The sequence below is a fragment of the Cottoperca gobio genome, chromosome 23 (assembly GCF_900634415.1).
Source record: "Cottoperca gobio chromosome 23, fCotGob3.1, whole genome shotgun sequence".
NCBI classification, from domain to species: Eukaryota; Metazoa; Chordata; class Actinopteri; order Perciformes; family Bovichtidae; genus Cottoperca; species Cottoperca gobio.
Window position 1 is genome coordinate 1,972,436 of NC_041377.1, and position 132,565 is coordinate 2,105,000.

At 43.3% G+C, this 132,565-nt stretch overlaps 3 protein-coding genes and 2 long non-coding RNA genes across 10 annotated transcripts in view; 1 reads left to right on the forward strand and 4 right to left on the reverse strand.

Moving 5' to 3' along the window:
• Nucleotides 1-4,643: 4,643 nt before the first annotated feature.
• pawr (PRKC, apoptosis, WT1, regulator) lies at nt 4,644-50,791 on the reverse strand. The gene is made up of 7 exons (XM_029462450.1): nt 50,646-50,791; nt 49,703-50,378; nt 17,238-17,363; nt 12,334-12,368; nt 9,354-9,465; nt 7,326-7,430; nt 4,644-5,846 (listed from the first exon to the last, which is right to left on the reverse strand). The coding sequence occupies exons 2-7, from the start codon at nt 50,273-50,275 to the stop codon at nt 5,760-5,762; spliced, it is 1,038 nt and encodes a 345-aa protein (XP_029318310.1). The 5' UTR covers nt 50,276-50,378; nt 50,646-50,791; the 3' UTR covers nt 4,644-5,759.
• Nucleotides 50,792-54,728: 3,937 nt separating this feature from the next.
• On the reverse strand, nt 54,729-97,380 carry ppp1r12a (protein phosphatase 1, regulatory subunit 12A). 6 transcript variants are annotated; one of them, XM_029461644.1, is made up of 26 exons: nt 97,051-97,378; nt 78,849-78,979; nt 76,145-76,263; nt 72,394-72,553; nt 71,584-71,728; nt 71,426-71,500; nt 71,228-71,319; nt 70,884-71,041; nt 70,572-70,693; nt 68,197-68,424; nt 67,856-67,947; nt 67,508-67,621; nt 66,622-66,774; nt 66,056-66,226; nt 65,256-65,417; nt 64,345-64,435; nt 63,929-64,105; nt 63,655-63,826; nt 62,803-62,924; nt 62,635-62,694; nt 61,575-61,591; nt 61,343-61,463; nt 60,646-60,750; nt 60,514-60,561; nt 59,506-59,556; nt 54,729-56,483 (listed from the first exon to the last, which is right to left on the reverse strand). In XM_029461644.1, exons 1-26 carry the CDS (start codon nt 97,285-97,287, stop codon nt 56,397-56,399), a joined length of 3,210 nt encoding a protein of 1,069 aa, XP_029317504.1. In that variant the 5' UTR covers nt 97,288-97,378; the 3' UTR covers nt 54,729-56,396. The 6 variants fall into 6 exon arrangements, with proteins under 6 accessions (XP_029317504.1, XP_029317506.1, XP_029317502.1 ...); XM_029461642.1 differs by lacking the exon at nt 54,729-56,483 and adding an exon at nt 58,588-58,838 and having other exon boundaries at nt 67,508-67,597; nt 97,051-97,380; XM_029461640.1 differs by lacking the exon at nt 54,729-56,483 and adding an exon at nt 58,589-58,838 and having other exon boundaries at nt 97,051-97,380.
• A 15,730-nt stretch (nt 97,381-113,110) lies between these two features.
• Nucleotides 113,111-115,310, forward strand: rps16 (ribosomal protein S16). The gene is made up of 6 exons (XM_029462052.1): nt 113,111-113,215; nt 113,306-113,357; nt 114,015-114,116; nt 114,425-114,521; nt 114,620-114,667; nt 115,126-115,310. Exons 2-6 carry the CDS (start codon nt 113,310-113,312, stop codon nt 115,269-115,271), a joined length of 441 nt encoding a protein of 146 aa, XP_029317912.1. The 5' UTR covers nt 113,111-113,215; nt 113,306-113,309; the 3' UTR covers nt 115,272-115,310.
• A 171-nt stretch (nt 115,311-115,481) lies between these two features.
• The window catches only part of LOC115028435 (uncharacterized), a 25,552-nt gene continuing 8,468 nt past the window's right edge, over nt 115,482-132,565 (reverse strand). The window contains exon 3 of the long non-coding RNA XR_003834561.1: nt 115,482-116,336. This is a non-coding gene — a long non-coding RNA (uncharacterized LOC115028435). The remainder of the gene's footprint in view (nt 116,337-132,565) is intronic.
• On the reverse strand, nt 126,650-130,984 carry LOC115028436 (uncharacterized). Its single transcript, XR_003834562.1, has 3 exons — nt 130,904-130,984; nt 130,316-130,389; nt 126,650-126,941 (listed from the first exon to the last, which is right to left on the reverse strand). It is a non-coding gene; the product is annotated as an uncharacterized LOC115028436 (long non-coding RNA).

Here is a 132,565-nt window from a genome sequence, read left to right on the forward strand (position 1 = left end):
CACACACACACACACACACACACACACTGTTATTTTAAAAGAAGGCATTTAGACAGTTGGTATTAAAGCTGTACAAGGTGGCAGCAAGAGTTGTGAACACCAAGAGTTGTCTTTATCTTGTTTATTGTTCTCATAGTAAATGACACACACACACACACACACACACACACACACACACACACACACACACACACACACACACACACACACACACACACACACACACACACACACAGAACAGCACAGATTAGTTTATTGAAAGGTTGCCACATTTCCTCTCTCGTTGACAACATGTAAAACATTTTCTCCAGGTTTAATACGTTCCCCATCTCCCTCGCCACACTTCAAATGTAGGAACCACGGTTCCCAGGATCGCCCAGCGACAAGTGTTGAGGCGAGGGTTCCAGGCAAAGAGGGTCCAAACCCTCCAGGACGGTGCTCATTCAGCTGGAGTCAAATGAAACCTAACAAGGATAATTGCCTTGTTAGGACTTCCTATGAATTAGGCTCCCCAGTGGGAATGATCATGCATATATGGATGAACTCCACACTCCTACTCAGCTAGTAACCACCTGTGTGCCGCCTGCCAACACACATTTTTCCATAGATAGTGCGGGTAGCCGTGGGTGGTGGTGGCTGACATATGAATGGAAGGACAAAGAGGACGGAGACGGCAGCGTTTTAGTGGCTGACAGCAGTAAGAGTAGGTGACAGATGGATGATGAGTGTACGTGTCTGTCTTACCCGTCTGTACACTATTCACACTTTGTTTACATATCGCAGGACACCGTCTGTTTCGTCCACTTTGCTTCTACGCACGGCCAGGATTCACACTAAAGATTATTTTTGATTTGTAGTTAACCGGCTGTGTGTGTGTACGTCTGTGTGTGTGTGTGTGTGAGTGTGTGTGTGTGTGGCCTTCCCAGGGGAGAGCTCAGAATGAGACTCTGCTCAGGGCTGAACAAGCACCTCTGCCTCTCCCCTGCTGACGGGGTAGTGCTGAGGAGGAGGAGGAGTACATGCCGAGCAGTTGTTGTTGTCGCACACATCCCGACGTAGTACCCTCCTAAATCACGCAACAACACAAAAACAAACTGCTCACAAGTTCTCCGAGGGAGGCCGGCGCTGTCATGGTAACAGCGTAGAGTGACCTTCAGAGGCTGTTGATGATCCCCAGAGCCGCCTCCTATTCTGCTTGGCATGGACTTTGTGAGTCATCAACAACATTCAGATCCACATGCTCCCTCTCTGGAGGTTTGGGTTTATTAAAATGAATGAGCAAACAAATGATGGAAACAGAGCGGCGTCTCTGCAGCTTGTGCAACCCGATTACCTTCGTCAATAAAATAAACTCAAGACCCGTCAAAGGGGGGTGGTACCACCATGAATCTATCGCTACATGAGGAGCACGCAGGGTGTTGTGTAACACTCATTCAATATTTAATACAGGAAGTGCATCATCACTGAGAAGTCGCTGCAGGATTTTGGGGGATTTGGAACTGGATACCAAACAAACTGCTTTACAACCAAGCTAGCAACGTTCCAAGTATCCAAGAACATTTGCAACACCTAAAGTCAGTTTGGACAAATTAGCTTGAGCTATACACACGTGCACAGTCCATCGCACACCGCTGATGCATCCTCTGCCTCTCTACTACAGTATGAAGGTGTTGCTAGTCACCGACGGTCACTGAGCACACAAAGCCACATCAGAGCCTCTTGGTATCACACTGATGGGCTGCAGACTGGGGACACTGCCACCCACTGGAGGAAGTGAGGCATGCTGGGAGGGAATCTCTCCCACCTCCTTCGGGATGCCTCGCTGGCTGAGTTAGTTTCTGGAGAAACAAATGCTTGTTTATCATCGCGCCGGTTCAAATAAAGGACGGCAGTGCATGGGAAAAGATAAAGCATCGATAATGTTTCCAGCAACCATTAGCAGCCTGTGGGTGGCAAATGTAGAGCAGCACTTTGTCATCACAGTTATAGTAAGTCTGAGTCATCCATCCGCCAGTCGATACTTTGGCATTTTGTGCACAGTGTGATGGTTTTATATCAATTCTGGATGTGTGTGTGTGTGTGTGTGTGTGTCAGTGGGTGTTTAAAGGAAGAGGAGGTGTGTGTGTGTGTGTGTGGAGGGGGGTCCTCACTCTCTTGGATGGAGGTGATTGGACAATAAGATTGATTAGGATACACGCACGTCGTATCCCGTTGCCATGGCAAGAGATCTTCGGGAACAGAGTACTTAATTACCAAAAGAGAAACAAGCCACTCAAGTCTGTCATCCTCTGCTGTAGTGTGTGTGTGTGTGTGTGTGTGTGTGTGTGTGTGTGTGTGTGTGTGTGTGTGTGTGTGTGTGTGTGTGTGTGTGTGTGTGTGTACAACAAACAGGTCTGTTGTGCAGCTGGTGTACTTTGCTTAAACTGAATACCTCGTCCCTGCGAGGCCGATGCTAATCAGATTGTAGATTTGGCATTTACAGCATTTCATTTGTCTCAGAGGTGAGAGATCGGAGACGACGGCTTTAAAGAAAGAGAAAAAGTACCTCATCTATTTTTGTACAAAGTTTGCCTCCGATCCAACGCACAAAAGCCAACACTTGTTGTCATTTTTAGGTCACATATTTTAGTTCAACGTGTGAATAACACACACCATCTGGAATCAGACATTTAACACACATTTATATTACCTCAAACTCGAGGCAAAGCAACACACGAGTGCAGGACTGTTGGACAGCCTTCTGCAGGAAGACGTCGAGGTGGAGGCTCCCTGCACACGGAGGAGCTTTGTGTTGATTCTGCAGCCTGCGGAGCTTCCTCATGAATATTAAAGTCCAAATCAAAGTGTGTTTCTGGATAATTACACACATTTTACTGGCAGATTAGATTTCTGAAGGTGAGAATGTTTTATACTCCACAACTATATACAAACATTAGATGAAAACAAAGTTTTAGAAGCCAGACTAATGGAGACACCAGCCAACAGGCTCAAAGGGCAGAGCAGGATATGGGTTTGTAGTGCCGTCTCAAATAGATCTCTGTTTTTAGGATAATGGGTTATGAGGGGTAGACAGAAGTCATTTTGGCGAGAGAGTGATATTGAGGTGACAGCTGCGGTGAAAACGGTCCAGATGGAGAGTGTTCGGATATGTTTTATAGCAGCTGATAAATGTAATAGCTGCCGGATAAAGTAATAATCTCTCGTCAAAAAGTGATAAAATGTCTTCTAAATGGGCTGAATATGGAATAAAGCCTTTTAAATTCAATTATTACCATTTATTTTGATTTTTAAAAGGCGATTTCACCACATTTAAACAAGCGGTTTCATTATCCAGCTGCTTCTTCGCCGGTCATTAATCCTCCTCTTCTTCAATAATTCCTCTGACGAGTTAAGTTATGCCATTTGGTAAATGTCACGCCTTTGTAGTGCCATTAGTAGAGTCCTCTCATATTGTGAACTGTGGTAGTATGCCATTGACTTTTACAGAGCATTTCATCAAAGGGCAGCTTCACATGTAGTCCAGGTGTTGAGAGAAGTGCACGCGGGGGCGTCTGAAGTCTTGTTATTGCAGTTACGGCTTCGACGCTGTTTGTCTTCAAAAACAACGTCTGGCTCTTGCAAGCGGGATTTGGAAAGGCACTTTCATAGTGGGCGAGAGGGAGGAATCTCCCTTACTTGAAAGAGAATGCGCTGGAAGTACAGTGTGACATTAGGTAGTGGGTCCAGAACGCAATCATTTCCCATCTCCACGGACACTTCAATTTGGGTTTGGCTTTAAAGTGTCACCTCAGATATCACTTCGTTTTGAGATAATGAGGTATAAAAGGCGCTTGGGTAGTCACGAGACATTTTCAGGCTGCTGTGATAAAGTAGACCAGACGGAAATTGCACAAATATGTCCAGTATCTTTTCCACCCATCCGCTCTCACTCTTTCTGGCATCCTGACCCCCCTGCCTTCCTCTGTGTAGATGAGTGCTTCCCCGCACCAGGGACCCTGGAGATGGAGGAGATTGGTCGGAGAATCAAGAGCACGAAACCAGCCGATAATGAAATATGGCTGGGTTTCTACGAGAACAAGATAAGACCTGCCTCTCATCTCTGCCCCGACTATCAGCCTCTCACGATCTAATGCACCGCGTGGAGGAAGACGAGTCTGTTCACAGCCGCACATACAAACCAACTACATCTGGACACATGATCGTCTTTACGAGGCATGTTAGAGAAACAACGTTGCGGTTGACAGGAGGGAGGTACCACATCATGAAGTCATATCAAACACATGTGGCTCTCAGAAAACTGCAACGTCATCGAGCGTTCAGGGGCGCGGCCAGGATATTAACAGCCACACTTCTTTTATGATTGATCATCTTCATCAAGAGTAGTGCGATCATTTAAATCCTTTCTTCCCACGACACGAGATGACAGCGTAATAGAGGTTCTGTGGGGGGGGGTTTCTTGTCCCAGGGTGGTGGCTTCTATGCAGTCAGGTTGGTGATTGGCATGTTGAATCATCATGAATGTGTGTGTGTGTGAGTGTTCGGCAGGAGGAAGTGAGCCCCCCGCCACCGTCACATTGCATTACCGACTCAGTGGCATGGTATCATCACATCAAATTAGTCTTAATGAACAGAAGCGAGTCGACTGAGGAGAGAGATAATCAAACTTTTATTAAATGACTTAATCTTCTGTACATGCATAATGTCATGGAAAGAGAGATCGGTGTCTGACGTCTGTCTGCCGAGGGGGATTACCTTTAACCCCCGATAACACGTGACTGTATGCGGAGCTATCTAACACCTATAGATTATTTTCATGATCTAAATACAGGAAGTAAATCTCCACTACCAGCCAAGCCTGTTCCCTCGAGTAAACACACAAAGATGCATTTCAAATAGTTTTCTTCCTTCAGTTCATTTGGTTATCATACGCAAAGAAATGCACTGTAGCTCACTCCACACATCTTAGATGCCATAAACAGAGCAGGACATCTATCAAATATTGCAAAGACATAACTTGTAAACAAATTACAGAGAGCTTAAAAATAAAAATAAAAGAATCCACATGTATATACTGGGAGAGGAGTTTCCCCCTCAGGACAAGTATAATACTCAGATGCTAGCGTTGAAATGCGTTCAGCATATAATTCATATTAGTCTCACTTTATTTACCTTTATCGTTAAAACTTTTCTTTATTGAGGGTTGTAGATGATTGCATTCGACTGTAAGAAGAAATGATTGCAAGGAAGTAACTCTGGCACTAATGTTGGACCCTAAAGCACCGGGCTTTCACTCTTTTACCCCCACGTGCGTTGCGAGGCGCTCTGCCCACTGACGGCTGACGGGACTGTCGCAGCAATTATGTTGAATTTGGTCCAAGAGTTCCTCGACAGGAGCTCCGTCGTCACACGGTCACTGATTCTTGCTTTATTGTTATTTACCTGGGTGACGGCTGCGTGCACTTGTTTGTGCAGCACATACATTCATTTTACTTTTGCCTTTTACGTCCTTCTTTAAAAAAAAAATCCCCCCCAAAAACATGAACAACCTAAATGGCCTATATACAATACATTTACATTAAATATGTATACGATGACAGACAACCCCCATGAGACCCTCACCACCAACGGGATGCGTTTAAGGCTGTAAGGCTCGACTACTTTACAGTTTCTCCTCTAACACACAGAGACACATTACAGGCTGCTGGACTTGACCAGAGAGCAGAGACGCTCCGTTCATCGGGGGAAGTGTGTGTCGGCTTCTACCTCGTCAGCTGACCCACCACCTTCAGCAGAGTCTTGTTCTCCTGTTTGAGTTGCTCGTTCTCATCTTCAATGTCATCCAGGTCCTGTGGGAAGGGGCGGACAGGTGAGTACTTTCTGCACACACGTCTGGTTATACTTTGACTGTAGACAAATACCTCAAACAACACAACTTCAAGAAGTCCAGAACTATCCCTTTAACCTTTGAAAATATCAAATGAACAAGTTGCTTCATCGTTCGATGGAAGATCAGCTGCAGCACTGATGTCTGTGCTTACAGGGTTCTGAGCAACTGTTCTCTTCAAAGTATACCGAGAGGAGCTGAGCTTTATCTTTTCTTTCTCTACCAAATAAACTTCGACAGTGAGGGTTCAATCTTCCTCTGCAGAGACGGCAGACTGGATCAGCTGTTATCTCCTGCTTTCCCATCAGGCCTTGCGGGAGCCTCTCAGGGACATTTCTGATGGCTATCAGCACGTTGACCGTCCTTACATAAAGGCCTTCTCTTATGACCGGCTTCCTGTCCATGTGATGCTATCAGCGGGACACAATATTGCACTCTTAGTGTTTGCAGAGGGGTTGTGTAGTTTGTGTCATGACGACTAAAGACTGGTGATAATCACCAAGCAACAATCATTCCACTACTTGCTGTTTTCTGAACCTTTGAGACATGAAAGTCTTTGACGTCTGCTGCTGCGTTTCCCTTCAGAGATGCCAAAAAAACACAAAGGTATTTTACCACCAGTCTCTTTGACCCAGAAACAGAGTTTGTTGACAGTCTGGAGGGAGGGAGGTGAGGGAGGTGAGGGTTCGGGGAGGTTTCACGCCGCCGGCTGAATATTAAGAGACATCAGCGCACAGGAGGATCCCCCGACCTTTCAAACCCTGACCGCAGAGTGAGGACGTAACAGGGCCCCGACCTGGGAGGCCAAACCAAAGTAAAAACACAAAGGACCTCTGCTAGTGGGTTCACGTCAGTGTTAAACGCTCCCAGTGTGACGGCTGCGACAGTACTCCATGGCACTAAGTGAGGGGGCGTTATTATCACTGTCTAACACGCTCCTTTAAGAAGAGCCACAACCAAGTCTCACCTGTTCTTCGTATGTCGATCATTTGAGAAGAATGACTTCCAAACGACAAGCGGAGAAGTCTATCGACCGTAGTGGTTATGACCGGAGCAAAGGAGGATTATTAAACAGCGGCTAATTAAACATTTGCTTGAGACATACAATCACAACTGAGATTCTAATCCACCAGCCAAGCAAATGTGCTTTTGGTGGAGAAATCAATAAGACATTAACTTTAGACGCTGACATCATCAGAACTTATAATGCAACTTGCACATGCAACGCGTAAACGTATTGCTGTCATCTTGTAACAAGTGTGTAGATCCAAACATAAAGGTTTGCAGACAACTCGGTGTAGAGAAACACACAGATATTATACACAACTCCACTAAAATGCCAGATGATGATTTACAGCCCACACAAGCCACCCACACATGAAAACACAAAGGAGCGCTCAAAATAACAGACAGAGTAGAAAATTACGTAGGCTGGACTCACTCGGTTCAGCAAGTCAATTTCCTCCTTCAGCTTCCCGATGAGGTCGTCTTTGTCCTGGTGGGCCTTCAGCAGCCGGTCGGTCTCCTGGCGCTCTCTGGCCAGCTCCTGGAAACACACACGCAGTGTTGTGGCGTTATGAACCATCGTATTAAGAGGATAAAGTTCAGGAGCTTTGAACACCGGACTGTGGAGTGACATCTCCATCTGGCCTGGGAAAGCCTTGAGATTCCCCTGGAGGAGCAACAGGAAGTAGCTACTAAGAAGGACTGTTTACATGTGTGTTCGTATGTAATGTGTGTTTGTTGAGATGTTTGCTTTGGACGCAGCAATTCTCTAAAATCAAGACAATTGCATCCAACGGGAGACAATGAAAGTAACTTTAACCGCACGACTGTCCGGCAGTGGAAAGCCTTAGATGTGCCAAACCTGTTAATTCATCTGTTGCATGACTTTACTTGATTGAAAGCACATTCTGGTTTTAAAAAGGCGCTAAGACTTAGTCAGCATGTTATATATATACAATCGTTCGATTTCTAAATTCAACAATGTGTAATAATCAACGGAACACATTGTGAAAGATGCTTTAATAGTTCCTTTCAAGTTGCACTTGGTTCAATGTGTTCCCGTCTGCCTGGATACGGATAATGTTCCTTTGTACGCTGTTAAACACAGAGGCGTTAACACAGAGGTGTTAACAGCGTTGAAACTGCTTATGATGGAAATGAAGATTAGACCAGGATTTCCATTTTCCAGATGAGAATGAAACTGTTTCCATAGAAACCAATCAGGCAGGTACAGTACAGAGCGTTAATGCAGGCCGACGTAGATACGCTCAGCGCTCTTCATCCGGTGTTGTTTTTGAAAGGTACTATAGATAACTGCAGCTTTGAAGTCTTTGAACATACAGCTCTCGTACCTTTTCAAACCAACAATAGTGTCGCAGGCCAAATCTCTATTAGACGTTTCGATAATGTCTCAGGAGAGAAAGTCTCAGTGTTTCAAGTCGTTTAACGGAGAGAAATACCTCACGCTGAAGTCACTGAGGTCAACGCAGTGTTTACTTTAAAAAACTTATTTTTCCCCAAAATCCACCCAGGTGACATTTGATTTCGAGTCGAGTTTCTGCAGTGAGGGGGGGTTGAGTGTCTGATTAGAGCGGTCTGGGAGGGAAAGACATATCTGCGCCGTAAAAGGTCATCGCTTCAACAACACCGAGGAGGATTTGTGCGCCAGTGCTGAGCCGCAGTTGTCAGCCATTAAATCACAACCTGGTAACCGATCAAAAGGTCTCAAAGGGAAAATCCATCTGATCAAAGTGCAGCTGCAGAAGCTTCAGTGGGCCAAAAGAGTCGTGGATGAACTTCTAAAACTCCGGCAGCAGTGAAAACTTGATAGGATTTGGAAGTTATAGCATATAATGCGGATCCTTCCTCCATGACTTTACATTTCCGCGGCGATTCGTCTCAATGTCGCTTCGGGCCGCACACAGGTGTATGTTGGAGGAAGGAAAAACCCAGAGGAACTCAGCTTCCTCACACTGGCTGATATTTCTCCAGAACATCCTATTTCAAGGGTGTAACTGACACCTCTCGACGGGCGCACAGTGAGCACACGGGAGAATGTGTTAACGCCACAAGACAGAACATGAGAAGAAGAAATCCTGTGTGTGTTTTGGTGCAGGCCGGTAGCGAACACAGAGGACACCGTGCTCATGTCCTCAGTGTTGTTTCTGTGCATTTAGAGGATTTCATTTTTTAATACCGAGTCTATATTCTTAAATGTTACTTTCTTAGGCCTATTTTTGCATGTAATGTGTTGAAATGTTATTAATATATATTTAAAATAGCATTAATAATCCAACACATGTGAAGCACACAACTGTTAGACCTGAAAGCAGGGAGATAATGATATGTCGTTAGTCGTTATGCTAAACTAATTCAATCTCCCTCCTGGCTTTCGCTCAGAAGTTAACTCAACGACACGAGTAAGAGAGTTGATCTTCTCATCCAGCTCTTGGCAGGAACGTACCTTCTCCAGCTCCTCCATCCTTTTCTCCAAGGTCCCATCTCTGCCGTGGCGGTTGTGTCGTTGTCTGCTGTTCCCGCCCACCTCTTCCTCAGATCCCGGCCCTGCAGCGCCGCTACGAACACAAAACGCACGTTGGAAACATGGCATTGAAGTGAATATTGCGGGGCAATTTTGCACTATTCAAAGTGTTCCAATACTGTATTCAAGGTATGAATCATACCCACATTATTAGCCTTCAATGGGATGACACATCCGCCATCAAAAGAACAGGTGGGAATATGTTGTGCGCGTAGCCCTTTCAATTAGGCGCGCATTATTAACAACCCTCTGCCTTTTATTCCATTAAAGGAGAAAAGGCCGTCAAGGATTTGCAACTTATGTGTAAAAAGGATTCTGATTAAGAAACAATTTACATATTACAACTTCAAATAGGCTCAAGAATGGCACTTAAGCTGGGGAGGAGAAGAAAAGGGTTTCTGTATGCAGCTCGAGCAGAACATTAACCTCGTCTCCTCTTCACCTTGTCGCTACTTCGAGACGGATGCCGGGGCAGCTGGGAACGAATATTCATGTGAAGTTTATGTTCTTGCTGACCTTCTTTCAGACGTGGAAACTTGGAATGAGGGGCTGGCTCTGCACCCGACACCAGACTACAACAACTCCCGCTCCACCGGTAGGAACAGGTTGTGCCAGGTTTACAGAACCTCCCTGGGAATCAGATTATTCTGTGTCTGTCTGTAGGCTTCACTGACTTGTCTGAAGGGGGCTGTCTGCATATTTCTACAGCTGAAACAGACAGGAGAGCTGCTGGCAAGACAAAGGACAAATATAACTCTTTTGTACCATCTGCACTCTTTTCAGAATCTGCCAAATGTGATGTTCCCATTATTAGACTACTTCACAAAGTACTTGTAACTCAGTAAAGCACTAGTGGACAATATGGTTAAAAACTGTAAAGACTACTCACTAGAGACGCAGAGTTTCAGCTGCTTTGCTCTGTGCCACTTCTAATACCAGAGCATGTTTACTGGACCTTGACATTTACAGAACCAACATCTTATTTATAAGAAAAGGTCTTCAAGGCTACTCCTTTCACAAAAACAACGACACGCATGTCATCGTATTTCAAGAAATATCTCCCTGGTTGCACACACGCAAACAGAACACACTCGGCGGGTGTTGAAGCTGAGCCTAAACATCCGTGGCCTCGATACTAAATATCACACCGTGGCCCATTAGCGCCCTGCGGCGTGAGGTCTGGGGGAGAGAGAGGCTGAGTCAATCAGGCACTCTCGGGAGCCTCGGCAGGAGGGAAGGAGAAAGCAGGAGCCAATAACAGCAGCAGCCAGAGGTATAGCAACGTCTCTTTCAAACTCAAGTGTCAATTTGTCACGAACTACATTGAAAACCACAACACACAGTACTCAAACATCTGATTAACAAGCCGCCTCGCCCTGATGCCATTCCCCCAAACAGCAAGAAAACAACGAGTCGTTCAGAAATATCTCTGTGTGCTTTTGCACAAACTGACCATCATTTGTAGGTGGGGGGCAGGTGATGTTTCAAGCTTATCATCAATGATCATAAGAAGGCAGAGCTGGCCCGGCTGTGTTTTGGTTTTGAATGCTCCAATCTCCCACGCCCCCTGAACTACTCAAGGTGATCTATAATTGGTACGTCGTTTTGTTTACTCATTTAAAAAAAAAAGGTAGAAGGAGCTTCAGACGCCGAAAAAAAAGCTACATAAGCTAATGAGTTCCATCATATTCACCTGCACAAAGGTTAGACAGTATTAAATGCTGGATATTTAACAGGGAACAGCATTGGTGGGCTCATACAGATGGATTAATGAGTTTAAGGGCAACATAAAGAATGTGGTGATGGAGGCAGCTGGTTGTTTCTCTCGAGAGCCCACTGTGTTAAACAGCCGTCGGTTTTATTGTGATTTTTTGTATAAAATGTTGTTAATTTAGTGCTTTGTGATAATTGTACAGCTGACAGGTCTCTCTTTTTGATCTCAATGGGACTTCCTGGTAAAATAAATAATGTGTCAGGGCTGCATAATAGCAGCGTTTTAAACGCAGGATCAAACTGTAGAGATGAATATAGGTTGAATCTCGAGATAAAGAGACTGAGACGGGAGAGGGTTGAAGGAAGAGAATGAATTGGAGAGACACACATATCTATAAAGTTGCTCCATCAGCCATTCTTCTTCTGCTGCTCGGCCCACCTGGCGGGTTGCAGAGCTGCGGAGCGTGCAAGTGAAGCTAGGCCAGCTGATGAGAGCAGCAGCCATAATTACATGACCAGATTGAATGTCAGGTGGTGAACCTGGCTGTTGGGGGCTGGCCACAACTTCACCATGTGGTTGCAAATAAAGCAAAAAAATAAATACAAACACAGATGTTCCCAAAGACCTTCTCCACTTGTAGAGGGGATTGGGTGTTCCAGGCTGCGTTTCGAGGATTTATCTAACGATCAATTTTGACTAAAATACCGGTGCCAAAACTTCTACAGTAAATTGTATGAAATGAAAAGAAAGATATCTGCACAGAAGAACCTTTTGAAGTTCAAAATGTTCTCATCAAGGGCAATCTTGTAAATCAATCTCGACTGAAACGAACCACATATTTTGGACTCCATACCTTTCAAAGCAAATGATATATTTGTAGCACGCCGTGCCAGCTACAGCGGTGAGCACTGAGCAAAGTGTCCAAGGCCCAGATGGTTTCCTGTCAACTACTGTTCGGAACAGTCCTCAACATGCATCTTTCCTGACCCATAAAAGCATGAAAAGAGCAGCAGGGGGATAAACAGTGACACACCAGGGAAAGGCCCTCGGACCCTTTCAGAGGGAATCTGCTGTCCTAATTAATGACTCATCTCACCCCGGCCTCGGTTCCTTCTCTTGACACATTGCTAGTGATGCTGCAGCAGATAAACTCCCCTCTCAGTGTCAGGATAATAAAGTGAATCTCACCTCTTGTGGCGGCCGCTCCCAGTTCTGGGGGTTTCCTGGAACAAAAAGAGGAAAGAATCGCCTTTAGTCAACACACAATGACTCACAGGTTTACATTTTCTCAGAGTAGTGCTGCAGTCTCTAATTTCAGAAAAGCAGTAGATATCAGAATGAGATTTCAGGCATCATTTGTTGTGTTCCTCTGCCTTGGGCGGTGTCCATTCACCAACAAAAAGGAGAAAGAAAACCCACCTCTACAGGATAAGAGAAACTTATCAGGAGCCGCATTTATAGAAAGCCTTCAGGTTGTGTGTGAACGTTTGTGAATCGCTGCTGCTGAGCTGATATATAGGTGAGCTTTGTTCCATTTAATAGACCAACAGGAGCACTATAGCCCCAAGTTGTAGAAGGCAATCTTGTTTTGCAACATGGCGGTGCATGTTTATCTTCTTTTCCCATTATTGTGGGATCTAAAGGTTGTTTAGATCACACAGCAGTGATGCTCCAATAAAATCGCCTTGGGTAAAATAGCGTTTCCCTGGAAAAATGAGGTGTGTGAGATGAATACGCATCTCCTCTTTCCTAAGGTCTTGTGCAGTGAAGGGTCCCAGGTTTGATTGAGGAGCCTTGGCTCTGCTACAATCTATCAGTCAGAACTTGGCTTTAGCGGGTGAGGGGAAGCATCGTGCCCGACTCTTAGCATGCACCAGCCTCTCCGTCTCGGTGACATATCATCCATTACTCGTGGGTGAAATCCCGACCCTCATCTCTTCCCTGGTTCAAGCCTGGATAGATTTACTAAGATGGAGGACAGTGAGAGGGCAGTCTGCAGCAGCAGCAGCAGCAGCAGCAGCAGCAGCAGCAGCAGGTCACACACTAAATAATATATCATCTGCTCACCTGACCTGCTTCAAGCGACACCTGGATTTAAGAGCGCTTTGATGACATTTTAGAAAAGTTAAATTGTCTAGGATTTTGTGTAATCCAACAGCTGCCACGGCTGGACTTGAAAGTTGTATAACTGTTCAATATTTTCCACAAACTATCTTGGAATTTAGTCGAAGGCAGACGGATGGAGCTACCTGACATGTGCACTCAGACTTGGCCTGAACCCATTAAGTTTAATACAGATTATAGGTTTGTTAGACTTTTAGAAAACCTTTTAGAGAACCAGACTGGGGTACTGGGGTTATAGACGATATAGATTATTAAGGATGCATTTAAGGATTTGGAAATGAACTTGTTTAGCTTAGTTTATACAGTGTCAGGACATAGTGGAAATCATGAAATCATGAAAAGATCTTTGTTGATCAGTTATGAGTTTCAGAAGTGCTACATCCCCATCACAGAGTCAATCACTCAGATACCAAACAGAAGAAGATAATAAAAACATTTTCAGTTGAGATGTGATGCATAATATAGTTTTCAAAGCAGTTGTAAACCTCTAACAGAGCCTCCAGTCAATACAGATCACAGTGACCAAATAAAAAAAAAGGCTGTCTATATGTAAATGTGTGTTTACTCTCTTGGCTCCACAGTCTAGTACAACTTGAATACACCAACAGGATTCTTTGAACACACAATTGACCTGGGACGCCAGTCTGCAGGTTTCAAACGGGAGCCGGACGATGTGGGAAACAATTGCTTGGCTTCACATTTCCCAAAAAAACATCATTACATCTGTTTAGTGAGATCCAGCATGAGCAAGTGTCATATTGAAAGTCAGTTTTCCTGCTGACGAGGGTCAGTGGACTGGATTGATTCTTTTCTCAGGTGAAAAGGGTTGAAATAGGAGTCAAAACAACAATATGAGGGAAGGTCACGGCGGGCAGCAGACGTTGTGAGGCTACGCCAATCCTCATTTGCACACGTTTAAAACAAAAAGAGCGAGAACGGTTCCATCTCCTGCATAAAGACAAAATATCAGATGTTTAAGTAGCGAGAGAGACGAACTGTGCCGTATCAAACAGGCTTTAATTATATGCACACCATCATTCCTTCTATTGCACACTACTAAGGGATAAACAGATCACCCGCATCCCTCTGAGAATGAAATCATATCGTGTTTACAGAAAACATCCCAGACATCATTTGCCACATTACTACCACAATGTTGCGCACCTTCTGTCTGGGATACGAATCTGCGAGACAAGGTCAGCGTAATTCATGTGCGACTTTCTTCACTGCACGCAATACAAAGCCTGTGCAACTTTATTCATCATGCTTGAGCTGCACTGACAGCGCCCATAAGCCCCGCTGCAGAGCTACTAAGCGTACTGTAGAGACAAATGTCAACAAGAAAACAAGAACTTTATCCCTGAACTCGAGCAGATTGTGTGTTACGGTGTAAGGAAGACTCCATGACACTTTGCATATGTAAAAAGAAAACATACAAATGTCTTTCAAGAGAGATGTTCTTCAAATACGCACGATTAGCAATTTAGAAGAAGTTCAAATACATGAATCTCTGTTGATATAGAAGAGATGCTCTGCAGTTTGCATTCTCACCAACTAGCTTAAGTAGTGCTGCAGGTAGCAGTCCTGTCAAACATAAATATTAGTGCGGTTCAGTTGCTTTATATAACAGAAATCCTTAACAATCTTGAATCAACAGTTATGAGGGTGATCAAATATTGTTTCAGGCAACAAGATGAAATTGAGTTTCTTGTTAGCACAGTGGGCTGCTTCCCCGACAGGAAATGCCGTGTGATGGGTGGAGAACATGCCCCTGCTGTTCAGACGAGATGCTCTGCATCAGCACCATTCTGTGGATTGAAAGGTGCTAATTAAAAATGCAAATGAGGCTTGTTAAGACAGTGCTGGATGGAGATTGTTAGCAGTATGTGTGTTCCATGTGAGAGGGAACATGTTGCTCTGTTGTGGACCTGGCGCCACATTAAATGCAGATGATCCCGAGGAATGTTACATATGGTTCTGACTGCTGGATCACCTTGTAATACTTGCATACCAGAGGGAGGTAAGGCCTGATAACCAGGACCACATGCCTGCAGAGGGCCTCTCTCACCAGCACATATCAGACACACGTGTCCCGTCACAGGGAGAATGTGTGTCCATGCACAAATGCACACACATCATCTCTAGAAGCAAATTCAAATGGGACACGGTCCCCACGTTATTACAAAATGTAAAACATCTGATCAAATATTTCAGATCCTGAGCGGAGTTTCCATGATGTGTTCAGCAGTGAACACAGAAGAGTTACAGCTTGTTTTGGTTGGGAAACGCTTTGAGATGTTAACAGCCCTACAGCTCTGAACACAAGTTCAACTGAGCTAAAAAAATAAAGTTGTCCAGATATCTTGATACGAGTGAAGAGGCCCGACTGGACGCTGTATATCATAACGGGCCTGACATGGCAATCTCTGTCTCTCGTTGATAAATGGGGCCCCGAGAGGAGCGGCACATTTTTGGGATGCTCCATCTTTACAGATGTCTAACTGACAGCTCTGTAGTAAATCCACTGCACTCGGTTTTTCTTTATTTCTCGCAGTCGGCTCAGGACCCCCAGCAGAACGTGAATGTCAGTTTTATACGAGTGACAGTGAGCCATCTAATGGTTAGTTTCTGCACGACCACATCTGGTCTACATGAGATAGCATGAATGGTCATATTCTGTTTCAAATGTTGAGCATCTCTCACTACACTTACAGGGATAGAGGGGAAGCTGCAGACAATGGATTCTACCGAATCGCTTGTGGTTTGTTTATTCCTTGACTAGACTACCTTTTCACTTCCTACCCCGGTCACATCTCAGCAGGTGCTGTCACAATCGTCCCGTTAGTGTGATGTTTGTGTACATATTTCATACACAAGCCTTCGCTTTGAGTAAACAGCCTCAGCAGTTGCAGCCCAAAACCAAACAAAAAAAAAAAGCCCGCTGATGCATAACAGACGATCCATCTGGAACGCAACTCTAAGCTACATCCTCAAGAGTTGTGACTGTGTGGCAGAGACATTTCTTTCAAATGGTAATTTCCATGTAAATCAGATGATGTTTTACAGAAACGCAGATAGAGTAGAGGTTTTAGTCGTTGTTACACAGCTGGGTGCTTTTCATTTCCTCCTCAATTTCTTATTGAAAATCACTCCGCCTATTCGAAGTTGAGTTTGAAATTGCACCCAATGCACTGAATATAAAACACTATTCTTGAGTGAAATTACGAGCGTGTCATTTGGTTTCATGTTTACTAATTGATTTACTCTACAGATGCCTCCTGGACTTATTTGGAGGAAGAGCAGACTGTCTCTGCTTGGGTTCACTTTTATCAAATAAGCACAGTATTGCTTGGTAAGATTAAAAGACTCATTTTGTAGACGTCAACACTCCCTAATTCACGCCGATAAGAATCAGACTGACACCTTATACACAAGCAGATCCGACCACTGGCTCTCAGAATGTGGCTTTTGAACTCGTGGACCTGAGCTCCACTGAGAAACACTGAGCGCTGTGTGATGGAAATGATACTGCCATCCATCGCTCTATAAAGTCCCATGAACTGTAGCTGCATTAAATATTATTCAAGCTTAAATCACACTGATCAACCACAAGAACCAAAAGGCCTCAGACCTGCGAGGTGTTTCTTTTTGCTTTCAACTGATTTCACAGTGGTGATGAAATACAGAGACACCTTTGGGTTTTGCATCACTGCAGCTTTTCACACAGAAACTCGGCTCCTGAGCTCTCTGGGTTTCTCCCTGGGCAACAGTGCCTCTGTTTGGCAGCACCGATGTATCTTACAATAATATGCTCGTGCGGGGGAAAAGTAGAACTTCACACGAGTCTTTCATTGGTTTGATGTGCAGAATGAAATCTCAGAAAACTATCCACATGGATAGATATCACCAGAGGTACAGTAAGTGAGAAGATATTACAGGTGTGTCCTGTACATCCTGTCATGTCTTACCATTAAATGGCCGGTGGCAGGGTCAGCCATCATGGCTTCGTTCTGGAAAGTGTTGGCCTGAACCAGCTCCTCCTCCTCCTTCCTGTTCTTCTCCACTGCGTCGTCGTCGTCCAGCTCATCCAGGCTCTGAGAGAACAGGAAGAGAACGATAGATCAGACATAGGTGGAGCGAGAACAGTCACAGAGACGGGCTGACATCAGATGAAGGCAAGAAGAAAGTTTTTCACTTATTTTACTAATCAAAACAAATGTCGGTGAACGTGCAACCCATGCATAAGCATGCGAGAGCCCTGTGGGACCTGCATATTTGTCAGCAATCATTTGTGAAATAAGACACAGCCATGATTTGCTGTGCCAAAAAACAAAAAGTACTTTTGTGAAACTGGCCCAAGGTTACTATAAAACCTGCAGTTACATGCAGTTTGTCAGTAATCTAATTTCTTCACTAACAAGGCCATATTTATTTTATTATAGTGTCAGTTTCAGTCTTAGTTTTGATTGAAGATGCAAAGCCGTGTATTGATGTTCCCTTTAAATCTCAGCATTAACTCTGCCTCAGCTAAACTTTCCCGGTTTTAAGTTTTGTCATGCACATGGGATCTCGTAAAATAATTTAAGTAAATAAAAGTAAAGCCAGGTAGTTAACATGGCCAAGAAATCAGCTTTCTCCAACAGGAATCTTTCTGTGCTGATCAGGTTTCTTAATCCAAGAATTCAAGTTTCTCGTTTACATGTAGTGAAGAAATCAGGCCCCCGCAGGAAGTCGACAGTAACTCGGTCACTTCAGTGCTCGCTGTCAGAGGCGTGGTGACAGGAGAGGTCGTTCCCACCATAACAGCGATGTTTTTATGTTTTATGTCCTTTTAATCTTCTTTAAAAACATGATCACATTCACTTGCAGGAATCCCTGAGGAGCTGCAGTTTAAACACTAGATGGACTCTCTAGTCAGGCAACAGGAAGACGGCCTGTTTGAGGACCTTTCACCTCCTGGGGACAGTCAGAGGGGATTTCTGACCAGTGGAATGTCCCTTGAAAACACAATAAAAGACATGTACAAACATACAGAGAGCAAACATCCATTTACCAGAGGAGTTTGGTGCTAGCTTTCATTATTTAAGCAGAGATTGTGCACATTGCCTGGGAAAACCTCCAACCTCTCTCCTCGTAAGCTTTATCATGAATCATGTGCGCGGCCTCAGCTTCGTATTTGCACGACTTTACCGGGAACTGTGTGGCAGAGTTACCGGGTTCATCTGTCGGGAGCGGTGAAGATTCATTGCGCAAACAGAGCTCAACAGTAGGATGGATGGTTGGATCGTGACGAGAGACAGAGATCGGAGCCAAACTCCCCGAGGGTCACAATGCAAACCAGTCTTTCCTGTTTCATGCTGCAGGGAGAACAAAAGGTGCCCGCTCAAAAGACCCTTTAGTGGTAAAAATAGCCTTACAAGGTTAACAAGGAATGCAGTCATTTGCAAGGCCTTTCCTGCCAAGCGGTTTATCAGTTGTCCTTGGGGGAAACGCCAGCCCCTTTGACTCTCACTCAGTCTTACACTCTCCTCCTCCTGAAGTAACCCAGTGCTCACCAGCTCTCTATCTCCAACATGCACAGTGGTGGACACTAACAGGAACAAGCATTAAATACCGTATTTATATCGCTTCCATAGTTTGTGCTGTTTGCATTGGATGGCACTATTTTGTACTTCCACGAGAAATGTTTGTTTCACAATATGTGGGAAATAAAGAGTAGAGGGTTTGGAGATTAAAAACATAAATTAAACAGAAGTGCGTCTGTGTCAACACAAAGTGGATTGTGCAGTGACTAACCCCTCTGCTATGAGCAAACTTGATTGAACTGTAATGTGGAATTGGGAATTTCAAAGTTTATGTTGGAAAGAGATGCAGCCTGTTTTACAGTCTAGTATTCCAAATTGCTGTGCATTTCTTCTACTCCCACCAAAAAAAAAAAAAAAAGGGGGATCTGTTCGCAACCATATAAGGGGTGTTTCTGCCCCTGAATTCATAAAAATGAGTCTGTGTATTTTTCTGGAGATTTCTTAGCTTGGACCATGAAAACAAGCAGGGAAGGTGTAGAGAGATGAATGAGTGATGCTTTGACTTGAAATGTTTTGAGGAATGTGTTTAAATGTAATCAAAACAAAAAGGGGTCCAAACCTAAGGGTTACTCAAAATAGGATCATAGCACAAATAGTGTCAAAGATACAAAGTAGTGTTTTTCTAATAACTCTGTTCGTGGTTTCAGATTTGGCACTTTTAATATATTATTCTCCTAAAGTTTGTAAATGAAGGCGCACTTCGTACCGATATAACATATTTGGAAAGAACACATTGGTTTATCAAAACAAATGAGTGTATGTTCAATCTTTATAGGAACGCTTTGCTCCATTTAGTGCTAAAAATGGTAATTTTAAAGTCTGCAACACTCAATCTTAATTACAGTAGTGGTTAGTTTGGTGCATGCTGCCCAGACGCCACTAATTACACGTGATGGAAGAACGTTTTATACCACACCAGGACTTTCAGATTAAAAATACACTTCAATATTGCTGAATTACATGAATTATTAATCCTGGAAATGAAGCCACTATACATAATCTATGATTAACTGCCAGCTAATAAACCACAATTTAGGTTAATACTATAAACTACAGCCCAGAGTCGATACACAACTTCATCAACAGATTCCTGTGATGAAGAGATTTAAATAAGATGAGCGTGAGCAGATAAGAAGGCAGCCAGATTTCCAGAATCCTCTCGGCTTCCTGTTTACAGCAGCACCAGGAGTCGGGGCCTCACAAGAGTGTTTACTTTAGTAAAACATGTATCCTGGTCTGGTCCAGCCTCGAGACCCACGTCCGTCACTCTGCGCATGAAGAATTAAAGAAGCTACATCTGGAGCGGAGCTTCACTGTCTGTTGGAATGTCTGTTGTGGTTGGAAACTCTCTTTGGGGAAGAAGATGATCATCTTTTCTAAAGCCCTGCCGCTGGCTGCAAATATCTGAATGCATCTGATTCTTTGTCTGCAGAACAGCAGGCAGTGAGCTTTAGTTCCCCTAGTTTGACAGTTTCTTTTTGAAGTCACTGTCAAAGTGATGCTGTGGTTAATTTGAGAGAGCCGAGTACATTGTGTGGCAGTAGATCTGCAGCATTACACAGAGTATATACCTACATGAATACAGTACGTGAGTACGTTAGAGGAACGTTAGATATAGGCTACGTCGGCTGACGGTGAACCCTACAGCCAACTTATTGATAACGAGTGGATAACCTATTCCTAACCTATGTTAAGCTTATGCCTGATGGACTAACTTATTAAACGTGTTTCTACAGTACAGCTAGCGTTCAGCTAGCGTTTCGGGAGCTTATTGGGGTTTGAATATAGTATGTAGGGTCCCTGTGAGGAGCTCATCCTCACTTCTTCACAGCACGTCTTGATGAATACATCGTCACAGAGCATGGAGGATGCTGAGAGGACAAGAGTACATTCTGTTCTCCAGCATCAGCATGACGTGAACCAGATGGCACTTTTCCAGCTCCGTTGGCCAGACGCTCTGATACGTTTTAAATAAGTAAGTGATACGCTATCAATAGGTTTGACATGCGTATAATAATTTGTTATGTGTTCGTTATGTATACGTCAGCTACAACACCGCTGTGGAAAAGTTGGACGTATTTGGACTCTGACACATTTTGAGCTACTTTTCATACACGCCGGCATGTTTCTGCCGTACGGAGCTGTGTGACAGGGCCGTGTGTCTGCCGTGTTCGGCGTATCGTCTGCGTCCTTCAAACGATCACAACTTACCCTTAATTTATATCAACCTATTGCCGATATTTCGTATGCGCCGGCATACGTTTCTGCCATACGGATATGTGTGACAGGACCTTTAAACATCACTGGTTGAAGCCATTTCATTATATTGAATGTATTTATTGAAAACTGCAATAAGAATACAGTTAAGGCACGAGATTCATAATGTAGGTCAATCAGTGTTTTAGTTTATTGTCTGGCCTAAACCCAAATCTTCTCGTCAGAGAACCTACTTAAGATCCAATATAAACATCCATGCTGCCTCGTCACCCTGCCAGTGCCCTGTCCACTTAGTGCTCAGATTTATCTCTAAACAAGCAAAGGGCACCTCCGCCGGAGGCACCCTCTCATACAGCAGGCTTAATGACTTGTGTGTATTAATCATCTGTCACTCGCCACAACACAGTGACTTCATTAAGATGATCTATTAGAGAAGAGCACGCCGATGCTCACTGTCTTTTAACCAGGACTGCCAGTCAGCTCCGACATCAGTCAGGCAGACGGGCGCGGCGCTGCGCACAGCTATGGCAGAGATCAAAGTGAGGACATCCACCCCGAAGCTGCTGGCTGATTAATGTGACACTACTGACTGCCATGGTCAGCGTTAGTTAGAGGAGGGGAACGCCAACTCTGAGCAGGAGTGAGACATCATTTAAGGGCCTCAAAAAGGTGCGACCGGACCGGATGATTCAATAAGAAATTACTGGTCTGAGTAAAAGGGTTAGAAGTGGAAGGGACTCAATGCCTGTCCCCATTTTATTTTAGCATGCAAATAAAGAGCTCGGGCTTTTCTGGAAACACATTTTGCCCAACTCTTACTTAATTAGTAGGCTCAAAATCTCAAGTTGAGGCCAAAATGGCAGCATAATTAGGATACGCAGAACCGAGGAAGAAGAGTAACGACGGGAAGAAAAACATAAAAAGGCGTTAAAGCATAAGACAAAAAAACTAAAAAGGTGCTTGTTGTTAAGATTTATCACCATGATAGTTAGTCTGGTTTCACTCTTATCCCAAATCTGATGCCTTTTCATTTGGGACAAAATTGCACACAGGCTGTTTTGTGAGAGGGTTGTTTGGGGACAGAGTCGAGTCAAACTGTGTACACGCCATTCTCAAAAGAAGCATCGCTTGTATTGGCCACACAGCCCAGGGGTTGCTTTCTTTAAAAACCAAGTCGTTATCAAATGACAGCCTTGCACTTTAAACGTGAAGTCTACATGACCCTCATTCTCACTCCAAGTGAGACTTTAATAATTTAATCAGCACTCTGCCAGACCTCAAAATGAGTTTGCTTTACACAGGGGGGGGGGTGCTTTTGACAAACAAACAACAGGGGTCCGGCTGTGATTGCTGACCCAGAGATAGCAGCATCAGCATTCCTGTGGATGTGTCAGACGGAGCTGAGGCCGGAGGGCAGGCTGGTCAGACTCAGCAGGGCTGGGCAGAGATCTCCAACTGTCTGAGAAAGCTTTAACACAAGTGTGGGAAACAGCCCTCTGTACTCTTTACGTTTGCCAAACTTGTTCTCCGCTCTATAACCTCAACATTAAGTTGGAAGGAGCAGCGGTTTGACCGAGCTCGTAAAGAGTCTGGTCTTGTGTGCCGGGTTGAGAGGACAGGGGAGTACTTGCAGCTTCGAAGGGGGGGGGGTTCACTCTGTATAAATGGGACTTTACACTCCAACACCGCAGACCTCCACAGAAAACCACACGGCCCCTGCTCAGTCCTCCGCGCAGAGATGTCGTGCTTGGCAAGAAAGTCTGAAACTAGACCTGACCGATACATCGGCAGGCCGCATTGCTAGATATGCAAAAGCAGAAAACTGCAGTAACTAAATGTTTTATTGCCAAGATTTGAATGTATATTTTGACATCAGGGTTTTCCGTAAGAATGACGGACGGTAACTGTCTTTAAACAGCGTGCTGTATGGCTAAAAAAGCCATCAACATGGATTACAACACAGTGAAGTCTGTAAAAGATCAGTGGAAGACCTTAAATAACCCTCTTCCATGCTTTAAACAGGCTTACTGCAGCCCCACATGGTGCCTCTCACCCTCAGCAGACCATAATAGTCTTGTGACTGTGACCCCTCTGCATGCACAAACTGACAGGCTTAAAGAGTAATGGTAGTTTACCAAGCTTTTATCAACAGCACGGGCCCTGTATGAGCTCTACCTTGCTGAATGTTAATCCAATGAGTCAGTATTGATGACAGCAGTACGTCAACCTCTGGGGGAAAACAATCATTATCAATTCAAACCAGGATCCAGCTGTAGATGAGTGCTTAAGTGCTTATTGAAGGCATTAAAATCAACAGGAAGGTTAAATTAAAAGTTTCATGTCACACTTAATGAGACAAAGTGCAAAATGAAGGAGTTACGTGACAGGAAGTGTAAAACTGTAAAACATTGCTAATGGATGACATTTACTGATTATGTTTAATGCCATGAAATCATTCAAGATCAGGAAAAATTGTGTAATTACATGGTTTTGCCGTGGATCCCTGATAAATATTTAGCTCGTGGTTGAATTTATGCAGAACTGCAGAGAAAATGTCAAATCTGTTGTGCTTTTCAAATTAATCAAGATGTCATTTGTGCCTCTCGAGACAAAAACAACCATTCCTGCCTTAACAACGTAATCAAGTGGTCATCATCTTAATCTTCTTTATGCATCCATGACATCTATCTGAGGTAGAAACGTACGAAATAAAGATCTAGATAAGGGCAATTTAGCAGTGTGTGAGTGCATGTTAGAAGAACAATGCCTGTTTCTGGTTTCCTCCAGGTATACACATTTTCATCCCAGGAAATTGAGAGCAGGCTTAACTCTTCTGTCCTGTTGTAGGTCTTTATCTTTTTGTGTATTTGCCTCTACCTCATAAACGCTGGTGACTTGCTTCTGCATGGAGGAGATGCCGCTTGGAGTTACAGCACCATTAGCAAGTCAGAAATAGTGGCTCTGCATAGAATCAAAGCAACTTGTTTTGCAGTATTTCCTCAGTGGCAATCGTGTAGATTCAATTAAGTGTTGCAACGGACACGTATAGGAGCTCTTGCATCTTTGCACCTGTGTTTTAGAAATGTGGATATATTCATCCTGCTGTTCCAGATATCCAAGAGGCTTACATTTCTTATTGTAAGTGCAGTATGAAAATCTATTAGCCCACATTTGAAACATGAGTTGTGTAATCCATCACAGTGGAAGTCAAGTCTGCATTCGCTTTGTCACAGTTACATTATCATTATGACGTAACCCAGTGCAGACTGATCTGCACTTAAACTGCTTTATCATGATGTAACAATAATGTCACACTGCCAAAAACTAATATGGACGTTATGTTCGTTGTGATGCATTAAGTTTCAAGAGTCTGCCAATTGAATTCATACTGTTCTGTATAGTATTGGATGTAAATCAATGGCTGCTTAGAAAGGATTATATATAAATAATATAATATAATATAATATAATATATATAGATAGATATATATATATATATATATATATATATATATATATAAATAAAATATATATATATAAAAATATATATATATATATAAAAAACAATATATATATATAAAATATAATATATATATATATATATATATATATATATATATATATATCTATATATCATCTATATATATATAATATAATATTTAAATATTATCTATATATATATATATACTCTCTAATTCTCTCTTATATATTATCTATTTATACTCTATTTCTATATATTATTTATTATAATATCTTATCCCTCTTATCTCTCTCTATCTTAATCCTCTTATTATCTATAATCTTTATATCTATAATATAATAATAATAATAATAATAATAATAATAATAATAATAATAATAATAATATGTAGAAACTTAGCCAAAACTTGCAGATAAACAACAAACTTTTATACTAAATTAAGGGTATTTATTATTTAGGAGGAAAATCAATAGTTTAGAAGGTTTAAATATACACAATGGTTATTGAATATGTACATGTCCATTCTGACACTCATCCTCTTAATACTTGACAGTAATATCTGCTTTCTCCCTCAGTTGGGACAAGAGCTTTGGGCCGTCTTGAGAGATTTAAGATAGTTTTAACATCTGTGTCCCAACCACAGATCAGGACGGCTGTAACTCACGCCAGATGGAGACGGCGGGGGCAGGCTGGTGGTGACTGCTGCTAGAGCGTTTATCCCACCAACCTCTCCTGAGTCCTGCGTCCCGGTAATGAATCCTGTTCCTGCAAACCAGCAGTAATAACGGGGTGTCTGCTGTGTGCCGTACGGAGGTAGCGGGGGGAAGTGGTCTTGTGTTTTGTCTAACCCCTAATCTCGCTTTTTCCCCCAGTACTGGCATGCGCACTTCTTCTTCCTTCCTGTCCTGATGTTTTTTGTATGCGTTAGGGCATCTACTGCCGGCTAGCTAATAAAATAAAATAAAATGGGATAAAGGAAAGTTTATCTAATCTTGAAACTTAGTTTGACGAAGAGTTAATGTCCACTTACTAGCTTTTTTCTCCCAGAGCTTTAAGCTGCATCTCAGAGTCTTTATCAGTTTCCCTTAAATTAAAAAAACACCTAAGGGGACTGTGATGCATAAACCAGCAACTCATTTGACGAGCTGTTCTCATCACGAGAGGAGATCACAGACTGTAAACTGAGGTGTTCAGTGTCTTCTTGCAGCAGGAAATACTACAACGTTTGGGTACAACACAGGCACATAAAAGTAGTATTAAAATCAATTCAAACCGACCTGCGATCGGTCAAACGATGAGCCACACTCATATCTGGAGTGCATGTGCTGTACGGTCTGACTGTATGCATGTTCGCACTTGTTTAATAAATGGTTATGAAGGATATCTTGTACCTCAGAGTTAATAACTGCTTATCTCACAGGCATTTTATCAGCAGACTACAATGTGACCCCTGACCCCTGTAGTCGGCAGCCTCTAATTCTCCACAAACTCCTTGGAATGTCTGGTATCTCGTCACGTGTACAGCCGATCTTTGCCCCGGCACAAAGCACGATGCCAATGTATAGCAGAGCATTCTTATATTTTACCCACAAAGCCTTTTGTAGTGTGTTGGCCCTGGTCTACCTTGCAACCCTGGCATGGACCAAACATGTCCATTTGGCAGAGGAGAAACAAGCCCAGCGCTTAGACAGAGAGGTATTGTGAAAGCAGACCCTTCTCACGATGGATGCCTCACAAAGAGAAGACATGTCTTGGGCCATTGTGGAGCTCTGACACTTGAGGAGCCGACATCTGTCCTGCCTCTCTGTTGATTGGGTTTATCTAATGAGAACAAGAGCTAAGTGCTATTCAGTGCTCGCTGCCTTTCTGCTAGACCTAGTGTGTCTTTTGGCTGCCGACGCTGGGTTTTCTTGGCCGAGGGCTCACGCTTATTCAGAGCTCCAACAACTCTGGGACTATTCAGGTTTCACAGACCTATCAAAAGAACCACAGACATTCTGGGCAGGAGTAAAGCCAGGTCCACAGCATCCAGGAGGCTATGAAAGTGGCAGCAGTAACCACAGTGCAAACGGCTTTCACACGTTGTCGGATCGCTTAGTGATAATACTACCCAGCATCCTCCAAAATGTAGAAAGGTACCTTTGTTTTTAGAAGCAAAATAACCCACCTATCCTACACGGCAGTAAAATACAACACACAATCATGTCCAGGGGAAAACAGGACTAGTTTCAAACTGGAGCTTTTTGTTTTTAAACTGGCGCTCTGTAGTTACTTCATGTTCAACACATTTGTATCAAGAATGCACTCACGTCTTAATAGAGTTTACAGGCAGAATATTTACTTCCTGATTTATTACACATCGTATTTCAAAGCGAGGTGTTGTGTCCTGTTAGAGAGCTCTCTGGCAATTATGCTTTTTGGGATGAACTTTTGTTTATCATGACTGCTCAGCCAGGTTTCTGTATCCTGTATATCACAAGTGGAATATTCTTTATGGGAGTAAGGAAAACCAACAAGGTTAACCACACTGAAGGAATTACTCGACAGTGATTCAAATATGGTCGTCCAGGGAAACGAGGCCATTTTAGATTTTAAATATGATCGGTGTCTCGCCATGTTGTTTATTGCATCAGGTTCACAGCCGTAGCCTTTTCCCAAGGATTTCTGTCATTGATATGATTTTATGAAGTGATGTTATCAGTGACTAATTGATATTAATTTGTTAGTAGTATGATGCCACCCAGTCACTGGTCTGTTGCATCTTTACAGTCCTGGACTTGTGGTTTGATGTCTTTCTTCTGGTAACGTCAAATAAAGCAAAAGCAATGAACATTCAAAGTGTTGTGTAGCAAAGTAGAGAATATATATATATATATATATATATATATATAAAGCCGTGTAGATATAAATACTAAGCCTAAGACTCCTACAACATGCCTGTGTGGAATAATAAAGACTCTTCTGCACAAAAGACTATAACTGCGATAGCCTGTACCTGCTGAGTGACTGATTATAAAGACAGCTGTTGCGAGAACAAGTGTGGTGTGTGTGTGTGTGTGTGTGTGTGTGTGTGTGTGTGTGTGTGTGTGTGTGTGTGTGTGTGTGTGTGTGCAGCTGGAGAACAGTAACAGCCTGAGGGCACCTGATGGCAGTGCTTAACCATCCTGTTTTCCGATATATAATATAACACCTGAGCAACACACCGGGCAATAAAAGGTTTGCGGTTGTGTCACATCTCCTGGCAAACACAGGTGCTGCCATCATTTCTCACAAGAGAAAGATCAAAAACTGTCCAGGAAAACACAGGTGTGGCCGAATGATCAGTATGAATGTGCATCTAAGTGTCATAGTATGATTTGTGTGCCAAAATGAGCTCAGATTATCCTTTTTTTTTTACTAAAATCTAAATTTCTTAACATTTATTGTCCCCTCCTAAAATGATTTGATCCTGTTTTCTTTAGCTGTGGTCCCTTTGAAGATTTCTTTGTAGAGAGCCCGCTTAGATGATCATACACTACATGTAATTCAAGATCAGTCCGATTTACAGGCGAAATGACCCGTTTCTAATGGAGAGCAGCACCTCATTTAACCATTTGTATGCAGTTCTTCTCCTCCAATAAAGCAGCCCGAAGGTCTGTTACCTCACCTCTGCACCCTTCTCACAGGCTCCATCCTGAGCGTAATGCAACTGTTGATGGCATTGTCAAACCGGATCAAACCAGAATTAACCTGATAACCGAATTTATTAGGCAGTTTAAAGGCCAATAAAATCAGCTGGTCCAGGGATTAGTGCCTGTAAGTGTGTACTTGCGTTCTTATGTTCATTGCACTAATAATTTCCAAGCTTGTGTGTTAGTGTTATGTCCAAGCTTGGTATCAAAGCAGACTTTTAGATACAGGAAACGTCTGGCACCAATTTAAAAACACATTTGCCGGGAAAAACATTCCTATAGGGAGGTACATACTTGAGCTAGAAGGCAATTGTGTTTTTCAAAACAGAGGCCGGACAAATTTAGCATTCAATCACATACCAAACAAAACACTGTGGTACACTCAAGATGCCAGAGGGCTTAGGTATTGTAGTTCGCTCAGAGCCTTGATCCATTCATTGGTGAAGAACGACTTCCTGATGATTTCCTTTTTGTCCTTTTAAAAAAAGGGTCTGGCATTTTGGAGAGGAACTTCTAAGCCTAAATCACAGCCTAATTAAGAATATAGTATCTTGCAGAAACAAAACAAATACCTCTGGCAAGCAGCTTTACTCTGCAGCTTTAGAGCAGCTCTCAATTAAATTATTTTAGACGATGCGTCTCGTTCCGCAATGCCCGTCCCTGAAAAAAATCTAATTCAGCAATGGTGCTTTATAGGACACACGCTGTCTTCTTTGTCTTGTTAGCCCTTTTGTGTTTCCTTCTCTCTCTTTTTTTTTAAAGGATAAAAGCTAATATTTTCCCATGTAGTCAAAGAATGGTCATTTTTATAGCTATAATAATTTTAACGGAGGAATGCCACGAGCATACGGGGCCGTTTGTAGACACAAAGAGACACACTGTAATTATTTCATTATAATTGATACCATCTGTGACACAACTCTTGGACCCGTAGTGAGGTCTCTTCCACTACACAACAACTGAATCCATCTGTTCAAATGCCTATTGTGCTCTTTGTTATTTGTTTATAAACCTTTTATGGTGGGAGGAAAATCTCAGTTTAGCCGAATCAATCACAGGACATGACATTTCCTTGGGTAACTGGAGATACCATGGCAAGTTCTAAAAGATGTTATCACCATTGTCTTTTAATTAAACAGGAAAGCTACATGTACAGATGAATATCTAATTGCTTGAATCTGAGTCTGCGGTGCGTGTTGCTCCTCGCACAGGTGACACGATGAAGGTCCCCGAAGGTCGCAAGACTTAACAACAGAATTAAACACATCACGATTCAAAGTATTCTGTGTCCACATGCTGACATTCAGGCTACTGTTGAGCCAGCTTGAACTTTTTTTTGTTCTAGCCTAGATTGTTTTGCTGGAGCCTTCTGCGTTGGGACCCCCACCGTGCCAACACAGTGATCTCATTGAAATGAATGAATGCACCGCAGCGCTCGTGTTGGTCTGAATATGGCCTTTGTTCAACAGGTGTATCTCCGGTAGGATATGTACCTTATCCTTACCCACGTGCAAATCCAAGATGTGCTTGATATTAAATAACTTGAAAAATGATGCCACATTTTAAGTGCCTCTTAATTTCAGGTCTTTAGCTCCCATCTGTGCCTCATATTGCATGACAACCTGCGTGGCTGAACTCATATGTGGAATTCACATTTGAGCCTCGTTATAGCCCGCAGGAATAGCTTTTCCAAACAAACGGCAGAATGAGTACCATCTACCTACCGCACAGTGCAGCAGGAGAGAGGGGCCTCTGGGACTACTGTAGCTATGATTGACACGGCTTAGAAAGAAAAGCAATGAGTTGAAAACACAGAGAATACTTCTATTTAAAGCCCACATTTGCAAGCCTGCAATACCATTTCCCCTTTTCATTTCTATTCATGATGACTGCCTGCTGACATAGGGACCATTTCAGATGAAAACGAGGGAAGCTGGCTGATTATACACCAAAATAAAAGGCCGACGCACCCTCAGATTCTTTTTCATGAAAGGTACGAGTGGTGAAATAAGATGTTAAAGATGGATGCTTCTTTCAGCATCCATGTTTGATAGCTGTAAACATGTTGTGAGCCAGGCAATAACATCACTTCAACAACACATTCCCAAACCATTTGGTACCATTTAAGACCATTTAAGGTATGCACTGCTGTTTTCCCTTTGTTAATTACAATTACAGAGCGTCCACAAGGGCTTGACTAATTTACCTTTGTTGTAAAAAATGTGTCAACATGAGCTAGAGGCAGGTGAATAAAGTCCGACTTGAACCAATCAGGAAAATGACACAATAGCTTGACCTACTTCAACAGATGAGATGCAATGAGATGTTACTGACTTCCATCCTGCTGCCAGAGTGACACTTCCCTTTAGTTTTGCAAAGTTACTGATTACATTACTCAAGTATTAAACTTAATTTACACATTTGGAGGTGCCTTACTTTATTATTTCCATTTTTTTTAAGACGGGAATCTTGCACCTTTTACTCCACTACATTTATCTGACAAGTAACTTTTACTATATTAAATGCCAAACTCTGGACACTCCTTTCACCACTGCTTTCTTTGTCCTTTGTCTTCATAATTCTTTTGAAAACCTTGTTACAAACCCAGTTTTGCCTCTGCACGTCTCTCCTACAACATTCTAGCTTAACTAGGTCTATTTCTTAATCCCCTCCCTCATTAAAAGGAAACCAGGTTGATTGTTTTCATGAAAAAGATAAGTGCAGAGCCCCAACAATAACCAGATTACTTGAGTTCATTACTAAGTGGAGCAGTAGAAACAGATTTGACAGCTCAATGACCAGCACACAGTGCCACAGGACTTTGGCAGGATTGAGGTTGAGAATAATAATTTGCAGGAGAAAAGCTACAAAACGACATGAGAAATAAGAGCCAAGGAGAAGGGCAGAAGTTGTTGTTTTTCAATATATAAATTAATAAGAGCCACAGCAGCGATGGTGCGTGCGAGAGCGAGCCTCTACTTCTGGAGGAAAGGATAATCAGTCAGCAGTGAGCGGCGAGCGGCGAGCCAGGTTCTAATATCAGAGGAATCTCAATGAACTGCTCGTTTATCCCCAGAGCCCCGGCAGTGGGACACTCATCAAGTTTCTGTGGGTTTGCTTTGGCAGGTTGCACCACATTCTCTCCAGAGTCGGCGCTTCTCGCCAGCAGAGATGAGTAGCAGACACTTAGAAAAATAACCTTTTTCCCCCCCCCCCTGTGCAGCTGCTGAACATGAAAATGACATCTGGTGCAACGATTAAACTTGTGTGGCCACTGACCACTTAGGCCAAACCGGACTTTGCCGTTGTTCGTGTGCGTAGAGTCAAATATAAAGCACTTCTTCTAAAGGCAAGAGAGATACTGTAGTGTAGACGTTGCACTGAGAGCAATGCATGCTGTGATAGTAATATGACAAGAGAGGCCTCCGGTCCCTGAACAGAAACAATGTTCAATAAGTGAAGAGATATTATCTCAGGCCTCACAATAAACAGAGTTAGACACCAGTCTCATTTCACTGGCAGGTACAGAATTATCTTCCTTCAGCAGACACGTATCAAAACACCAGACAACAAATGCTGCAGAGATGAAAGTCAGTTACTTTTCTTGTGAACTGGTGGGCTGGCTCTACATGCCATACCCTCAGACTGAGGACAAACAAAGGATGTTTTGCCAAGACTGGCATTTAACCAACTCAAGAAATAAGCACAAAACAAAACACGTTTGCTTATCTTCTGTGTTTTGATGCTCGGTTGTTAGTTGGAGATGATAAAAGGCAGATAAAGTGACCCTGCGGCGGCACATATGGTGTGAACAGCATAAAAATCTGTGCCTCAATTCCAAACTACACACTAACAAAGTATAATATACAGATTTTCTTCATGTTATACTGTTTTTGCATTGTTCTAGGATCAGTCCAGGTCTCTGGCTTCAGACATTTCAACATAATTCATTATTTGATGGCTATATAAGCACTTGGGTACATTTTTCTCGTGGAGCTGTCTCACCACAGCCATTTTCCTTTGCCCAGCAGTAGCTACACCTATTGCATGAAAATGTTGTGACTTTGCAGAGAGACATCTTTGGGTACATTTTAATTTGTCAAAACCTGCAATCAGAATTCCTATGAAGGCTGGAATTGGGACAGCATTACTGGAAGCTCTTCAACAATGAGTGGGGGGATAAAGGCAGAAGAAGCTGGATGAGGAAGCCTACAGTATCTGTGTGTGTGGCTGCAGCCTGTGATTATGTTATGTAATTTCCACTTGAGGTAATGGTTTGCCTCGTACTGCCGCATGCCTGCGGCCATTTCTCTCTCCACACCGATTACATCCTTCCCGGCTTTAATGGGGTCAAAACGGACCCTTATCTTTTTGGGGCAGGGGTCTGTTTTTCCATGCAGGCTGACTTTGCACAAGCCCTCCTTCCTCAACCCTCAAGGGCAAGAACACGCTGAAGAAACTTCAAGCTACCATCTGCTCTCCTCAAGGCAAACAGTCGGGTGCAATCAACAGTGCAATTCCAACCATAAAACAGCAGTTAAATGGATTTCCCTGCAAACTAAATTGAATTTGGGAGCGTAGAATCCGAAACAACCCTCGAGTCTTGCTTTAAGTCAACTACATATCCCAACATGCTTGGTAAAAAAACAACAACAAGCAAATTAAGCAGTGAATGTGGAAAGAATAACTTGCTACAGTTACCCAGATGACTGATGAATTTCTTTCCAATGAAGACGACAGCTGAACTGGTTACACAAGCTCTAAAGAAGGGTAATGTGTGTCGACATGCAGCAAAGCTCGTCAACAAAGTAAACACTGACGGGACTTTTGCAGGATCATATTGACGTCACTTTTAGTAATTAATATTCACTTATTTCTGGCTTCATGAAGGCTTTGTTGTCACAGATCTTTGACATGTAGCCGGTGATCACATGTCACAGACATAGTCATGATTAATGAATGCTTTAAAGTCACAATACGATGATTCCATTGCATGATTCATGTTTCTCTTTTCATCATATGCTTACTGTCCCTTTAACGGTTTTATTGCAGGTCAAAACCAGCAGAGAGATTTTGATTTGTGCAGCCTGAAGTTTTTACTATTCTTCATCCCTTGACTGCCTTTGTGGTGTTGTTGAACAGACAAGGGAAAGTTTGGGGGATTACATTGGGTCTTGCTTCCCTACATTTTATGTGGTTGCATTCTGTATTACATAATTATACTCTGCAAATGGCTTCATGATTTAGATGCTGTAAATCATATGATTAAATTGGTCCATAAAAGACAAACTCTGCTGGGAAGTGGAAAGACAAACAGTTGTACTAACGAGATTGTTATAAAACTCCTCTTAAGTACCAGTTAACCCTTCACCATCCACCTCTGGGAGTGGACCCGCTGTAAACTGGTCCCCTGGGTAACCTTTCAAACCCTGATCGTACAGTTTTTATTAAGCTACTTTCTAAAGAAGGTAAGAACACTGCCACACTACACGGCACTGGTTGGACTTCTACCTCTCAATATGTTCAGGTAGCAATTGCTCTTGATTTTAATACCACGACTATCGTCACAACCAACCACTTAACTCAAATTAAGCCACAATTAAAATAAGTACTTTGATTTGGAGCTTGAAATTAAGGTGCTGACTTCTCCTTATACGGTCTTATTTCAGAGGCGATGGCTGTCTGGTACATATGAACCATGAAAGAGGCAAACCAAGAGAAAGAGAAAGAAGAACTGCTACTTTTGAGGAGACATTGAGTTGTTGGCTTGCATAAAGTAACTTATGGAAGCACTTCAATTATGAATCTTGGCCGTTTCAATTCTGTGCCATTTTTAAAGTTGTAGAGGTAGATACCAATTCAGGTGCACTATAAACAATCCATAACATTTAGAGTTTCCTGCGGTGTTTTTAACAGTGGAGGCATCTGCTTCACCTGAAAGAAAGATAAGGTAATGATTACACTTCTATGACATAATATTACATTCACTAATCTTCAGGGAAGAAGAGCAGCGGTGCTGCGTCACACAGCGAGGGCCAGGTTTTTAATGAGAGAGGCGATTGTTTGAACCGTCATTTAACTACATTGATAATTAGATTAAATGCATCAGGATTCAGCTCAGCAGGCGACTGATTGATCGATTCACATTGTTCGCTTCAGAGTGACTAACCAGAGCGGCACGTCACACCGTCGGGAGAAAAAAACAAAACATTTCTGTTTTTACAAGTTGGGAAAAGTAGACAAAACAGCCCAATCATGGTCTGATGAGGGAGAAAATAACTCACTGTTTCTTAATTGGAAACATTGTCCAATTATCTTGTGTTATCACAAACAGGATTGGAAATTTGAATAAATTCCTAGATTTAGTTGGCACCTATTGTTAGTAGAGTATGTAAATCACACTTTTATTGTCACCAGTCAATCAATCTGGGAGTGAGAGCAGTTCCCAAAGCTGCTTCTGCTTTGAATTCTAGCAGTAGGGCAGCACTTCTGTTCCCAGATGGAAAACAAACTGACTTTAATGTTTCGTTTTACTGAACTTTCTGTGCTACAAAACTCCCGGAAAATTAGATAGGGAGGTAAATTAATATGCATTTGTGATTAGACTTAATATGTGAAGTTCATCAGTGGCTGACACACTTGCTCAAAAAAGCAATAAGCCAATTTGATGGAGGTGCCTTCAGCAAGACATCCAGAAACCACGCAGTGCCTCAAAGCGCCGACGTCTGCGTTTCTGCTGTCAATCATTCATCTCCAAATAGAAAATAATCTGAAAAATACACTGGAGGGAAATAACATAAGCTAAGTGAAAAATGTACTGCGCTCGCCTTCAGGCCAAACCATCAACCCATGTGCAGTCCAAGATATATTTGTGTAAGAATGCAACTGGTTACAACATTACATCAAATCACCAGAGCGGCCATATAGTTTTACTGCAGGAAAGCACAGCATGTTCTAGGAAACAATACGCCTTATGCTTCAGCTCAGAATAATTCTCTCTGCTATGCAAAGCATGCGGCTCCTGGGCAGATCGTTTGTGTTTAACTGTCTATTGTTTAAGTTTATTGTCATATTAAATATTTTTTTTAAGTCAACATCAAGGACCTACAAAACACCCATTTGCAGACTGCAGGAGGAAAATGATACGTCATGATTAACTGTGCCGATATCTGAAGATGTTTCACAAAATGTGGGAAAGGTGAGGAGTTATGGAGGCTGAGAGACAGTAGAGAGAAGACACTGTGAATACGAGCTATTGTTCTCTGTGGTACAGCTTGGCCTGGATTACTGAATGTGTCACAACATTCCCGTCATAGCGAGAGAAGAAGACAGGATCGGGATGTTTGGGGGTGCTTCAGCTCTTCCTGGAAGACCAAGACATTGACCATGTCCCACTTTCTATTTGCCGCTTTCTATCTTTACGTCGCTTGTATGAAAAGAGATAAATGGTTGAAACCTTGCTAGTTTTTTTCCGTTTTGGTTTCCAAGAGCAGACAAAAGGCAATGTGGCTGGCAAGGGCAGGGCAGCACAGTAGCGTGATTAGTGCATTCCTCACCACTCCACCCCACCCGGCGCAACAACACACACACACAGTCAGTGGACCAGCTCAGAGCAACAATAACATTTCCCTTCTCCATTCCCTTCCAGTTCTCTCTAAAGGGCTGATTCAACGCATCGCTGCATCCCCGTATTTACATACAAATAAGGGAGAGGATGTGGATAGTTATCGCTGCCTGCCCCCCCTCTGCGTGCGTGCACGTCTCGGGTTATTTGCCAGTTTTCCCCCCTTATTTTTCCAAAAGCGGTGGGGATGTCAGACGATAAAGCCACACGGTACGTTGGGGGCCATTAGAGCCTCTCTTAACCTGGATAAGGCAACACAAAGAGGATATGAATGATATATATGAATGAGGACTTCAGATATCAGCCAGCATTACTGCCTTGGAACATAAAGCTGTGATGACAGCAGCAGGGGATCAATAGTCTTTTAAATAAAGCTTTGTGCATGTCATGTCGGCTTGTCAACTTCCTCCGAGAAGCATACATCGAGGCTCAGCTACACTGCCCTGAGGCTAAAAAGCCTGCATCTCTGTTGGGTTTGTTGTTCTATTGTAGCAGGTAGACTTACAACATGCTCATCCCGCTGCTCCCCTTTTTTAAAGTCTAGCCTGCAGAGAGGATCACCCCAGAAATTTGCAATCAACTCTGTGGGGCTTTCAGAAACAGCCTGAAGATCTAAGGTGAGAAAGCAGACAGGGAGAGAGTCAGTGTGAACTCCTTTCCCGGAGCAAAGCTCTGTTTGTTATTCATGAGAACGCTGGCTCTCCTCGTGAGACTCTGGGAAAATTATACTGTGGGTCTGGACAAATGCACCGCTTTTCTCCAGCGCTGGACAGAAATGGCTGCCGTCAATCCTCAGTCTTCTACGACCCCGCGCCCTGCTGTGGCTTATCTTGCTCAGCAGAGTAAAGAGAAAAAGAAGGTTGGATTTGGAGAGTATGTGAGAGGAAGAGGGAGAGACAGAGACATGAGGGAAAGCAAGAGATTGTCTGGGTGAATTAGTTCAGTATTTCAATAATGGATATCCTTGGAAGAAGCCCAACTGCTCATCAGAGCATTGGGGGGGGGGTGGGGGGGGGGGGGGGGGGGGGAGAGAGAAAGGAATGAAGACAAAGAGTGCAAAGCAAAAGAATGTGCATTCAGGCAAGTCCTCAGACCAAACTCAAGCCTGTTGAGCCTAAACTTGATTTTGCAAAAACAGATTTGAAAGACATAGATTTCCCTTCATCTCTACTGAACCCTTAGATGTGATGTTATAAAAGTTACCGTGTTATCTTGCTACCCTGCACAGAACTTTCCCACACTCTGGAAAGTGAAAGGCGATGCCTCCTGAGAGACAATATTCAGTTACAACACCTGCAGCTTAATTTATAACCGCAGACAGCTGATTGCACCCTCTTAATTTTTCAAGACTAAAGCTCCTTATCTGTTCTTTGAAGCATCACATGGAGAAAGAAGGGCAGTTATAAGCTTGAAGTGAGAGAGCGAGAGAGACAGAGAGAGACAGAGAGAGACAGAGAGAGAGAAGCTTTGCATGCAAATGAGGAAGCCGGCTGGAAAACACAGTCATATTAATTGAAAGCACCTCGCTTACGAATCGCTCACAGCAGGTCTTGTACCAACACTTGTCACAATGACACACGTCACACAACATCCCTGATTCCTACTGGAAATAATAATCCAGACTTTAAATAACACAGCTAGTCACTCGCAAGGTGTATCAACATGGCTCCTGGGGAAGGACTCAGTTGCATAACAGCACATGCAATGTCACATTATGTAACTGATGTCCAGGGCAAATTGATCCCCATTATAAATTGTGCTCCACTGAGGCACTCGTGATTTACTTGGATTTTTACGGCAGGTGTTCAGAGGACACGGCAGCGTTGCAGATAACCACAACAGGGGGGGGGGTTACTCCTCCTGCTGTGTATCCTCCTTCCTCCTGTGGAGAAAGATATGCTGAATCCTCCACTTAAACAACTCTTTGGGAGGGAGGAGAAGCTTCAAAGTGGAGGGTGGACACCTTCTCAACAACAACAGGGCTCCCATTAACTCTGAGGGAGTGGGAGGAGGGTGGACTTGCGATAAAGATGGCTGGGAAGCTGAGTGATGTGACAACGCAAAGGCAAGTCATTACCTCTCGTGGTATTTCAGAGGAGCTTGCTACGCAACAGCGTTAATGAAACACCAGGAAATATTCTCTTTTCCTCCTGGAGAGATGGTGAAAATAGAAAGTCTTGAGCGCATGTGGGTAAGCCTGACAGGCGGCGTGTGATTGGCTGCTTCTTTAGGCTGCACCGCCACAATAATGTTCATGAATGAGCCACAGGTCCTCAGGATGAATGCGCAAAGTAGACAGTACACACTGAAACGTGCACATAAATTAGATCAATAGCATAAGCGTTTAGTTTATTTAATAAAAGAGCACCTGTCAATGTGAAAAGTGAGTTGTGAATAAATTACCAATAGTTTCCAGCATCATACAGTATTTAGTACCTCTGAGAAAAGGATGCCGTCTGTAGGTTGTGGAGTGCACCTTGCCTGCTTTCCGAGTAACACAATACCCCAATATACAGTATCGGAAACCGTTGAAGCATGTTTTGCATTCCAGCAGGAGAAAGGCTGGACTATTGTGTACAGAAGCCATTGTGTTTGTCTGCTGGCAGACACCAAACCAGACCATGAGTCATGCTAAGCGCAGTCTGAACTCCCCCAGCAGCAGCAAACAGCATGGGCTGGGAAAGGTTACAGCCTGAATCAGCTCTCAAGATTCCTTTACAGTACCTTCCATGACAGCAGGCGAGCATGACACAAATACATGAGCCTGGAAACGATAAGCGGTATGTAAATAGTGTTTCCTGCCAAGGATGTGCAATAAGAAATTCAATTTCACTTGTCACTCTGGGTACATCACATGGCTGCTCTGTAGAAATTGATTCTTCGGAGTTTGAGGTTGGTTATTTCTTACAGTGTAACTACAGTCTGTCCTTGTGGCAGCACAATAAAGTTATTATTGTACCCTTTACTTGGACAATGGCTAATCAAACAATACAAGTCTTAAATGGAAGTGACAGAAACTTAAAAGGTTTGACCTTCAACGACCATCCAGTCCCACAGCATCATCATTAACAGTGATGCTGAGCAACAAAGGGACTAGAAGCTAAATATGTTTGTATTTGTTCAGTGCTGTTTAGACAACATTACCTTTATTTAATGCGTTAAATAGTAAACTGGAAGAACACCAATTTTACTAGCAGTTTTCCATGTGAAAAATAACTACTCAATCTCCACAAACAAACTTCCATGTATCTTCGGAGGTCAGGGCTTTCCCTAGTACTTTTCTTCTCAGGCAGCTCTTGCCCCCTGGCGATATCGCTCTGACCAAACCAACATATTTTTACAGCCTCAATCCAGGGGGGGTGGGGGAAGGTTACAGACAACTGTGCTCAATTCTGTGGCCACAAAAAGGTAATTCCCTTATTTTACACACGGGTAGCAATTTATAGGCACAATAATGACATCCTGAAGAGGCAGTATAGGCCCAATCTGCAGTGCCTCAACTACCACCCTCTGTGGCTGCACGTTGTGATAAAAACAGATGTGTTAGGATGTAAGAATCATGTCTGGTGTGACTTGAAAGTCACACATTATAAAACTATCACATCTTTTAATCCATTGTGACAATCATGAAGTTGTTGCACTCCAGAAACACCCTGTTTAGACTGTCCTCGATATGATGGTGGTCCGACAACTGTTTGCACTTGATTGTGTGACCTTTCAGGCTGATACGGGATAAATCCAGCCCTGTGGACAGATAAGAGCTGGTGACACCGGGCCATTCATCCTACCCTGGACAGCTTCACATTTGGCTACTGGACCAACTGTGAAAAAGGGGGGAGGAAGGAGGAAAAATGGAGCTGAGGAGAGCGCACAGACATACAGAAAAAGGATAATACAAACAAGCAAAGAGCAAACAATCAGCCAGCGCAGCTTGTGACAAAAATCCAATCTGTCACACTGAACCGAGAAGTTTCATTGGCTATGAATATTTTAGGTGGCTGTCAGAAACACATGCAAAGGTTAACACCCACAAAGGAACAAGGGCAACAAGACACCGCTATGGTAAATATTACCGCTCGGCTTGTCTTTGTCTTTGTGGCAGGACAGCAACAGGTAAAAAACAATTAGCTGCAGCATCATAATGCAACATGTTGCTATCAAGTGAGGGGGACATGGCGAAAAAACAGCCATTGACCCTTGAGGAAAACAAACATGGAGGAAATGACTGTCTGCCCTTCACTGAAAGTCATGCAACAAGTTGTTCTCTTCCGATACAGATGTGAGGAGCTGCTCATGTTCGCGTCACCACCGCCTCTTCTCAATAAGCGTAAAGTTACAGTTTTACACAGGTACATTATAAATCTGACACGACATTTATTGCTAGCCTTCGGTATTCAACAGTTCTCGATACCCGGTAAAAAGTGACACATTGTGTGAAAAACATGATCATTGGACACCCTCAAACGCCCCTTTCCTTCTATCCAATCATTACCATCTCATTTGAAATTCAGTGTGCTGGTGTACAGAAGCAAAGCAAAGAAACACACATCATTGTCCTGACACTGTGTGTGCACTGTGCTGTATCTACTAAGAGGGTGTGCCAACGACTGGCAAGATTGACAACGTGGCTCTGCGTGTTGTTGTATTTTTCTACATGTTGCTAGAGCACCATGTTTACTCTACATCTTTATATCTCAATGTAACGTGAGGTCTCATGGCGTCATGATGCAACTGTGGCTATAAGTCACTGATAAGCTTAAATCAAGCCCACTATTCCCTGCATCATAAACCCTCAGCACTGTACTCCATTAGTGAGCAGTTCATTAAGAGTTCGGGCACTTATAAACCATCATTGTGCGTGTAATGAGGCATTGAACTCTCATGAGCAGACGGTGAAGAGTTGTGTTGTGATTATTCAGCTATGGATACTATCTTTCAGCAAACAAAGCCTGACAAGTATTGTTGTTGTCTAAGAATACGTTACGCAGCACACCTCCACATCCTTCCTGTGGAGGTTGGTCATTTACTTGACTATTCTAATGCATGCAACAGAGAAGTTGTGTCAATCAAACACATGATAAGAAGTGGAAGGAGCAAATACAGCAGGTTCTACATGAGATGTTTCTCACCACATGAAATGGAAATGCTTTGGCAGAATATATTACCCTCAGACGTCCCGGTACATTTAATGGTTGTCCTTCATATAAGTGATTTACTACTATACAGATGAAACGCAGGTGTTTGCAGAAGCTGCTGCCTTTTGTTAGCAGTTAATTCCACAATATAAAAGTACATTTAAATGTAAATTCTATTTGAAATGCTCAACGCTGCAAAACGAAAAGGTATGACGTCATCAATTAATCACTAATGTGTCCAACACATGATGATGGCAAATACTCACAAGAACAATGGTTTAATGGTTTATTGTGTATTCCAGTACTAGGTTTGTCCTTGTACGGGGTTAAATAAAGCTGTGCTGAATGTACTACACACTTGTATTATACAACAGCGCCTCAAATCAAAGAGCCAAAAGTAATTTGGCAGTAAGAGAGAGCTGGAATGAGAAAATGAGGCATTTTGCAGGTGGTACAGTATAAGATCAGTGCCTACAGTTGTGTGTGTCAAGTGGCACACGGCCTCGGTAAACAACACAAACACACACACACGCACACGGGTAAAAGCACAAACACAAGGACACTCAGGCTTCAAGGCATGAGCTTGACAATAGGTAGACCCTTCTCTCGACTGAAGCAGGTTTCAGGCTTCTTTGTTGGGAAGAAAGGCTTAAAGATCAAAGCTTCGTGTGTTTGGCAGTTTAGAGCCACATATTTATTCCATTTCAAGGGTTCAACTGCATTCCTGGGCTGTTTCACAGAGCTGTGTTTGCAATACAAGTGCCACTTTCTGTGACCCGTGTGTCATTTTTCAAACAGTCACGAGGGGAAAATCTAAAGTCTGTCTAAAGGGAATTAAATCAATCTGCTGGTGTTGAAAATATTTTCACTTCAGACTAAACTGCCACATAAATCTTCATACGTCTTTTTCTAATAAATCCTATTTGTTTTCATTCAAGGGGAACTAAAGAGCCAAGAGCACCATTTCAGTTCAGTATCGAAATATTTTTCTTGCAGTTCAGTTTGTAGGAAATTAACGTTGTCCTCTCCGTGGCAAGAAATGAGAAGTAAAATTGTCAAACAAAATACTGGCGAGTCTCAAAAATATCATCCCGTTCAGCCAACATTCCTCCGCCTGAGTCCATCGCTTTCCCTTTCATCCTAACGGGAGGAAATTGTCAGTTCATCCTTCCTCAAAAGCAGGTTTAGTGACACGTGTAAAACTAGCTTGTCTGATAACAGTGATGCTTATCAGGAGAAAACTGTTTGAACGAGATCCATGGTGACATAACACAAGAGGCAGTGCGTGAAACCTGTTCGACTGCAGACAAAATCAGTCTGTTGGTGTGCATTCACTCATACAAATATAACTGAGGCTTATTGTCTCTCATGCAATAAAACGGCAGAGTGAGCAGAGGACTGTCGCTGCGGCAGATTTGAAATCCCAGACAGCACAGAATAATGGATTAAAACTAATGTGTTAAATGTTAACTTATGTATTTGTACATTCAGGAGAGGTGGGGCTCAATGACTACATTTCTATTCTTCGGGTCACAGTTTTATTTGTGCAAGTTTTCTTTTAACATGGAAGAAAACATTGAAAAGAATAAAGTAAATCATTGTTTTCCCATCTCTGCAACAGGTGTTGCATTGGCATGTGGTCTAGTTTACTTGTTAAACATTAAAACCTTTGGCACCCGCTTGCACAACGAAAGTACCAGCTGGGAAAGATTAACATCTAACTGACATTAAATATGTTGACTGGTATTCGTGTGATGCTATAACTGAAAGTAATATACAAATGTAAAGAGATGTCAGTGGTCCTATTGTTGGCACATTTCACCCGTTTCACTTTTGATTTTTGATACAGAAAAGCAAAGTAGGAAAGTAACAAAGTCAATATTACCTAAATACAGTTTCCATGTACTAGTAGGAAAGTATTTTCACATTACGCAACTTTACACTTCTGCATTTCAAAAGTAAAAACTGTACTTTTAGATGCATTGCTTGAGATAAAAGCCTCACCTGGAATGCCTTACATTACAATACTCCTTAAAACATACATTAATTAATAATTAATCATAAAACCGCAACCTAAATGTGATTTTTTAAATTGCTGTATGGCACTTTGTAATATTGTTTTGAAAAACATTCTATAAATAAAGGTTAATTAAGATAAGACTTTTACTTTATGTTGAATATGGTTGTTTTGTTACTTGAAACTTAACTTTTCCTGGACACAGTAGCCGCTGTGGACCAGAAGGGGAAATAACAGCATGAAGGGTTGTTGAATTTGCTTTTATTTCCTAAGATTATTTTGAGTCAGTTGCTTTGAAAACCTCTTAATAATTATTTAACCCTGTATAATAGTTATTTTTTTATGTTAAAATATCAGAATTCTTCCCCCCACGGCACAGACGACTTTAGAAGAGTGAGAAACAGGCTTAACAAATGTGCACCAGTCTTTAAAATAGAACAGAGTGGGGAAATGGAGACTGGGGTCTCTCAGTAATTCCACTTTAATGAACACAAACAGACAGGCTCCAAAATGCCCTATCATGCAGAGCGGCCTGATTAGGGCTGACTCACAAATTCCCCACAGTGGTCAGCAAGCACACAGGAATGTCCGACAAATAGGTTACACATTACAGACTCACAACATACACTCGCAAACTACTCTAATCCACGACTCTCTTGCTTAACACGCCCTGCCGTGTGTTTCTGCGTGCTGTCACCTTTGCAAGACAGTACCCAACAACCGCACAACGGGGGGGGAGGAGACGGACTTTGAAAAAGCGGAAGCATGAAGTCGATCATTCATCTCTCGCATGCCTGATTAAACTATTAGGATTTAAATCCTTACAGTACATTTCTATAAACTGCAACACACCAGATTGTGTTAAGGGTCTCAGCGTGAATGCTGGTAATAAGGAGGACACATACGAGAAAGGGGAATAATGATAGAGGCTCTTAAACACGAGTAAATTAACTTAAACAGGAAAGGTGTAACATTTCTGTGTGAAGATGGTTTAACTCGAACTTTAACGGCAAAACAATGGCCTGAATCCAGGGTCAGACGAGGACGAGACAATTCACTCTGACATTGTTTTGCGCCTGCAGAGACAACAGTCAAAGTGATTGGTTAAATATTACACGGGTTATGAAGCACAGTGGGTTTAACCAGTTTACTTCTTTACAACATCTGACTGATGCAAACTCCACTGGATCCGTCATTTGTGCTCCATATACGGGCTTATTTTAGAATTTCAAGTTGACACCAATACAACAAGAGTTCATTAATACCAAACTCGAATGTCCTGGATATGTACACACTTGGCAGATTAAGACAACAATCGTGTCACTCAAGCAGTAGTAGGGAGGTGAGTAATGTATCACGCAGAGTCCTGATGCTTTTTGGCCAGGAAGCTGCCTTCACTGACAGCACAGTATCAGCGGTCATCCATGCTGAAGTTGACCACATTACCCTCAGTTGACCAGAGTTTTGGGACAAAGCACACTGAGATCTGAGAGCTCATAATTGCTGAGCTGTATTAAGGGAGGAGAGTGGGGAGGGTGCGTCTGCCCTGCAGGCAGTACAGGCAGGCTCGCTCTCACTTCTTCACGAGATGTGTGCATGCGACGTCAGTGCTCCGAGGCAGTGCAGGTTTTGCATGACTGTGCACTCCTTTGCATGCCGTGCAGGGGGTACGTTGTTCTCCAGGTAATAATCTACAGTCCGAAAAGTTCCTGAACAGCCATAACTTCAGAGCAGTGACCTGGATAAAAAGGACTTTGTGTGCAAATAACTGCAACACTCCACTTTGAAGGCAGCTCCTGCGACACCCAGGCAAATTACAATCAGAGAAGGTTTTGCACAGTAGTGTCAGTCCTGCTCGTGAAATCAATTCAGTCACAGTTGCTAAAGATATTAAAGTGATAGCTACCACTGTATTACCACAATGTTGGATCCTCTGCCATATATTGAGGAATATAAACATGTTTTTCTACTTTTGTTTATTTAACAAAAGAAGCCAAATCTCTCAAAAGTAGCTGAACAAGAATAGTCTCTAAATAAAATCGTGTACTTGTGATTTCTGACCTTAACTGTAACCGTACTTAACTGTTCTGGATATTCTGAGTTACACACACATTTTGATCAGTGCAAATAAAAGTATTGAGCTTTAGAAAACGAGTGAGGTAGTGAGTTGTTTCACTAGCTAGTTGACAGACGAACATCCTTCTCACAGCTTCTTTAGCTCTAATCCAGTGATCTGATGCCATCCGATAGCAGAGCGGACACTCGCCTAGTCAGGGGTCCCTTTAATGAAGTTTACGTAACATTCTTACATGCTGAACAAAACCACGGTCCATTACAAGGGTGCTGCGTGTTTTATGAGGTGCTGAGAGAGCCCCAGGTGTCCGTATGGAAAGGGGGCCGAGCCGGCAAAGGCTTCATCGCAGAAGCAGACAGCGCTTCCTCTTTCTGTCCCTCTTTCCTGCTTCTTTGGAATTCCCTTAAAATTCACAGAACAGCTCAACTGGGACTTTCATTTCCATTAGTCACCCCCTTTGAAACATTTCCAGTGACAGTGGCCCTTGTAAACAATACAGAGTTTACTCCAGTAAGTCAACCAAACTAAATGTTCTTCTTGGGAACTGGTGCTTCTGGCTTGGAAGACTACACTTTGAGAAACACGTGTTTTAATTAAAGAGTTTAGCATTCCTGTTGTTCAACTAACAAGTGAAAAGATGGAAACACAACACCGTGTCTAAATAGCTTCATGCTCACCTAAGTCCATGATAAAACCCCTGTGGTATTTACTGTAATGATGTGACCTTGTTTGGAGGAGCTTTTAACAGCAGGGAAAACATACTCCACCACATGCAAATTAACATTCTTGCATTCTTTTGCAAAGCTGTGAATTGAGATCGTATTTATATTTAATGAACACACAACTGTGAGGAGTGTAGTGAGTCACAAAATGCATGATTTGGTATGTGACAAAAGGTGTCACAGCGAATAGAGAATGTAACTTTAATTTCCACTATCAGTTTGTTTTAAAATGCACCAATATACAACTCCAGAAAACAAGGCTTCTACTTAAAAGATATGGACTCATGTGGCAAAAGAGTAAATATGTGTGTAATCTGTATATTCAGACATTACTGTAGGGGGCTTCCCAGGATACCAAGTTTAATTTCTCACAAATCTGTGGTTGCTTTTGTTGGAGAGGCAACAAAAACAAACACATTAGTGCTCATTTCATTAAACCAGTGTCAAACCAGGCATTCTCTGCAACTGCGTTTCGGTAAAACAGGATCTAATGTTGTCCAAACTTTGCTCTCAGCAAACATACAACTTCACCCTTCACTGAACTTCACCACAGAATAAAATGGAGCAGAAACTAATTTGGGCACAAACATGGCAGGGGGCATTTGATTAGTGTCAGTGCAGCCAGTTTTTGAGAGAGAAGATGAAAGAGTTGACGGCGAAACTCAACGATGCACAAAGCTTTATTATTTGATATGAGACAGACGGCCCTACAGACATTTACATGCCCTGAAAATAAAGCTTTTCCACGAATCAGACATATACAAAATATTTTGAAAAAGAAAAGATTTAAGATTAAGATATGTTTGTATGAAACATAAAACATTTTAACAAAGGTTCAGGTTAGACAAGGAACTCTCTTGTCTGCCATCCTATCACATGAGTGTTAACTGCCTGAGTGCTCGGCACAGTATCGGCATGGTAAACCTGTTGACCTCTCGGGTGACGTTGCAGACAAATAGCTGTGAGGGGCCGGCGGGCTACGCACTCCCCAGCATTCAGTGGCCTCTGTGGGGCAGATCCAGATAAAGTTCACACTCCCTAGCTGGAGCGTCCTGACCACAGCCTCATAACTCACTAAGGTCGTAAAAAGCTGCACAATGAGCCATCAGAACACATGCTGCGTGTCCTACTGGAAACATGCTAACATCACAACCCAAAACAAAGCATCTCAGATGAGAGAACTCACAGAGACGCTCAATCTCTCTCCACACACACACTCGTTTCCACATTCCTCTGTTGCATAAGCATTTTGTGAGCAGGTCAAAGGTCAGCATCAACAACAATGCCGTCCAGTTTGAGGAAGCGAGCAGGGTGCGAGAAAGGAGACACCTTGGTATTGCTTGATGCTGTGCAGAACTGTCTTTTCTCCAGTAAAGCAGGGAGCTTTTATCAGGCCATTATGGCCTCAACAGGCAGAAGATTGGGTTCCCCTGATGCTCTCAAATCCTGCTCAACAGCTATTATGCTGCGCAGAACGAGCGGGGATATAATCCGAGGCATCTCTTTTCACACCTGTCCACTCATATTCACATCACAAAGAGGGTTTGTGTGAGGGGAGTCTTCATTTGCATAGTTTGGTCCTCTGTATGCAACAGTAGGGGAAAGGGAAACATTTGACAAAAGGAATAAATATCTGCTGCGCTGCCGGTTTTTGCGTTTTTATGTTTCTCTAGCTAGCAAAATTTCAGTTCATGAAGATCTGAGAGATAGATCTTCCATCATTATTATGTCGATTACACATTTTCTGATAAGAGAAAGAACAACCAAGTCATTTATCGGGCAAAAAGCCACACATGCTCGTTTCAGTTTATCAAATGTGAACACTTTAGGACTGCAACATTCATTCTTATTATATATAAGATAATTCATCTACTGATTATCTTCATGTTGTCTGACCAAAAGTCAAAAACCAAATGATATTCAATTTACTATCTTTCACTTTCTTTTCATGATTAGATTCTTTGTTTTGCTGACCATTACACAACTTAAACTGACCAGAGACCTGCTCACGTGGCAGGTAATGTTTAACCTTTCTATGCATCGATCAGAGATCTCCAACTAGCATGTTTGGGTTTTTCATAACCAGGTTAAAGGTTTATCCAGGTTTCTAAAATGTTTCACATGCGCAGAAGACATAATCAGGGCAGGGTAAGTAATTTATTCATGCAAAAACAGGCTGAAAATGCTGATCGGAAGATTAATCGACAATAGAAAATGACCATTAGTTGCAGCCCTAACACTCTATAACATGCTCAACGTATATCACAGATAAGGAGTTGATATTGGGACATTTCTAAAACCACAGCACTCCAGTTCGGATCAGACACTACCAGTTCTTTCTCTCTGCCTCAGTCATATAAATCAGATTACCTCCCACCTCCTCTCAGTAATAGTCTGTTCGCCCACTTTACTACATAATCATCTGCCTATGGGCTCGATCTAACATGTCTGGCACGGCCCAGAGTGCTGAAGCCCAGCATTACAGCCTGGTCTGTGGCTTTGCTCGGCACTGCTGAGCACCTAATAACAGGATGTGGAGCGCCAAGTGAAAAACTGGTCAAACTCCAGGTTGTGCTGCCCCGAGGGCACATGGTTCCGGGTGGCAATCAAATGTAAGGGAAGGGGATGCGGGAAGCAGGGTGGTTACGAAGAAACACCACCATCACCCCTAATGAAAAAACATTTATTCCAACATGTTTTGCACAATTTGAGTTTGCATAATCACCGTACGCCAAGAGCGCTTGTTGGCAGACACAGCTTCATATCAGAGTTCCTGCATGTGTCTGAACCACAGGATTTAGGCAAGAGTGCAACATGATTTAAATTCAATAACAATGAACGCCCCAACACCGCCTTCCAATACACACACACACACCTCCACCAGCAGCCGACAAATCCTCCCTCGCTTGGTTTCGACTTCCCCTCCCCAACATATCTGAGCTGCTTACATTTCTCTTGCTACAGAGGGGTGATTTAACAAGACACATGTATGGGAGGAATTTGGAGACGTTTGGAGAAAACAAGTGCTATTCTTATATTTAAATTGTTTATGCAGCTACAAAGCACACATGAAAGTGAGAAGGTTTTGTCAACCTGGTCCCAAGATGTTAATAAGAACAACAGCCAAGAAACATATAAAGTTAGAAAAAATAAAAATAAAAATGACAGCAGCACAAACTAATCCTAAAATGCACCTAATATGCAACAATAACAAACTTAAGGAAACAACCAAACCCTTGCACCAAAGAGAACCACTGACCGGATACTTTAAGTCCCTCTGTATGTGGACACATTATATTTAATAGAAAGATGTTGGGCTTCTTGCTACTTTATTTACTTTATAAGAACGCCTTAGTGTTATAGCCATGATTGATAAACATATGGACTATAGTTATCTTTTGTTTGACTTACTTATACAACAAGTGGGGAAGTTTTATCAGCTGATTTTAGCTTATCACAAATGTATCTGTGTACATGTCACGTGATAAGTAACAAGAAATTACAGGACAGACGTGCAAAGGGGGTGCTGGTAAATGAAGGCTAAATAAATATTTAGCATCAGAGGAAAGGCTATTTTAATCTAAAATGTATTCAAGGTTTTTAATAAAAGCTCACGCACACACACGAGGTGTTGACTTTACATGCAGCAAAAGACAGAAAACAATTGTCACCTGGTCTTTGTAATAGTTTTCACAGCCACCCCATCACAACATGGGCCTCCATGTCATCACACTTTGTGGCAGGAGGGTGAATAAGACACATCTCCTGACTCAAAACCCAATACAGCAAAAGCAATCCCCTATCCTGCTGAGGTGAAGCTGTTCTGTATCTCCTAACTTCCTTGTTGAGAAAGGTTATTTCCCTTCCTCACATTGGTATCATATCAAACATAGGTAGGGATGACTCACCTCATTAGATGGTATGCTGACAACACCTGTTGATCTCCTCTTTTCCCTCAACTTCCTCTTCTCAATCTGTCCTTTCCTAGCACGGGGTCCGGTGCTATTCTTCTCCTTCACCTTACTGGGCGATGGGCTTCCCTTGTCACTGTCAATGCAAGCCATGGGGCTGAGGTCCGGGGAAGCGCACTGAGCCTTCTCCGTCTGAGGCGGGGCCTTCTTCGGGTTGCTCCCAGGCGGGGTGGCGGCTGTGGGTGAAGCGGTGTGGGCAGGGTGGTGCGTTTCCTCCTCGGGTCTCTTTAAAGCCGTGCCGGAGGAGGACCGAGCCACCGTGTAGGAGGAGGGGAGGCAGTTGCCAGCGGAGGCGCTTCGCTCAGGGTTGCCGTTATTGGTGAGATCGGTGCCCGGTGGGGCGGCGTGGCGGTTACTGTTGTTGTTGCCGTTTGGGTTGCTGGCACCCATGGGAGCACCAGTCGCTGCGGCTATGTCCCCCAGCATTTTGGCTCTCATTTTCTCCCGTTTTGCCTTCCACTCCTCCAAAAAGTCTGTAGTGGCGTTTGACTTAAATCCGCCTGTGGCCATGATCCCTTTTTTGATAAGTTGGTGAAAATGAAGTTAAAGTTGATATGAAGGTTTCGGCTCGCGTCCTAATGGCACCGCATTCCTCAAGTGATTAACCCGGGTGCTGTTGACAGGTAGGAGGAAAATAAAGTCACGACAAACCAAACTTTGTACTTTTACGACTCTTTTACGAGACGTTTTGGTTTCACATCGTGACTCTTTGACTACTAACGTCAATAATAACAGGTTATTAAAGTGTGCTGCTAGCTTAAATGCGTTAAAGTTGCAACTATGCGGGTAACTGATGATATTTCCCCAAAGTAAAACTACTTCAAAGTGAGTAAAAGTTGATAAGATAAGAGCAGAAGTGTAACGTCAGGTAGAAACTCACCTGTGTGGAGCTGTTTCAGTCGCTAAACTGCTCTCTTCGGTCCGACCAGGTGTGCTCGCGGTCCTCTCAGATGAATGGCGCTTGTCTCGAGCGCTGAGAACCGCGGCGCTCGCTCTGCCCTCTGGCACACCGGGTGAGTCCGACAACACCCGAACACTTCCGACTGAAGCCGAAGCAACTGTGGTAAATAAAGTCACTGTAATAGCCCTTCAATATCCCCGTAGGGACTTGTACCGTTGTCTAAAGTTATTTATGGTACTTTGGAAAAGCATTTACAGTATTTTATGGTACTTTTATAATATCCCTCTAGAGACAGTGATTTATATATTTCTTGCTTTATCGTTCTTTTACACTTTTATGTTATGTTTTCTAGTGCACATAATACCATAAGTAAAGTAAAAAATACCGCCTCAGTTGTGGTCTTGGTGTGACTTTATATATCTATAGTTTTTAAATCTTTATTGAAGGAATGATTGCATTCCTTTGTGAGTTTATATTGATCTTCTTCCTACATTTATATTTACATTATTATTATTATTATTATTATTATTGGGTGGCCAGATATGAACACATCAATTTTGTAGGAATTTGATTTCTTTACTTGATTGTGTAACGCATACAAACATACAGCAGAATAAAGTCCAGTATCATTTTTCATCTAAGATTAACTTGAGTCAGACGGTCAGCATCACTATTTCATTCCCTTCCTGCAGCTCTCCTGCGTAATGATCCCAGCTTAGAGGAAATATAATTAATCTAATTTACTGCAAGTCATCGCTGCGTGCTGATCCAAAGCTCCATTGTAATAACTCTGCATTCTGCATTCCAGCGATATTCAATCCCTGTGCATTTCTGCCATTACCTCAGTGTACGAGCAGGTTTCTCCACACCCTGTGATTTAAACCTGCTATAGGTGCTTAGTGTCAGAAACCTCATTTCATGCAACTTATAACAGCACTATAAGTTAACTTGTGCTGAAGGGTACCAGCCTTATGGTGTCACATGTGTGTGTGTGTCTAGCTTGCTGTACTTAGAAGTCTCATAATATTGCGTCAGGGACTCTACATGTGCGTAAAATGTATTTTCTACAATTTAATGTGTGTTTAAAAATGTGACTCCCATCCACATCCAACATTGGTGAGTGGGAGCGCAGGCCTTCAGCAAGTGCCAACCCTGTAACAGATAATGAGAACACTTGGGTGGAGCAAAGGGAAGGGAGGCGCCTTGCCTAAAAATAAACTCTGATCTATTGACTCAGGTCACACTGCTGCATATTTTGCATATTTCTGTCTGCTCTTGAGGAGGAACAAGAGAACGAAGGGAGCACAAGGGTTGTTGTTGTCGCCGCTGACTGTTTCCTGCTGCTGTGCTGCTTTTTTAAAAATAAATCCCATTCCATTGCTGCATTCCCAAAGTAAGCGTGCTTAGACGCCATGTTAAGAGTCTTTAATGAGCGGTCACATCATGCGTTGTGTAACCCGAGGCACGTTTGAGGTAAAGAGGCTGTAAAATGAGCGATGCCAAGTAATCTGAAATCTATATTAAACATAACGCAGTGTCATGGCCACTCTTGCGTTACAGTGATGTTTCAGTCAAAAGCCATTAGGAGGGTAATTTAGTAGCGAGGAGCCTACGCTTGGAGCTCACTCCCCCATGAAATTGTTTATCCAAGAGTATAAGTACTCAAGAAATGTTTCTCCTGAGCCTCCCAGATGTCCCAGAGCAGTTCTGCAGATACCCCGCACTGTTAGTCAGGATAAGAATATTATGAAAAGAATCATGAGGATACGACGAACAGCAAGAATCTTGCAAGTACATCAGCTTCAAATAGGTGAAGTCATTTCAAATAAGCCAAAGCAATGTAAGTGCAACATACAGAAACAATAATAATTAGTATTCTATTATAAATGATTGGTTGAAACAGGTTGGTTGTCTGTCTGCGACGGAAGGTGTGAAGACTTCCTGCTGACCTGGCATCAATGGGGAGCTCGTTCCATCATTTTGGAGCCAGGACAGCAAACAAGCGGTTTTATTTGAGGGGGGGGGGGGGGGGGATCTGGGTTCCGATCGCAGCTGGCCGATTGGCTGTGTCCATGGCCTGGACGTAGGAGGAGCCTGCAGGATTTTGTATGGATTAAAGAAATGACATTTAACATGTTAATTAGTGAGATGTAGAGATGCCAATAGGTGCAACTAGTGACATCACTGTCTGGGGGCTGTCTAGTACAACCAAGGGGCATTGTGGGAAGAAAGGAGGACATACAGAATATTTGCTCACATGCCCTGATGCTCCTGGATTTTTAACTGTGGAGCTTCTCGTCACAAGCCTGCTGCGGTGTGACCCTCCTCTGTGTACACGGCAGTGAGTCGGGAGCTGTGCAGTGAGCTACGTGCTGAACAGCAGGAAGTTAAGTAGAAGGACAACAGGGAGCTTTAGGTGACACACTTCCTGAGTGAAAGTCAGCGTAGAGTCATCCTCTATGTGTTCTTAATAAATAAAACCCTCCGTAACATGTGTGCTGTGCAGCATAAGGAGCCCTCGTGCTCCTGGGTGAAGGTTCCTCTCTGTGCTACAGATCCAGCTCACAGGTCCGTTATCCCCTCTGTGGCCTCCAACGGCTCAGTGCCATCTGCTGAGGATGAAAGTGGGTGACTGGGTGGGTGGGTGGGTCACCGAGCCAACATTTACATTCAGATCAGGGATTTTGACTTCAGTTTATGGAGGATTTCCAACCTAGAAAAGCTCAACACGTCATGTCACGGTGGAGCTGCAGCCAGCAGTCATGACTGACACGGATTACTGGTCACACTTATGTTTTCTATACCTTTTATTCAAATGTATCACAACTCGCGTGTAAAAGTAAACTCAGCCTTAAGTTGTTCTCGTTGACTTCGAGCCAGCCCAACGAAAGAGCAGCATTAATTCAAACCAGTCGTTACTATAATCATCGTGTCACTTTGAGGCCAGAAATGTGTCTAAAGGTTTAGTGTTTTTTCTCCCGTCAAAGGTCCTGATGAAGACATTCTGGTTGATGAAGCATGTCCGTGTCACATTTAAGACACAAACCAGACTTCCTCACCACGTGCTGAGGCAATGGAAAAAAAACCGAACAGCGAGACACTTTTTTGCACGACTGAGCAATTTATTGCAGATAGCAGCGCTTATCCCCAAAGCTTAATGTAAAGGTCGGAGCCCCTGAAGAGCAGGTCACACCTAGGGATTGAAGATACATGCAGGAACTACATCTTACAGTTTCATTATCACTCATATAAATCAACATAAAGAAGAATCTGTTTTAATCTGTCAGCAAACGCTCACATACTTGCTTCAGCAGCAGCAGCGATGTGAGCAGATTCATGAGTTAGGAATCTGGAGGAGTTTTAAACTCAGGGAGGACACACCAGTCTGCATTATGAATTCTTGACCCCACTTGTACTCGTCACAGCTTTAGAGCCTCAGGTAGGACCTTTAGGGCCGGTCAAAGTCAGGGCCCCTTCTGCTTTGGACCGACCTGCCTCAGGAGATCAAACTGAGACATGTGTAACGTGCAGCTGATTGGACTCTGCAGGTCTAATGTATGTGGATTCAAGTGTTTCCAGTATCACATCCATACATATCCAGAAGTGCACACTCACCAGCTAAAAGAAATCCCTCCTCCACAGTAAAATAATGTGAAGCGTGCAAAGCTGTGCACCATCTGCTGGTACGATGGTGTAGCAACAGGGGCATGGGAAGTACTCAAGTATTGTAAAAGACATGGCCTTTAACATCAGTCACACATGACTGGTTATAAGCTTATTGCAACATTAAAGGGTCAGTTCACCCAAATTATATTTATTAATTGTATATGCTGAGATATGTCCTGGCAGAGAAAGGGAGGAAAAATAAGGAGTTAGTGACAAATCGAAAGACACAATCAATATTAAACTGAAATGTGATTATACATTATAAAGATTTCATCCTAGACCAATGCAAAACAAGATAAGACTAACATACACCCAAAACAGGAGGATGAAAGAGAGAGATATGCATCAAATTAAAATAGTTTATAAAAAACATTTCAATAAATAATCAGACGTGGGAACTTTACAATGTACAAGTTTATTTTTAATGAACTCTTCAGTGGTTGGTAGTCACAGCACAGCTTGCATGTATTAAGCCACACACCTATTTTACAAGATGACGGGAAAAGAAAGAACTTCTTTTACTAAAATATCCTTAAAAGGCCACGGAAATGCATAAATGTTTTCAGATGCATGGAATATTTAATGGTGGCGATTAGCTTTAACCTGACATAAAGACTCCTCACATGGCATTGACAGTGCATGTAGACATTTGTAAAAAAAAAAAAAGGGTTGGGTTAGCGACACCCAAGATATTCTTTTTTTTTTTTTTTTTTGTGACAACACCTTGGCTATAATACTACAGCTTTAAAAAAAAAAAAAAAAAGGAAATAAAATGAACAGCAATCTTCCAAGATACTGAATACAATGAAAGTGAAATGTAGTGAAGCGATTATTTGTTATGTGAACACTGAAAAAAAAATAATGACTGAACACTGCCAGCCGTCCTGCGCAAGAGAGGCTCTACTGCATCCAATGTCTTTAGACTAGAAAAGAAAAATAATTAAAAACACACCTTTTTGTCCTCTGGAATTTGTATACTTTTAATAGTAACAGACGGGAACCATAAATGCATGCCATGTGCTGGTCTCAAACAAATACATACAGGTATATACAGCATCACTCAGTACCTGCTAAAACAAAGTGAGAAATACAGAGTATAAACTGACTACACTACAAACTTAAAACAAAAAAACAAAAAGAGGAGAGGGAGGTGAGCGATGGAAGCGGTGGAAGAGTGAAAAACCCTACTTGTGATGACTCATCATTAAAGCATTTAAAAAAAAAAAAAAAAAGAAAATGCATATTGCACATACAGTGAAAGCTTAAATTCCACCAGGTCCGCCTCGTTTCGCTAAAGCGAGAATTCAAAATTTTCCCTCTTGGAGGAAGACACGCAGAGGTAACAAACATGGGGGGGGCGTGAGTGTGTGTGTGTGTGTGTGTGTGTGTGTGATCTGTGTGTGGGGGGGAGAGAGGGGGATTAGGGGCCACAAGGTGCTGATATGGGGCAGAAGTAGCACTTTGAGGGGGTTAAAGAGGAACTGCACAGCACACAGCACTAACACAGGGAGAGGAAACACACAAAGAAAATTACATCAGAGAGATTGTGGCACAAATAAAATCAGGTGTTGGATAATATCTGTTCTTCAGTGATAGCCGAGAGAAAGAGAGAGAAGAGAGAGAGAGAAGAGAGAGAGAGAGATCGCTGCAAGTGTTTGTTTCTTTTTCTCTTTATGTACAACTAAGGCTTATTGGTTAAATAGTTTTCAGGCTTCCCCGCCCACAATGCTTTCACATGCTGATCACACAACCCTTTCTCCCTTTGCTCTGTAAACTCAGTGGTTCTATCGGGACAGCAGCCAACACAATCAAGTGGGTAATAGTCGAGGAGGTGGCGCAGGGGCAGTAGATGGATGGATGGATGGATGCTGCGGCGGCGGTGGTGGTGGTGGTGGTGGTGGAGCAAAAGGGAGATAAAGAGCTAGGAGGAGATAAAGAAAAAATAGGAGTCTTGTCTCTGATGTCTGTAGCAATTAATATCTAAATGTGCAATTCCATTAGTCACTGCCATGGGGGACAAGGGGGTGCAGAAGACGGGGCGGGGGGGGGAGGGGGGGGTCTGTTCTACTTGGAAAGCTTGCTAATGACTCGAATGAGTGCTCCGTTCTCGTCCTTTAGTCTCTGGTTGTCTGCTTTCAAGTCTGGGAGCATCTGAAAGGGAATAAAAAAAAAGGAAACAGGGAGGGGAGGAAGAGACACAGAGAGAGACGCTTAGACGAGTCTTGACACATACACGCCGTTGTTAAACCAGTTTTACAAACGGTTAATTGCAGCCTGTGTAAAGCAATCTTTGGAGTCACACAGCATCTCTCATGTTTTGTTTTCTCCTTTAAAAAAAAAAAAAAAAAGGAATTGTACTTCTTTGTGTCAAAAGAGAGAGACGTAAAAGCGGGCACACCAGCGGCCAAAGATCCTGAGAAAGCCATGCAGAATCTCAACGGCTGCTCCACGGCAGCCACAAAAGTATATTACACACAGCAGAGACAAAAAAGAGTTTTTTATTTCATCTAGTGCACAGAAATCTTTTAATCTGGATCAGTGTGTGGGATCCTACGCAGCCCGGCACGTGTCAGGAGCAACTCGTATAAGGGGACGATGCTCTGAGCAGGACGTTGAACCGTGACCCTATTTTCCCACGGTCGTGTCTCGTAGTGACTCACGACGATTGAAGTCGGTTCAGTTTTGCACGAGAGCTCTGCAATGTAATCGCTCGGGGGCAATTTTTCGCAACGTCAACGCACGTCGAGTGAAAAGTGTTTGTTTTTAAATCACCGACGGGCTCAGATTGATGAAGTGTCCGACGTGTTGAGTCACAATCTGCTAAATGTTCAGCCATGACACTGAACGCTAAGCTGCGCTTTCTGTAGCACAACACCGGCGCTCTGTCTCAAGTGAAAGGTAAAGAATATCATGTCTCTAATTAATTCCCCCCCCTCGTGACACTTGCCGGGTTCCATAGTATCCAAAGTAAAGCTCCATTAAGTCCTGATCGGCAGACAACACACACACCGTCCTCTGTTTGGATGGACTTTATCTGAATCCTGGAAGTCTGAACTGAAACACTAACATATGTTATTACTCTGTAAACTGGTGTTTGACTCTTCTTTAAAGAAAACGCACAGATGCTGTGGGGGGGTGAGACCTTCAGGACATCTCGTTCAACACAGACCCGGTCAGTTCAGTCCCCTAAAAACAAACTCATTGATTACAGATGACGATCAACTACTGGTTGAAACGTTTGATCTGATGTTCTGAAGGTGCTTTACACTCGATATTGATCATGTAGCTGACTTTACAATGTGTTGATGTCATCTGTCAAATTCTAATTTGGGGGAGTAAAGGAGGGGGGGGGGGAAGGAAAAAAAAAAAAGGCTCAGTCCCTGAAGATTTGGGCCAAAAAAAGTTGATGCCAAAAGAAAAAGAAAAAGGGAAGCCACTTCATGCAAAGAAGCCAGAACAAGCCAAACGGAACAACTGATGGAAGAGAGGACACTTTCCTCTACAGTACGCTTAAGAATTAAACTTTGGAGTAAATGTAGACGCCTGTTGGCCTTAAAGCTGGGGTAGGCAGGTTTTTTGGGGGCATCGTAATAACCTTTCAGCATATTGTAATTCAAGTGGACTTGGGACGATCACGGGGCGTTCCTATTGGCAGGAAGAGGGACTGATCAAAAAGGAGCCACACGTTTCAGAGACGGAGAGAAGACGTTGCTAATAGTTTAGCCTTTGCTTAGTAAGTTTAGCAGACGGCTGAACTATTTGCAACATTTTCTCTCCGTCTCTGAAACGCTTCGCAGATATCGCCGATAGCTAGAGCCTCGACTCCCAGTGCGTCATCTCGAGGGGCTTTAGGGCCGAGAGGTTTGCAGAGAAAACAGGAAAACCGTTCTCATAGAAGTGTCGCACAGGTTAGTGCGTGAAATGCGTGCTCGTCTGGTGGGAGGGGCTTAGGACAGAGAGCTGCCTACCCCAGCTTTAAATGATACTCACCTGAACCCATTATAAACAAGTTGGACAGATTTAGGATGTTTTCACAAGCTGAAATGTGGAGCAATCACCTGCCAGGTGTGTACTGTTAAAGGAGAGTGTCCTGTTGTAAGAACTAAACCCCCACCCCCACCCCACAAAAAAAAAAAAAAAAGACACCCTCCCCAATCTGAAAACCAAAAGCTCTGGGGAGGCAGAGGAGGGCGGAAAGGGGAGTTTTACAAAACCAGTGATGGTTGGGCGGCTGGGAACCTGCCTGTCTATGGGTGCGGGCAGAGCACGAATGGAGCATGAGAAGAATGGGGTTGGGAGGGGGGGGGGGAGGTGAGGAAGAAGGAGAGGAGGAGGAGGAGGAGATGGTGGTTGACAGACGGACGTGGCTTAGAGGTCGACGGTGGGCAGCTGGCTGCAGGCGGACTGCGAGAGCTTTGCCAACACGCGGGACAGGGCCCGGTTCTCAGCCTGCAGCCGCTCCTTAACCTGCCGCAGGGCCTGAACCTGCTTTACCTGGGGGAGGTTCTGCAGGGGGGGGGGGAAAACAACAACAACAACAACCACAAAACAGGAAAACAAAGAGAGAGAGAAGGACACAGGGAGAGAGTGAAAGAATGGCAGAAGAGGAAAAGGAGGAGGGAGTTTTAAGAAACAAATGAGGAGAGAAAGGTTTAATGAAAGACAGGACAATATAAATTAATAGAGAAGAGGGGGCCGAGAGAAGGAGAAGGGGGAAACAGAGAAGGAAGATTGTTAGAAAATGGGGACAGAATTTGGAAACCGAAGGAATGATAAAGAGCTTTCCGCTCCAGCGTGACGCTTGTAGATCGAATGGAAAAGTGACAGTGATAAGATCAGCCAGCTGCCTAAAAATAAACACACTTCGTTATCACAGCGACGGGAACAACACTTGCTTACTACAATCTAATGGATTCTCTCTCGCTCCCTAAGTTTTCAAGAAAAGGAACATTTAATTGGCCGTCTTGATAGAAGAGCTTAAACGTTACGCCAGCATGGATTACAACAGCTGACCTGAGATGTGACCTGAACATGAGAACGTGGCTCTACCTGCTGGACAACAGTGACACTCCTGTACCACCTACACACTAGCTGTGATCTGGCCTCCATTAATGGAAATCTTCTAACGGTGCATGAACAGTAAAATATAATGCAAGTGTGTGACTGTGTGTACCTTAAGTTCCTCCTCCATCTCAGAAATCTTCCTTTCTAGAGCTCTTCTTTCCTGCGGGGGGCGGGAAAGAGAGCAGGTTAAACTCGGGACTCGCACATTTCACAAGAGACGGTTAGCACAAAGCACACAGGCGCTACACACTGCATGACATGAGGTGTGGAAGAGGGTGAGGGTGTAGCGAGAGCACACACACTTGAACACACGCACATGTCTTGTGAGGAATCTGCAAGCAACAGCCAGTTGAGACTTACTCAGTGATGTACATGTAAGGATGTCTGAGTCAAGAGACAGGGACGTAGATGTTTAGAGGTTGTGTTGGATGGTAAGTTAATGACTCGTGGACAGGAGGGGGGCGGGGGGGGGGGGGGGGGGTCAGAACGTCAGGACATTCTCGTATTATGTGACGATATTAAATGTGGCTTACAAATAACGGATGAGTTTTACAAATCTGTACGTTATGGTTTCATGGCGACACAGCTGCAACTGAAGACGCCGGCATTATTACTGAACACATGCACGGGTTCTTTCAACAGCAATTTAAAACGGTGTTTCTACTTGGTGCATACATTGAGAAACACACCTTCACACACACACACACACACACACACACAAACACACATTATAAGCAGTCTTGAGAAGAGGTGACCACACGCTGCCTCTGAGGTTTTAAAACAGGTGAGAGAGAAGGTGGCAGTGTTCTGGGTGGCGAGGCGGGAGGAAGTCCCTTTGACCCCCGACTATTTGTGTGACACGACAGCCAGCAGCAGAGAGTAGACCGATACAAAAAGTCAGGTTAAGATCATACCACCACCCAGATGAAATTGGGGCCTGCTTGTTACCTTCAGACATAAACCCATCGGTGGCGTTACCAACATGTTTAAAATGACAGAAGGACTTCTTCTACATTTAGTTTGAGATAAACTTGACACACAGAGGTTAAACATGGTTTCAGTGGCGTTTCTAAACAAAGACGTTTGCAGTAGAGCTGCGGTATTAAACTGTCATTACCCTTTTCTCCATCTCAAGCTGTGATCGGTCGGCATAACGTTCCTGCCTCTGCAATGAGGGAGAAAATAAAAGTCATCAGGGATGGTCTCATTAGCACGGTCAGCTGCGGCAGAGAGCGCGAGCTCAGCGTACCTGTGTGGCCTTCTCTAGTTGTAGCTTCAAGTCTGCCAGCTCCAGGTCTGTGTCGCGTAACTGGGCCTTCAACTTCTCGTTCTCAGCTAAGATCTGCTCGTAGAGCTGAAGGGAGGGACAGACGCATCCAACAGTCAACGAGGTTGAACAAGCAAACAGTCGAAATGTAAAGAACACGGCCATGTTTTATAAAGGTTCATCAAAACCTGGAGCTTTTACATCAATTCCACATTTTGTGTGTATGAAACACAAACGTCTCTCAGCTCTGCCCCCATAAAAAGGGACATTTCTCTTCTTACCCGTGGCGTTATTTATCAATCTAGATCGCTTTGGTGTGAGGTGCCGAGTGTGGGAGACGTCAGCCTTCTCTTCAACGTAATGGAACGGAAGAAATGTATTATTTTGGCGCTTTGAGCAGCACAAGCAGAGAGCCATCTAGCTCCGTTATATTAGAGAGAAGGCGGACATCTCCAACACTCACACCAAAAGCAATCTGACAAACAGCACAACAGGCAAGAGCGAAAATATGCATTAGAATATTTCCAGTGGCGTGAAAATAAAGCACATGTTGGTGACAGGTCGTCACTTTTTATTGGCATCATGCTCCGTGTGGTTTGTAATGATCATGTAGCCGCATCGTAGACTAAACCAGGAGCTGACGCAGCAGTTCATACGGTGTTGTACGTGCAGCTCGTACCTTCTTGTAGTCAGTGGTGTCGTCTCTATCCAGGCGGCTCGAGTATGTCCTCCGACTCTCTCCATAGCCGCGGCTATAAAGAATGTCATTACGATCTAAGGATGAAGTGCTGCTCTCATTCCTACAAGAGTAATAACAGGCGTTCAGTTCCAACGTAATTGTTGAGCAACAGAGAGGACATGAAGGCAGCAGTGAGAAAGAGCAGAATAATATGAAGGCGGGTAAAACATACCTGGACAATCTGTCACTCTGTAAGAAAGCAAAAGTGAATGTTAATGTCCATATTTATATTTTAAATTAGACGTTCAGAATCTACAGCGTCTCTCTGTATCAGCATCTGAACTTTACTCCTTTGCAATCTGCCTCCCACACACACACACACACACTTCTTCCTAAGCAGCTGCCATGCCAGCAAATTGCCTCGAGGCCTCTTGCGTCTCCAGGGCCGCTGTGCTTGTGCAGTGCCACAGCACAGCGGCCCTGAAGACGGGGCCATCAGATAGCGAGGGTCGGGCTTCCAGCTATTTAAAAAAAAATTGCAGTCAGCTTCCTGAGGCGGACAGAGGGCGGTGACGCAACAATGCTACGATCGGAGTCAAGAAGCCCTGAAGCCTTGGAGGAGAATGAACATGATGCCAATCAGAGATGTAATACACAGACGAGTCACGACTGAATGTAAACTCTAACATTGTGGAGCGTGTGGCAGTCAGGACAGGAAGAGACTTCCTGGACGCTGTCCCATCTCCTTGTAGAGATAATTGCTTGTTTCCTATTTAGTGCTCCGCTGCTGCTCCACCCTCCGTCATCTCGTTCGTGTGTGTGTGTGCGCTTTGACCACAGTGACCCAGGCTTCCTTCCCTTTGTACGTCTGCATGTTTTTGAAAACCCACTGATCTACGGCCGAGACCACTTTTGGTTTGCAAGGTCACCCCAGCAACCAGACAGAACAATCACCAGAAGATGGAAAGGGAGCAATAAAAATTCAAAGGCAGCAGACGTTGAGAAGGAAAGATAAGTGGGAGGGGAGGGAAATCATAGCTGTACAGGGCAGAGTGGAGAATATCAAAGACTACTGGACTTGCTTGGCCTTGACTTCAAGAGACGAGACAAGAGGAAGGACGAGAATAGAGAATATATAAGCAGAAGGGTATGAATCAAACGGAGGTCAGGCCACACAAACGCAATGGGGAAAGATTGGTTTTGGCTGTCAGGGTGGAGGGCTCCTGCTTAAAAGTCAGTTTGATCTACTTCCTGCACTGTGTGTGTGTGTGTGTGTGTGTGTGTTGAGTTACCTGTGGCTCTCCCTTGATGCTGCCCTCCTCTGAGTCAGACTGCTGGTCAGGATCATCACCCTGGAATTGAAATAAAACAGATAAAAGGGTTATCATCCAAATGATCAAAGAGCGACACTCAGGGTTGTGAAAGTGTTATGAACTGCTGCCCCTCACGACGGCTCTTACTTCCTGGGTCCAGAAGGAGACCCCAGTAGAGCGTCTCTTCTCGCGGGGCCGCCTGCGATCCCGTATGGAGCGAGGCTGAGACTTGTCCTCTCCCTCTTTCTCCTCCTCCCTTTTATCCAATTCTGTGCCAGAAGAATGACAGCAGGTTAACTTGGCATACACACAGAGGGGGGGGGATTACTGCCAGATACAGAGAAGAACACCTACAACATGAGGCTCCAGTGTAAACTTGGTTAACTCTGTGCACTACATTAATATTAATAATGTTGGAGCGTATGGAAGCAGTGAAAATGAGCTGGTGTGATAACAACATCTGTTCCTTTCGGGAATCTACAAATCATCTGCGTTTGCCCTCGGGTTGGTATTTCACGAGAGCAGTTTGACCTTTATTGTTTTGACAACGGTGAGTAAATGCCCTTACAGTAATTCTAACGAGAATTCAAAGTGAAAGAATTTCAGGTCAAACGAGGCAACGATTTGACTTCAGAAGGCAGAATCAGGACAACAACTCCACTTGGCTCGAGTTCAGAGACGGAAAAAAAGAACGGTTGTGGTCGTGGGAGAACAAAGAAGTCAGTGTTCCCGTCAGTCCAACAGATTAAAACGGCCTTCTATTTTCCCAGCGATGCTTCGTGGATTCATTTGTTAAAGAGAGATTTCATTTTAAACGCAACCCAATCTCTTTCTGTCTCGATGCTCGATCAGATAATGAAATTGATTGAACCAGAGAAATACATTTCCCCTCACACGTCAACATCATCTATGCAGTCACTCATAAACGGAGTCTCCACGCATTTGGAAGGCCGTGGAGCCGCTGTACGCCACGCTGACGTGCGTTAGGATGGCACTGACCTTTTTCCGTGTCTCTGGAGGAACGGCTATAGGAGGAGGTGATCCCCGTCAGACTGTTGGGCCTGTTCAGGGAGCTGGAACTGGAGGACAATGCAGTGCTAGAGTACGGGGTGGAGGCAGTGCTGACAGAGGAAATGGCAGAGGTAGAGGAGGAAGACGAAGGCCGGTAGCGCTGGTAGGGAGAGATGTGGGAGAAAGGCGACAGGTAAGAGCGGCAGTGTAGTCGATATTCAAGGTGTACAAGTCATTCCAGAAGCATAGAGCAGACATGTACCTCTTCGAGGCTGCGGTACTTCGATCGGTAATCTTCTTCCTTGGTCTCCAACTCCTTTTTCTCCTCCTGCTTCTCTTTGTCCTGCTTCTCCTTCTCCTCCTTCTCCTCCTCCCGAGTCTTTGGGGGACGACTCCTCCCGATTTTCTCAGCCTCTTGCAGGTCGGTCAGAGTCACACCCTGGAAGAAGACAGTGACACACAATCTTTAGCAGCAGGAGCAAGTCATCAGCCTCGGTGGTGCTGCAGCCTACATACATTTCAGCCTGTAAAATGATCGGCTCTTTGTACAGCCTGGATGTTAAGTGCTGCCCGTGTACACAAAAAGTGCCGTTTCAACCAGGATGACGACATTTATGCAAACACTCTTGGCTATAAAACCACAATGCAAACCATCCGAGGAGAAACAGGTTAACTAACCTGGGTGGACCTCCTTGACTGTCGAGCCTGTCTGGAGCGAGCTTTCCTCTGGGACTCGGACTCCTCGTCTCGCACCGGCGTCAGGTACGACCTGACATACACGAAGACGAACAAACAAAAGACACACAAGGTTCATTCATTTGGCAGAGAGCAAACATACTGAGCTCGAGCGTCGGACCGTTGAGTTTTCATGTGTCTGGTAATAGTTGAGCATGGGAGCTTAAGGTTACACGAGGTGGCTTGCGATGAGAAGAATGGCCGCTTTAATTTATGAACTAGCTGAGAAACTAACTCTCCGCTCACACAATAAATACTGCAGAGCGAGGTTATGAATCGTAGAGCACCATCAGTGGAGCTGCTCGTTGGCCAAAACTGACAGACTGTCGGCTTTCACGTGCCAAGAGTAAGACTGCAGATATACGATACGGCTCCAGGTGTACATTCGTGGAATGGTGCGAATATGAAGCAGCGATCTGCGTCAAGAACTTTTGGTGGAACAGAGTTTATTTGGAATGAAGATATATGTGGAGCAGGATATTCCTGGAAATGTTTGAGTTTCCTAAGATTTAAAACAGCCACACAGACGTGCAGCGTGGAGACTTGGCCTCCAGAAACACGTGCAGCTTCTGCACACCTTCCTTATAAGGGAAAGTCGCTGGAGCATCCAGGCTCAGAAGCAGCGCTGCCCCCACTCCCACTGTGACAGGTGGCTTTTCTCAGCATTTGCAACAGGAAGACGTGCACTCGACCCCGCTCCAACACACTCTCTCACATGCTCGCTCCGTCCCAGACAGACGCAGAGAAACGCTCACTTCCTGTTCACACTGTGTGTACAGAGTTAAAGATCACACAGCTCAAAACAAATGACATGCATCCAGATTACTGTCTCTGTGTGTGTGTGTGTGTGTTACCTGCGTCGTTCAGAGCCAGTTCCTATGCCAGTGGTGGTAGATATGGCGGTGGTAGTGGTGGACGTGGTGGTCGTAGTAGAGCCAGTGTTCATAGTGGGGATGACGGCGGCAGACTCCTTCTCCTTCTCCTTCTCCCTCTCTGCACTCTCCTCTGGCCAGTACCTGTTAACACACAAGCGTTTTATAAAGAAACTTGCTTAGCCTGACGGATCCAATTTCAATTGCTTATAAAAAGTTAAATGTGCGGTTGTAGAGGGATTTCAAATGAAGCCACTGAGGAGGTCAGATACCCACATCAAATAGACTTTAAGCTTTATTTCTATGCATTTTCTGGGCTGAAGAAACCCTGAGAGGCAAGTGAGAAAAAGGAATTCAGGTGATGCATTTTCTAAATCAGGATACAAAAGGTTTTTTCCAGGATAATCTTTCTAAATTCCTTAATTATTTTTATTCCCAGCTGTGAAACACACGAGACGTTTTGTTCTAAATAGGACTAAAAACATTAATGTGTTCCCTAAAGGCACTTTAAAATGACAGTAATGTGACATAACTTGCTAACACACAACATATGTACCTTGTATTTACAGTTTGTGGAGAAATTAAAACTCATCTGGAAGAAAAAGTGAATGTTTTAGGATAGTGGTGCACTTCACCCTCTTGTGGCCAAAACTGTTATTACAACAACAAACATTTGATCCTGACCCAAAACAAAAAAAGTGAAATAAACCCTCTACGAGAAAAGCAACACAGTTACAATATCTACACGCCATGCATTACAGATGTTCGGCATCTCATGGTACCTGCTGGTGAGACTGGTGGAGCCAGTGCGGGTGGAGGAGGAGCCCAGGCTGGAGAGCAGGCCGCGGTGGCCTGTGGGCGAGGTAACAGATGAGGAGGTGGTGGTGGTGGTGGTCGAAGAGGAGGAGGTGGTCGAGGAACCCAAGTCCTCGTGTCTTCTGCCAAAAGAGCCGCTGGAGGACAAGATGTCAGACAAATTGAGAGCACGAATGGGATACAAATACAGCTTATAATAAATAAATTATTGCAGAGATAATTAGTTGATAAATTAGATATTGGCGCTCATATATCAACATTGTGACGACATGAGATTAGGAGGTTTTGTAATATAATCTGCATTTCAAACATATATATATAACAAATATAATTTCCTTGACCAGTGTCTGCATTTGAATCTGAAGCAGACTCCAGAGGAGAGTAGTGAAATGTTAAAACCACCTTCAGATACTCATTTGGATATGAAATGCAACACAATACACATGGGAGGCACATCGGCAGAGCAGGGACACGCAGTCAGAGAGGACAGGTAGGTGTAGAGACGGAGGTGCCCCGGGGGAGGCTGGTGTACCTGCGGTAAATGCTGTAAGACTGGTAGTGGGAGGTGGGTGGCTGCCAGGGTTTAGTATTACAGGTGTTAGGGTCCAAGCTGGAGGTGGACGAAGACTTGGCTGGCACGTCCCGCGTGCTGCCGCTCCGCCCTAGTGCTAGCGTATGGGACGTGCTGGCGTGTTGGCAGGCGGGTGGGAGCGAGAGAAGCATGTTAGCGGTGGACGCGCACACACAGACACAGATATAGTATAGGAAACATACATATTTAAGACCATTAAGCTGACAAACTATTGGTGCATTCATGTCACATGGCGTTAGATGTTGACTGGACAATTCACAGCAACCGCTCATGAGTTAAACCGTGTTTGGAGAAGTCATAAATGAAGGTGTTTTTGATGTCCAGTCAACACACCGGTTTAAATAAATGAATAAGAATACAGTGTTGTTCCCATATGACATGAATGCAGCTGAAGTCCATGTCTAGGTGTTGTGCCACAAACAACCCTAGTAATTTGATTTATCTGGAAGTCAGACAGGTGTGTGGACTTGTTAAAATGTCATAGTGAGTAATGCATTGCAAACTCAGTGGCACAGCAACCTGACAGGACAGGTACAGTCATGCAACAGACTCTGTGACAGTGATTGAGAGAAGCGTGCCGACTCGCATTGGCTCTCAGCAGCAGCTGCTGTGCATGGAAGCATGTACGTACATATCTCTTGATGACATGATCCGAGCGGAATGTACAGTAAGATGATTGATAAACAACTATCCATGCTATCTACACAGTGGGTTTAGTTCCAAAGCTATGCAATCAACCTCATAATGTATAAACATCAGATGGAGCAGAGATCTGATGAGGAGGAGGGAGGGTAGTTTGGCTGTTTGTGTCGCAGTAGAGGCTGACCTGCGCTGGTAGCTGGGGGTTCGGTTGGTGGAAGTGCCTCCTTCGCTGTTCTTCAGGTCGTCATCCCAGCGTCGCCGGGTGTATGAGCCACTACGTATCAGAGCAGTAGAGTCCCTGGGGAATAAGCTACAATAGTACCTCATGCTTGCCCAAACAGATACTGACATAGATACTAGACATATCTAACCCTAACCCTTTTTAGTCAAACATAAAAACCTAATCAAAAAGGCACTTCAACACGCCCGGCAGAGCGTTGAGGCATGTTGCCTGAAACACACAGCAGTGGGCAGCAGGAGCCGCTCATGCCAGCGCATGTTTGCACAGAGCCGCTCGGCTCCTGGGTTTTACCTGTTCTCCTTCTCGTCAATGTCTGAAGTACTGGCCAGTCTCCTGGGGATGGTGGGGGCCACGTAGGCAAGTCGAGTTCCTTTATCCTTTTCCTGTAGGCAGAGGGACAAAAAGGGACCCGTGTTAGTGACCAAGATGTCAAATATCAATACGAGGACGGTACAACAGTAGATTTTTGTTTTTTATACAACAGTGCAGCATTTCATGATGACATCATGCCCAAAGACACATCACTAACCCGCCTTTTTAAATACATACATGCTGTAGCAAGCTGGTTAATGGGACCTCATATGGCCTAAAGAAGGAAATGACTACATTTTATATGTCATACTATATTTGACCTTTTCTTTGTCTTTGTTGTCCAGAGAGGAGGAGAGGCGGGGGCTCGAGGCTGAGCGCATCACCCCAGTCATGTCCTTCTCCCTCTGAGCCTCCTTGGTGGCTGTGATCTCTGCTAGCGCCCCGTAGCTGCCCGTCTTCCTCAAACCCAGCCGCCACGACGCTGGAGACTCGTCCTTCCTCTCCTCCTCGACCACTTTAGTTGAGACCTTACCAGCGGGCTGAGTGGCCTGAGCGGGAGGAAGGGGCAGGGGGTTTAGTGTGCAAAATAAACCATTTAAAAAGTATAAAGATGAGAGTTTTAGTCGTCTTGGTGAGTAACACAAAAGTCAATCAGGTCAAAGACAGTTAGAATTATCTCCAGGGGCGGACACTTTAAGGATTAGAAGATGAGACCATGAAGAGGACACTTTTAAAAAGGAAGGGCATGCCAGTTACATTTTAGAGTCAATGCTATTCTCAAAATATGATATGTAGCAGAATTAAACCGGTTGTGTTTTTGGAGTCCTATCGGTCGTTCTCAGGTCTGGCCACATGTACATTATTAAAACAAACCATCAAAAGATGCAACAAAGCCACGAGCAACTAAACAAAAACACAGAAGCCACACAGACACACGGTGAAGGCATGACCAGGACGGTGAAAACACCACCATGTAGGGTTGATGAGTGAAAGCCAGCGATAGGGAGGTTCAACCAGCGTCACTTGGATTGGGCCAGGGTGGTTTGGGGGGGGGGGTTAAGTATTTATTTAGTGCACAGGTGCATGTAGGATGGGAGAACAACTCTGGTGCACACCAAGGCCTCACCATAGGTTTTTTGGGCACTAGAGAAATGCCAGTTTTGCGCAAGCCTTGACGCCACAATGCAGGACAGCCGGGCTCCGCCACAGGCATGAGGGGGGGAATACAATCAAACTAAAGCCAACCAAGACAAGAGCCCAGGATGAGAAAGACGCGGAGGGAGGACAGGGAGGAGGTTGAGACAGAAAAGAAAGGAAAAAAAAGCCAGAATAAAACAGAAGCAGCAGCAAAGAAACACTTTATGGCAAGGACAGATTTGTTTAAGGCCTAGTCACACCACACAATGCTTACTGCCAAACCAGGGGGGGGGGGGGACCACCAGGACAGGTCCAACAAACATTTGGTAGTGTCTGGACATTGTTAATGTTTTTGCTCACTCTTGTTAGACAGAAGGCATTGTGACGTGTGAGCACTAGGCTTCAAAGTGGGACTGAACAAGGAGATCATTACAAGAACAGAAGCAGGGGGGGGGGGGGGAAACAACAACATCTTGGAAAGGTGGCCACTGGTTGCAGGACGTCGACGAAAAAGGTCAAACTCGGCTGCATTCAGATGTTTGGAACGGTAATGCAGTGTGAGGTCACAGACTTAAGGAATGAGTGGTTTTTATTTAGGGATTTAATATTTGACATTAATCCCATGACAACACGAGATTTAAGAAGATAAAGCTGAGGGGGAAGATAAAGGTAGAAATCTATATTCCTAATATGGTCTGCATTTTGAGCAATCGGCATCGGCAACAGTTTGCCCGTAATTCAGAGTAAACATATTTTTTAAGCCGCGTAAACTATTGGATTTAATAACCATTCGTAGTGTGCCTTATGTTCCTATTCTAAGGGTTTGTTTAAAGGAAGCAGACATGCCCTTAGAAAACCTGTAGTAAAATGCTTGGCCTCATTTTACCAGCAGAGGGCAGCAGACTCAAAAGTGGGAAAACCTGCACGCCTTAGTTTTATTCCTAACAACCAAACACTCCCACTGCCCTCTGAGCCTCCTGGTTTCCCCATCAGTCTAATAGTAAACTGTTAACACCATCCAGAATATCAACCACCAATCATCCCCACTGTGCAGCCCGCTCGCCATGTTTGCTGAACGCCACCCACAATAAGTCGTAAATGTCCTTCTCGGGGGGGGGGGGCCTCTGTGACTGTGTGCTCATTGTACTGCGACATGAAGAGCAAATCACGACTAGAGACAGCTATTTCTGAGACGGCCCAGTGCATGAACTCCACACTCATTTATGCATCTTCAGCGAGCTGTGAAATCAGGTTTGTGTTCAAGAGGGAGGGAACCTTAAGAGATGGTGAAGTCTTCTGATGTGTGTACAGAGTGAGGCACCAACATGTCTCAGTAGAACACAGCTGATGCGACAGAGGAGCTGTTGTTACCACGTGCTGTGGTTTGAGGGTAGTAACATGATCAAATCACGGCTGTGCTGCAGCCTTTAATTCCTCCAAGGCCTTTTAAAACCAATCAGCTGCTAATTCTTAGAGAAATCTGTCTTTATATTTGTTTTATGCCAGAACTTCTGTCTGCGCAGGGTCGGATGGTAAATGCTCGTCCACCAGGTCGCACCTTCTTTACTGGTGAAGTGGGGGTTGTCACCTGGTTGGTTGGGCTAGTTGGGGGCGACGCGGGGATGCTGGTTGGGGCGGGCGTCGTGCTGTTGCTCACCGATGCTGAAGGCTTGCTCTTGTCTGGAGGGGGTCGAAAAGAAACGTGGTGTGAAGTCAACAAACAATGAAAACGAGTATGGAACGTGTTATTGTGACGCATGCATCATCGAAAATAAACATTTTATGTGGCGATGCGTAGAAAACTGAACACAATGATAATTTAACAACCAGTAAAATAAGACACACACACACACACACACACACACAGTACCTGCTTCAGTCTCCGACTCTGAATCTTCGTCGTCCTCTTCCTCGCTGGAGCAGCTCGATTCGTCCTTCTTCCCCTCCTCTCCTTCATCCACCTTCTCCGGCTCTAAGGTCTCGATGCGTAGGGCGCTCTTTTCTGGCTCCAGAAGCAGCGTTTCTTTGCTGCAACACACACGTTACACACACGTTTCACACAGCGCACATGGCATTAGTACAGAACTTCAGCGTCAGCGTAGTTTAACTGCAGGAGAGGATACAAGTCAAATATTCTAACTTTTAGTTACGCATGTGCTATAATTGGCTCGATAATCCTAACACCAATTTATTCAGCACCGCTAAACCATTTACCTCTTGAGCGGCTTCAGTGATTGGTTGTTATCCCCAGTGGTTGTCGTTTCAATCAAAGGAGATTTCTTAACATCTTTCTTGTCACCTATCAGCTGGAATAAAGAAGACAAACAAAGCTAATCCAACGGGAGAAAAGACAGCGCGGCGTACGATCCTCGATAGCTGACAGATGCGTCATTAGTTCACACGTGGACTTACCAGATTCTGTTTCTTTTGTAGTTCTTCTAAGTATCCCACAACATCTTCGTCTGCTACATCAAAAGCTGTCTGACCCTGAGATAAGAAATAAGATTTATCAAAAATATAGTTTGCACAGCACTTAATGACAGGACTCATGACAGGTTCAAGTTACGCACCATTTTATTAATGAGGTCCATGTCACAGAGGTTCTCCACCAGTATCCGACATGCCTCCTCTTTGCCCCAGTGTGCTGATGCATGTAGAGGAGTCCAGCCATCAAAGTCCTTAATATTTACATCATACCCTGTTTGGATTAAAAGCCTGCACAATAAAGACGTGGAGAGAGTGTGAGAAAGAGAGAGGAGACAAAAATTACAATTTGTTAAATGTAGTTCTTGGATTTTATTCTGTAAAACTAATCTTTTTAAAAAGCGCTGACAGTGTCCAGGCTTTCAGAAGTGGGTCAGCATTGTAACCCCAGGTCGGATTTATCAGATACACACGGACACATAATCTGAAAATCTTAAATCATCCCTAAGCGAGAGCAGAATGAGGTTGGCAACTTTTAAAACTCTCATAATTAAGGACATAAATCTGTCACGATGGGGAAAACATTTAGATCTCCGTCTTGTATATATTATAGTCGCACTAAACATCAGAGATCGTAGAGCTATCTATGGCAGTATAAAGTGTGCTGGCTGATTTCCCAGAGCAGATGGACAGGTGGCTGCAGTGTCGCTGTATTAACAACCCACAGAGACGATGTTGGAACATTGACGAGACGCAGAGACCGAGATGTGTCTGGCGTTAGCGAAGAAAACACACGAAGCGAGGCCTCTCCACCGTCTTCAATACAAATAGCATTTATATAATGCAACTACCAGGAAGGGCTTAATGGAACAACGAGCAATAAATTAAATGGTGGTTACATCTTTTTTTTTTGTCGCAACAGAGATGAGGCATGTGAAATCAGAACCACGGCTTACTTTAAAACCTCAACGTATCCTTTCGCAGCAGCTACGTGGAGCGCCGTTCCTCCAGACTTGGTGTGCCGGCTGTCTTGGATCTGGCCGCTGTTGAGCCACTGCCGGGCGTCCCTCAGCATGATCCGCTCCTCCTCTTTCCGGGCTGCCTCGATATCCACCCCTGGTAAGTAAAGAGGAGACTGTCAAAGATTACCCGCTACTTAGGGACAAGCTGTCAGCTGTAACACTGAACCCAGAGAGTAGGGGAACTAGAATGAGTCGCAATCACATCGAGGTATTTACATGGAGTTCTACTCGTCTTACATCGAGGTGAAAAGGTATGGGAAAAGTTTGGAATGCAAGTAGAGCGAGGACAGACTTTATGTAAATACAAAGCCAGGGGAAAAATCGTTGCATAACAATTTGAACAGGGTTTCCAATCTTTTCTGGAGATCATTTTCCAGGACGTTTTCAGTGCTTTCAGACGTGAATAAGTCTTTGGCTATAACTTATGAAATCACCTCTTTATATGCTTAGAAATGATGACAAATGCATCATACAATAACCCAAAATATTTTACTTTTTTATGACTGGAAGAGATGTTTCCAGGACGAGTGCAAACCCTATGATAAAGCGGCAATAATGATGGCTATGACAAGTCTGTTACACAAGACTCAACCCATGAACCCTTGCGCTTTCATCAATGTCATCCATTACATTTACGGTTCTTGAGAGGAAACATAGACATGACAATATTCTGGCAGCCTCTGTAAAACACTAGAGGATGTTATAAAGCACTTAAGCAAAACAGTTTTGCGCCAATAATCTGTCAATTTGTAAATTAAATAGTAGCTAAAAGAAGAAAGGCCTCAGCCGGATAAGTGGGTCAATATGTCTACGACATAAGCTGCATGCGGCGCAGCAATAGAAACAGGCCTGTATTGTCTTGTTGACACCTGGTTGGAACACGAGACGAGTCTAAAATGCACCTCTGCATGAGTCGTTGACTCGTCAACCGAGTGTTAACTGTGTTGACCTACACAAACAGTGATCCAAGAAGTGCTCTGGGGTGGGAGCCAAGACTTCAGCTGATCTTATAGGTTTCTTGTTCTACTCTCAAGGATTCATCATCACTCATTTCCTGACACTCTAGAACGCTGAAAGATTGCCTCAAGCTTTTAAACCAATAAAAGAGTACATCTGTGTCTGCAAGGAAAAAAGAGCCGGAAAAGTCTACCCAGAGGTTTAGCCATTGCTAGCTGTACGGCAACACGAGGACATCTGTTCAGCAAGAAAGACACTTAAGTCCCAAACAAAAAGTCACCAAGTCATCTGCTATAAGCTTTTGATAGTTCGTCTTCAAGCCTGTAGGGACTGTAACATTGTCTCACTGGTTGGCCCGCCAACATGGTGACATTAATACAAAGATTGTAACTATAATACCATTACAAGTGACAAATGCAATCAACATGTAAATAAAAGACACGCATTACTTCACAGCATCAGACTTTTACAAAACTACATGACGTAATTGTAATCTGTGATCCAGCCCAGTGTCACACATTGTTGTGGTGTATTCCATCAGCACCTATATGTTTTTAATGGATTATTTTCACATATTCAAAAAGCACAGTATGTAGTGTAACTATTTAATTCTTTAAACAGTAGTAAGAGAAAACGCAGAGCATATATGCTATGGAGGGACATGATACTAAACTTCCAGTTCAGTTCAGATAATGTAGGTAATGGGAGCCGGCCAGGTAAGCCAACGTCCCGTGATCTCTTGGGAGGTAGCCTACACTGTGCCTATAAAAAGCAGGCAGCCTAATGGCCTCCAAGTAGGACTGCAGAACAGGAGCCGAGTGGAAAAGTTGGCAGCAGTTCAAAGTTGAGTTTTTACAAAAGAACAGCACATCTTCTACATAAGATAAGGAGAACATTCAATAGACCAAAAAAGGACTTGCCTCCCCCTTCGCCTCAATATACCTAGCGTGTTTGGTAAAGCAGAAATAAAATATGTACAGAAATCTGCCCTGAAGGAAGCACCAGGAACCTCAGCGTTATGTGTAGTTACTGGCTTTTTAGAAAAAGAGGCAATTTAGAGACGAGAGGAAACTACTGTCAGAGCAATCCAAATCCCCCACGTTCTCTCACCACCAGGGACACGGCGTGATTTAGAAACATCTATGAGTGTCCGCCTTCAGTCCATTAAAGGACCGGCAGCAGCCCTCACGAAGGCAGCGGATGGAGGAGGGTGACAGGGCCGTCCAGTCACTTGACCCAATCAGGGTCAAGAAGAGGATCTTGAGGTTGTCCCTGCCGAGGGGAAACCATGGCCACTTGCTAACAAGTTTAACCCCGTGACCGGTATCTCTCGGAGAGGAGAAAATCACATTACAAATCACTCAAAAGTGTTACACAACAGCTAGTTGCATAATGCTGCCTGCTACCTCGAGCACAGAGAACTGAGCTGTGGATTGTATGCAGCCGCCCTGAGGCCAGGATTATTGCAAATTCACTCTTCACAGAAGTGTTATCTCGAAAGCAGAGTTAAGCAAGTCTGCTTTAAAAGAATGAAATGAGGCTCAAATATGAAAAGATAATCTTCACAATATTAAAAAGGTATTCAGTAGTTTGAAGATTATGAGCCTGGTAAATGAAGTTTGGTTTTGCGTCCGTCAGTTAAGGATCTTAGAAGAGGCCGCGTGTGGATGCTCCATACCAGGCAGCACATCCGTCAGGCATCGACAAATGAAAGTTGACAACTGCCGCTGGCTGAGATGCTCGAGGTTCGGGTGGGTGCATGTCCCGCTGCCATTATATAACACGGACAAGGAGCGCAACATGCAAGCAGCACGCTGGGTGTGATTATCACTGGATGCTGTGTGCTTTCAAACACTTAGACCTCGACTTAAAGAACTGTCAAGAGACTTACAGCTTACAGAGAGCCTTTTATACTAGACGGTTAACACTAATGCACAATACACTTAAACCAGTGTGAAGATAGTGGACGCATTATGCTGTATATCACATGCTGTATAATGCATAAAGACAGTTTATTAAGCTTAACATAAACATTTATAATGGGGCCTACATGTGTGGACTGATCCAAACAACGATCACGGGATCTATTTGAAGCTATTTATCTGTTATTATCTATTTATTTGAGAAGTAATCCGATCGGCCTTTATAGATACCACCGTTTAAACTATTAAGAACGTCCCATAACAGTTGGAGGCCGATCAGTCGGAGCAACCTTAAAATGTGAAGATAGCTTTAAAAAAAAAAAAAAGGCAAATTATGCCACAGAGGAGGGTAAGCCAGCCAACCTTTATTAGTGAGCTGAGGAGCACCCCTCTGGCCCGGGGCCAGTTAACACGTCTGTACGTGGCCTCTCACCATAGGGGAGGGCCTTTCATCGTCTCAAGAATGCCCTGGCCCGAAATAGAAAGACTCGACTTTTCAGTTTTGAATCATCACATGTTCTCACAACACAGCTGGATCCCTTTTCTATAAGTATGTAAGTTTTATTCACGCGAGCAAGTGATAGACAGCAGGTGACTGACACCCAATGAGAACTCACTCTACTAGAGAACTTACTCAAACATGAAATACACACAGGGCACGAACCAGTTATGCTCAGCCGGCATTAAATAACTTGGATTTTGTAGCCAACAAGGTAACAAAAACAAGCATACCCAACAACACAGTGCAGGGAGAAGGTGAGTTTCAAGAGGTTTAACACTTCCAAAGAACTTCTTTAATAATTTACCTTGTCTGTTGATCTCATTCTGAAGGAGCTCCTCCATTGCCTCCTCTTCAGCGATATCCAGCGGAGTCTCACCCTCACTGTTCACAACTCCTACACTGGCACCCTGGCTGATGAGATACCTGCAAGGACACACACACACACACACACATTTTGGTTGATTTTTGCACTGAAAGGTTTGGAGGTCATACTGACAGGGTGGAAAGGATGTCGAGGCAACCGTCACTTCCTTTACCTGATGAGGAAACTGTGTGTGGAGCTGTGTAATGTTGCTTTTGGTTCAGTGAACTAGGAGTGGCACAGACTCATTGCTATCTAGTGGTCAGTTCTAGAGGACTCAGGACTTGAGCATCAACTAGGTGATCGCCAAACAAGATAAAGCCTCTTGGAAATCTTGGTGATTTAGTTTAAATACCACAAGTCTTTGTCTACATGACCCTTTGCAGACCAGGAGTTAAACCATAAAACCCTCTAGAAAACATAGCAGACAACCAAAATACGCATTTGACACTGTATTCAAGGCTACTTTAACTCTGTCTTCAGTGTAGAGAGCAGAAACACGTTTTTGGCTCGAGTTGTCAAAGTGTGCGCCGTTATCTCCTTCTGTGAAGCTTCATAAAAATGGGCCGGCAATGCAATGACAGATGTTGCCAGAATAGTGCTGGTTCTAGCCTTGCTAGCAGGACGTTTTACATGTAGGAGGTACTCCTCCACTTTATTGAGACACAGCCTCCAAAGCACCAGTGCATGTCTGGACTAGGCCTTAGTGATTTAACCCTTTATATTTTTGTATCCCCACCCCCAGCAGAGATTCAAGACCTTTTCACTTATTTAACATCTTGACTTCATCTGCCTTCACTTAAAGCTGTGGTGAGACTCAGGCCCTTCTCATTAGGAGAACACACCACTTGAGACAGGCTCAGCACTTATGACTTCCCCCCCTAAATGGCAACTGACTGACTGCAGTTACGTTTCAAAGTTTTATATCTTCTTAAATTGGACTTTCTATTCTGCCTATTTTTGTGCAGCTTTACTCAGTTTGATGGCTTTGTGGTCTGGAGTCCCACTGTGGGATCCTTAACCAAGCCCTACCATTTAGATGGCTGTGGTGACACTGGGGGCTTCGAGATACAGTCCTGCTGGGATTAAAATGAGTCTACTGAGAGCTCACCACCCACACCAGGTTGCGGAGTTTCTCTCCATGACATGATGTCTCCATTAGTCACTCATATCAGGCCAAACACTTGACCTTTTCATTCATTATGGGACAACAAAAAAAGTCTTGTTTTCTGTAATAGTAGCCCAGAGCTGATGCGGTGTTCTCGAGGCCCACTGGACTCAGACTTGCTCGACTTGGGTCTGAGAAGTGAACAATAAAATATCTCTAAATTGTGTGGTCAGATGGGCCACATGTTTGTCTTCTTACAGCCAGTTGCACTTGTTATGTCTTGGGAGACATCAATAAGGGGGATAAATCGGAAGCCAAGTTCCTGTAATGTAACACAGACGTAAAGCAGGTCACAGCACACTGTGTATGTGCTGAACAATGAGTACAACTGAGCTCCCTCAGCCCCCTTTCGCCTGTTTAAATATCCTCTGATAACATCTGAGTTGTGTTCTGTGAGCAGTCTTCTTACCTGAAAAGGACTAGGGGCAAGAAAATACTATGGCGCAACTCTAGAGCTCGAGTCCAGATATATTTGATAACATCGCTCCAACACTATCTGTGTCTCAGCTATCAGATGGGCCGCTGCTGCAGACAAAATGTGAAAAGGACTGTGTGCTTCTGAAAATGATGGCTTTTGTTGGTTTATTCTGCCATGCTAGCTGAAATGATCATGGCCATTTTATACAGTTAAAGAGGTTAAGAAATCTTATGTCTCTGCCGATACCGATATCAGATACCGCCTTTTTCCCCTCTCTTATAATACTTGTGTATGGATGCACTTTGCTTAACCTAGCCATCTAAAAAAAACACCATGCTCAAACTTGATTGGTCAGCACCATTTGAAAACTTTCAATCTGAGTATTTAGAACAACAAAGGCATTATGATACCAGTGTGAAATACTGGATATAACTCAACATAGCCTATACCTCAATGACAGTTGTAGACAGATAGTTTAGGCCCCCCCCCCCTCCCTTTCCATTATATGTCCAGAGATTTTGGGCAGTATCAGACCGATACCTATACTTAATATTGGATCGGCACATCCCTACTCAAAACAAGGTTCATTTCATTAACTACTGTGCAACCTTAAAAATATTGGAGACCAAAAACCCATTTCATCGATCTTAAAGAAAAAGGATTATAGCACAGTACGAGTCAATCAATCTGGACAGCACCAATATAAAGACAGAGGTCACTAATGGGGGCTCAGAGAGGTGACAGGACAGTGCAGACCTCAGCTGGAGCAGAAGCGTGTCAGCCCTGATGTCACTTTGTGCTTTGACAATCCAAATAAAAAATAGTATAGAACCAGTTGGACGTTTACACAGGAAACTTGTTGGACCCATCTACTCCCTGATATGTTCACACAAACTGAACTGAACGGTTAAATGACGAGTGCTGCAGTTATAAAATAAAGTGTCTTAGAATGAGCACGATATAAATCAGGATGTAAAGATGAGTTTGCACAAACCAACCCGATGCAACTGCTTCTTAGGAAGTGAATGAACTGGCTGTTAAACTGGATTCTCAATACTTACTCTGCTATGTCCAGGTATCCACAGGAGGCTGCAGCGTGGAGGGGGATCCAGCCCTCATTGTCCGGCTGGTTGATGCCGGCTCCGTGCTCCACCAGGAAAGTCACCATGTCAACATTGTCATCTATGCATGCCTGAGAGAGAGAGAGAGAAAAAGAGAGCAGGGGAGTAAGACCACTGTAAGATACAAGAAGCATATGATCTCATGTCACCAGGATGGCTATAGTTACAAACAGCTTGCATGAAAAGAGCATTGCACTGCGTCTAGAACTGTTGGGGAATTTAGGCAGCCGGAGCATTCCCCAAATTGCCTGCACATAGCAGGGGTGCTTGAAATACCACATAACGTAGTACTGCTGATGGATGGAGGCATTGAGGTGCTGGGATTATATGCTGCTGCTTTATGCAAAAAGTAAGCATTTAAAAACTTTCAAAGAGTGCTTTTACTTCAGCATTCAGCTTTGCACATCAGCCAAATACTTTCTTACATGTGATAAATCTAACCACTGAAAAGACCACACACACACACACACACACAGTCCGTTCTTCTCTTCCACTGAGCAGCTGATGAATCACTCAATTAAATCCACATTTGCGGTTGAGCAAAAGTAAAACTGCTTTATTAGCCCATTTGGCCCCCAGAGTCTGTTCATTAAGAACTGTGCCATTCTCTGGAGCTGGGGACATGCTACAGATCTTATGCTAGTCTCTTGGTTAAGGACAGGAGGGTGTCCTGAAGAGGCATATCATTAGGTGGGAGAGGAAATTGGAGTTCCTCAAGGAAAATCTGAATACAACTTTACAGTCAAAGGAAAGTTATTACACAAGGTAAAGATCTAGCAGACCAACCCGAAGAATAACGTGCATGTTTGATTGATCAGAAGCATAGACAACAGAGTCGGCGCTAAGCAGCCATGCACCAGTCTTATTTTCTTCACAGCGTTAATACTGCGTTTCAACTAAACCATATACAGTATGACCGATGACACAGTGAAAACAGAAATACATAGCAGCTGTAAGTGGGAGAGATCTAATTTAAGATCTTGTGACGGATGAAGTGGGAGATGTTGTGATTCTACCTACATTATGAAACCGATTTTGCACCAGGGTGGGCGTACTTTGGCTTTCTGTTATGCATTTAATCAGCACTTGGCTGTTAAATGTTTAAAAGAAAATCACAATTTTGAAAGATCTGTATTTTATTAGAGCTATTAATCTAGGCTTTATAGGCAACCTATGTTAATAGACATTTTATATCAATCAATCACTATATATATATATATATATCTATATATCTCTCTATATCTATATATCTCTCTATATCTATATCTATATATCTATATCTATATATATATATCTATATATATATATATAGATATATATATCTATATATATATATATAATACTTATGTTTGTAATATTTTTCTTTGATTCAAACCTATGGATTTCTGCATGATAAATTAAATTTAAAAGAAATTACATAATTATATATTTTGAAGAATTCATCCAAATAGTTGCTCAAATGTCACTCTTAGGCCATTTTCTGAGTGTGTGCATGATCAAGTAAATATATATATGTATATATATTAATGCATGAACTGTAATTCATACACAGCCAGGGCAAGAGCAGCTTTACTTGGCCTGAGGATGGCAAACTGTCAAGGAGGTCACATTTCTGCTTAACGTCCAAAACAATGAGACCGAGGAAGAGCAGCCATGGAGAGCCTGCAGTGCTCTTTTCACAAAGAGGCCCTGAGGCTTAGATCAGAAGTTACCTGACATGAAAGGCACATAACAAAGTGACCTGTAAAGCAGTGATCAGAAACAAAAGTCCTCACGGAAACCTCTCAACGAGGATGAATTGATCTGTGGAATCGAACTTTCACAGATTGACAGCTGTTGTAGTAAATAATCAGCAGAGGTACACGCAACAATTACCAACATAGCAACACTTTGCCACCCCAATCCCCTCACTGAACACTGTGCCTGGACTGTCTCGCTCCCTCTCCTGGGGTTGCTATGACAACAACAGCGTTGACGAGGGAAACAGATACACATGAACACACAGTGGCCTCACGTTTAGGGCACACGACTATCTGGCTGGAATCCTTGTCCAAATTTGGGCCGTTTACAATGCCGTACATGGCCAGGGCTGAAGAGTGGCCTCACTGAGCTTATCTCACGTTGTGTGTGTGTGTGTATGTGTGAGCTCAAGCACAGAGTTCCTCCAGGTGCGGATCGACTTGTTAACAGTCTGGGTTCATCTGACTTTGTTACAGGGCAGACAACAGCGCCAGATATTACCTCGACAGTGTTGCAGTCTGCAGCTCTCACCACTAGTGAAATGTCTCCCTCAAGGGTTTGTGAGTTGGACATCATCGTGTGCAAATGATGTTTCCATCCTGTGCGAGCACATGTCAGCTTGTGGGGCTCCATCCAAGTCCACAACTTGGTAATGTCAGTTAAGGCAGACATGTGGTTCAAATAAAGTATCAAACAAACTTCTAAACAAAATAAGTCTAGCCACTCTTATCACATTAACTCCATGTTTTTTTGTGAGTGTATCTGACACGGTGGTTATTTGTTTCATGGGCGATCACATTCTTTGGTCACTCATGTTTAGCCTTGCCTGTCCTCCAGAGATTCATTATATTGCCTTCTACTTATGGGATTTGAAATAAAAGGCAAATGGCACCGGTGGGTCTTGAATTTGTAACCAAGACAGGAAGTAAAAGCGAGCAGTCTTGCCTGGCTGTTCAGCCAAGTGAATCAGTGACTACCTTTTTAGTGCGGTCTCTCTTCATTTTTAATTGTAGGCTGGTTTGTACTATGCATGTTCTTTGTTTGCATGGATCATAAATACAGAATACAGAACATTTTCTGTTGTGCAGATGCAGAATGAATGTGCATGTTGGCTGTCAAAACAGCCACCTTTTACATGTAATGCTAACTTTCCTTTTTTTTTTTACTGCTGACATGGGACTGAAAAAAAGGATTGTGACAGCGTTCTGTCTCATCTTAAAACTGGTCCTCATCTAAATCCTCCTCTTCAGTCATTCCCCACACACTTATTATCTCTTCAAAGTCTTCTCCTTCTCCAAGAATGGAAACAAGCCCCTTAAGGCGAACGCAGTGTTGGCTGTGACCTCCCTCTTCAGTGCGTCACCAGCCTTCCTCCACTGGCTCCTCCCAGTAACTATTGGAGCTCAACAAAAGGTAATCACTTAATGGCTGTAATTGTGTGTGGCTGACAGGTGCAAGAATGACAGCCTACATCAAGAGTATGGATACTGCAGTGGCCAGAGGGACAGGAGAAAGAAGGAGAGTCAAGGGAAAGTATCATGGCATCCTCTGCGTTTTATTTCTAGAGCATGGTGGTGACCTCCAAATGTCTTGCAACCCCACATTGCACCTCCATGGTTCATATAAATCTACAAATACAAAACTATTTCATATCTCACAGCAGGCAGAGAGTGAGTCAGACAGAGTAGAGGAGGGGGATTTGACTGTTAATTGAAGTTATATTAAGAAACATTGTGGGCTTAATCCTGTCTCACACCTCACAATCAGCCCCAGAATGACATATAGGACCTGTGCTGTGCTCTTAGTGAAACATTCAGACATTTTATGACTCACTCAAGCAGACACATTGCCATTTAAACCTGTTTGGCCAGTGTGTCTGAGAGAGGAAGAAGAGGAGGCCTTGTAAAGCATAAAGGCAATAAGATGGACAGCACTACATGACATAAAAAAGAAAGAAGAGTAGGACCAAGACAATGGAATAAACCAAAATGTCATTTCCAGCTTCTCAATTGCAAAGATTTCCTGTTTTTCTCCATTTCTGATCATATTAAAAAAAGGTAAATATCTTTGAGTTTTGGACTGACAAAACAAGCCATTTGAAGACATAACGTTGGACTTTGAGAAACTGGGATGGACATTCTTTATGATTTTCTAACATTCTACGAGTAAATAATCCACATATTAATCAATAATGAAAAAAATCATTAGTGGCAGCTCTAACCTAAAAGCCTGCTATACTAGAATACAAAGTCATACAGCTACAACAGACGCAACACTCCTTGCTGATAACAAATGACCTTTCTAATGGAAACTGGGGCTTCTGGGAAGTTGACGTAACGGCAAGTAGTAACCTAATCAATGGACACAGGATGCTCCATTTAAGTGATTGATAGAGTTTGATGCACAGTGTGTGGACCAGCTTCTGAAAAAAGCTCTGTTTATCCATTAGGCTTTGTGGGCAGTGGTTTGCAGCGACGCAAGAAAAAGCAGTAAAAAGAAGAAGTTGAAAACTGGTCAAGGGGAGTCAAACGTCCAATCTGATGAAAATCCATAATCCACATAAAGTAGGCATCATTAAAACATTTTCCTTGAGGGAAATAAGAGAAATGTTGGCAATATTCCCCCAAGTCTAACAGGGAGAAACTCTGAAATCATGTGACATTTAACAGTGTTGTAAAGCGGAAACATCTAAAAGTGTATATTGTAGGAGTGCACCGTGTAGTAGGGTGTACTGTAATGCTTAAACACAACCTATTTGATCCTTGAGGTTGACAGACCACTTAGCATCTTATGTTACAATACAGTACTGCTCCTACCATGTTAATTTCCAACTCTTCTTCTGTTTATGTGCTGGTGTATGCTAATGGGAGCACATTAAAATAAACATCAGCCAGACGTCACTGGACAGTCAGCCTATATTTGTCAAGAAAAAAAAAAAAAACTGGCCTCCAGTGGCACTTAATGAAAGAGCAGGAAAAAGAAACCTGTCCCAAGCCAGCCACAGTTAACATGGAGCACCCCAAGGAAACATGACACAAAAACATACACATAGTATGCTTTACAGTTGTGTTGGCATAGGAATAACAGGTCAACAAATATTGCTAGATGAATAGTAATCATAGATTCTGGATTTATGCAAATATGTCCTCAATGTTGTCATGTCACATTAAAACATTCCTAAAACAGAAAGCTAAGTAAAGCAGGACCATGTACATATATCCCACTTCACACGCTCACCAATTAACTGCGCCCGCGTGGGGCTGATTATAGGCACAACCAAGAGATTACCTTAATAAACCTCCACCAAGCCAGTGAGGATAAATATGGAGAAGATTATGACCGGAACAATACAGTGTCCATCATATGCACCAGTCTAATCCTGAAATAATATGGAGGAATTCAAGCCCTACTCCCTACTAGCACTGCAAAAGAAGATGGGCTAAGCCATTCTCGAAGCGGACCAAAAAAAAAAATACACCCATGACGCGCACCCAAGAAAGGAGGCCGGTCTTGTTGCCACGACAACAAAGCTAAAAAGAGAACATGGGTTCAGGCCTCGTCAGGCTTTTGTAAGAAACATAAATAAATAGAGAAAAGACCTCATTTTAAAAACACACAGGGGTTGCTCGGATAGGCCCTGAAGGCAGCACAAAAAGCAAACCACTGAGAGACAACATAAAGAAAACTAATGTTGAAATGAGTATCTTGAGGTGCTATGTTTCTTTTCTTTTATCTCTTGCAGGCATGACTTTTAAAAAGTTATTGAAGCGATTCTCATGACCTTTTGTGGCAAAAAGATGTCTTGTTGTGCGATCATGTGGGTGCCACTGTATCCAATTTAAATCATTCAAAACACGCTAGACTGAAAAGGAAATACAAGAGCAAGTGGGGTGACACTAAACCATTCACCTGAAACAGTGACTAATGTCAGCAGTAAATGAGCAGACACAAAAAAAAAACGTTGTGCATGGCCACATTTATGTTTTATTGAAGAACATCTAGAGCTGCAATTATCGCCAACTATTTTGAGAATTGATCAATCATTAGCTAGCTAACAATGTAAGAAGCTTATCAACACATAATGCTGTCAGTTTCTATCTGTGTCCTTTCATTTTACACAAACTTCCATGACACCAATGGAGGTCATGAGCGTCATACCATTTTAACAGGAACTGAAGTGGCTCAAAGACGACATGGATACCATTTTTTAAATTCTGCACCTTGTGTTTAACTTCAGATAGACAAGTCTGACATCTCAGACACAACACTTTAAAAAGGCAGTGTCTTCTTCATGCGAGAGTAAAGGGTTATAGCTACTGTGTGTATAAAAAGGGTAGGTTTATTATCTTCCAGAGAACTGTGCAGAGAGCACAGGGCTTAATTTAGCAGCACTCCACATCAAGGAGACACTTGAAGACCCCTCCCCTCCTTGACTTCCTTTAGTAGCACCATGAGATGGCCAACTCAAGCACCCTGCAGAAAGCTCCTGTTGTGGCTGCTGCACGTTTTACTGCTGAGAGTGGCGGGGAACTCAGTGGCACAGGCAGCCAGTTAAGCCCGTGTGGTAAGGAATGTCATGAGAACCATCATGCGTACCACAAATCAATCTACTTTATTCAAGATTATGAGTGTGAAAAAAAGGGGCCATATTATAAACAATCCCACTAAAGTGTCACATAAAAAAAACATGCACACAAACTTAATTAAAGCATTACAAATACAAAACTTGTCAGCATCCACAAAGTATTTCATATGAAGCTATTGGAAGGTTTTACATTTATACATAAGGTTCATTGTCTGACATATGGGCAAATAATATGTCGGCTACTATGTACCTAGCGTGATAAAATCTCGGGACAAACAATAAGATACTCATGGCATCATTGTAAACAACTGCAAGTCTCTTGTTTATTGCAGCTGTATTATAGGAAAGCAGCGTACGGGGACATAAAGTAAGCTTTCAACAACGAGATCTCAGCATCAGGTGAACATGTGAAATGTACATGCATGAGTACTGCCCTGAGCATAAATTTCAACACTCTTTTCCCGATAGTATCTGAGCCTTAGCGCACCAGTTTAGGCTGTGTTTGCCAATGGTGGTGAATGGAATTTCGTTTGTGGTGCTCAATCATTGAATACCGCCACTCAACTCAACAGAGACATGCCTTTTCAGAAACAATGTCCAGATTCCTCAGGATTCCTCTACGATATTCAGAAGGACAAATTAACTTTCTAATGAATAAACCATCTCAACGAAAGCTCCCCACAGACATGTCTGTGGATAACACTACTTTCACTAAATGCAAAACAGCAACAAACAAGAGATTATCACAGTTGTTTAAACCCCTAAACCGCAGAAGGATTGAGTAACTCACTTCAATTGTGATCAAGACTTGGCTAGACACCTCTACAACCACAAGACACTCAGTGCTCTATAAAAAAAACATGACATGAGATGAACATTAAAACATATTAAAAACAAAACTTCACTTGCTAATTTTTGCCATCCCTTGCAATCATCTGGTGCTTTCAGTAAGCTCTCCAGTTTTATTCTTTGTGTGATGTGGGGGGGGGGGGGGGGAGTGAAACTGCTGTGGTACGATGGATGAAAGCCTCTAGTATCTGTCAGGAAAGCCAAAATATGATCCATGTATTGTGGAGTAAGGTTTATCAAACATTGCATGTACAAAACGAAGGAAAGAAAGAAGGCTTTCAGAATGTGTACTTCACAATAAAGCTTAATACAGTTTAGTTTTTCCTTCATAAAAAGCAACAGTGTTGACAAAAGAGCCGCTTCTTCTGGGGCTCAGAACTGGCCTCTCTTGTACTTTACTTCTCTCCCCCTCCTTTTAGTAGTAAAACTTTTATCTGCAACTACATAACCAGTGAGCAGCAAGGCACTGGACTAGCATACCAGTGGAGAAATTCCCAGATAAGTAATACTCCTAGCCTTGGGGCTTCAGGCATCAGCGCTTTGGCCACTCCTCGAGGGCTACGTCATCGGCTCAGAGGCGCGCAGCCACTTCCACAAAAGGAATTCCTTCTTACCGCCTGCATGTAAGTATGAGTGCGTTACGTGTATGCGTTTGCATGTGTGTGTGTGTGTGTTAGACAGATCAGCCCAGACAATTAGAGAGATGTGGTGAAAAAGTGAAAAGTTATATTGGAAATGGAACAATCCAGACATGAAAAGAAAAAAGGATTAATTGAGGATCAGTGAATCAATACTTGTGAGAATTTGAATGTTCATTCTGTAAGGTGTACATCTGTGTGTGTTTACGCCTGAGACAAAGAGCTCACAGCTCCTGTGCTATTGGCAGGGTTCATGAGGCCAGAGGGTATGAGGGGGAGGGTTAGAGCGCTGCAGGGCGACCAGCTGGGTCCCTCCACTAGATGAGCCCTGTTGGGAGCTGTAACCAGACTACACACATGCACACACAGCCTCTGCCTTCAGTGCTCTATCTGCTCCTGCTGCTACTGAGGACGACCATATATGGCCCTGGGATTCCCATGGAAAAAGAAGACCAGGATTGAGGAAGAGGGGGGGGAATGCTGGTGAGATTGTAACTGTATGTTTCACTTGGGCTTTTGCTCAGCAGCCAAAACAATAGCCCCACTTGAGAGCCAAATTAGTTTCCATGTGAGGGGTCCAAAGGCGAGAGGGGGCACCAGGGGGGAGGGAGAAAGGCAGCGAGGTCAGATAGCCATGACGAGATGGCAGAATACAACCTCAGTTGATATTTCCATATAATAGAAGCCTTATGTGGAGGCTACTATACGGAGGACAGTAGATAGCTCAGTCAGCAGTCACTGACAGTCAGTCTACTAAAGAGTCATTGAGTATGGTCCACAGTGCACTCCCTCCCCTCTTACCCCAGCGTACTGGCACTGTCACCGCTCATGCCAACAAGCTCTGAGCCAGAGAGGTTAAATGGATAGTGTGTGGGTGTTAGGGTCTGCCCTGAAGGCATTCTACCAATTTATAGCCATTACCAGCACAAATATGGATCCATCAAAACACATGCTGAACTGCTAGTACACGGTCACAAAGACCAATACTAATTTCACAGCTCTGAATGGACTAAAATAAGATGATTACAATGTAATCTAGATCATAACTATAATATCTGACCGATATATAAGAGGGATGCCCCCTCTTTGTTGAGTCGATGACTAATAGGTCGTTTGGGAATTAGATGACTAAGATTGCTTAGGTTGATTAGTCGTGTTTTTATACTTTTTTTTTTAGGCTGAATTACTTATTTGCAACAAATGTATGATCACATATTTGGTAATTAGATTAAAAGTGGTACTTTTGCATGATTCTTTGTGGAGAAACCCAGTTTTACATAACTGTCGAGTAAACCAACCAGTTGATTAGTTGACAAAATCGAGTGTTAATCACAGCCTTAATATGTAAACGAACAACAAACAGAACACGAAACCTTTACATGTACATTAGATATGGAAAAGGGCACTTGTCAATATGGTGATTTTGACTTGCTTTTCATCTGTTGTGCAGCCTGCAAAAGATAAAACTGCAGTCCGCACAAGACTTCCAACTAGGAGTAAAATCTTATTCATAAAATTCAAGGCAATAACATACTGATCCAATACAGACATGAGAAACCGGTCCACAATTTAACAAACACAAAACGCATTTAATTCACCACAACACAAAGATCTAAATCATGATGCACGGTATTGCAGATAGCTGTATGCTTACATGTGTGTACATGCGTCTATGTTAGGCTAGTGTCAAATATAAAAGCAGAGGGAGTGGAAGAAGCAGGCTCACTAGTAGAGCCTCAAAGAGGAAATGAGAAAAATAAACAGCCACTTCCTGTTCCTCTCTGGCCTGAAATCTCTAACACCCTGATCCCTCCTACCATCACTACCTCAGTAAGGAAAGACGAGCATTACTCCCTTCCTCCCCGAGTTCTGGGCCAAAAACTCACAGCACAAGGGCAACAACTTAAAATCTGCACAGGAGTATGAATGAAAGTTTTAAGCAAGTTCCTTATCCGACGGTTAGCCAAATAAATGATCAATAATAAATGTCAGCAGTTTAAAACAAGGAAATGCGAACTATGACCCAGATATGACACAATGCCAGCTGTGCAATCAGTTAATATCCTCCGATAGTAAACATAAAACTACGATTAATTCGTCATCAATTATTCACTGAGAGCACACTGGACCAGAATGTTACTCAACATTATCTATAAGAGCAATAGAGTTAGAATTAAATATGCAATGACATTTTTATTTTAGGAGTTATACGTATTCTTTTTTTATTGGGGTGATGTGTTTTTTGGATTTCAGGATTGATTGTTTCATTTTTTTTTTTGTCTTGCGGTTCTTCGTGTCTTCTTTAACATATTGGGACCATATTGGAAATACAGTTTTCACTTTAACCAGTTATCCTTAGGATTTTTGATTCTGTATGAGATGAATAAAAATCAATCAATCGTAAAACAACCGTGGGGCCTAGACCTTAAGGGTCGTAACTTGTCTGCGTCTGAGCGCGTATGGTTGTGGTTCATTAATTATTCATTTAACACTCTATTAACATCTCAGCTTGATTGGACTCAGTGACCTGACATTTATGCTCTATAAAACATGGTGATAAAATTGAGTTTGAGGGCACTGTAAATAACGTAAAGGATTATTGTTACCCCTCTTTGATGAACAAAAGCCTTAATTTCTATCACTAAATTCTATGTTAAAAAATGTGTCGATTGTTTAAATTAAGAGTATAATGTTAAGAGTTCGAATAAAATGTATTATATTAATAAATAGTTGACAATATTTAGTATGGCACCAATAGGAAACGCTGAAGTCAGTAAAAGTCACTCATCTTCCTTCATCAGCTGATCAGTTGGGGTAGCATCGGCACGGCAAGCAGCAGGTTAATTCAATCTTATGGCCACTCGTGGATCAGCGCTAACAAAGATCAATACCAATCAAGCGTAAAGGAAGGGCCTTAAACTTAGAGATGCAGCAATATAGTAGACTGTCCCATCAGCTGATATTTGTTTTACAAGACAATGTTGTATCAGTATAATATCATTTGTACTGGTGATATATGCCAGATTGTGGAATAAAACTATTTTTTACCTCCCTATAAGTGTCATATATTGGCACTGTCAATGTATGCATTTCCTAAACTACAGCAATGATGAGCTAAACTGAGAACATAAAGGATATCCCTCATTTTGTCAGTTTAAGATGCAGCCATTTTGAGAATAAATGCAAAGAATGTAATCTCACCCTTTCACAGACAATAAATTGACAAGCGCTCTCTGCCTTAATTGTACTTGCTGCTATGTAAGACAATGAGGAATTCACAGTCTCTGGGTCCAGGTGTTTTCAGTTCAAAAACAGCTCATAAAACACACTCAGCGTGAGACATGTGACTGCCGCCAAGTAAACAACAGCAGGACGGCTTCAAGAAGACCTGGCTTAAGTAGAAGACAGACACTATGTGCCACGGGGTGGGAAAAAAAAACAAAAAAAACGAGCTGAAGTCATCCCACAAACATTTTACAGCAGCTCAATACTATGCAATGCTTGGAAAAGTGGGGGCAGACAGAACAGCTAGTGGTGGGCATGTGTATGTTAAGGCATCTGGCAGGCTCCTTTACCAATCTGTTTTACAGGCAATTATGCTTACATGTTATTTTCATCAACCCCTTGAACCGTTCCATTATGAGGCGATAAGAGCTATAACCTCATGTATGAGTGACAAATAAATAGTGGCACCCACTGACATCATCGAAACACATAAGAAAGAAAGCGATAAAACATGGCAGCCTCTGGTTTGTCAACTTGTCATTTCCTTAATTCATATACAGCAGCTATAATTATATCAGGCTAAAAAGTTAATTAGGGACACTAAAAAGAATCCACCTCTGCGCCACATCAAATATGCTTTTGGGCAAGGTCAAGTCCGCGTCCATAGCCTCACCGTCAAGTCAGCACAGATCATATACGTGGCAGCAGGTATACTCTTCTGAGGAATTCTCCTTACGACCTCAGGTAAACCAGTTCCAACCTGCAGCGACGCTCATCTGACATACTTCAGACAACCCTCACTGTTCCAGATCATCTGGTGGGGATGCCTCTGGCATTTTATCCCTGCTATGCATTATCACAGCAGTGACATAAAAAGAGTTGGGATGCATAGGATCCATGCAGACCAGAATCAACGGAGCGACGCAAACTCAGTGAGAGATTATACACCGCCTCTCAATGAAGACACATTTAAATGTATCCATTAACCCTGACATGATATGTTCGGCTGCTGCAATATGGTGGTTTATGCTCATTAGGTTTCTTGTCTGGGTTATGGTTACATTACATCTGAGCCACCTATGTGAATTTGATTTATATAATAGCATACCTTGACAAATCAACAACACTGCAATTTTACAATCCTTCAAACCCAACTGTCTATTTATAAAGTCATACATGTCATCATGACACATTGTGCAAGGGAACAACACCAACGTGTCACAATCAGCAGATGACCTGGCATGTTGCAAAGCATTGGCGCGCAAAACACCACAAGGACTTCCTGCTGTTGATTATGGGGTTGGTAGAAAGACTGAATGAAACTGTGTGCGAGGCCAGCTTGACAAGGAGAGACCTGCCAATTATACACAGGTACATGTTCTGAGGCTCCAATTCTAAAATTAACGCTCCCAGTCATCAAGCATGCCGAGGTTACAATAGCGCTACAGTGATTCACTGCGGACTGGAATTCATTTTACTTCTGTAAGAAGTTAAATTGAGGACATCGTGTTTATCTACAGTACAACTGCAATGCCTCCAAACTCCAAATTCATGGGTTTCATTTCAACACATTTTAAACTGTCACACAAACCAGCTGCGGCTTAATTTTAAATTGAAAACCACTGCTTCTTCTGTTGGGCCATGGTTTGGTTTGCTTTAAACCATATTGATCTAGACTTGGTTTCTTACTTGTAATCATAATGTTGCTTGCACCATCTGTTTGAACTCATTACATAGGTTACAACTTATTTTGCAAGACCTGTTTTGGTCCATGTGGTTGATAAAAAAGCATGATGCAATAATACATTATCTAATGCACCCTCAAGACTGTCGTGCCATTTAAGAATCTGATAATTCATCTAAAAATAATGGCACCAAGAGGAGAAATAAGAATACAACCTAACCAAATAATTAGTCTCTTATGTGCATTGAACAGAACCAAATTACAGTCAATCAACGTAGGCTTCTGCTTCTAGAATTTAATTGAAATATCAAACAAAGATATGTCATTAATGATACACAATCATAACTCATATGGCAGGGAGTAATCAAGTCTAAATATTAGCCACAACAAAATACCAAAACATAACACCATTCAAGGAGGACTGGCAGTTAACTATGTGTGCTAGACAAAGAACAATCAAATCTAGACTGTCTAGATTCCACTCCATGAATTATTAAGTTGCATTTTAATGTATTCTGCAATATGTTAGAAATGCATGAGTGACTAGCTGCTACTGTAAACCATAACAAAGAACCTGGAAGCATTGTGCAACCTTTTGCAAGAAAAGTGATGTGAAAGCAGACATCTTATAAAAACAGCCAGATATTAAATGCCCATATTGTTATCAGGCATTTGGGAGGAAGTTCCCGTTACAGCCTAGAGTAATGTACCATAAAAACCCAATGAAACATTTTAATTTCATTACGCCAACATTTTAAATGCAGTTTACCTTTATCATGTCAACTTTAAAGCCCATCTACCCGATAATAACTCTTCAGCTGGCTACGTCATAGAAGCAGTAGCTAAGGTACAAGTTGTCTTTGCATGAATCCAACAAAAGAAACGGGCATGCTGAGTCTACACATAGTCCCCGCTACAATCCAAAGCATCATGGTGCCATGTCCCGTGTACACAACTACGCAATGACACTTGAACAATGGACAGAACATCGACTGAAAGGCTGCACTTCAAGGTCAAGCTGAGTGATGTCCACACTACCTGGACCTTGATGTTCAAGACTAAGTTAATATAAAGTATTCAATCACAATAATAAGAATAAGAAAAGCTTCCCTTTATTGTAAAGAACAAACCTCTCTCTCCTAAAGCTAAATATTTAATTACCATTCAAAAAGACTCCAGAGATGTTGATTTTGTTGACCATACATATCAAAAGGCAGTGGATTTACAATACTTTATATAAATGTAACAAATATCAGTAGGATTCCCAATTAAACCTACATGCAAGAGAGCATTGGTTTGTCATCAGGGCTCATTTTGGGCCACATGCTGTAAACCCCTACAAGCTGCTGAAAAGCTGATAACAGCACTGTGTTCATTACATCTCACCCTCAAAATATGTAATCCTAGATAGTCTTTATCCAACAGTCATCAGATCTGAGAGTTATTCTGCAGGCAGCTAGAACCGACAGATTTTTGTGGATTAAGCCTCTCGATAAATCACTAACCTGCTGTATAGGCTAAAAAAAACAGGTGAGAGAAACAGGTAAGATCTGTAATGCAATGTGATGCTTTCCCGTTCCTTGTTGGCTCGGGGTCTGTAAGAGGATGCCATTATGCCTTTATCAGGACAACAGGGACATGTCAAAGGCATTTCTGTTTGCCCCTTTTACTGGCCAACTGTGAGCCTCAAGCACAGCTGAGAATCTCAGGGTTGGGGCTGTAGTGAGAGATCCACAGCTATTATGTAAAGTGTTAATGACTGACGCAGGTCTGGATGAAAAGAGCCACAGCCACCTCACGATCTTCCACCACATGCTATAGAATTGTTAAATTACAAAATGCATGAAACAGATTCCCATTTCAAACTGCCAAATACTCTCTCTGTTCAGTCTGTTATGCAACTCCCACTCTGTACATGCAAATCCACCAACACAAGTGACTAGCAACGTTCGCTGAGTCGTTGTCATGGAGACAGTGCAAGATAATGTTCATAGACTTCAGGGCCATAATGAGGGTGTGTAATGTCAACAGAGCAAAAGCATTGTAATACCCAACTCTGACATGTTAAGCTGAGCTGAGTCTTGTCACCTTGGTCCTGGGGGGGGGGGGGGGGGGGGATCAGGAAGGGCCATGCATGCTAAAGACAAAAAGTTCAGGTGTGGGTCAGTGTGGAGATTTTCTTGTGTGAAGCGACAAGCCCTTGTTACCTCCACACTAATTGCCTTGATGGAGCTCAGTGGGCAAAAGTCAGCTGGGCTTTGGCATCGTATGGGGAGAGGCAAGCCAGAAAGAGAATGACTAGAGGGGAGGGGTTTAGGTGACAGCTGAGGAATGTCTGCTCTGCTCTCTCTTTGCCATGGTTTCCAGCGACTGTCATGTGAGGAATGCACGGGCTAGGACGACAGGACTTGGAATGCTACTCTCTGAGACGAGTTTAGCCGACGAGATCTGGAATCTCCACTTGTCTGCTGAACCCCTCATTCACTTGTACATCCTCTTTATCGTCCACCTGAATCCATGCAGTCTGAGTTTGTGTGAACCAATCTGTCTGTCAATCAAATCGCAAAATGGAAATGCGATTTTGAAATGATCAAAAGCTATATAAAAGTTGCACTCAAAAACGATGACGTCAGATTTATGAGGTAATTCTCTAAACCGTATCTCTAAGAGCGTTCATATGCGCAAAGGGGCCTGTAATGATCATCATGAATCACATCATAGAGACAACAACAGATGAGAACATGTTTACGAGTCCTTCTGCAACAAGTAATGTTTCAAGTGACAGAAGGCCCATGACTCGCATAAAGACAACCTTTAGCCTTAATGTAAGATTATGCCAGGGCTGCACTACAAAGCAGAGCTACAGACTCTGAGTCATACCCAAACTTAGTATCATCTCTTGAAACCCAGTTAGGAGAATTTGTGGCGCTGTTATTTATAACCCTGCACCGGTCACCAACATTGGGAGTGATATCCCTGCACCAAGTGTGGAGTGAGTCCTCATGTAACAACATGACACACTTCACAACAAAGCAGGAGGTCAGTCATACAACATAGGACTGTACATTTTATTGCACAAAATTAAACTGTCAAAATTACAAGTGATGTACGTTTATTCAAATGCAATACACAAAATAATGTTTGTTTAAAACATCATACGCCTCTGACTGTCCATCTCCTCTTCACCTTTGGAAACCATCACCTTGACCTCGCTGCAATTCTAGGATTAGCACTTTAAAACATAAATTCCTGTATCTCATTCTTCACCTTCTTTATAAAGACCCCAAAACCCTCAGTAGACATGCTGGCCTTCAAAGCGCACACACAAATACACAGCAGCTTCTTGTGTCCAGAGATAGTTAGGTCTGAAAAGCGGCACAGCAAATTCTTTCCTCACTCTAGCTCATCCATAGATATCAGCCCAAAAAAAGGAAACGTTTCCACTCAATGAGTTTGCACAGGGGTCATGCTAAATCCAGACTTCATTATAGCACAAAGAACAGTTGATTTAGCAACACGTTTAATAAGGGAACTGAGAAGTCTAAGCAAAATGTCTAGCAAAGAGGTGCACTTAGCAGGACGCAGGCTTAAAAACACCAGACATTTGGAAATGTTAAAATCATTCAAGCACTTTAATAGGTGAGGAAAGCATCCTTGCTGATGCAATGGAGGAAACTGTCAAAATACTTGTTTCCAGCCGCAATAACTGGAACTTTGATTTGTTCTTTAAAGTACTAGGCATCTCCTATTGCCCCTGCGTACAAATCTACCAGTGACCATTGTCAATTTAAAATGTTTTACTAACAAATATAACAATTCCATTGGTATTAAAAACTCAAAAGACGTTGGTTATTATTGTACAGCAACTGATATCTTAACGTGCTATAATCCTATTCAGTTTATAACAAATGTGACTAGATCAATTAAAACAAAAGTTTCTGCCTGAAAAAGAATCATTTTAATATCGTCCAGGTATTATTTAGCAATAAATGGAAGAGAGATGAGGTCATGTCTGGAGCATAGCAGATAATGAACCGAGAAGTAGACAATACAAATGAAACTAAACGTTTTGACAACAATAACGTAGTTCCAACCCCACATTTCAGCAATTACAATGAGTAAATCTACTGTATGTACAGTAGTAACATCACGACTCTCCTATCTGAAGAGTTTGCAGCTACTAGCTATCATAATATTTCTATCCATGACCTGGTTGTTTAAGAACCTTGTACATTTTACCTTACTTACTTTCAAAAAAGCCGCCTACATGGCATTCCTGACTAACGACAGTCAACACGGGCTGCCATTTTCATTATTTGGCTTTGAAAGTGCAGAGGCTAGTAAACGTAGCTACAGTGGTTAGCGGGCAAATAATTAGCTTAGCACTGCTGACATTCCAGCCAAATACCAACGTATTTGTCACACATATGTTCCTAGTTATCATCAAAAACAACAAAGTCACAAAACGTCAAACTTGGAGACAAGAAGTTATTGACTGACGTCGCTTCTCAAGCTAGCTAACGAATGAATTAACCTGAGCTAAACCTCCAAAACAGCTAACGACAGCTAGCTTATCCGGCTAATGTAGCGTTAGCATACATTCCGCTTGACTGATACTGCACTGAAATAATGTACCACTTTATCACATTTGAACTTATCATGTACTGCTGTCAACAATGTATATACTACGTAAATGTCGCATACAGTAAAGGCCTAGCAAGGATAACATTAGCCTGTTATCGAATGACGTTGTAACTAACCAACGTTAGCTAGCTTCTGCTTCATCCAGAGAGTAGCCGCAGTCGCGGTGGAGGGTTTATCAACAAAACCACTTTTACAGCTAGCCAGGTATTAGCTAACGTTGTGGAATTCATTTGCCTGGATGAGTGTCTCAATCAATGACAACATTTGTGTTAAGCACCTAGCATGACTCGATCGTACCACCCGAAAATTGTTTTATCCAGCAATATAAATGAACAACAAAACACTAGTGGCTGTTCGACTTTAAAGTTAATTTACAACATAAAAATGACCCACTCTGAAGTGCAGCACTACAGCAATTAGACTGCACCCACTGACTGGAGATACAGACTCAGGCTACTTTACTGGGGGGCAAAAGTAGTCCTGAAAGCGACACAAACTTTGTTGCTTATGTTGCATTGTACTCTGAAAATAGCATTCACAGCTAGCACTGTTTTGAATTCAAGTATCCGAAAACCAAAGCTCACTGTGGTCATCTCTAACGCTACTCTGCGTCGAAAAGGACGTCTGTGCTAGGTAGGTAAACAACGGGATGAGAATGGCTTCCATTTGACAGGTGTTCCAGGGCAAGCAGTTGCTAGCAGCAAAACGATATTTGTGTCTAATGGTACTGGCAGTGCTAGCGACTGACGTTAACACCTATAGCAGGCGAACACAAACCTGGTGGAGGGCGGTGAGACCGTCTACATTGGCGTAGTTGATGTCAGCGCCCCGGTCAAGCATTCGGAGCACCTCCTCGGTATCGCCGCTTGAGCAGGCGGCCAGAAACACGGCGCCATCATCGAACTTCACCTTCGTCTTGTTCTTTTTCAGAACAGGAGGCTCCTGGTCCGTTTCCGAGCCCAGCCAGCGCTTTAACTGCTCATTCCTCTTCTGCTTGGCGTCCGCCATCTTCATCCCCCTCCTGTCTCGGGCTTCTTATCTTTCTCCGAGAGAGGATATACTTTATAGTGCCACTATCCCACAGCGCACTGGGGCGTGGGAAGGGAGGGCTGGGGAGGAGGGGGGAACCGAGAGAGAGAGAGAGAGAGAGAGAGAGAGAGGGCGTCTGGATCATTTTCCATAATCTCGCGAGATCTGGAGCTCAGGAGCTGCAGTATAACGTCATCATCAACAGATTATGAGGGGAGAGTGAGCAGCAGGGTAATCCCTTACAGACCGTGTACGCAAAATAAAACAAGAGTACTTGAAAATATTACATAACATTCAGCTAGTTCACATTTTCAGAGAGGGAGGCACTGTTACATACAGTAGCAATTATTGATGCCCTCTCCATCAGCTCCATTTTATAGACTATAGTTGACATGACTGGGTACATAATAAAAGTCATAGTTCACTTTAAATTGATTGTGATTGTTGTAAAGGACTGAACTGCACCCTGTGTATTTTTTATATGCATTTCCACAGGTAGATGGTGAAAACCAAACACGATGAATATTGAAAAACCAAAGACTGAATCTCCATATTACAAATAGTTTTATTGTTGTTTTTGCGTCACACTGTTTTTCCATTCTTTCTGTTACAATTTGTAGTGATTCAAATGAGCTTGTGTCCCTCCTGACCCATGCTTTAACTGTGTTTCTTAGTTATATTGTTATTTTTTTCAAATAGAGGTGACTTTTCGTTTCAGGGGTATACTTTTTGTGTGCAAACGACATAAATTTGTCTTTGGTTTGCATGTTCAAAATCTGATAAGGGTACATTAAAACACATCATATCACATCCAGTAAGAACACATTAAAATACATTTATATAAATACGCAATTAAATCAGGGAAATGCACTTTCATTCATTCATTACTTCCCCCTTTCTTCCACACATCAACGCATCACATGAAATCACTATACTCCTGTCATATCATAGTAATATGTTTAGTTTACATCTTATAAAGCCCCATTACGCTCCGTGGGGAAATAAAAGCATTCTTACCACAAAGTACCCGTAATGATTTGATGGGTAACACTTGAAGTGGACTCGAGCACCGAGGTGTTCCAGCTCAACCTGGAGTAAAAACGAGGTGGCCAGGCATAAAGTGTTTTTTATTTTGGCACCTCCATGTGTTATTGTTGGCGGACACCCATGTGTACTTAGCAGGGGGTGTGGTGTAGCCTCCTCATTCGCAAGCTGTGGGTATGAGCCATGCAGCCCTCTTTCTTTCTTCATAGTGTCATCGCACATGATAGTGATGTTATTTTTGTGTTTAAAGACGTTTCAGAGAGTGAAGGTAATGCAGCTTGTGCTTGATTACCACGCACCTACTGAACTGGTTGACATTGTGAATAACAAGCCGTTCAAGCAGAATCCATGATCCAAAAACATTTATACAACTGTGACCATGAGCCATTGTCTAAAGTCACTCATGTCACTGACACTGAATGTAGACACATTTAAAGAATGTGTTGTCTGCAAGTGCAGTAAATGAGCTGCACCACACGGGACTCTGAGCCAGGACACAGAGAGAGGACGAGCAGCTCAGCTGATACTGATCACACATGTTATGGGAAATGACTGTGGTTCTCCTGAGTCGTAGGGACGGTGGAACACCAACAGCGTCAGGAAGCAGTTGGCCAGAGGCTTTAGCGTGCTGATATCAGGAGGGTTGGAGGGAAAGTGATGTGTGAGCTGCTGTTCGTCGAGGAGGGCCGACCTCACGGCGACTGACAGCACAAGGCGAGCCATGTGGGCCACATCCAGCTCTGAGCGTAGTGAGAGTGTACTGTGTGTAGGTATTTGTGTGTCTGTATGACACACAAGGGAGTTTTAGAGCTGCAGACTGCATTAATACTTAAAAATCAGTTTTTATCTTATTGGTTGAGTGGTTTCAAAAGGTTGTTTTGAATAAATAACATTTCCTAACCTTTGAATATCAGTCTCTGAATATGTGATGGCATTGCAATTATTCATATCCCACCCTTACGTAAAGCAGAAACATGTAACAGGTATCCTCTCAATATTTTCAATACTTAATATTAATACTTAATATGTTTTGCACATCCTGCATTAAACGGTCATATTGTACATATTTGCTATAGTATTTTTTATGGTATCTTTTTCTATTTATGTTCTTGAGGTTTGTCAGTATTTTTATTTCCTCTTAATATTATTATAGTTTATTGTATGCAGCAAACACTAAAGCAAATTGAAAACCTACTTCCTACCTCTGACGTACATGAGCACTTAGATTTCAGTGAAGATTTAATTATATCCAATAACAATGCAGACATGTGTAACCTTCAAACATGGAAGCGACAAACATTAGGTCAAATATCCAATCAAATGAGTTTGTTTTAAAGCAACATTTAAAAAGCCACCACCTCCACCATCACCTCTCCCATGCAGTGTTGCCTCCTAAAATGTCATCAATATATTTAGTCATAAATCTACACTAATTATTAATTAAACTTCAAATGATAACATACAAATGCTTGTAAATGTCATGTATTGTGTGCAGCTCAGGGCCAAACAAATTGAATTTGGGTCAAACTGTAAAAGGAGAAAATGCAAAACAAGTCAAACAAGAATTGGTGTCGTGCATTTTTATCCTTGTAAATCTCCCGTACAGTTTGCTTAACATTTGCAATGTCAACAATAGTCACGTAAGAGGGACTTCTCGGTGCACTGAAGGCATGGAAACTCTACAAAGTATATCCGCATACTTCACTTAGCTGTAACAAATATCTTGTACGTACAGTAATGCATCCTGTTTATGCATCCTGGTGTGTGTGTGTGTGTGTCCCCAGCAGCTGTATTTACCTCAGCGACACACAGCACGTTATGACTTGTTTGAGTGAAGATTAGATTAGAGAGTTAATTAACTAACCCTTACATTGAATTAATTTATCACGACATTGCTAATAACATTGCCGCTGCTACAATGTTCCCTGCAGATAAAAAATTAATCAGTGCAAATAATTGTGGTTATTGATGTGACGCCAGAGGATGCACGAGGATGTGTGTGTGTGTTATAACTGATGGGATGTCAGCAGGAAACACATGAAACAACACAGGAGAGAAATCATTGACCAGCATGCAGTTGTGATTATCCTGCAGTACACGTGTCCCGAGACTCCCGTCTTTCATTACCCTTCACTTTGATCTCCGATGACTGTTTGCTGTTGTTCCCGTTCCTCGAGAGGATGAACGTGTCTGCAGAATCACACCGGCGCACTCTCGCTGTTTGTCTTCAGCCGTTGAGACCTGCATGAGCGAGCTGATTAAAACCCACAGACAGATCTAAAAGTCATGTCATTGTAGATCCCTCGGCACCTATGACTGACCCCCCCCCCCCCCCCCCAGAGGAAGCTCGTGTTTACAGCTTTAATTGAGTGTTTCCGAAGGGACCGTTCTCTGGTGTGGTTTGTGAAACCAGATGAGGTGTCCAAGTCAAGTGTTCTGGAAAGACAGCTGGCAAGAGGTGATGCAGTATTTTCTGACCCACAGTAGGAGTTTGAATAGTGTCAGAAAAGTGTGTCCTCGGCTTAATTATAGCATTAGTTTGACATTTTGGGAAATATGTTTATTTATTTTCTCACCAAGAGTTCCCTACCAATGGTGTCCATCTTACCCTGTGTGGATATAAGCCTTTCAAAAGCCCTAACGGTAACATCAGACGGTGAAAATCCCCTGATATTCATTGCCATAAACTGTATCCAGTCATATCCAGCAACATGTCAGTGCAGGTGACGCAGACAAGCAACACTCACAGAGGGGTGACTGGCGAAGTGTGGACAAGTCAGTCCCATCTGAGAGAAAGCAGACGCTCTGCTCCCATGCTCCCATGTCGTTTGCTGTCGCCTGCGACACTGACACACTCAGCTCCTTGCCCAATTTACGGTTCCAGACAACAACGCTATCGAACAGATAGAAATAGTCATGCTTTGATGTTATCAGAGGATGTCTAAAAAAGTGATGTTGAGAAATACCCTGAGAGTTCTGGCTCAGCCCTTTAGACCCTTCCAATTAGTCACCGGTGGATTGAAAAGCTTGTCCTGGCCTGCGGTGTCAGAAGAGAGTTAGCAGGTCTACAGACAGCGAAAAGCCAGATGTATAAATATACATATTCTTCCTTCATCCATGAAGCAACAACCGCAAGGTGACATCTTGTGCACTGTACTGGGCTCAACTCCAAGTCCATCACTGATGAACCCGTTTAACTGCATGCTCACTCTGTGTAGAACTTCACCTCCTCGTCCAACGTCACTGAGGGCTTCAACTGTCAAAGTATTTAGAGGCAGAGCGGACTTGAGTCAAACTATACGACACTACATTCAAAATGTTACTTTAGTAAAATGACAAAAGTATTGGCATCAAAATATACTTAAAGTACCAAAAGGATGTAGAATAGCATAAAATAATACCTAAAAGTTATACTTAAGCACTGTACTTGAGTAAATGTAAGTTATATTCCACCACTGTCAGGCAGTGAAGTGAAGGAACAGACACCGGCAGATTGTTTCAGACCATCCAGATGAATAATAATAGCAACCTGATCTGGCCAGTGGTCACGCTGTGGCCTTCTTCTGAGCCGTGGATGCTGCTTCACATGTCTGGCTCCCATTATGTGTGTTTGAGCGCTGTAAGTCCACTGAAGGTCCCTTAATCATTTGAACAAATAGGTTAAGCGACGCAGCAACACCTCGTGTAGAGCGCACACTGTGATCAACATATCCTCACACAGCGCTTCGTATGACATCTGACGAAAAGTTGCTCTTTTTTTGGTGTGTTTTCGTACTAATGTCCGGCAAAATGAGCGATCAGTGCGCAGGCAGAACCTGTTCATGCAGCAAAACTACTTGGGTAGTAACATGGACTTTGTCGTTGTTTGTACTGGCTTACGATTGTTACCTACGAATTGATTATGTGGGTTTTATGGGTAGGTATAACTACAGCATGCACAGATACAGCCTCTCCACCGCCTGTGTTCACATGAGGTGATGCCTTAGTAAAGAAACCCTGCGCCCTACACTGGGGCGCAGGGCATGGCAGCGCAGGGGAGTGTTCATCAGGTGATCTACTCCCAGACGACAGCTGAGCCCTTACAACGGACAGAAATAGGGCAGGCGCTTTCACTTAGCAGGGGCTGTACAGCTGGAGCATCACTTGACTCTGCTCTTTCAATCTCAGGCCATTATGCTGGCATGAAAACAATGGATGTTTGATTGTGTTAACTCAATTCCAAATGTACTGTGTTATGTGCAAATAAACAGCGGACTTAGTGTATGATGCAGACATATTTGATTCTGGGATGTGTGTTTCTTTAAGGCCAAATGAACAGTGACAGCCTAATAAGACAAGGCTATTTGAGTGACCTTGTTTCCTAGAGAAAAGAGGCTAATAATAGGCCAAAATCTGGAGCTGCGGCGAAGCCTGTAATAGGTTAGTGCTAAAAGCTACGATGAATCATTCCAGCCAAGCAAGCCATGGAAAAAAAGATCATCAATGTATGCTATCAAGAATAAATATCTTGTTCCAGTGGGATGAAGATGAGCATGTTTTATGTCTTTAAATGACTAAGATTGTGGAGGAGCTTGTAAGGAAACCAGGCAGGAATGTAAGTAAAGTAATATTCTTTTGGTAAAACACTCCTCTAATGTGCATATGTACATTGAAGGAGAGTTATTGGTCGCTGAACCAGTTCCTCCTGGCTGTAATGGCCGTTAAGAGATCCTATGCAGTATGAAGACACGTGGACTCATTACTGTAGTTATTGCTATAATACATATTAAAACAAATCTGAACCTATTCTTTGAACCTGCGTTCATTTATTTAGTTTGGTTCATTTTACAACAGGGGTGTCAAACATACGGCCCGCGGGCCAAAACCGGCCCGCCAGAGGGTCCAATCCGGCCCGTGTGATGACTTTGCAAAGTGTAAAAATGACATTAACTGCAATTGTTCAATTAAAGTAACTGCTATTTCAAATGTTTCCACTAAATGTTTTGTGCCTTTGTAGATACACTGTGACCTGTACGTTGTAATGCACATGTGTGAATGATAAACTGAGGCACAATAATGTTTTGTAAAAGATAGTTCATTAAATTTGAACATTTTCAGAATGTACTTTTTGCACTAAAACGAAGGGGAACTGCTTTACAGCCTTTATCACCTTATGTAGCTGATATGCTGAGCGTGTTAGCAAACAGTTGCGTAGAGTCTAGTTTACCTGATGAAGTCCTCTCTGGTCTCATCTCGACCAACTCCCGGGGGTCATATCTGTCTCTGTAGCTGCTAAATGCTCTTTGTCTCTCTGCTGTTTGCTGCTGGGCAGGTAACACACATCAGGGTCATCATTAAGTTAATGAGAGCCTTGAGACTGAACCAAAACAGTAATGTTGCGAACAAGACAAAAGAAAACAATGACTAAAACGCTTGGTAAAGCCGAGGGGCTTTATGAGAGAGATCATATTGGTTCGACGTATCCTCATACAACGTTTAGTATGATAGTTTTTGTGCGTTCTCCTACAAATGTCTAGCAACAAAAGCAATCAATGCGCCTGCACAAGTCCCTGCCATACAGGCAACACAACTACTTTGACCCATCCACCTTCTCCTTCCGTGACGTGCTTTAAGCAACGTCGCCTGACTTCCTCAGCACCGCGTGTCCTGGCTCACACTTACGTGGGTTTTATTCAAATGATAGTGCTATAGCAGCATGACAACGTACCGTGAGTGAGAACACCCGGATTGATTGCACTTATTAAAGTACTACAGTGCAGTTTCACAGGTTCCACGACATGATTTCCACAAATACTGAAAAGGATACTCGCATACTTCCATTAGCACTATTTATCTCTTAGATCACTTTAAAGCTTTGGTTCTCCTGTTTTAGAGTTCTTGATTTAGCCACTGAAACCCGCTGCCCTCATTATTTCCATTCACCTTGATGAAAAGAAGCATGAGCGGAAAAACAGAGCCACATTCAGTCTTTAAAGCCTCGGCCCTATCAGGTTTAAATACCACTTACACATTGTGAACTGAACTCAACCCTGTGGACGATCAGGGGGCGCGAGCCCAGGGGATGCATTCTCCGAGGTCAAAGGTCACAGACCATGTCATTTGTCATGGGCAGTACTTCAAGGCGCTTCATATGTGGACAGGTTCATGTTTCAATTAACAGGTGTCATATATCTTATTTCCTAACTGTGCTCATCTCCCACGACCTTAGTAATCCTAAATTCTACTGCAAGTTACAATGAATACAGTGTTCCCCGTGACGAGCATCAATCATATTCAGGTTGTTTCAGCCAGAGGTTAAAACCTCCATCCAGGCATGTCTTCGAATGCATGTATTGCATTTCTGGAGGGCATTCTAAACCCCATAAAAGGCTATTTGGCAATAATTGCCTTTAAATCGAGCAAATCAAATCATTCTCAGACCGGAATTACTTCAATTGCGTCCATCATTAAAATCCAGCGTTTTACTCTCCCCTATCACACAGAAATGGTGTTCAGTTAAGCTCCATCCACACACTTCACAAAGGAAGCCCTCGAGCAGCAGCTTAAAAATAGTGTTACTTGTGCTACTCTCCCTCTTGCAGTATAGCCACCCACATTATTACCCTTTATGCAGCCATCTGACAGTATTATCAGCTGTAACTTCTGCAGCATACCATATGAGCTACAATGCAGGCAAACAGATATCAAGAATGTGTTGCTTCACCTCACATATTGGGACAATCAATTACCTTATTAGCTGGCAAAACCCCCAATCTGACTGGATTTCAACTGGATTTTATGCATGATGGCCAGAAATGTTACACCTCACAGGAAAGGATCAGTGATGCAGATTAAATTTAGAGTGCACTTTAAATTGGGTCACGGCAGTTTTAGTGGCAATATTCACAATGCTGGTCTCCCATGTCCCAAGTGCAGTCGGAGGAATGTAAACTAAGAGCATTTTGAAGCCTGAGACAGCATGACAATGATCGTAGTGTTCAGGGAAACTGTCACAACTGCAGAGACCTACTACAGGGTTCGATTCAGCTGTGTTATCTGCTGGGCCTCACGGCAAGGTGTGGCTGTGTCGCAGCTGACAAGGTGACGACTGACGCTGTTCATCACATGTGGTACCTGTCAACAGCCCCAGTCTGCTCCTACCTGAGCCGGAGAGGAGGATGATAGAGGGGGTGGGAGTGATGGGAAGGTGGAGGAAAGCATGGGGGGGGGGGGTGTTGGTGTTGGCAGAGTATACTTTACTCCCTCAAAACACCTCAAGGGTGACTTCCACTTTCCCATGTCTGAGTTTCCAAACACAGACAAACAGAGCAGAACTCACCTGTCACATCGGATCAGCAAATGCCAGCGCGATCCGGTTTTGTCTCCGGTGTACCGCAAACATACCAAAACGTTCAGAGTTCAAGGCTTTTGGCGTCCTAAAAGTAGACTCATATTCCTCATGGCCTAACTCACAGAAGTAAGCATACCCTGAACTCAGTGTGAGGATATTGAAAGGAATAGTTTGACATTTTGAGAACGATGCTTTCCTGACGAGACGTTTGACACCAACACTCCAGCAGCTGGTTAGCCTAGCTTAGCATAAAGACTGGAAACAGAGGGGAATAGCTAGCCTTAACAATATGTACACAGGATCGCACACACAGTGCATTTAACCCACGTATCCCAGTATTAGGAGCTGTGGGTAGCTACTATACAGCGCCCGGGTGTGGGCACCTCGGCAGGTACTCTGCAGGAGGCGAACTGGCACCTCTCCAGGTGTCTCCACACTCCATACTTGGTTCGTTCGGGGAACTGGCAACCCTCCAAGAAGTCATAATTCGTAAAGAAGACAGAATTAAAAGGAGAGATATTGTGAAGCTCTGATTTGAAAGTGTTGATGATACTATAAGAATACAACACCATGAAGCTGTAGATGTACGTCAGGCCAAAACAAGTCCCAGACCACAAAATAAACTCCAGTTTGCCAGATGAATACACACAAACAAAAAACGACATGACCAGCGCGGGCAGGAAGTGTAACCCAAGATAAACAATCAGATTTATTTTAAAAGCCTGCGTGACATCATCATAACAACCTCCAGCGGCGGGCCCGGCGCTAAAAATAGTCAAAGATGTCAAAGCCCTGGTACATATATGTCCATGAAGTGTGTGGAGAACATTCCCCAGATAACAGCAGATGGCTGATAGAATGGAACCTCGTGAAGAAAGGGTGAAGCGCTCGCCCACGCACGCCTGATGCTCTTTCCAGGCGCTGGAAGCTCACCTGGGATAAGCCCACGCAGAGGCTCCAAAATGATTGGGTGTGGGGTTAAAGGGGGCATCTGTTTTGGCCTTGCACGCATTTTGTACATGAAGTGGTTGTTGACCCCTGCTGCAGAGGCTGTGTGATGGAAACAGAGACGCCAGCTGCTGCGTGTGAAGACGCCGGCTATTTAATGTGTTTAGGAAATTCTGATTGGTCAGAGTACCAGGATGTAGCAGGTCCCGCTGATATATAATGAAAGTGTCTACAAAAAAAAAAGGTTTCACTCTTGGCCAACTTGCAACCGACTACTTCTGCATCTGGCGTTGCTGTCGGGACTTCCTCCTCGTTTCTGCTTTTGTTTTGCCAATAAAGGGAACTTAGCTGCAGTTCCGCAATTGTAACGCTCTAAAATTCAAAAGTGAGTACAACAAGGCAGACTCATTCCCAATCTGGGTAACCCTATATTTCATAACACGCCTTTCCAGCTTCTGATGGATGGAAGCCTTATTTCAGCTCAATGAAGTCATCAGTGTCGTGTGTTTCTCTGATGTGCATGAGGAGTTGAGCCAAAGCCTGGCTCCGCTCCTGCTGCCGGGCTTCTCCGCTGCTGTATGAGGGAGAAAAAAGAAAGGGGGGAAAGGAGAGAGTCCACGACATCATCTCTCCAGGCCTTTTATGGAGCTCTCCAGTGGAGGGCTGAGAGTGCTGGCCCACTTTCCCATCAGAGCTTCCCAGCTCTGTCTCATCTCCCCCTGGGAGAACTGGAACACAGAGTGACTGAGGACAGAATTATAGGCACACCAGGCGCACAAAATGGATCATATATACTTAAAAAACATACAAAGAAACATGCTGAAATTCTAAGATGGTGAAAACAAACTACGCAAAACACAACATGTGACGATCATTTGTCATGTGCACTTATGAGAGAAAGGGACCGCAGGGTTTTAACATGTACTTATCATGTTGTCAAGGTCACACTTCATCATCTTTTAGACACTTTAATGTGTGCAGGCACACGCAAATACAGGGAGAGAAATGAGGGGATGCTAGTTGCTGGCAGCAATCATATTCATCATTGTATTCCCAGATGTTGTCAAGGGCTCAGTGTTCCAGAGCCCATCAGATATAAACAGTGGAGAGAGGAGGGGAAGGGGGGGGAGGAAAGAGAAGAAGTAAACTCGAGGAATAAAGAAGGCTTTGCTATAGTGGCGACCCTCTCTGGCTTTATCGCTGCCAATGTCAGCCAGACCCCACATGGCCCCGTTCTCACCCCGCTAACACTGCCTCATACGACCCACACACACTCACACAGAACGCGCGAGATGGAACAAGAGAAGAAGGAGGGCGATGAAGCAGATTGTGTGGGCGAGCTGAGTGTGTGTGAGTGAGATTGATCGAGGGGAAGCACCGGTGCATGTGTGACAGCGCAGACAAATGGCGAATGAAAGGCTGTTATGTTGGCAAGTTTGGCCCTGCTCCACTGCCAGATCAGCTTCATGAATTCAACGTTTCAAGTGCAGCTTCGAGGCCCTCAACCTGCTCGGCAAACAATCGCTGCAATACATAATGAGGCTTTTTGAGTGAACTGGGTGGAATAATTTTGTTTTGTTAAACCAAATGAGAGGGTATATTACAACTCATTTAGTCCAAATAAAGCCACGGAATTTGAAGAATTACCTGTTTTTAAATTACATAACAGTATCCTGAGTGTTGGTCCTTCTAAAATTCATAATGAAAACACATCTAATCAAATCAACTGGTTTAAGCGTTGAGTATTAAAACTTTATTTTCCCCACAATATCTCAAAAACATAAATTACACTAGAAATTATGCTCAACTACCAGAGCAGAGCATTGCATTCTGGGAGTAGAGACAACATGTCCGCTGAGCCCGCTCACTTGTGCATTATCCTGTGTCCCCAGCTCCAAGGCTAGATGGAAGTAGACAGAGCATGGGACAGCTGCAAGGCCCATTGCTATGTGGTAAATGTGTGTTAAAATAGCCAAATTAATGGAAGGGGCTCAAGTCCAAACCAGGGTTCAATACCGGGCTACATTTTAGTGCTATGAGCTGTCACCCACTCAGGCAGACATCAATATTTACTGCTGCCATGGCACAGAGACAGGCACAACAAAGGAGGGGTGGAAGCCATTTCAGTACCTCTCACTTCCAGGGGAAATCCCCCTTTTTGTGCCACTTTGGTCCGGCACCTGGGGGCTGCTGTTTCTTAGAAAGAAGCTTGAGAGCGACAGGTGTACTGGGAGGGATGGTCCCCCCACACAGGGATTGTGTATTTGGAACGTCATGTCAATGGTGGACATGCACTAAAGTACAGTACAAAACTTGGGTGTTTCCATTTTATTCTACTTTATACTTCTACTCCACTACAATTTAAAAAGGTAAATGTTGTACTTTTTATATTTTGATGCCCACACTTTTACTTACTGCTTATACTAACAGAGTATTTACTACTTTTACTTAAGATAAAGACACAAGTACTTTGTCCAACACTGTTAAAAATGAAAAAAGCTTTAAAACATCAGACAAAACAAGTGAAACGTATAAAGCTTTTGAAAATCATGCATTTTTTGTTACGCTTTTCTGTTTTCTCTCGTTGCCACGGTGACCACACTTCTGTATACCTCACAAAGCCCTCCGCGCCCCTCTCAGCCTCTCCGCCTACCCGGGTTTAGCAGATCTTCTCCTTCTGCTCAGGGAAACTTCAATTACCGGCAACACTTTTTCAACCACCGCAGGGCCTATTATGGTCAAATGAGACGCTATGGCCGGCCATGAACGGCATCTCCTCCCCTGTAAATCTGAGAGTGTTGTCTCATGCTCACGGTGCTGTGACAAGACAAGGTCGAAGGGGTCGTGCCTCCAGGTGATGTGTTTCCATAAGGCCGTGGAGAGGAAATGCACATATATGGTGTGGTCTTTATTTATTGCCAGCTCTTTCACTGGATGACTGCAGACTCTCCTCCTTCTGTAAGCTCTGCAACCTCTTCTGAAGCACTGAAGCTCGGTGCCTGCCCGGCAAATGTGGGATTTAAACGTCTCGGATCTTTTGAGAACATCGTGATTTTATCCACGTTTTCAGTTCCTCTGCCCAAAGCAGAAATCTGAGAGCGTATAACTTTGAATGTTTGAGAGGTCTGGACATTGTAACACCAACTTGACAGTGAGCAACACAAAGGGATCGTATGCTTCAGCGAGCAGGAAATCAGGGACGATTTTGCATCCTTAACATGTTTCCTATGCAGACAGTGACGGGGGGCGCCCCGATTGACCCATAATACAAACACAGGTTTATCTGAAAGCCTATCATCCAGCCCGGGGTCCCCACACAGAGCTTCCTCTGTCTGCCTCACTCTGTCTAAAGCTACATCCCTAGAATTCATCTGTTGGCTAATACACTCCTCAGACGTGTCACATATAAACTGAGAGGAGAAGAGAGTGTTGCAGAGAAATGACTCAGATTGGGCTCTGGACTAAGTCGTTCAGATAATGATTTTTCAATGGAGCAGGCTCCATCTGTCACTACAAGCCCATTAGGGAAAAGGTCCAAACACCTACTGTATGTCATCACTCATTTTCACACAGACCTGTTCTCCCCCTGAAAGCATCGTGAACTTACTTAACTTACTGTTTTCAAATTAACAACGAATCAAATGACTATGTGTTTTTGTTTATTTGATTTATTATGCACGATAATTAAGATACACAATACATAAAATAGAGAAAAACAGCAATTACAGTGCATGAGAGGAAAGGCTCATTCAGAGTCCTCCTCTATTCAAACAAATAAAACATTTCTATTATTACTCATCACAGATGAAACAAAACAGACAAAGAACACATCGCACCTATTTCATATACACAAAACACTCAAGCAAGCACAAACAGGAGAAAAACTAAAGAACAGAAAGAAAGAAAACATGCAAATTAAAGCTGGAATAAGTAGATGAGACAAAAGCATCTTGCCTTGAAGATGAAATAAGTCCAATAACTTTAACTGTAATGTGAAAGGGATGACATGTATGCATGTTAGCATCTTTCAGGTCATTGTTTTGGTTCACTCTCATCAACCTCACACACAAAGCTAGTGACTAGCTTGAGCCTTTAGCAGCTAAGGAGCCAGATATCTCCCTCTGGAGATGGAGGAGTACGAATCAGAGCACCTGGACTCTTCAGGTGCCAGAAACACGACTCTAAATGAATGCTAATGTTGCGTTGTGTCTGCTGGATGTAATATTAGCCGTCTGTATGTTCGCCATAACTACTTAATAGGGTGATAATATGTCAACATTGCATCTACAGCTGGTTCCACTGCCCCCAAGTGGTGAAAGATTGAATTAACTTCAAAAAGTAGAAGGTAAAAGCTTCATTTTCAAAAGGTTTATAGGCCTGTAAAGTAAAAAAAAAGAGAAAAGGTTCATCATAAGCATGTAACGTAAACTTTTAAATCTATGCTCTCACACAACTGAGGCTCCATGCACACCGCTGTGTTTGGTATTTGGGAGTCCAGGCCTTCAGGGGAGTACACATTCCCTCTGACAATAAAAGAAGCCAGGTGCCTTTTCACCCGTGGCCGACACTATAAACACCAGTCTAGCTGTAGTAAATGTCAGGCATAGGTAGGCACTGCACACATGTCTCACACCACTGTATACAGATTACCAAGATGCTATCTATCTCCAGTCCTTCTCTGACCCCGGATTGGCCCCGCTGCTTCCCTCCTTTAAGGGTAAGATTGTTCCTTGAATCTGACACTTTCCTCTCGTCTCCAGTGTCGCTCTGCAGGATGTCTGTGCTTGAGATTCTTGACAAGTGTCCTCTCAAGGCTCCGGAGAAGGCGCCTGGTACACATTTTCACCCTCACAGTCAATCACTACAAAGACTCCATTTGTTTTTGTCAACTACACATCCACGAAGAGTCATGAGAAAGCACAGAGGGGACCGTCTGACGCCAGTTTCCTCCCACAAACTTTTGGTCAGATCAACATTGTCCAACATTGTGGTCGGATCAAAAGACCGTCTCTTGTGTACAACAACGGTTTCATATTTGATGTCCGGAGAGCTCCCCACTTCCTTTTTCCCACGTCCATATCCTATTCCCGTACCCCGAGCCTAAACTCCTCAAGATGGAGCTGCGTTGAACCACGTGACCTCTGCGGTTTGACTCACCACGAGCTAAAAAAAAAAAATAGGTTAGATGACACCAAGTAGTGAATTTGTGTAGTTTGGTGTAAATTGTCATCTTGTAATAAACGTAAAATTAAAGTTCTGTACTGATTTCTGCCAAACAGCGTCTGGTTGATGAGACAACATTGCCCCCCAGCCGAGATGGCAATGATGTCACACTAAAAATGACCTTTTCGCCAACACTAGAGGGGGCTGTTTTGTAGGAATTTAGAAAAGTGTATGAGAAGACTCACATTAACCAGGCCACTGGGATTACACATTATTTATTAATATGATTTATGATCTGGATTATAATTAAAAACTCCTTCAGTGTAGATTAAAAATATATATATAGCTATTTCAACCTATATATAGTTGGGATTTGTCTCAACCAGATCCTGTTAAATAAACACTTTATTATATTATCATTCTTTTCAACATGGTTTATGACGTGGGTGCAGCTTATCACAATTTCTAGGAGCATCCATGTAAATAACGTAGCATTTCTACTTCTTCTTTGTATCCTGATCCTTCCCCTTTAGTTGGCAGCAGAACAGTTCTTCTGGTTTCTGTTGTTTAGACAGCTACTTTTCTCTCATGCCATTTTTCTATTATTGGGGTTTAAGCAAAAAGGTTTTGTGAATTGTTTTGACGTTTGTTTACTTTATTGGTGTCATAATAAAAGAGGGGCCAATGTAAAGTCACAACTCAAAAGATAAAAACAAGTATGACGTGCAAAACATTGGTTTATTAATAGTATTTTATGATAATATTCTATATTCTATACCACTGCTATTTTTTATTTGCAAGCACAGTCAGTGTAAAACTTTAATATATAAAAAGAGGAAAGTATTTCACATCAAATTAAATAAGGTGGGTTCTTTAGGACATTTTTGTGGTCTCAACAGCAAAATTCAGAGCTGTTTAAATGGCATAATGGCATCTGTGAGATGTGTATTGTCAATATTTTAATAATTAAGAGGCTCTATCCTCTTAAAATACATTTCAAACATACATTACAACCAGGTGACTGGCCTCAATGCATAACATAACATAACAAAAAAAAAAAAAACCCTCAAAAGTGCAGTATTTGACATCATGGTCTTTGAAATATGACCTTTCTGGAAGACACCCAAGTTGCTTTTTAAACACTTTTTAAGGCTTTATGGTGCACCCAAAAAGCTGCCTTCATGCGGTCAGTCAATTTGCCACGAACATGGACATTTCTAGCCATTACATTTCCATTTTATACCAAGAAACAGCCATTTATATCAACAACTGCTACGTATATAAAATCAAAATGTAAAATGGAGGTAGAGCGAGAGCAATTGTCGCAAAACCTACCACAAAGCACAACTGAAGTGTCGCGCAATAGCCCCTGATCTTCGGCTCGTGAAACCCCGTCGGTCTCTCCGTACGGCACCCTAGCTGAAGACGGTATGTTCTTCAGCCCGATCCATTAAAATAGTTAAATATTATACGTATACTCTGGTTTCTAATGTAACTGTTGTCCCCTGTGTGTTTCAGAAACATGCCAGCTAAAGGTCCTTTGCAATCTGTCCAGGTCTTTGGACGTAAAGTAAGTACAATATAGAATTTAATCCACATGTGGTGTTGTGGCTACCCTGCTAGCGCCCATTAGCTAACGTGATGTGGTGGTGTGTCGTAGGTTTACACCGATATTCTCCCGCACGTTAACTGTTATGTTGGCTTGTATAGTTTACAGACGTCGTGAAACTTAATTTGAAGCTCCGTTGTGGTTGTACATGACAGTAAAGCACCTGTACAAGTGTTACTGGTTTCGCTGTGTATAGGCTCATATCTTGCGTAGCTAGCTAGCTTAGATGCTAACAGCCTGACACAGAGCATGAAGAAGAAAAGCACACATTGGACCTCTCATGCGGCCAGAAACGCTAATCAAAATTAATGTGTTGCTGCCATCGTTCAGGTTTGCTGTGTATTGGATCATATCTTGTGTAGCTAGCTAGCCTGCTTGCTATCAATGGTGCGGATACTGATACTTTACAGAGGATAAATACTCATTTTAGCTTACATGTCTCCTCCATACAAACATTCACATTCCTCACATGTCCCGATAGGATGCAAGTTCCTTCGCATCAACCAAATGTTTGAATTAAATCAGCACGCAAGGACTGTTGGGAGTCATAAAATAGAGATTTAAACGGGTTATCTTACAGTTGTGTTTGTTTTCTGATGACGACGTTTCTGTTTATAGAAAACCGCCACAGCAGTTGCTCACTGCAAGAGGGGGAATGGCCTGATCAAGGTGAACGGCAGACCCCTGGAAATGGTGGAGCCAGCCACTCTCCAGTACAAGGTGAGTCCCAGTGAGAGAGGAGGGGGGGGGGGGTTAATACCGGGGTGCACATGGCTGGTGGAAGGCAGAGTTGTAAACATCTGTAAGGACATGGAAGGGATGAGCATTGCAGCATGGCATGGGTGACAGTTGTAACATGTCTTCACTGCATTTTAAAGATGATGCTAAGCGGTAGCTACCGGTCATTCCCATGCCTTACAATTGACAGCAATGTTATACACAGTAATGGATTTTGTTTGCAGATTGCCATGATTGTTCCCCTGTCTTTCCTGAAAATGTATCGTTGACATTATCTGCTCTCATTTTAGCTTCTGGAGCCAGTGCTGTTACTGGGAAAGGAGCGCTTTGCTGGCGTTGACATCAGAGTCAGAGTGAAGGGTGGTGGACATGTTGCACAGGTCTATGGTGAGCAGAACAATATTGTTTTCTCAATGAGTGTGTTGCTTCATAATTATGCCCCCCCCCCTACCTTTCTGACATTTATTGTTCCTATTTTCTTTCAGCAATTCGTCAGGCCATCTCCAAATCTCTGGTTGCCTACTATCAGAAGTGTGAGTATTACATTTTATTCAGTGCACACACACACATAACTCATGCGTGCTATAAATGTTTTAACCAAATGAAGCAGTGCCCAAGACTGAATGTCTACTACACTATAAATATGGAGTTCAGGACATGAGCTGTAAACATTTAACTACATGTTGGTGTGCAAACATTTAGTTACAGCATTAAACGGTCCTGTGACATTGATGGCCAGCTTTTAGAAAGCACCTGGTCAGGAGATGCTTTCTAAACAATATAATGGATTATTATTATTGAATGTATCATCCAGTCAACTTGTTTTGAGCTAAAATGAGAATCAAAGTTCAGTTAAAGTACAGCGTTAACTCCATTCTAAATGTTTTTAGCACAAATCTTTAGTGTGAGGATGCGTTGAGAATGGAGGAACATATTTGAGATGTATAGGGAAGAACTGGCAGAATAACCTTAAGCGTTTGTCCATCTGCAGATGTTGATGAGGCCTCCAAGAAGGAGATCAAGGACATCCTGATCCAGTACGACAGGACCCTGCTGGTTGCCGATCCACGTCGCTGCGAGTCCAAGAAGTTCGGTGGACCTGGAGCTCGTGCCCGCTACCAGAAGTCTTACCGTTAATCCCCCTGTACATTTTCTTAATAAATTGGAGGAACAAAACATCTTTGTCATTTTCTTATTTATAAGACTGTACGGATGAGTTGCTTACAACCTCTAGTCCTAGTTTTCAATGAGCAGTGATGTTTGTTGTTGAAATCGTTTGATATTATGTGTTGTGTTTATAGTTTATTTCAATTTACAGCATACATTCATGTTGCCAGGCACCAGTATGTGTGTTTGAAGGACTCCACTATGTTTGGATTGCCCCCTGATGAGTCACATCATCCGCTCCTGCTGAAATCAGTCTGCTAGCTGTTTAACCGAACTCGACCGTTTGACCTAGATAACAAGAAAGACATGACCTGCAGGAGATTGTTCAAGTTAAAGAGCTAAAACTAACATCCAGTTCACATTACCGCCTCGTATGTGGCGCTACAGATGGTAGAACACAACCTAATACTAAACTAATAACTGGATCTTAGGGGAAGTTTTGTATATATTAGAATTTATTTGTTTAGGTTTTGTATTTTTGGCAAGTCACATGGTTGATGGTGATCAGAGCAGGCAGGTTGGTTGCACAGCATTTGACTTGGTACAGAAGGTAAAGCTCAGGTGTTACTAATCACATTAATCACAGTCTTCATGCTCAATACAGGAGCTGAGGCAGCTAAATGGACCCGTGTCATGGCAGACAGTTTGACTCGTCACAGTAGGAAAAGCACAGGTGTTATTACATGACATTAATGATAGCCGCATTCCACCTTTAGAGGAGGCCTTCGTCTTCTACATGCTGGCTCCCTGGAGTAGTTTACTGCAATGTCTGCTGTGGAAAAATTAATTGAATTGTTTACACCTGTGCATTATCTACTGTCTCAAAGTCTTCACAATAATTTAATGGCCTTGGTCTTGTATTTTATTTTAGTCAAACTGTTTCCAGCATCTATCTGCTTCAGTGTTGGTCTTTCAGATGACTATAATTGACCAGCAGAGGGCGCCAGGAGACTGATGAATCAGGGCTGCGAAGACTTCCCCTCACCAGCAGCCTTCAGGAAACTGGCTTGCTGCCATTTCAGAAGTGTCATAGTCCTGAAGATGAAACACAGTATATGATTAATGAATATACACCACATTAACATTCCACACTGTATCCCTCATTGCCAAAATCCCTGTGAGCACACGACATGAATCCATACTTTGATAAATGCAGTCTTACAATGGTACCCAAGCTGACTTTCCCTTTCAAACTCTGTAAACGACACATTGAGAAGCACTAATGTCGGCTATTGTTCCAGGCCTGTGTTGCTTTGTTATTAAAAACCAGCCACTGTAACCAGGCAGTGTGTTCCACCGCTGATTTAATGGATGCCTTTTCACTCAGACACTTTCAGGTGTGTGAAAGTATACAATGAAACCCGCTGTGCCCAATTTTCAGAATTTCATTATTGTAGTTGGAGGTTTTATGGTATTTTTTTCCCCAGTCTTTTGTACCCTGATAAGAATAGCTTGCACGTGTAATCTACGCTTATCAATCAAAAAGAAGCAATTTCCACATTTTTGCATCAAATTGCAGCGTTTTCCCCTCATTTTCTTCTGATTGCTTGTCACTGCTATCTGTTTTTTCTGCCAGTGTTGATGCACAAACACACATTCCACTCCAGCACAACAACAGGAGTGTAATGAGGTGAGCTGAGCTGAGGCCCAGATGTTGTTGGCCTCTCTGTGGGCAGCCAGCAGCAGCCGTTCCCGCTCGGCGAGCTCCCGGGGGGGGGGGATCAGGCCTGTGTACAGCCCTCCAATAATCAACACAGCAGGGAAGCCCACTCCCCACTGCTACTGTTGTTTACTACTGTTTGTTTTCTGCCCCTGCCTACCGCCTCACCTCGAAAGACCATAATGCTGCACCGGTGACATTCTGTGCCTGTGGAAATGTCTGTTTTCTGCAGCAGAAGAACGAGAACAGAGGAAAGCAGTGTGGATAATGCAGCGGGCTGCCGGGAACAGAGGAGGACGGAATATAAGGCTGTTGAAAATGGATGTTTGTGCCGGTTTTTCTCCGTCTAATGGGGGAAAATTGGTCTCCGTGTGTATTTTGTCTCTCAAAATGATGTGTTGTACACCATCACAATAACAATAATAAGTGGAATAACATTCTTCAACCTTTTAAAGCTGCAACATGTATTTCAGATCAAATAAGCCACCGTTTAGAAAGGGTTTAAAATGTTGTCACAAAGGGCTGTGTTGATGGTTAATACATCGTTTATTAATGTTTAGTTCAAATAAATTATTTAGAACAACTTTTGGGTTGCCAGGTTGTGAACAATGGTGTTTATCCCCCCCCCCAGGTATGACCTCTTGACCCTCTAAGAAAGGATTGCACTCTATTTATAGCTATATCTATCTATTCAGCTTATAACTTCTCTGTGGAGCATTAATGATTCATCAACCCTTATCAAAGCTGTTAGTTAACACTTTGTTTGCCTGATGAGGAAGTGATACCAGATACTAAATGATGTTTGTGTGCTGCAGTGTGTGGGTTAATGTAAAGCATAAAGGGACGTGTGCAGCATGGTGTCACCTGTAATGATTTGTTTTCCTCCCTTTCCACAAGCTGTTGCTTTGATTAAGTTCCCCTGCTAGTAGATAATTAAAAACAATGGAGGGGCTGTGATGGTAAATGGAGAACATTTGACCCAGTGTACAAAAGGTGTCTGAATTATTGTTTCACAACAAATCTTTTAATTCTTTTGGCATTTGAATCGTGTCATTAAGTGAGCTGGGCTTATTCCTTTATGGCTGAACACACACACACACACACACACACACACACACACACACACAGCACTTGCCTTTCCTCTGTTAACACCTCTGCCTCTCGAGGTCACCAAATCACACAAACACTGAGGTGTTAGGCCAGGATGCATTTTGTCATCACTTGTATTCATCCCCCTCCACGCCTCCACGCCTCCACGCCTCCACTCTGCAACTAACACATGTGAGCGTATGAATACACCCACATGCATGCACAGTTTAAGCTTCAAGCATGACCTACAGTACATTTGTCTATTCCAGCCTCCTCTCTGCAGAGACACAAAGAGAGAGAAACGAAAGAGGGAGGGACGGTCATTAACATATACTGACCACTGCTCTCCTCCCTGCGGCGGTCGACTCCTCGTCGAGCCTCATCGCCCTCAATGAGTAAACAACAATCGGTTGAGGGTGCCAGCGGCTGATCATCAGGGGACAGTAGCAGCAACAAATGCTGGCAGTGAAGAGGAAATGCAGCTTAGCCAAGCGACGCGCCGCTGTTTGGGGCCGAAAGTGTTAATGAGGGGATAGCTGCTTATCTGTTGATTGTCCTTGAGGGGAGGTGATCACTATGTGTGTGTGTGTGTGTGTGTGTGTGTGTGTGTGTGTGTGTGTGAAGGAGGAGGAGGAATGTCTCCATTGAGAGTACAGCTGGATTTTGTTTGTCTGCTGTTCCAACATGATGAGTTTTGCTGCTCATACCAAGATGATGCTTCCTGCGAATTTAAAGGAGACATATTAAAGTCTTTTTCAGGTTCATACCAGGTTTCTACGAGAACATGTTTATATGCTGTAATGTTAAAAAACAAACTGATGTGTTCTCATACTGTCTGAATACACCCGTGTTCACCCTCCGCCTGACGCCTGTCTCTTTAAGACCTCGTCTGTTGTTGGTCAATGTGTCTTCTGTATCTGCACTGTCAGCGTCTCTGCACCGTCACTGCAGCTGGGGAATGACTAACAGTGTAGGGGCACCGTCTACCTATACAGTATATTGTGTGACAACCTGACGGCTCCTTTAAAAAGACACAGTTTCTGAACACAAGCCGAGTGAATTCCTCCGTGGATCGAGCATTTTGATAAAACAAACATGTTGGGGAAGTCATCTGCGATGGTTTGACATCTAATAGATTAAACAACAGTCGTAGAAGTGGTATTTACAGCCCGAGTCTTAAAGGAATAGCTCATTTATGTAGTAGTTAGCTTAGCTTAGCATAAAGATTGCAAACAGGAAGTTCAGGGGACCGGTAGCTTCCTGGATCTCCTAGTTGCCTCAAGAAGTAGTCAGAAGAAATTGAGGTTTGATACCGAACCCTAAATGAGACATCGTGGACAGAATGTGTGGAATCGGATCTACAGCGAGCTCTTTGCTTTGCATCCCCCACAATGCACTGTGTTCCAGCAGGATGAGGAATGACAAGACATTTATATTCTACCCAGGATGCTGACTGAGCATTTTAACAGCAGTTTCCTTTTTTCATACTCACAGCGTTGATGTTCAAATCTCTGACACTTTAAAAGACGACAACACAACAGCAGACAAAGAGAACGTAAACTGAGCAGAGGGTTCAAACTTTATACACCTTCCAAAAAGTGCTTTCATGCCTGAAAGTGGCAGTCTGTAAGTATGTGTGTGTGTCTGTATGTATGTGTGTGTGTCTGTATGTATGTATGTGTGTGTGTATGTCTGTATGTGTGTGTGTCTGTATGTATGTGTGTGTGTGTGTGTACATGTATGTCTGTATGTGTGTGTGTCTGTATGTATGTGTGTGTGTGTATGTCTGTATGTGTGTGTGTCTGTATGTATGTGTGTGTGTGTGTGTGTGTGTGTGTGTGTGTGCATGTATGTCTGTATGTGTGTATGTCTGTATGTATGTGTGTGTATGTGTGTGTCTGTATGTATGTGTGTGTGTGTGTGTGTGTGTCTGTATGCATGCGTGTGTGTGTGTCTCTATGTATGTGTGTGTGTCTGTATGTATGTGTGTGTCTGTATGTATGTGTGTGTGTATGTATGTGTGTGTGTATGTCTGTATGTATGTGTGTGTATGTATGTATGTATGTGTGTGTGTGTGTATGTATGTATGTCTGTATGTCTGTATGTATGTGTGTGTGTGTGTGTATGTATGCATGTCTGTATGTGTCTGTATGTATGTGTGTCTGTATGCATGTGTGTCTGTATGCATGCGTGTGTGTGTCTCTATGTACGTGTCTGTATGTATGTGTGTGTGTCTGTATGTGTCTGTCTGTCTGTCTGTCTGTGTCTGTATGTATGTGTGTGTGTGTGTGTCTGTATCTGTATGTATGTGTGTGTGTCTGTATGCATGTGTCTGTGTGTGTGTGAGTCTGTATGTATGTGTGTGTGTATGTGTGTGTCTGTATGTATGTGTGTGTGTGTGTGTGTGTGTGTGTGTCTGTATGCATGCGTGTGTCTGTCTGTCTGTCTGTGTGTGTGTGTATATGTGTGTGTGTGTGTGTCTGTATGTATGTGTGTGTGTGTCTGTATGTATGTGTGTGTGTGTGTCTGTATGTATGTATGTATGTATGTGTGTGTGTGTGTGTGTATGTCTGTGTGTGTGTGTGTGTGTGTGTGTCTGTATGCATGCGTGTGTCTGTCTGTCTGTCTGTCTGTCTGTGTGTCTGTATGTGTGTGTGTGTGTGTGTCTGTATGTATGTGTGTGTGTGTGTGTCTGTATGTATGTGTGTGTGTGTGTGTCTGTATGTATGTATGTATGTGTGTGTGTGTGTGTGTGTGTGTATGTCTGTATGTGTGTGTGTGTGTGTGTGTCTGTATGTGTGTGTGCTTGTTACAGGCAGCAGCTTTGAACAATATTCTCTTTGGTGAAACAGATGAATGTTCTGTGAGGTTTGGTTTTCATCTTCACGTAGGATGAGACCTGGGATCAGGGATAATGGTAATAATGTCCTCTCCGTGTGTTATTGTCCTACTTTAGTGAGTATAACTGCTCTGTGAGAGTCGTATTGAGAATATTCTTTGCAGAAGGATAATGATCATAAATGAGCAGCCACCTGAATGTTTGAAATAAACATTTCACTAGTGTGCCGTGAATGCTGATGACAACTCTAAAGTCTCGTCTCTTCATTCCACAATCCCACGCTCCACTTAGTTTCCCCCCCGCTTTTCCCCTCAGAGTACCCTTCGTTACCGCAGAGGGTTGAGAGGGAATATCGAGCTGGTGATGGATTCATCTCGTCTGTTTCGCTCTGCACAGAGAGGCTTCCCTCGCTCTCCTCTCGGCCTGTTTTTGGTCTTGAAGCTGACAAAAAGGGCTCGCTGTTACTGACCCGCTCCGTTAGTCACACTCTCTGCGGCCAGCTTTGACTCATTCCCAACACATTCAACCTAGACTTGAACTAAAGTGGAATTAGTCCCAGTGCGCTCACACCGCAGAACCTTTGTCTCCTATTAAAATCTGCCTCTATCTCGCCTCCTTAGGTCTCTTCCTCGTCCTCCATCTTTGTGCAGGCAGTGTGACGGTTGCAGCGTGGCACTTTCCTGCACACAGGGTGAGCCGGGTCATGCAGGGGTTTCCCCCCGAGAGCTCGGCTGTTGTGCCCGAGCTAAATCGGGAGGTCATAGGGTACCTCACACACCCTTCAACCTTTACCCTTCAGCTCGGGCTGTGGCGCTCTGATTCCCTGCGACAACCTGCAGAAGGTCTGCGTTGATCCCCCCTCCCTCAGGGGTCAGCGTGGCCGGCCAGGATCTATTTTTGTGAAAACACACAGTTCATACAAGAAAGCCTCACCTCCTGTGCAGCAGGGGCGAGAAGATTATGAAAGTTCACAGTGCGCCCAGACAGCTTTGAAGTATAGAGGTTATCTTTCACTCGTGCCACGTTCGCTGTTGTTTCTTTAAACGTCATGATTAAAGGAATACATCAGGATCCGTCAACTTTACCTGAGAGGAGCTGGGAATGTGTGCACGATTATCATCTGTGTGTCCCTGCTTGATGAATGGCTCTGGTGTTCCATGATAACGCTTTATTAAAAGCTATGCTTAGCAATGATTAATCAATAGTATTATCTTCATTGTATAATCACATCTATAATTGCAGAGTATCTGTTGCATGATATTTGTTTGTGGTGTCTCTTAACTGATCCTAATTATCTCTGCAGGCATAACGCCGGGGGGAGAGCATAAGAGCTCTTAGTCTGTCGTAGACCACTAGTGATTCAATATCCCCAAAGCTAATTGTTCACATATTTAAAACACCAAAATCTATTCCTAACGAGGACAAGATTATTACATTTTATTTTGATAAAGCTCAACCTATAATGGTGATGATGATGAGTCACCTTTTAACACTTTAACAGCCACCAGTTGTCCTCGGACCCTGACTGATCTGGAGTGAGAGTGGGCTACATGCACGATTGTCTCATTGAAATCTCACGCCATCCGAAGAATTTGGCGTGATCGCATAAAAAACAAAAAAACTGCACATAATGACAGTAAAACTGGAAACCTGTTTTATCACTTAACATTCAGTAAAATGTTAACATCAGCAGCAGGGGGCAGGTGAATTTTATTGTCGACGCTCTCATCACTTCACGGGCAAAGTTGGCGAATCTCCCAAAAAGCTGTTGCTCTCCTTTGAAGGATGTGACCTCGTGGCCACCTTCACTAAGTGCTGTGGAGCACATGAGCTGCTCCACTCGGACCTGTCAGGAAGTGTTGTGAAGAATGTTACCGAGAGAGAAGAGTGTGAATTGATTGCCCTCTGACTGCTGACAAAGTGCGCTCGGTGTGCCATCCTGTGTGGAGTATGTGTGTGTTTCGGCCTGTCATGCCCCCTACATGTGGAGATGGGGGGGGGGGACATGGCTAATTAAACGGAGTAAAAGCTGTTGAAAGGGGATGGACACTGCCAGCACGAGAAGATTTGACATCCATGTGTTCTTGTTTCGAGACAGAGACGGGGCAAGCGTGACGGAAGCAGGAGGCCCAGGTTGCAGCACCCCGCCTGGCTGCCAGAGCTCAGTCATAGGGCGAGGGATTGTGGGGAGGAGGAGGTGGTGGTAAACGGTAATGGAGGAGGGTGGTGTTAATATTAACTGCAATTCCAGACCTCTACTAGCAGTCTCTCCTTTTTTTTTTTTCTTCTCTCCGGCCGTCAGAGAGCTCTAAACCCCAACACCCTATCCTACTGCTACACTCACACACACACACACACACACACATTCCAAGAGGCAGGGATGGGAGCGTGACAATCGGGAAACAACGGCTGTTAGTTACAGAAAATGCATTACGGCGTGGGCCCGGGCAGCGGAGCGGAGGAGAGGAAGTGGTGGGATTACGCTGGGCTTGGACAAGCGGAGCGCAGGGCTGTTTCCTCCCCCTCCCTGTAGCTAAACTGTTCCGATTTACAAGGCCTCCAGGGATACGGGTACCCCATCCTCGTCCCGTGAAACCTCGACAGCTCCTGATTTAAAAATAATCCTAAATCAGCGCATGACAGTTGTCAGCAGGGCATAAGGAGGTCAGGAGGAGCGATTGACTGAGGAGAGAAGACAAATCGCACAAGGCGACTGGGTGTTTTAGATAAGAGATAAACCGTGTGTGCACTGCAGACTTTAAAGGTCCAATCTGTCTGCCGCAAAGTGCCCCATTATTGGCTTCAACATGACACCGTCCTACACTAATATGGATTTTCTGAGCTCGGAGTCTAATACCTTGTATGTGACCAACAAGTTTTATATACGTTGAGGCGGTAAAAACATCGTTCTAGTGATGCATTTTTGAGTTACGTCAGTTAAGAGTGGATTTTCCAGGAGCAAGGACAATGACAAAGCGGTTCCCCTTACCTTTTTGGGATTAACAGGCACATGACAAATGTATGTTTGCACAAACACACATTCAGGAAGTCAACTCTTGTTCCCATGCTTTGTCTTGTGCATCATTAATGAAGCAAATTGTTTTACTAGGCGTTTGAAGAAATGAAGAAGGCTAAGGTTTCCCCAACGCTTGTTGCATTGTCATCCTGTACCCATGGCCTTCTATATTTATTATTTATTCAGAAGAAGAAGAATCTAAGAAGAGATGATCGCTCTCAACTCATTCAGCACATGCATGAGGGATGTTTACCGACGTCTCAGGTGCACCGTTCCGCTTTTACCTCCATCGCACTTTGTTGTAACAATGCGCACGCTCGTCAATTCCCAGACTGCAAATACTTTTGTGAACACAATGTAATCATAAGGGGAATAAAAAAAAGATTGGTAACTTCTACTCCATAGCAGGAAAACTCCCCCCTTCCAGCTGAATGGAGCCCCCCCCCCTTCTGTCTGACAGTGAACATATTTCTCCCTGCAGTCTTCATAGCAGTAAATAATAGCATTTCACTATTTCCCTTCTCTTCTGTTCCAGCTACGGCTCCAATGATGTCTGTTTTTTTTTTACTGTGGCAGCATCACTTCAAACCGGATGCGATCCGGCACTCCGCCAGCCTCTCTCCTGTGATCACCGCAGGCCTCGGAAGACCCCTTCAACAGAAACAGGAAGCAGTTCATAGCGTGGGTCACGACCCCTCTCATTCAGCCCCATGAGTCAAGCGGGGCCCACCCCGGTGAAACACAGGAAAGTTCCGGTCCCATCAACGAGGTGTGGAAGGATAATCAGGAGGGGGGGGGGGAGGAGGAGGCAGAGGAGACTTCTCTCTCTCTCTCCATGCACATCTGTATGCTATGTGTGTGTGAGTCAGACGAAGAGAGGTGCACATATGTTGAGCAGTAGCCGTGTAACATTATTACACACAAGGCCCAGAGAGGCACAACTACAGCTGCATCTAATACAAGGCTGCATCCACAGGGGGACACTACTGCAGGAGCTGTTATTGGACTTGTGATCAGAGGGACATAACACAGTCTATAACTGAAGGGTGGACAGGCAGAGGGGTTAGCAGAATCCACTGCTTTCTTGAAACTTGGATACAGAGAGAGTCCTTTGCAGTTTTCCATTTTTAGAGTTGCTGAAGTGTTTTTGAATGATGTGGTGCAACATGTGTCCGAAATCACTCTCCCATTCTCTTTCTCCTCAATAGCTGACACGTTGTTTTCTCACAGTCTGCTTCTCTCCTTACCTGTATCTGTATTATTCCACTCAGCCCGCCTCCACCTCACCTCATCAGCTCACCTGGGCTCCAGCTGCGTCTCATCTCCAATAAAGCCGGTGTTTAAGCCTCTCCTGCTCACACACTCAGTGACAGATTGTACTACGACTCATGCGAGACTCTCCAGCACTTCGGTCCGGACGGGTTTCCTGCTGCCGACCACGCCTGCCTCTGACCCGCCCGCCTCTGACCCTGCCCGCCTCTAACCCGCCCTCCTCTGACCCTGCCCGCCTCTGACCCCGCCCGCCTCTGACCCAGCTCTGACCCTGCCTGCCTCTCCGATGAAAGACATAAAGGGAAATATATATCTATATTCATATACTTTACATGCGTGTAAAAACATGCAACATGCGGTAACATGAAGAATATTTTGCGTGTAACATGACAGGGACTAATATAACGTGACTTAATGATGTGTTGAACGAGGTAATATGACTCGGGGCAACTCCCCCGAAGAGACACGACAACAAAAACACATGGTGTGGGTGGATGCCGGTTCCAAGTCTGATTTGTACCAGCCTACATTATCTATTTGCTTATGATGCCAATAAGCCCAGATGGAAACATGCATTCATTAATTCAACCGTTATTTATACTCGACAGAGTATCGAGGGGCGACCCTCATTGACAATGACATCGAGTCAATTACAAAAACAAAAAAGGAAAAGAAACATAACAAGCAATACCATTATAAAAGCCATTAACACTTTCCAGGAAATTAATTTGATAAAGTAGGGTAATAAAGTAAAATAAAAACAGTTATATAAAAAGCCTTAGAATTTTTCAATTAGTGTTAATAATTTAGAACATTAAAATAATTTTAAAAATCAGTAGTGTCCAACCAAAGAAGAAATACAGATGGATTATACCTACTTAATGAAAGAGTTAATAAAAAACTATATCTTTAATAAACAAAAAATAGAAAATAAAGTGCACAAAGAGCGATTTACTGCAAAAGAGTTGGACAGCTTTTGTAGTCCGTTTTAAATGTAGGAGTTCACAACTTCTGCCAAAATGTACATAAAAGAAAAAGTACTACAAGTTTATCTAAGGTATTACAAGAACACTAAAAGCTATTCGCTACAGTAGGAAGACTTTCGCTCTATAAACCCACAAAACACTTGCTGAGTCGATGTTTTTGTGCCAAAGATTGAGGCTTTTTTTGGCCAAACCAGAGAGCTGATGTCATGGGAGCTCTGTTAATGTTCATGTTGAACCACATCTGATATTTCACTTTAATGGAGGGGTGTTAATAGCGGAGGGGAAGCAGTAGAAACATGGGAGTAAGAAGAGAGAGATCATTTGGCTGAACAGAGTAGCTGTAGTTTTCTTTTTTCTGCCTCAGCCCAAATAAATCCCATATAGGTTTCTTCATCAATAGTTACCATCAAAGTCTAACTGTATCTGCTCTCTGCCGATTCATCTGTAAGAGCTTCCTCTGAATTATTCAGCCTTAGCAGACATCTCTGAACTCTGGCAGGTTTATTAGCGGCCCAGATAAGATTGTGAAATCATTTAGCTGCTAAGGCCATTATACATGATGAGAGCTCGCAGTGCTGCGCAGTGTGGATCTTTTGGGACTGGACCTTTTTAGTCAGAGACATCTTGACTTTAGTCGTTTGTTTTCCTCACGTCCGTTTCTCTCCTCGTGCAATCGATTCGCTTAAACTGAACAGCCAATCGGGGTCATTCCCTTTCCCCCTCATCTGTGCACGAGCACACACAGAAGTCCAGCTGGCGGACTGTGAGGAGATATTCGCTGAATGAATAAAAAAAAGAAGTGTATTGGATTAGAATCCACTTTTAAGTGAGTTTCATTGTGACACAGTCGTATTGTTTTGCAGTAATTCTATCCTCTATCTGCTTTAGCGTGATAAGAATCATCCTTTACACAAATTAGCTTTTTATACTTTTTTTTAAAGTATCCCTTGCCAGTTCTGGTATTTGTCCTTTTGCCAGCTGTTTTCTTTCCTGAGGTAAATCTCTATAAATCAATGGAAGTTAATCTGCTGAGAAGATTGTGTGCTCGCTCTGGCTATAGAGGCACTCTATCTCCATTGGTTACAGAGCATCCATCAAGTGCTCAATGAAGGCTCAGCTGAGCGGTGACATCCCGATCCCCTCTAACCCCATCACCCCGATCCACCCTCCCAACCCCTCCTCGCACTTCTTCATATTCTCCTCAGCACAATGAGCTTGTGAAGATCGATTTATTCCGCAGACATAAAGGACGATCGCTTAAAGAAACGTACTGTATCAGTTGTTAAGTTTCACACTCCATATCCACTTCTTCTTTATCTTGACGTCCTGTTGGCCTGGCTGTGAAGCGATTCTTCCTCCAGTGCTGTCTCAAGGGCGGCAGTGTCTCAGCTGCATTGGAAAGTCGATCTAATGGCCCTGTCATTCATCATGTAACTTTAACTCCGGGGGCACAGTGAAGTGAAGCGGAGGCTTCTTCTCGGTGATATAAAGCCGGGGCTGCATGGGTGCAAATCATCTTCGTACTCATTGCAGAGGGAGAAGGGTTTTTGAAATTCCTCACATTCTGTCCTGCAGTGTCTCTGTGGATATATCTCACCTGGCACAATGGTTTCAGTAACCCATGCACGTACACACTCATAATATGCAGATACACTCTTGATTTATCACACTGCTCTGCACACTGTATCCCTGTAACTGAAGAGTTTCATTTTATATGTGAAGAAAGAGAGTTGTGACCCTTGTGGGGGACAAAGTCATTCCAGAGGTATTTGACAAATAGAAGAAGAGAGAATAACACAGAGAGAGAGAGAGAGAGAGAGAGAGAGAGAGAGAGAGAGAGAGACAGAAAGAGAGAGACAGAGAGAGAGAGAGACAGAGAGAGAGAGAGACAGAGAGAGAGAGACAGAGAGAGAGAGAGACAGAGAGAGAGAGACAGAGAGAATCAGAGAGAGAGAGAGACAGAGAGAGAGACAGAGAGAGACAGAGAGAGAGACAGAGAGAGGACAGAGAGAATCAGAGAGAGAGAGAGACAGAGAGAGGACAGCAGAGAGAGACAGAGAGAGAGAGAGAGAGAGAGAGACAGAGAGAGACAGAGAAGAGAGAGGACAGAGACAGAGAGAGAGAGAGAAGAGAGAGAGAGAGAATCAGAGAGAGAGGAGAGAGACAGAGAGAGAGACAGAGAGAGAGAGACAGAGAGAGAGAGAGAGACAGAGAGAGACAGAGAGAGAGTAGAAAGACAGAAGAAGAGAGAGCTTACCGAAGGTTTCCTGGGTTTTGAACCCCGGATGACCCCGTTGTGTTTACCCAGGTTGTCCCAGAGCTCCTCCCTCTTCACCAAAAGTGACGTTAACACCTACCAGCTAGCTTGTTAGCTGTGCTGCTCCATGCTAACACTTGTTGAGTGATAGTTAATCTAAGAAATTAACAGATTGTGTCACATTTCTTGAGCTAAATGGGATCTTAAGTAGCTAAGTTTTTGTTGGAAATTGATAAAACATATGTGTAAATTTGATATTAAACAACATGAAATCATTAAAATAGGAAGCATTATACTTATAGGGAATCTGTCTCCTTAACTGGATCTACTTCCTGTTGAAACTACATTTAGGATTGGGCATGCGTGCTGCACAGTGGCTTTGTGTACATGGTCTGGTGGCTGGTTAGTTCTTCTTCATGTTGAGGTGCTCCCGGTGAGATCCGCATTCTGCCGTGTTGTAGCTCCTTCTTCCTCGTGGCTGTATTTGAAAGCATGCCAGTGGGAGGACCACACGGGGAGAGGCAATCAGGGGAAACATGTCCGACAAACACAACCAACAAGCACTGACGTCGCCTTTCATCTGCCTTGATCAAACACAGAGAGAGTGGGAGGAGCGTTGCTCTGGAAGCTCTGCTGAATAATCTGTTTCACAGGACTAAATAAAGAGTATAATGATGAACTCAGGGTGCTAATAGGCCTCTGTTGCAGAGAGTAAAGATGTGAATTCTTTTGTCAAGCACAGTTAGGAATGGGTCAAGCAGGTCAGTCCTGGACATTGGTGTGTCTAAGTGCCAAAGGGGGAATTTCTAGTCCGAGATGACTCCATTCCCTCCTACTGTTCGTCTCACTGACTGTCTTCTTTCCATTCGAGAAGCATGACTCAAAACTCAAACATCGCCCCCAAAAGGAACTCCTCACTCACAAAGAATGTCCAAAAGAGCGCGAGGATCGCAAACATCAGCGCTGCTTTCTTAAAACACAGTCTGAAAGTCTCCAAAGAGGCGAACACACAGACAAAGCTGGCTTGATTTTCAGCCAGCAGCGGAACTGGACTGGTGGGAAACTGAAATAATGTCTAATGCAGTTTAAAGTTACACTTTGTGTTTTGATAATTTGAGTGGGAGCCAGAGGGAGGTTTAGTTCTAATAGGCTGGAGCCATGCTCTGTGATGGGCTCCGGTATGGTTATTAGCTGGGGGGTTTACAGATGAACCCCTGGGCAGCGCAAGGTTTCAGCTCCCCACTGGTGTAAACTGTGGGTGGCAAGAAGATAAAACACGAGGCAGACTCAGCATTGTTTATGCTGCCTGTTTGTGGTCCATGCAGGGGCGTGTGTGCAGCCCTTATGTCTCCACAATGTAGCACGGGGATGCTAAAACCTCCTAAGACTGAGGTGTAATAACACAGCTTTTGTTTGGCCAACACTCGGGGGAAATCGAGCTTCCAATAGGTGTTAAATGTCTGAAAAATATGTTTTAAGCTCGGGGAAATAGATCAACGTTTGCAGCTAGCTGGACATCTGCAAACACATTTAAATGCCACAAGATGAACAAACAATATTTGAAATCAAAAAAGCCGATCACATGCATGACAAATCCCAATGCGATGATCCACCTGGGGAGACAGGACTAAGTATGCTCTACTGGAGGTCCATGGTTAAGTATGGGGGGTCCCGCTCCACCTGTCCCCCTGCCCCGAGCACCCAGGGTCAGCCACCGGAGAGGTGGTCCCGCCTGGCTCCATCCACACCACAAGCCCACCCTATCAACGCTAAACAGTGTGAAACAACACATTAACCAGCGAGCTGTCCAAATGTCAGCCAGGACGAGCGCTTGCTTTAAAAGCGACCACCACACATCTCAGTTATCTAGCTGTGTGGTCTCCACATGAAGATACCTTTTCAGATGCTTTTTGTTGGGTTGTTGTTGTAATCCGCGTGAAAGCGTGTCCACTGAGCAACATCTGAATCACTGCAGGATGAAAAACAAAGAGTTTGTCGATGATGCAACACACGTACATGCACGGGGAAGGGATTTATGATGTTAGAGAACGCCGACGTCTTGATTGATCGATCGAGAGACTTCTAAACTGGTTGAAATGTTCTTACTGAACAGGAAATGACGTGCGTGTGTGATATTTCTGCAGGATTGTCTTAAAAACATTTAAGCATGAATGATTCGTTTGTCATGCTTTTAAATGTAAACACCCAAAAATGTCAAAAACATGACGGGACACTTAAGTATGTCATAACAATATCAAATTACCAGCGGTGGAATGTAATGAATTACTCTCTAAGTACTGTACTTAAATACAAAGTTCAGGTATTTTACTGTTCTTCCACATACACTTACTTACTATACTAAATATGACAACAATATATTCACAAGTTACTTTCCAGATTAGAATTTAACACACAAAACATGACGAGTTTGTAAAACATGATGTATTGTAATAGATTACACTAGCCAACAGCATATATAGTACCTTGACCAACCAGTAATATTAATACAATACTGATATATGGTAGTTGAGTCCTTCATTTGATACTTCAGACACTTCCGACCCTAAAAACCATAGAAGAAGAAGAATCTACCTTAACTATAAAGTACTTTATAGTGCAGATTACATTAGTAATTAGTATTTATATGGACATTGGGCTGCCTTACTCATCCATTATAGATTGGGATACTTACTATAGATGAATAATAAAACTTGGGCATCGTTGACATTACAAGTTCAATACTGCAGGGGATTAATATTGCGACACTTTGGTGGTATCGTGCAACCCAAACCCTCACTACTGTTCCACACATAAATCTCACCGAGCGTGACTAACCCGGCAGTAACAGGAGCCGGGGCCGACGGTCCCCGCGGACCCCGTCCTGCATGTCAGTGTTTTAGAGCGCTCTGCTGTAAGGACCGGCCCCAGAACCTCCCTGGGCCCCCGGAGACCCTGTGAAACCAAACAGTGAGGTCAGCGCTGGGCTCCTATCTCACAGCGAGGATTACACTCACACACACACATTCAAAGAGCTAAAACCACTGAGACTGAACTTGGATTAAGTCATTAAGAGTAAGCATCCCCTAAAACCTCAGCCAGGGACTTTCTCAGTAAAAAGATATTCTCTTCTCACAGCAATTGATTTTCTATCTGTGAGCAAAGCTTGCAGGACTTCCTGACCTTTATTTCTGGATGGACAATTAATACCAGCAAATTCCAACTCATTAGATTTTTCCTTAATCTTTTTTTTTCTGCAGCAACTCAATAAATGGCTTTCTGGCTATCTCCCACCACAAGACAATGAAATGAAATAGCTGTAAAGTGCAGACTGATGCCTTCCCATCAATAATATTACACCCGTCGGACCATTTCCCTGCATGCACCTGCACTACTATTACACACACACACACACACACACACATACATGAAACTCTAGCTCCAATAACTTCCACAACAGTAACACTAGATGTTTTATTGTATCAAACAGGTGGTGATGACCTTCAGGGTCTCAAATAAGGAGTGTGTTTTGTGTCTGCATGTGTGTGTGTACACAGTCAGTTGATCCTCAGTCTCACTCTTTGTTGTGGCCCGTGAAGGAGCAAAGCACCAACAACAACATGACACTTCCACAGTAAAACGTTTACCATGCCTGCAGCCTTTACACACACACACACACACACACACACACAGGATGATGCACACAAACACACACACACGTTTAACTAGCACAGATTCACACACCACACACACACAATCATCGATGCTCAATTACCCTCTCCTGTGTTTAGACAGTAACGCTAGTCAGGAGGGTCTTAGGTGTGGAGAGCAACCTGTTGGGAATAATTCATGCGAGTGTCAAGAAGTGGGAATCTCAGGATTCTCTTACATTTTGTGGGCCACACACACGTATGGATGGACACATCCTTCAGCCCATTTATCAACATTATGGGCATCAATTGTAAATCAACTTTCATTTCATTTATTACATTCGTGCAAACTTTAGCATGCAACCACTAGTTATCCCTGTTATCCCATGATAACTGTACAAACTCTACTTGGAAGAAGAGCCCTGAGACGGAGAGTAATAAAAAACATTTATTTCCACTAATACAGTTCAACACTAAGTATTAACACACGCCGACAGT

Coding starts and splice junctions, on each gene's coding strand:
- pawr (XM_029462450.1), bottom strand. CDS start 50,275: ATGGCCACAGGCGGATTTAAGTCAAACGCCACTACAGACTTTTTGGAG. Junction 9,466..12,333: donor GGGAGCGGCCGCCACAAGAG/GTGAGATTCACT, acceptor TTGTGTTCGTAG/CGGCGCTGCAGGGCCGGGAT. Junction 5,847..7,325: donor AAATTGACTTGCTGAACCGA/GTGAGTCCAGCC, acceptor CCCTTCCCACAG/GACCTGGATGACATTGAAGA.
- ppp1r12a (XM_029461640.1), bottom strand. CDS start 97,287: ATGAAGATGGCGGACGCCAAGCAGAAGAGGAATGAGCAGTTAAAGCGC. Junction 76,264..78,848: donor GGATACCTGGACATAGCAGA/GTAAGTATTGAG, acceptor GTGTCCTTGCAG/GTATCTCATCAGCCAGGGTG. Junction 62,695..62,802: donor TCTCCTTCTGGACCCAGGAA/GTAAGAGCCGTC, acceptor TTTCAATTCCAG/GGTGATGATCCTGACCAGCA.
- rps16 (XM_029462052.1), top strand. CDS start 113,310: ATGCCAGCTAAAGGTCCTTTGCAATCTGTCCAGGTCTTTGGACGTAAA. Junction 113,358..114,014: donor TCCAGGTCTTTGGACGTAAA/GTAAGTACAATA, acceptor TTCTGTTTATAG/AAAACCGCCACAGCAGTTGC. Junction 114,117..114,424: donor CAGCCACTCTCCAGTACAAG/GTGAGTCCCAGT, acceptor CTCTCATTTTAG/CTTCTGGAGCCAGTGCTGTT.